Raw genomic sequence first — 121,405 nt, forward strand, 5'->3', positions numbered from 1 at the left:
ACTACAACACAGCAGAGCAGTTTATTTACCACTTGTGTATCAATATTGAATAACGATAGCTTAAATAGAACATAGTAACATTGAAATGGTTGGGTTGAAATAAAAACCTCATTTATTTTTATTTTATTTTAAATATCTACAGAGTTGTGGTTGTGAAAAAAATGGGTCATTTAGGATTTGTTTATTGTGATTTATTTATCCGAAGTTCGGCTTATCCGGCTCTTGTGCGGCGCGTGTAATTCGTCGAATTGGGGTGTAGTAATTTGTAGCGGGGTTAAAAGTAAAAGTAAGGACGGTATGCAAACGAATGCAGAAGAATGTAGCGACTGAGAGACACGTTCGGTGATAGATGACTCCCACTAGACACAGTTTAAACGTAGTTTTAATTAAATCTTGTAATTGTTTGAAACGCATCGTTCTTGTCAACGGGCGTTAAGCTAACACAAGTAAAAAACCGCTAAGTGTTTCAACCTACGTGACTGAACGTCTGTCGTGATTCAATGAAATTAACGAGCTCAGACTGACAACTCTCTGTCTTCCCTAATGGTATTCAATAAATGCATCGATAGTTCATTTAGTTTGAGTAATTAGTGGCACGTAGGATAATTTCGGAGGATATTCCGCAAGTCAGTTCATGTTTTGTGTAATTACAGTGGTACAGAGAGATAAGTCGAAACCACTAACCCAGAGACAGTTTAAATCGTCTGTGGACAACGGACGGAGCTAGATGTCACGCCATTGCCTAGTAAATCTCCTGAAGGATGTGCAGCGACAGTAAAAAAATTGCTATCCAGCATGCAATCTACTGTGCCCTCTGCACCTATCTCGAGCCGCAAATAACGTATTCTTTCGCCCATTCCGAGTGAAATTAAATCAGGATCCTCCTGTTTACCGGTGGATTATTGCGAGAGAATATCCGGAAATGTGTTAGTTATCTAACAAGCTACTTATCTATTCAGGGCATCTAAGGTCATAGATATAGCTCACCGGTGACTGCGACGGCCCTCTGGAGTACCACAGTGATCGAAATGATGGAATCTCTTAACCGCCAAACGCGCGGCTGGGGGGAAATAGCCATGATTGAGAGCTAGGTCCTGTTACAGGAACACATTCACCCTTATCCAGCAGGCCACACGACTCGCTCAAATACATTATGAAACACTTTGAGGTACTTTTTATTGGCATCTAAATACGATATCAATATATTACGGCTTTTATATGGTGTCTGAGCGATCTGGCGCGAAATATGTGCAATGTCCTGTGATTGCCCACAGGAGGAGTCCTCCTTGATTCATTTTCTTCCATCGCGAGTTTTATTTAGCTCTATTTGATCATTTTGCAGGTGAATTAGCATAAACGAATTATATTCCGTCGTAATGTGTCTGTAGTGTTCCCTCGGGGTTAATTTATTCATCAGTTGGTTTAATAAAAGAGGGAAACGGTGTTGTCATATACAGATAGATGTAGATTGATATAGTTGTGCAATTTAAAACGAGACAATTCTTTGACACTGAAAAGTGGCAATTTATCAAAGGGAAAGGAAAACAGACCAAACGCTGGGATTCAATATTATTTTAAAGTGTAGCAAGCTGTTTGTCGGAGGGTGCGAGTGTATGTGTTTCAGAACGTTGGTTAAGGCGAATGGGGTTTATAAAAATATACGGCGACAGGGCACATAACTTATTTAAAATGTCAGCTGAGAAAATTAATTCTGGTCCTAGGCTCTAATACAATATTATTAAAGTTCCGGCTTGTTTTTCTCCACGTCAGGAGCAATATGAGGTGATGAATTGATTCAAAATTGGGGTTTGCGATGATTTTTCCTTGAGCCTCCTAAAATAATCGATGAAATGGATGTAATGACGCTCCTACGCACAGATAAATAAGCTTTGCACAATAAAACGCTTTCACGTTGTTCGTTTCTGCTGTCATGAAGGAACTGTAGTAGGCGTAAATGTTGAGAGCCAAATGGATTATTTTCGAAATCAGTATTTGTTGGAGTTTCAGCGGGCGGCGAAGCAGAACTTAATGGTCTCATAGCAAGCAGTGGAGCAGAGAGGCGCGCTGATGACCAGAAGACATTTACAGCGGTTGACGGAAGGAGTATATCACTTCAGCAGGCGTACACAGTCGACTGTCGAGTTATGGTACCCCTGGGTAAGTTCAAGACCACTGACCCTACCCGTGTTCCTATCTATCAACTTTATTGCCCGAGGGCCATTGGCGTGGCATCTCCTATTGTTTATACCATTTTTCAATTTTATTCGCACTATATGTTTGCCGATTTGAGCGAAATGCCAAAGTCGAACAGTACCGCAATTAAATGCCATTGTGTTTAAGTTTTTGCAGCCTCCGGGAGTCCGGGAGGCCGCAACTACCGATAAACAGATGGCATTGTCCGCACGCGCCCTAATTGTGATTTGAGCAAATTGGGGCTGGAAAAAGTACATTTGCTGTAGTTTTTCTTCGCGAAATGGGGTTGGTGGTGATTGTTAGTGCGTGATACATTCACGACACTTGCAGTGGCGCTACAATCCATCACCACAGCGCGCTAATGACACGCTAAACACACGCAACTCAACGAGTTTTGCCGTCCTTTAGCCCCGCTTGTCTCCTTAACCCTCTGGACGCTCCCCGAGAGAAGTAATTAATGTATTCGCGAACTGACGGCGTGTGAAAACGCAATTTTCGAAAGTCTCGTTATTGACAAAACTGCTGGATTGCTTTCGAGGATGATTAAAAATTATTCCAGTTGCACACGTCGATGGATACGTGATTTGTCGTTGATAGATGATGGAAACAATTCATCAAGTTGGTCCAGTAGACACGAATGTTAGTCGCCCCGGAACCCAGGATCCGGTCGCCGGAACCCCGGACCAGGACCGCAAGCTGGAGCCAATGCTGGTCTAATGGAGTGGAAAACGCGATGTCTACACAAACAGTTCTTGTGATTGCGTTAAGATCGACGAAAACTTGGCGCATTTTCACCACAGTTGACAGGACTCGAAAAATGCCGCTGCTGATGCAATTTGTTCGGTAAATGCCAAACGAACGCAATTATTGCTTACTCATTAACTTGAGAATATCTGCAATAAGCGGTAATATCGTTTATTACCAATGACACACTCGTAAATTCAATCATTATATTTGCCTAGATATGTTTAAATGACATTTCAGCGCGGTACGAGTACTACTAGGAGGTATCGTGGAAAATCAAACACAGTCGCACAATGAGCGGCATTTCTGAATCAAGGCACGGCTTTCTTTCGGTTTTTCGTCTTAATAGCTAATCGATAGAAACTTCGTTTGTCTGATCTATATAAAAAGTAAAACCATCAGCTAATATGAGCATCATATGTTAAATCCAAGTTCCATTTGCTTAATTGAAATATTTGGCTTTCAATGAACAACTATTGAAAAGTCGAATTCTCACTGAATGAATTGAAAACCTGGCTCTTTTTGATCCGAAAGGGACTACGCTCACTTTATCCTATTTAGTCTCATTGGCCCGCTACCAAATATCATAAACCTTGGCTTTTAGAAGTAATTACCTTCGCAAAAAACGAATATTTGCAAATTAATCAAATCGGACGCATCCCCTATGCCAATGAATAAACAATCGGGAGAAAACAACTAATGCACTACGCCCTGACCCTATATAACACATACAGTGGGTTGAGACCGAGTTAATTAAGAAAGGCGATTCTGTCTGAAAAGAGAAACGACAGAGAAGTACGGGTGGCAGTAGGGTGGCTAACGACCAGCATGTGGCATTAGTTGGCCATCAACAGAGGCGCTTCGTCTTATCAAGCACCGATAATTGAGTATTGATCTCTAATCTACTGTGCTACTTCGAGAAAGGACAACCGACCCAACCCCCTCTTGTATTCCTTGGCGGAATATGCCTACATGCTTCTGCACAACGTTGGTTGCCTATGTATAAGCGTGGCGAAACCCACGAAATATTTTTGAGCGATTTTGTGTTTTTTTTAATGAGTTTCGGTCGTGGCATTTGTGTAAACCTTGAAAAAATGCGACATGATAAATCGGGCGAAAGATAGAAGGGGTCCCGGAGCGGATCCTTGAGAGATGCCCCGGAGGTTAAAGGCTGACATCTCCGTCGTGATTTAAGATTTAATTTAAACTAGTTAGGAACGCGTGAAAAGTGTCGACAATTTGTAACTTTCAGTATTTAAGGACAAATATGTACACTCGTACATTCACTCGTGATGACCCGGACTCGCCGTGGTATTATTTCGTATGATGTATAGTTAGCCGTTTAATAAAAATTTGTAATGAGTTGATAATTTGATATTTCATGGTGAACTGGAAATGTTTAATGTGGTTCACAGTACGTACAGGTTGTAAGTTAGACATTTGATTAGAGTGAGCAAAGTGAGTCTATTTTTAATGCAATTGGCTATAATTGAGAACTGTAATAAACATCTTTAACTAGCATGGAAAGCGAGGATGTCGGAAGCCGCAACGTTGGCAATCAAAGCCATTTCTCGAGATCACGGTTATTTTGCTTGACGATGTTGCCCTTTTGCCGCTTCTGCCATGATGCTCCTGCGTGTTAGAATAGAAAGACATATCCGAGGTGTAGATTAAACTCCTGTAACGTAATATGCATATGCGCGTAGCAAATATCTACTTAAACGGTATATTTTTTAGCTTGTATGTCACGATCAGAGTCGAGTCACGACTGTAGCAACGATGTGACTTAGAAGGGAACGCCTCAGGAACCCGGTAATACCACAAGCTAATAACTTGAGGCGATGATCACTTGCTTCAAGATTGTGCGTAATGCCAATAATGTTTATTAACTGGGAGCGGTACAAAATAATTATAATTTAATTGCGATTTTATTTTGCCCACAAATTATTGTATTATATTACAGTCTCATCAGAGAGACTGGGATCTGAGTGCCTTTCCTGCAACACACAATGCCACCGGTGTCAGCAATAAAAATCCAACAACGAAATTGCCTCTCATTAAGTTTTTTGTAATTACCGAGTCCCACTAAAGCTCGCTTCACACAACACAATAAGCAATCGAAATCAGGTTCGGGTTCGTCCTCTTCGTGTCGTTGCCTGCAATATACTGAAGCCCATGAGATACTACGAGAGCGATAAAGCGATGCCTCCAGCGCTTAACAAATTTTTACGTTCCCACGTGATATTGTTAACAGCAGATCCATCAAAACCTAATCTCTAATTGAAGCAACTCTTCTTTCTTCCAGTCGTTTAAATATTTTAGTGTCAAGTTTGCACGTCAAAAACTTTCAAAACCTTATCTGATCTTGCAAAAAATCTAAGATATCCGAAGTTGACGTTGAAAACAGTGACGCAATTTTTGTGTTTTCGGGTTTTAAAAGCGGCTGACGTTGTCATATTGGATGAAAAATAATGAGAAGATGACCTTTCAGGCATTGAGATTAGTTATGAAAGTGATGGTGATTTATGTCAAATGGACATCGGTGCCACTAACGGTATATGCCGCGTTATACGTTGATGAATCAATCTTCAGAATTTGTGCAAAAATTGAGGTGAAAGATCCATAATAGTTAGGTGTGAACATTAATCACTTGTCCGTAAATGGTCATAGAAAAATGTGCACTCTGACCTTTTTGAAAAATAATTGCATAATGCGAATTGTCATGTCCAGATTTATTGGACACAAATTAGAACTGTAATAGAGATTTATAGTCGCAGAATAGTGTTAATCTGAGGGAATGAAGCGACGCTTACACTGCACCTTGCCTAGCAACCAAAGACATAGCTAGTATAATAAATTTCAAAATAACGTCGTGTCCCAATTATTTTCTCGCACCGATGGCTTGACGCATATATTAGGAAGAGCAAAGCCGCAATTATTTTTAAATTACACGACCAAAGAAAATACCAGCACGTAGGAAATATCTTTAGGGTGTATTGCATCCAACAAAAGCTGATTTCTCCGTTTGTTCCGAATTAGAAAGGGTATGGACAGGAGGAATCTCCTCGCTATCGCTATGGCTTATTTGATGAGATAATCGATCAACTTGCGAAGCGTTTATAATAATTGTGTTTGTTTTTAATGCCGTTTCTTCATACAGGATATAGACCAGTGTGTATGGTCCAAGCGCCTGAAGACCACATGCTGATCTGCGCTCAACCGGCTGGCCTTCTCATTATCAATTATCCGTATCTTCACACAGGCATAAATAACCACAGGTATAAAAATCTCATTATACTCTCATGAAATATGAGTGTAATTGATAAAGTTATAAGTTATTTATTGTGTGGCCGTAAATGAGTTCATCAACATTTTGTAAATAAAAGCTGAAAACGCAAATAGTGCATAAATTACGCGTCCACCGCTCACCAGATTCATCTTTGACACGGTCGGTGGGTGTGGAGGAGCAAAGATCGCTCAAAATTCTCGCGATTGCATGTTCGGATTGTATAATCAATCAGTAGTTGAATCGAAAAAATGCCAAGAGACAATGTTGTTTAGTCCAGTGCGTGAGTGGCTCCGGGCAATTCACTTTCGCGAGAATCTAATGATGTCAAGATCCAGTTTGGACCACATGCAATGGGAATCGCGCAGAAACACAACATCCTACATTACTATGGAATGTATTAACAAATAAGTAGTAAGAACGATGTGGGTGAGGTTATGCGAATTGCTTTCTTGTTTTCGTGCAGTTAAATGCCACTAATACATGCTCTATAGTGCCAACGTCGGCTCTTAATTGTCACATTTCGTTCCACAGTCATTATCCACATTCACACAATATATACTACGCTTCATGTGTCCATATGGTCGTTAGACCTTTCCTCGTTGAACTTTCACAGGCTCTGCCTGCTCGAAAAATAATATAAGAGATCGTTCAGTTAGCCCCAGGTACTCAAATCGAGGCGTAAAACCATTTCTTCTCTCCTTATTCAAAACTCACTCTGGAAATCGTAAACTTCCACTATCACGTATTACTTTGATTAGAATTCTCGTCAGTTCTTAGCGTCTTTCTATTAATTACCCGACTTCTGATCTCCGATGGAACGCCAAAGTGTGTTTGGGGGCGCAGGAAGGAGGGTTGCTTGATGAACATTGAGCAATCACAGTCCTATTCTAGTATCGAAGGCACTTACGTGGAAATCAGTATTAAGCACCAAACTTCCACTCTTATCACCAGCAAAAAATCAATTTACCCTAACCGCACAATTAGCCACAACTTGCTACTTTACATACGTCTTACGTCTGTTTTCTTTCTTATTTTTTATTAACTTACTAAATGTCAACAGTTACAAATAAAGACACCTCCAAATTGAAACGAATATATTAATAACGACAAAGAAAAAAGTCAAAACAAGGTTTTAAGGTTCTTGGACGTTTATATGCAAGAACTTTCGTATTTAAAGTAATGACAATGAAATTATTACAAAAACTAGGCAAAATCAGCCAGTCCAGATTTGATTTAAAAACAGCAGCGTATTTCTGGTTGAAAAACGTATGAAAACCCTGAAAAAAAGTAATTTTTGACCGTTTTTACGCATTACAGACTCCTTTTATTGATTTTTTGGACGAGTTTAACACAATTTCACAAAAAACATGACTTTTGGCTCAAAAACATGCTTTAGCACTTGCGAAAATAAAAATTTTACACCAGTTTTAACACATTTCGTTGATTTGTCGTCTTACCTTTGACAAAATACAAAATGAAAAACGTGCTAAAATTCTCGAAAACGAAAGCAAAACCAAAATCATGTAATTTTTGACATAATTTTGGAATTTTATGGTCCAGTTTTGCAAAATTTTACAAAAAATTTAGTTTTTAGCATAAAACATGCTTAAAACCTTTTGACCTTTGACGTGATTTTTTGCTTTACTTTGAGAATGAGTTTTTAGCTCATTTTGTGTCGATTTAGTAAAGTTTTGCAAAAAGATGTAAAAACTACTGAGTAAAGTTCAATAGACTGGTGATTATGATGCATGAGGAGCCAGATTTCCGGAACTTCCGCCTTTTACCCAGCGCAAAGGGAATGATATGCTTTACGTATTTAATCCCTCGATTATCACAGGTTGAACCGGTGCATCCATGAATTAAATAAGTCGGCTACCGCTTGGCAGAGGGCGCATGATGCGAATATGTACTCGTGCTAATTAAATCCCGAGCCAAATCTTTACCTCCTTGACTATATTTATCAAACAAAGTAGACGAATTAAACCGAGAAGACGAATAACCGTTTTAAACGTCCGCATTAACGCAGAAAAATGAGCTCGAGCTTTATAGTCGAAAAAAGTAATCATTTACGGCGAGTTCAAGATTTTAAGTGTGTGGGACGAATCAGTTGCCACCAAGTTTAACGTAGCAAAAAATTTTATTGGACTTAACGAGAAAAATCATGTTTCTCCTCTCACATAACAAGTGACAGCAGTTTTCCGACATATTAACCACGTACATCTGTCAACATGAAAAAAGTGGCCAATTCATGTATTTGTCGACCCTTGTAAGCTTATTACAGTCGGTCATTTGGGGCGAAAGCTCGATGCAGGGGCGAGGTTTCGGCGCAATTGTTGGTCGATTGGTGCTCTGGGGCGACATATTTCATTTCGTCGCCGCTGATATCAGAATTTGCCGAGATGTGGACGAGGGCTCGTTTTTTGTTTTTACAACTATTAAGTTCCTGTAAAATGTCGTAAAATATGCTCGTTTAGTAGCCTATATTTCCAAACGGGAAGCAAGGCTAATCGAATCAAACCATACAGCCATAAAATTACAAAGTATGATCGTGGTAAAAAATTCACCAGAACTGATGAAATCGGTTTAAGTTCTTTCGAGGGCCGCTAATTGATGGCTGTATTGTGCTAAATTCAGCATCATTGGCTGAGATTTATTACGATTTCATGTCATTGCAGGTGTTGGGTGCTCGAAAACCGGGATTATTTATAAAATCATAATGCTTCGTGACAGAATCAAGGTGGATATTTTTCATCATCCAATGCTATCGTGATTGTAAAGGATCTAAACTCTCACTTTTTGGAAAGTCGTGCCATTATACAATACTATAAATAATATAAAATCAATATTAATTATCTTTTATATAAATAGCAACTATTTGTTCTTACTCACATTGTTCAATAAGTAATATATTGTCTCCCACTGCAGAGATAAATAAACTCACTTACCTACTATATGACTTATTGCGATACTTACGGCTATAACTTCTCTTTAACTGCCTGATATTTCTGATATTACTCACCTCCAGTTTATCAAACATCTCAATTCCTACCAAGTTAGCGCAAAAAATGTTTCGACCGGAAACTGACTGATAATCTCCCGGCAGTGAAACAAAAGAAGAGTTGTCGTCTTTAAACCGCCCTTAATCTAAGAACTTATAGTGATTGACACAATCATTAGAGGAAAAAGCACCCGCTTGCTAAGTCTTGTCGTGTTCCAGCCCATCGATCACTTAATGAAAGCCCAACCAAAAATATTTTTCAACAAAGTACAATCAATAAACATAATTCACCCGACAGTCATAAAAGTGAACGAGGTCAAACGGAAGTGTGAGAAGACAAGATAGTCACTTAAACGACTATTAAAACTGTCAAAATAACTTGTAGATGTATGCAAATGTAGACAATCATCGATTAATTACCATAAAGAAAATTTTCATGAATAATTGAGCTAAAAATACCCGCGACTCGCGTCAGGAAATTAAGTGTCTTTTATCACACAAGCGATAAAGGTACACATAATTACGTGTTATCTACGGGAGCTTTCATGATAAACTGATTCTCAGTTTCGGATGTATAAGCACATGTTTTATAACCTATGCACAAATGTCCAAAGAAATATTTATGTACTAAATCTTGTACTTTAAAGGTAACAGCAAAATATGCGCAATAAATCGATTTTATTGCCGTTTGTACCAATAATTTACAATTCAACCAAACGAGAGATTTATGTGCCCGAGTTGACACCCTACAACCGGGATAATTAAGGACACAATTCCAAAGCCAGGTTATACCGGGCGTCGTCCACAAAACTTCATCAAACGGAAATTTTTATTTAGGTTCGTGCGATAACAGTGACTATTTCAGTTACCAAAACCATTGAATTTGGTCAAAAAAAGGCCGAAAATCACATAATTATGTCGGTAATTCTCTTATTTTTGGCTACAAACTCACTTATTTTGCAAAATTTTGTTACAATAAGCCTAAAATTTTTCAGACGAACCGATCGGTATCGTAAATATTCTCGGGTCACCCTTGTCAAAATATCTTATTTTGAGGGTATTGCTTATCTTAAACACCATAATCCGTTGTAAAAGTTTATGATGTACAAAGAAAACGTTGCTACATTACATTTATCACAGGCCTAAGAAAATTTTTAAGTTAAAAATTAAGTTTTTTCCGTAATTTTGCTCAAATAGAGAGGAAAGTAACTAAATATGGGCTACCATTTTGTTTTTGGGTGAAAAATAAAAAACTGCTAAAAAAAACTTCCTGTTAAGGTAATATCCTTTAGACATCAAAATTGAGCTTTAACAAAATTGCAGTAGTGGCCCTACATATGGAACATGTATACCTACATATGGGCTATAGGCTATATATTTTTAAGAAAATAACAATATTAAATGTTTATCTTGTGTTTATCTATTATAGCATCAGGTGTACTATCTTCACTTGCACTTTCAATCATGTCTTTTTTTCTTATTTTTTGATTTTTTTCATTTCTTTGAGTTTCTTGTTATTAGTTTTCATTTCTTTTTCAATTTTCTCTTGTTTTTTGTGAATACGAAGACAATAATTATAACAAAGGCTATTGCAGCTTTTCTAGCCCTTTTAGATGTCATAGCCCATATTTGAAACACCTGACCGAAATAAACTTATATCACAAGTAATTAATCGACAAAAAAATATAAACTTAGCCGTATATTCTACAAATGAAACATATAGTTTCAGTGCTTGGCATTAATTTTCATCAATAAAATAACATATTTTTCCATGTCTTAAGAAATTTCTTGACAGTGGGAAAAAAACAAAGTCCTATCCTGGAGGCACCTCCTTCTGGACTGACAAGCTAGATTCAATGTTAAGGCGAATTAATAGAAGATAGTCGTTTGTTTTACGTTCTTGAATTATTTGTTTTTGAGAACTGTTACACTACCGTAAAGTTTTTTCAAACGTTTTAGTAGGGAAGTCTTTTAGGCAAAAATTTACTTAGGTATTTGAAATGGAGGTAAAAAATTTTTTCGAACAATGTATCACTTCTTTTACAAAACTTTTTCAAAAAAAATACTGAAGCACTCATCAAGTTTTAAATTTTGTTTATTCTCGTCCTTTTGTATATTACGTAATGTGGTGGCTATTCGGGTAATAAAGGACATGAAAAAAATTAGTACATACGAATTTAAATCATTTTTTCACATCCTTTATTTCCACAAATAACCATCACATCAAACTTTACGTTCTTTTGGAGTGATTTCGTTAAAACACGCCGAAAAATTAATTTAATTACGTGATCTTGAGTTAAAAACTCTCCTATTTGCGACATTTCCCCCTTATAAGACGATAAATGTCCAATGAAATTGTTGTTTTAATTTGTTCGGTAAGGTTTAGAAAAAGGAAGTCTTTATAAATAGCTCTAAAGTATACAGCTACGTAATTATTTAAAAATTATTATTCTTGTTTATTTTAGGTACATTTTTCAGTTAAAAAATCAATTGTGTCGTGAAATTTAGACAAATGAGCCAACGTTTAAGCACATTTTTTAGATAATGTCGCATAACTTCGGTACCTACAGATGACACTTCACCTGCTTCACTGTAGCCTAATATCGGGAACGAAGGAAGACACAAAAAAGGATAATTGTTTTTTGTAATGATGTAAAAATAAAATTTCTTTATGCTTTTGAGTTTAATTAGCCATTACCTACTGTACTGAGACTTTTTGTGAAGAGTAAATACACTCACTGCATGTTGAATTTTAAAAATTTAAAGTTTTCTTATTATAGTTATTATACCTAATACGTAAGCTAAGAGACATGAGGAACTTGGCCACTTGGCGGATCTTTCACTTTTCTCGGTGCTGTCACTCATAAATTTGCATCTTGATTTATTTTTATTTTTGTCGTTTTAGAAGTGAAGTGAAGTTTGTATACAGGGGTGGAGTATTTGATATTGGATCGATGTGAAGGTGAAAGATCTGGATTTAAAAATGAATGAAATTAAAAACATGCTTTTCCCCCTCGTATTCGTTGGAATGTTGGTTCAAAGGGCCGCGTTATGGGCCAAGCGAAGGGCTGAGTGCGGGTCAAGTCTGTAGAAAGATTGAAATATCGCATAAGTTTAGTGCGAACTGAATGGCGTTATCGCACCGGCTGTAATAATGAGTAGCGTGGGAGAATCGAGTCGATAAGAGTATTTGCATCACCTGCGGGAAGTATCGGCGATCTTTAAAAGTTATAGTATGCGATATAACGCATCAGTGATGTGATGCCGGCCCATGTGATATGGTGCGCAATGACAAGTGAAAGCTCACACGCCTCTTGTGACAGTGCGACAAACCGCTGCCTCAGTGGATTCAGTGGTAGTTGGACTGCCGCGGCAACAACATCCTGTCAGTCGTCACTGGTTGCAGCAGCAGCAGCAGCAACTTCCTCCGCGCACGCACAATTACGGAGCGCACTTGACGCCCACCTCGAAAAATTCACAAAACTAGTGCTCACCCGACCTACCTCCACTTAACATGCTCACAGAACTGTAACAGTGCTAGAGACGGTCGAGTTCGCTCGCGCCAGTGATAAAGTCGTCAAATTTTCCCGCACATGTCTCTGTACAGGTAATACGTTTGATTGTGTTCTTGTTGCGCGCGCATCCCCGACTTAGTGACAGATTGCTACATTGCGTCCTTACGTCATTACGCCAGAATGTTGTAAAAAGCGTTTCGTGTAAACTGCATATTTTACCAAGAGCGGAATTTTCGTCATTTCAGCTATCTCAGATTACGCCATAAAAACTCACTGTCACCGCTTTTAAGGTTAAGCACCAGTAAAAAATTCATTCTCAATTACCAATGCCCGATTTTATTAAAGTCATTAATTCGGCGCGATGACATCAGTCGCTACTCGCTACCACCGTCCAGGTAATTTTCGAGGTTAATCAACAAAATTCCTTTCCAACGGCCATAAATTACCGCGGAATTGATGACAACCGCGACATAAAGTAAGAACCGATGTAAACAAACCATTACCTCGACAAAACGCCACGAATTCCGTCACCTCATGTAATTAATTAATGAAAAACACGCTGGCTTATTAATAAGCATAAATAACAGTGATTTGGAATCTGGACATGCTACAAAAAACTCCTCACTTAATTAGCGGTGGAGTATGTCCAGCAGCGACCCCTGCTGCAATTATTAGGGTTTTTAAACCCTATTTCCGTGTCTTTGTAGGAGGTGGCGCTGTAATGTGTATTTCACCGGCGTCATGTCACGACAACGCAATAAAACAACCACGATAACGATCGCCTCTTTCCACAATTTATTCCTTTATTCAACATCTCACCATAATTAAGGGCTGATACGCCAATAGACCAATACCCGCTTAATTGCTCCCACCATCACTTATTTACGACAACTTGAGCAGATGCGAGCCCCCCACACCCGCACTCGCTATTAAATATACAAATAATCGACAGACAGCTCAATTCCTCACAAAACTACCGTACGGTATGATTCTTTCACATCCCACCCCTAAACTGGGTTAAACATGTATTACATCGGCGAAGGGGAAGTTACTGACCTAGATTGAGAGCGAGGGTAGGCCCCACATCACGCCGATTTTATTTCACTCCAACCACTGCCAGCAACCAGCTTTCCAAATTCGAACATTTTATTTCTTTATTGACACGATCAAGGTTATTAAACGGTAGTTGATGTATTTATTTAGGTATTACCGTTCGGATTTGCCCAAAATCAGCAATATTCCGGCAAAATAACACAAATATTTAACATACTTCAGCTTTTAGCATGTGAATAATCTATTAGCTACAACAGTTCAATTAAAAACATCGAAATTCCGGCGCATTTTCGCTGTGCTTGAGCGTTTTATTCGATTTGGCGCGGGGTTAGTTCGCAATAATAGCGATGTTGATATTTTTGAATTTTGGTGGTTGGGGCGCGCGGTGGCTGGGGCATACGTTGCGGCGCAGTATAGATCGTCTGGGTCTGAGCACGGAGTAAAAACGCGCCGGATGGGTAATTAGACTCACCTGGTATAAAAGAGCGTTGTGTAAAAGAGTGCAGCCGATAGCATTGGATGACATTGGGACCAATAGCACAGGTGGGTACGCCTGTCGCGTTGTCACCGCGCTGGAGGGGATGTCACCACTCCTGCGGGCGCTTGCGCGGGGCGGTCGTTAAATGTCACCTGCAGCTACGCCTCTGCTACCCACTACAACCTGCCCCCTAGTGGCACTCTTAACCGATTCGATTTATCAGAGGCTCGTATTTACATCGCAGCGAGACACTGCACCGGGTGACAGCCCCCAAGTAGTGGGGAACATTCGCGTCGCCATTTTTCGCACGAATTTCGATTTTGCGATTTTATCAAGACGGCCGTACCGGAGATACGACAGAGATGGAGCACGTCTCTTCCTGATATCGATTCCGAGTTCAGCCGGACTGTATTAAAAGCACTGGAACTAGAAATTTTGCTTTCTTTGTGGCTTGATTCATTCGCTCCCGCAAACCCCACTTCATCACAATCGGGACCAAACCCAAAATTGGATATTTATTAGTGCAACTCCCGAAATTATCGCAACGAGACATTCGAGCCCGAAAAGTTTCTAAAAATCTGCTATAATTCCGACAGTAATTAAATTATTCCAATAACAAACGAACGACTAAATTTGGAATAACCAAATATTTGAGTTGTAGCTAATTAAATTTACACTGCTTCGAATGCCTATCTATAGGTGGAGAAGTGTGAAAAAAATGTCCTGGAATTAAAAAATGCACTGTCGGGACGTTGGTAGAGGGAGCAAAATAATTAAATAATGATTATTTGAAAAAAATTAGTTTAAACTTGTTTTTTGCTCCCGAATGAATGACGTTGACCAAAATTTATAAGAAATACTAAAACGAAAGATAATCAAGTTGATTGTCATTTAGGGAACAGCAAAATTCTAGTCAATTCTTAAGATGTTAGTCAATGTTTGTCAATTTTTGTCGTTTTTTTTAAATTCCTAATTCGCCTCGGGTACCAAAAATCGACTCTTAGCAAAATCGGACAAATCAAACAATATACCTCTAAAGTTGGTCCAATTGACAATTTTTTGAACCTGCATGGAATTTTGGGTAAACAAGACCCACACCGGTCTCCTAACTATTTCAAAAAATACATTGTCATGTAAGAAATTTGAACAAATATATAAGGAAGAAACCATTTAAAGTATTCCTTGGAAGTTGATTTAAAAATACATAGGTACCTATCTACCTAAAATTTGTACATCGTCGGGAAATTGATTTATATTTATTGGGATTAGCACCGCAGACTAAGTTGCTTTGCCAGCTATATTGAGTGTGGAGTAAAAAACGACCATTGGTCAATGTTTTGGTGCTCGAGCCCAACTGTAATTTGAGCAAAATTATTAACTAGCACGGTTTTAAAACGTTATTATTTAAAAAATAAAAACCATAACACCAACCCCCGCACGCAGTTTCTAAAACCAAGATGAAAATTACAAATAAAATTCATTTTTTGTGATTTTTTTCAAAAACTGTAAGCTAGGTTAAGTTAAGACGTGTTGATGTCCATAAAACAAAGTCACCATAAATGCCAATAAGGACATAGAATCATTCCATTTGAAAAAAAAAAGTTATGACCGTTTTTTGATAACCATTAAAAAAAAGGCTTAATAGCCTTGAATTTTGTCAGTTGACAATTTTGAAAATTGTATAGAAGACTTCGAACTTTCGGTTATCGAATGCAAAAAAAATATTCACTTAGGATCGCAAAGGATTCAAGGGCTGTGATATTTTAAATAAACTGCTGCAAACAAAAAAATTGACATAGGTATGTCAAAAAGTATGACTGAGAGCTATTAGGTGCCTTACTCAGTTTGACAAGGTGAATTCAAAAGTGCAATAAAAATGTGTAGTGACTAAATAGTCACTTAAAAATCTTAAACGATGAAAGTTAGCGCCAATTGCTTGTAGTTCAGGAAGCTCAGCCATTTTGAAAATCATTTAGTTGAACTCAAAATGGTCAATTTGGATTGTATACAAAATTTTAAAGCTCTCGGAATAGGTATTATAAGCAAAGCAAGTAGGTTTTAAAAGGATTACTCTGTATATAATTCGTCGATCTGAGAGACAGTAGGTACCTACGCGGGTATCGAAGGGTTTTAAGGACTCTAGAGCCTTCTAAAGACATAACAAAGTGCATAAAAAATTATTGGAGCTAGTTTAAAGGTAGGTAGACACTATAATTATTTTAGGCAAAAACAATTGAAATGTGAAAACTAGGATTAATACGTAAAATAAATCGTAGAATTTGAAAAAATAAAAGAAAATGAAAAAGTAAAAAAATTCCAATTCGAAAAACACAAATGTTTTTAGAACCATTTATGTCCAAAAAAGCATATTTGATGCTTTTTTCGTGCATTATGATAATTTACGAAAAAAACAAACACATTTTGGAAATTTTGGAAGCCAGCAGTGCCATTAAAACCGCCTTAAAAGACTACAAAATAGCATTGGTTTCAAGATGATATGTCGAAAAATTTTAGTCTTTACACGCTGATTACGTCGGAATAAACAAAACTATCCGAAAAAATGGAACTATTTTGATGTAGACCGATCTAATCGGGGAATCGATTAACGCAGAGTAAATAACAAAATTTATGATAGTTTTCAAGTTATTAATACACTTTCACCTATTTTTTATTTTGTTGACAATTTTTTTCTGAAACTATTAGATCGAGGACCACGGTCTTTTTTTAAAGGTGGAGTTAATTAAAAGAGCTTTCCGAGGATAATAAACTTGACGGGGTTCCATCTCACTGTTTCGGAGTTATTGCCTGATAAATGCTCCGGGTACCGGAAATCAGCCAAAATCTTGACGTAATCGGAAAAATCAAACATTTTAAAATCGAACCTATTGACGATGCTACAGCGAGTTAAAGTTAAAAAAGTGTTTTTCAAGCTGATTTAATGAATCGATTTGTGTGAACAAGTTTTACTATTAGGTAGTAAAATAGTGGTTTTTGATTCAATTGCAAAATGAAATTCGGTGTGACGTTGTGTAGTCTCGCCTGACGGGCGATAAGTAAGCTCTTGAATATATGGCCATTAGTTCAGGGCTAGCGTTTGGGTATTTTTGGGTTGTCCGTTAATCCCTGCTGGTCCTCCTCCTCGAGGCCGCGTCCAGGACCGTGTCGACAAAGCGCGGATTTGAATTTTAAAGTGCACGTTTGGACGGTTTAGCGCATAAGGGCGGAGCTTAATAGAATTGTCACTGTGAGAAGGACTGTCACTTGTCCCTTTGGTTGCGCAAGCGTGCCGCCAATGGGACCATAGGCCGTCGCGACGCTGTGACACGCCCGGCGTCCAGGCGAAGTGGCGAACCTTGACCCCTTCAGTGCCCTGCATCGGCGTCGAGCGGTCACACGTACGCTCGCTACTTATGCAACCCGTGCCGCCCCCTCAGAATGGTAAGTTCGATCGAGAAAAGCGATTTTGTTCACTTGACGTGACGTCACTGTCAAACCAGTTGCGTGATTCGGTTTTGATTAACGCAATGTTTGGAAGTTTCGACTTCCGGAAGTTGCGCTCGAACCGGTTCGGAGTCGAACCGGTTTCGAAAACCGGTTCTTGCCCACGTAAATCAAATGGAGTTGCGTTCAATTTACGGTATTAAGAGCGAATGTTCATTACGGAGCGAGTCTTCTATGTGGTTAGTTTGGATTTCAACTTTTTCCCAAATTCTTTATTGCGTACTTTACAAAACATGGTCATGAAAGTACTATAAATAACAAAGCTGGGTAAAGCGACGTGCGATAATCGCCAATTTCAAAGGTAATAAATTTAAGTGAATTAGCATTAAACGTGCCTAAATAGAGGTTGATTAAATAGCGCCCGTCAATAAATCATCGGTGTAACTTACATTAAAATACTGTTTTAATATGCAAATGGTGATTCTCAAGTGAAGCATTATAATGTCGATGCTATAACCAAGGCTGCCCTCAGGCCAACTTCTGTACAAAAATCAACACTGTCTTGACGAGCATTTGCCAATTATTCTTCGGTGCCACTTCATCAAGCAACAATTATCTACATAAAATTAAAATTCAAAAAATACAATCCACCAAATGAGCTACATCTATCCCATAGACAGTAGTTTTCAACACGTGATTAATTTCACTTACAATTACTTCTTGTAAATTGTGTTAGTAGATCTATTTTTTGGACCGAAAGTTGAGAAAAGCCTTATCATATTACATACTATTTATTTCTGTTGCGCAAAGTTCTAGAAGATCATAAGGAACGCACAGTACACATAGTTTTTAAAGCAAAGCTAATAATAATTTTTTACATTTGAATTCAAACAGGGTAAGTCCGGGACAGATGCGCCACTTTTTTTACATATTTTATAACCAGAATTTTTAAATATATACGTTTTATAAAATTATTTAAACATAAAAATAGACTTCACTAACTTATATTACAAAGAAACTGAAGTAGCGTTGGCTATCTTCCTCAAAATGTCGGAAAAAACTCTCCCCCATAAAAAAATAAATATGTAGTTAACAATCTTTGGTTAACGAAACAATTTAAAGCAATATATAGTCTGTATTTTCTTCTCACAGCACGTACTTTGCCACACAAATCACAAAGGTTTTCGCATTGCTGGACGAACTGTTAAAAGTTCGCCAAGCTTTGCTAATGCCCATTAAATTTTTAGCAAATATTATTAGCATGATTTAACTGCTGCCCTGTCCATTTTCCTCTTTCAGAAGTCCGTGCATGCAAAAAATTAAAAAACAAGCCTTTAATGAGAGTTAGGGCGCCTAGCTAGATGCCCCTGCCAAATACCACATTCAAACCTATAAGACAATTGAACACATTGTAATACAAAAACAGCAGGATATGCAACTTTAACGTGATGTACTTGTAAAAACAAAACGCGGTGAAATATCTTACGAGTTATAATAGATGTCGGCAAATAACTTGATAACATGAGCAAGATTAGAAAACACTGAAATCAAAATACACGCCACCTACCAGACACAACCAACAATCGGCATCTAACAACTAGTAACGGAATTATTTGCGTTTGCCATCTTCCCCGGTGGGACATCTGTCCCGGACTTACCCTAAGCTAAGAATTCGAATTTTTGCGGAAATTATATCATTCCATTCAAAAATAAGACTTGTGCTGTTTTTACTCTTTTTTAATATACTTTAATTTTATTTCTGTTACTTCCTGATATTTATACTCAATTCCTCCAAATAATAGGATAGAAATTAAAGAAATTCTATGTTGTTGGTCAGTGTTTCGCTGGTTTATGACTTTCAGCTTCCTCAGTACAAAAAATTACTTTAAGCTACAGTTTGTGTAGGATGGAAATCATAAACAACATATGTTAAAATACAAATAAAACAATTTAATTAAGGACAAAAAAATCTTTAATAGACGCATTTTTTATTTTTTATTAATTTAAATTTTAAATTGGAAAAAAAGGCTTGACATTGGAGAGAAATGGATTAATTGTAAGTAATTATCTACTGAGGTTTGCTTATTTTTAAATAAAATTCTGGTTCTCGCGGATGCCCTTCTCCACTTCTCCAGATGCTCTTTGATAAATTTTTGAAATGCGTATTGCTATTGTTGTAATAACGCGATAGTAAAAGGGAGGAGCATTCAATTGTTTGGTTTACCTCAAAGCTTACTGGGTGTGTATAACAAATTAGGTCTGGTCGTAAGAAATTCCTTAAAATGGGCTGACTAATTGACTCTAATTATTAGCAATAGGCCTCATGCGGAGAGATCATTATTATTCTTTATAACATATTCATTTAACAATAGACAGGTCCTATAAATGCCAAGTGATTTAAAAAGCAATTTTACGAGCTGACGCGTATATTTGAATTTTAAGGTGGTTTTAATTTGATGGAATAAGTAATCGTAAATTTGGTTGTGGGGGAGGCAACTATTGTCAAAAGATTGAGATGTTGTGGATGTGCGGATGTCGTGATTGAGGCGATTATCGTATGATCCTGTGAAGGGAAAAGGAGGAACAGTGGTTCTAAACGACGGTGTTTATCTTTATCGGCGGATCAGTGCGTTCTGGTTATTGAATTTGTTTTTGGAGACACGTTGTATGGAAATAGAGTTGGATGGTTGAGTGGCTATGTGGGAGAATTTTCGCCGAGACAATGGACAATCGGAGATGGCGTCTTGGTGTAGATCCCGATCTTTGTGCATCGATGAAGAGATTACGTCCACTGCTGGCGAAAAACATGTCCGGAGGTTCGATGCGTGCCTAGAGGTCGTTTCGATCGCGACACATATTGGACTGTTGAGAAAACAAACGCTTGTTTGATTAGGAATAGGTTCTCGTTATATAATGTAATCTTTCACGCTAGCCGTGTTCGGGACAAAGCTGTTGTCTATTACAAGCCCAGCACGCTATGCCATCTATCACATGTCGATTCCATAAAATTACTTAAAAATGGGAATCGTTGTCTTGTCAACATATCACGCCGTATGTCGCCCTCCAGTGCGTGAGCTCTTCAAGATTTCTACTCAAATTCGTTTTTTAACCAATTATCGACTGCTCTACTTGTCACGAAACCTTTTATTCTAATCGCCCCCAGGACATGTGTCGAACCCAACCATGGACAATACAATTGATACCCTTTCATTGCGGTTTAACAGATCTGCGGTCGAATTGTCATGTGCTGACAACACGCACCACCCCCACATACACATCACTAATTCATCAGACGTTACACTCGATACCTATGCCAGTTTTACACCGGCCACCAACCCCCAACGTTTCATTAGCCACGTAAGTATCTCCCAAAACTGCTTCGCTTTTTATTTTCTCCCACGTTTCAAACTCTAACTCGTCGCTCAAAACGCCTTCGTCTAAATAATAAGTAACTGAGTTTCAATTTTTTTTTAATTTTCAAATTAATTTTTATATAAACTTTTTGATTTTTTTAACTTTTACCTAAGATGGTCCATACGGACAGTAACAAAATTGTCCAATTTTTAGACGACCTAGTTTAGTTTTTCTTTAATGGTTAATTTTTTTGACTATTTCCAAGATTTTTTTTTTAAATAAGTGAACTCTTGGCTAAAAGAATATTTTAATCACTCACAACTGCGGCTGAAGTTAGTATATAATAATCAACAAACAATAAGAAGAAAATAAGTACACACTGTACTTATCAGAAACACGTGTATTAATTTTATCACGTAATGAAACTCATTAAATAAAACAACTCGTCTATATAACGTTTTGCAAAATTCTTATTTATAATTTTTACTGTTTTTCTCCTTTCTTTTGTGCAAACGAGCCGGTCAGTGTTTAATAATTAGCTTATATTCATAGCAACAATTTTCATTGTTGTTTTAAATTGTTTATATTAGCCGTTTCTATCGCAACGAAATTAGTTCGGCTCTTTTATTTTTGTGTCCATAGGCGGGTACACGTTTCAGTATGTTATCTTTTTCCAAGTTTTAAGTAAATTTGTGAATTTTTTATTGAAAAATTACAAATAGAAAATATGTTTTATTTGTTGAGTTCTGTTACCTGTTAAAATTAAGACACGTATTTCTGATACACCCTGTATACAAAGTAAAGCAAAAGTAACGCAAAAAATTCATTTTTGTTATGGGACGTTTTCCAAAAAAACTGATAATTCGATTTTTGTAAATACAGTAATGTTTGGATAATCCGAACAGAAAGTTTGCAGAGCCCGTTCGGATTACAAAAACGTTCGGATTATGAAATTCATTATAAATGATATCAATGTCAATAAGACACCTTACATGACAAATTAACCATGCAAATATCTACATTAAAAGTCTCCCAGCGTTTTGAAAAAGTCCATTATTGCCCTTAAAATGCCCTTAAAAATTTACGAAAGCCATAGATACCAACCCCCTGACTCACCTAAAATTATTTTCAAACATTAACTAGAGCACCCTATATCTTTTGCATTTTTTTATGTAGCTTTTAACACTAACTAACTAATTTAATGGGTAGTTCGGATTACGGAATTCAAACGTTCGGATTATGAAAAGAATTTTACACAATTGTGGTGTTCGGATTATAGACCTTTGGATTATTGGGGGTTCGGATTATCTAAACATTACTGTATTACCATTTGACAATATATATGTTCTGACGTCATTGTCATTTTTTTTTAATGACAACCGATATATTTGTTTACAGTTTTTGATACAGTAATAGTTAGATAATCCGAACACGTTCGGTTTACAGATACCTTACATAACCAATTAACCACGCAAATACATATACAGGCTGTCCCAGCGATTTGAAAAAGTCTATTGTTGCCTTTTAAATGTTAGAAAATAATTTTTATTACGAAGCGGGCAGGTACTAATTTCCTGCCACACGGAAAATTATTTTCATGCATACAGAGTGTTTCTGAAGTAAGCAAACTTATATTTTTTTTTTGAACAGAACACTCAAATTTTTTGCATTGTTAGATGTAACACTGATGTTTTTAAGTTAAATTGTTATTGGTTTTTGAAATAATTTATTACAAAAAAAAAATAACAAATCTAGAAAAACAAAATTAAAAATATATTTCAAACAGCTATTGTTTTAGCTTCTTTCTTCAAAATGATCAAGAGTTAAAATAAATAAGTGGTAGTTCGTACTACGAAATTTAAATAGTTCAGATTATGGACCATTTTATACCGTTGGTGCGTTCGGATTATCTAACATTACTGTAAAAGGTACAAAAATATAAGTCAAAATTACGCTATTACATGTTTCCATTTTTGGATGTAATTTTGTGGGTATGAAATGTCTTAATCTATACTAATCTATAGTGTTAGATGTTTGGACTTGTAAAACCGGTTTATCAAGTGAGCAACTGGTTTGGTGGGTTTGGAAATCGCTTGATTAAGCTTTTTATTATTGTTGTCATAACAAAAACTAATTAAAGTTGATCTTTGACATGAGGATAATAGGACGGTGAAAATGTAAACAGAGTTATCAGCATTCGTGGCAAATTCTTGCCAAATGCTTGTGGAAATCACTCACCTAAGCTGTGATAATTAGTATCATAAAGCAGTGTCGTCTTTAGAATTTATGAGGGTATTAAATTCCTGGGGCAGTATTCTTTTTGTGATATAATTAAAACAAATAAATCGTGAAAAATGTCATGAAATTCGGATCGTTAGTGGCCTATATAATTTGTTATTGATCACCAGTCCGGACTAATTCATATATGGTCAAAACACAAGAGCGGTTATGGAAGCATAGAATCAAATAACCATATCTTATAACAGGTATAAAGCGAAGATGAACCGACTGGCGTGTTCTAGTGCAACTAATAATTTATTGTCCGCCTGTACTTATTATACAATATGGCCCGCACCTGGTCATTGGACAGGCTAACTCGTCTATGCTGCTCTGCTGCCACAGGGGCCATATTGAGTACCGTCTACATATAAAACAAAACTGAAAAACAATCACCTGCTCGGATATCTCAACTACACACAAATTAATAAATCACTCGCTCAATCACAGGGACGCCGTGACGTCTCAGGCTTATCACCACGTGTTAATTACCACAAACTTTTTCCGAATTAACTGGATCAATAAACCGCGAACAATGAGAATTGAACAAATCCATTCGTTAATGAAATACAATACAATACACTCGCACGAAACCAAAAAATGCAGACAATTAAATTCAGTTATTTGCATTAGCACATCTAATATTTCCAAACGGAACTTTATTTGTTCTATATTGATGGATAGAGCGGCTAGAGCGCATGCGCCCGTCTATTGTTTAATTATTTATTACCCTGGTGTTGATTTAGGTCAATCTACAATATAAATCACCCATATTAGACAAGTAAACAATAATTTATGGTGGACACGTCTACAAAAGGTTGTTACAAGTGTTACAATGATGTAACGCAAACATTATCATTGCTAATTTGTATTGTAAAAGAAAAGACAAAACAAGCCGAAACAAGGCAAACAAAATAAATTTATAGATACAAGTGGAAACCTCCTAGTCCGGCCCTAACTAGAATTGAATGAAACTAGTGCTAATTCTTTAGTGGTGGTCCCCGTTGATGATTTGTTGAGTAGTTTTGTATAAGTAATTATTCATGATCATCACTTGAATGACAGATAGTGAATGAAGTCTACGACGTATTAAATAGACTTGATTGTACGATTTTAAGGTAGCTCTTGTGGTTAACAATGGGCACTTCCAGCGACTACCAAAACGTTGTACTTATTTAAATATAACACACCCTATGCTAAACACATGCATAATCGAACACAGGTTGCCCGGATGAGACAGCACAAGGTGACACAATAAATTATTTTTGATTAATCTTTCGCCGAAAGTAAAAATCAAAACGTTATCCTGTGGAATAGAAATTGCTATTTATAGACAGAAATCGCGATGCTTGAAACAATAATAAACATATTTTTGGTGTGACGCGAGTGAAAGCCTTTTTACCCGACTGAGATGACACACCGTTATCGGACGACCTTGTTATATGAATATGAACATATGACACGAGTAAAAAAGAAGCTACCATGTGGAATGCGTTCGAAAAATGTCATTTAAAAATGCCATCAAGTGCAACATTTTTGCCGCCGAGCGGTTATCGTCACGATAAACAGTTCAATAATATAATGAATTATGTACCGATCTATAAATATTATAATTAATAGCTGTTGACATTCTGTTATTTAACTTGTGCATTTCTCAATCAAAACACCCCAGCATCCCCCGGATCTCCTCCAATTAGACCACAACATGAATGAACTCGGCGCAATGCAATTATGCAAATATCTGACATTTTATGTGCTGTATAGGGTGTCGCAGCGAAAGTTTAAACTTGAACTTGTTTTCTTGCTGACTTGTTGATTTTCAATCGAGTTTAAAAACAAAACAAAACAATGTAAACAAACATGACCTTTATTACTTGTCACTCAGTTCTTACACAATCCGAATGCATTTTTTAATTTAGCGACCATGTGATCCAAAGATCATTTCACGGGCCCGCAGTTCGATGTCGTATTTTGTTTGCGTTCATTTGGACCCTTTTCAGGCATAACTCACGCTTGATGATTTCGGAAAATCGATACTTACTGTCATTGTGCGGTAACAATGTGGGTACTATATGTTGCAATATTTGTAATTATTATATAGGAGGCGATCCACGTCTTGTTTATACCTGAGTTGGATTTAGCCAAGCGTTAAAAAAATTCAATAGGTGGGTCCTCGAAAGCAGGTAAAACCTATTAAACCGTGCGCTATTGAAAAATCTCCCTAAATAAATATATTTAGTATGACACCTTGCATTTTGCATTGTTCGTTAAGTAGGCGTTAAGTATTTCGTACGTGGCCAAAAAATAAATTACAGCGGCCTTTGTTGGGGAATGTGCATATAAAAAAATCAATTAGTGGGTTCACGGTGGGGTTGGTTATAAATAGGTAAATAGAAGTTTTGAAACGACAAGCAAAGAAACAAAGGGATCGCGCTAAGGAGTAAAGAAAACAAAGTACCAAAAGCTATAAGTGAAAACCATTTGCAGGCGCCACTGGTCTTTTTCAAATCATCCTAAAACAAATTTACATACGAACAGTTGCACCCTGGTGATTTACATAAAATACACCTAAAATGGTTGAGTTTCTTGTCGTTTGACGTGTAAAGATGATCGCATTAGCTAATTGCAGTCGCGATGATGCGTTTTGGGGCTGTAGCGTGCAGAATCGGCTGTTCGATTTCTCTGCATTAACAAAATAAGTATTCGTGGTCTAATGGACGGAGATCCTTATCGTAAGGACACATTAGCGAGGATGTGGACGTTGCTTAAGCGGGCGTGGCCAGCCCGTACGTACTTAGATGAGGTCTGATAAGACTTACGATAAAATGACAATTGTGTCATACAGCCACGCCTCTTTTCTATCCGACCGGGGGAAGCACCGAAATGAGCAAATAAAAGCACGGCTTGTTATAATTACTGTTCAAACAGAAACCAATCAATTTTGAATAACTGTCAAAATCACATGACAAAGCTCGACTTAATTAAAGCACGGTTCCGATGGGTGCTTTGCAAATTTGTTCAGTGGCTTTTTTCCGAAGTATTTTAATTTCTCCATTGATGTTTATCTATTTACGGAGCATAAGACTTATTTGAATAATTACGGTAGACGTGCCGAGGAATAATACATTCCGGCCTTTGTGTCATACGAGATTCCGTAGATGTCGCCACGGTCTGCCGCGTCGAACTTTTCCTTCGATCGATCGGTTAACCGAAGAAAGAATGATGCGGCGTCGCGCCCAGCGATCGCCTTTCTAATGTGAACGTAGCATTAGTTTTTTAGCATAACGTGGTAATTCGAGCTGATGGAAGAAGTGTGCATTTTGAATAAAGGAAAATCTCCAACCCTTCCCAGTTTATTTATTTTAATTAAATGGCAGCGGTGTGTAACGAGGCGCGTGCTGATCGTAAAGAGCCGTTCACATGGAATCGCAGGAATTTTTCGACTTGGAAAAATCCGAGGAGAGAGGACCCCGTGCGAGCACATCCTCCATCAGTTGTTTAACTCAATTATTGATCAAATATGGCGCGGTTCCCACCCTACGGTCTCTATTAACCCTTTCGGTTTGAGGGGTTTAGTAATTATGTACCAACCCCCATATTAGGTCCTCTGCGAGAGGGGCCCCATTATATTAATGCTTGTAAAAATATCACTTTTATTGTCTCCCATTGTGTTCCGAGCCAGTTTACGAAAAATCTATTTGCTTTTTACTACTTAATCGATTCTTTTCTAATTCCCCTCTTTGAAGGTTCAATAAGGCTCTTGAAAAAGCATTAATTTTCTTTTACGCGGAACGTCTGAATGACAGTCTCAGTTTATTATTGAATAAACATAAATACAGCTCAAGATTTTTTGTGGGCGCAATCAATTTTATTCACGAATGCGACTTGATTTATGGTAATATGTCTGGGAGCAAATGTGTTTTATGTTGTCGTGAATCAGTCAGCGAATTCTTGCGTATTTTCGATGTCTTGTCTTCTGTCACATGGCTAATGTTTAGTGAGTGGCGTCAATTATGAAGTATGTTCGTCGTAACTAAAACCATGTATTTTTACACCCACAATCGAGCACGTGTACTGGCTGTGTCACTAAAATAATTTTGATAATGTGTCGAGTGCTTCCATTAGTCAAGTACAAAAATAATTTTTCCAGATGAGATTTAGCAGTTCTTAGCTCAAAAGCTTACCATATCGAAAACAAACTCAACTTATGTCGCTCTGCACTTGTTACAGTTGGGCTCGCTGCCATCATGGTTCAACCAGCCACAGTTTCGCGCTATGGCCACTAACAAGGAGCCATCCGTGAGCAAATCCGACACTTCCTCCACGTCTTCTGAAGAAGCAAGAGTCTTCCAACCGCCGAAAATTTGCATGGTGAGTGCTCGAAATGCTAAATCTTCTGCCAGTCGCTGGAAATATCAAGACGTGTCGTGGTGACGTAATTGCATGATCTATTTATGAGGTCGGATATTGGATATAAAGAATTCCATTAGTTTAGGGTTTGGACGTCGCGAAGACGACGGATACCTGACATGTACGTACGTGTTATGCAATGGTTAACAGGCGCGCGACAACCAGCAATTTCCTTTCCATAAATGCCAACCTCTTTTCATGTCACCTACTCGACTCGACACGCAAACAACTAGCGTTCACATTTCTTTGGCGCACAAACTCGCACTCGAATGCAACATACAGATACCTATCATTAACCCATTCGCTCGTTTTGGTCGTTTTGCTCGCCTCCATTGGTCACACCAAGCGAAAAATTTCCTCATCTAATTGCTCCCAGCCGATTGACCAATTACGGATTTGTGACTTGTTGTTAGTTTCCTTGAGGTCTATATCAATTTTAGTAATTTAAGTTTAACAGCGACAGCCGGCTGTGTTACTTTTCAAAGGCCGTCAAATGACAACGGGCCCGACAAAAGAATCAGCTCGGTCATCCCCTTGATTAGGAGAGATCTTTGTGCCTTTGCACCTTCCCATGATGCTGCACAATCGGTATACACTTCTGGCGTCTACTTAAGCAACAAAATGCACGAGTGTCACTATTTCAATTAGGAAATTTTGGCCGGACACCACCGCGATAGCAGCCCCCAGTAATGGGACCAAAATTACAGAAAACTGTCTACGTTGTTCTGCCTGCCCCTGAAAAATCGGGATTATGCAGAGCGCGGGTTTTTAATTGCAATTAAAAATCATACGTGAAATCTCTACCTCCATTCTAATGATTCAACCTGGACAGGTTATGGCCGGGAGAATGTAATATTAAAATGACGTATAAGCAAAATATGACACACCGAACACACATCTCGTGTAACAACGGCGAAAAGGTTCCAATTAGGAGTAACCGAGGCAACGTATTGCTGAGCGAATTAGGAAAGGGAATATGTATGTAACCTCGGAATCGCCCGGCGTAAGTCTCGGAACTGTTCCCGGAACAATTTCGTAATCAATAATGCAATTGTCCTGAAAATTTTTTATCCCAACGTCTCGACTCCGTATCAGGTAGGCAGAATAAAAGGAAATCGTATTAGACAAATTGGATCGGCGGTAACTAATGAGGATATTTTTCAACTAGTTGGGTGCCAGCATTTCATGATAGATATTAGATTTGGCGTGAAATAACAGGTTCTCGGCGCTCGACTCGAAATTTATAAAATCGCCCTTTTTGATATTAATAAATTTATCGGATTGTGGGCGGTTTATCCTGAAGCGAAGCACTTTGCGATCTTCGCAAAGTCACTCCGTCTTAATAGTTTCACATCGTTTTTATAGCCCGTTCCCGCCTTGCTCGCCAAGGCTGAAATGTCAAGTGTTTTGCGCTAAACTCGGCCGATTTTTCCTCATTGTCCGGCATTAATCTAATTAAGTTAATGGCTAATGGGAATGGGCGAATGTCAACGTAATTAGAGCTTTCCGTTCGAATTTTAACCGGCTTACCTTGAAGTAATAACAATTTGGTGAGCGTTTGCTAGACTTTTCGGCTAAATAAATTATTCATAAAACATCTTTTGCGTGATTCCTCCTAGTAACACCTTGGGGAAGCTCAAATTTCAATATGGTTTAATCGCAGGTCGGCTGTGAAAAAATACGCTTCTTCATGCATGATTATAATTATGGCTGGCTTTAAGAGATTTTAATGTAAATTATTTTCCGGTTTGTTTTGTCAAAACTGGAGGTGTAATAAAAGTGTTAACGTAATAAATCCATAGAAAATAAATGTTTACGCGAGATCATAATTTACTGTCGCTAAATTAATTTCGAGTCGTGTTTTTGGTCTGCATGAATTTATAGAAACGTCCTATCTATTTTTCGACAGTTATTCGATGTTTGTTTATGTTTGGCAGTGTATAACCAGATCTTTACATAGTTTAGCTACCTGTCCAGTGTTCACCGTCACCCATTGCGACCTCTGTCTATTTTCACAGTGTCTGTGTACAAATAAAATAAGGAGGTTAAATGAAAGGCAAATATACAATTTATTTGATACGTGATTTTTCGATTTTTCGTCAATAGGTTTTATCGAAGATTTGTCTTTTCGAGTATACGGAAAGTGGCACATTATAGAACATGGTTTGGCGTCCAATTTATGTCGGTATTAAGACAAGCAAATTATCTTAGCGGCGGGTTTATGTGTGCTTGTACGAGTTCATGCACAACCATTAAACTTTATGTTGCCTCTAAGTAAAGATAACGCTTAAGCCATCTAAAATTATCTTCCAATAATTTAATTAATTCGAACGCATCCCAGACGATTATCCAATTTGACAACAACCGTTCCCCGACCGGCACAAAATGATATATAAACAATGTCATTTATAAATGAAATATACCGCGAATAGATGGATATACGTTAACAAGGTCTCTGCCAAAGAAAATATCCCTTTGTTCGAAACCGCACTCTAACAACAGCTCATAAATACCGCCACTAAACTATATTTCTTGCTGCAGTAAACCATACACCAAAGACACTTAAAGTGTAATCGGTGTCCTAAAGAATATTCGACTCACCGAACACCACCCAACATTAATCACACACACACACAACGCAAGACTCAAACACCACCACATTCACACCTAAGACGTTGGTTGACACTCAAAAATTTCTCCCTTATTTGTGTGTTTGGGTTGTTTTCGAGTCAAGTGTTTGTAATTTTTGCAACGTGGTTATCACGATTACAATTTAGATGTACACATTGATATAATTTTATATTATGGGAGAAATGATGTGATATGCAGGTGTTTCCAGTGATAATGATTTTAATAAATACTTTCTATAATTACAACCACGAGACGATCATTGCATGTTTATAAAACTTAGCATTGGTGTCAAATATAAAAAACTCAAAAACAATATCCACGAGCAATAAACTGGTCCTCTATAATCATGCAAATTTTTTCAAAAAATTTTCAATATGCACGCACATCATCAATCTGTGATAATGTGCGTGTTTTAAAACTTGAAAGGAAAAGTTTTGTCTTCTAAAATCATTTAAACCGGGGCTAGAGATAGAATTATGTAAATTTAAAAGCAATCTTTAATAATACCTTGCTGCCCTTATAAATTGCACGCTTTCAACCATCGAACGATCAGAAAATATTATAAGAATTTATTTTGCAAAAACGGAGATACGAAATATGTCAGCAGCGATTTAAGTTAATTACAGTTGAAACGAAACGACAATTTTGTTTCGCCTCGAACCATTTCAATCTAAAATTATGCAAATCAATAGCCCAATCTTAATGGCAGAATTTGCATGTCTAAGACCATTGGAAAGCCCCCAACGCGATTCGCGAATATTTCCATGGTATGGGGGGTGAGCTGGTCGTACCATACCCATACCCATACCCACCCCATGGCTGGGCCGTCTGGTACCCCACCGCGTGGCCGTTTATGGGACGTCGGCCGCCGGTTTTGATGGACGGCATGGAGTGTATGTCTTCGGAACCATACAACATTCGCTGGGCACTGAGAACCCGGCACGGCCGTCTTTGATCAACAGCGCTGGTTGACGTTCACCGTAACGACACCATAAAGATGTTGAGATGTCAACCAGGTATGTTTATGGTGTCGCGGTTCACCGACACTATTGACCCCGCTTTTACCACTTCCTCGCACCCGATTAGCTCAATGGTCAGGTTTTATGGGAGTGATATAGAAATACGGTATTTGTGTTTAAATTGAACGGAAAGTGGAATCGGTAAGTGGTTGCTGGAAGGGTTAGAGGCTGTCTTCGACCCATTTATAAACATCTTGCCTGTCGGCATGCAAATCAGCTGGAGAACCCGGATTTTGATTGATCTTTTCACAAGATTGATTATACTGTGACTGCGCATATTGTCGGACTACGTCCCCATTATATCTAAAAGTATCTACAGCTTCCGTGCAAAGGAGTCTATAGAAAGAGCGCCAACGTAAAAATATCAAACACATCACATCGCTTCCACTTTTCACTTGTCTTCTTTCTCTTCCCTTCATCCCAGTCATTGATACAGACGTATACCACATATGCAATGAGGAAATAAAGATTGGACCCTCTGATAAACCATCGAAAGTACTACATTAGTCGGATTCTGAAGAGTCATGCTAAGAAAAAGTGCACTTAACGAACAAAAAAAAAGTTGAGCACAAATCATGAGATCATGACATCAAGAGTAATGGTCGAGACTTTTCATCTATTATATCAAACTCGGCAAGAAAGCAAATAATTGGGAAAATTGCTTTAAACCGATTTTTTCGCCTATATAAAAAGTTACGCGTCAATTGGTATTTAATTAACGAATAAAGCTGACCACACTGATCAATAAAACTCGACCCGCGTCCATCCATAGGGAGTTGGAGGAAAGCAACGAGTAAACAAACTCTTAGGAAAATCCTGTGGTTCCCTGATTCAAACAAAAAATAACGAATTGCTGAATATTTACAAAATTTAACGGCTTCGTAAATGTTACAAATTCTCGCCGAATTCAAACACGAACAATTATCCAAACCACTCGGCCTCAAGCCATAGGATAATTGGCGATTATTTTAATTTCAGACTAGTGTTTTTCAATCGGATCTGATTGTGGAAAGTCAAAGAGGGGGATTGGAGGCATGGAAAAATTCACTTTGCATAGTTGAGGAAAGCTTGTCGGAATTTATTAAATATTGCATAATTTTCATGAAATTATGGTATGCTGGTAAGTCTGCAATGAATTCCTGTTGATGTTCGACAAATTCTTTACCCTCGCTCACCCGTCCGGTAAACATACCGATAGTAATAAAACGATTTAATCGAACACGAAGAGTCGGAATATTCGAAAAGATCGAAAATGTGATATTCTGTCCTTCCCTGATGTGATTCTGATTTCGCATCCCACAACAGGCGTGTAATCTGTGGGGTCGTTAGGCTGATGTGTATTAATGGATTAATGCAGTATTGAACTGTCAACACTCACCTCAGCCATCATCCAATAGCGACAGTATATCGATTGAGCGCCATTTTGATATACACTCTAAAATATCCAGGAGATTATCATTCACTGTCAATATTCCCATTACGAACCGTCATTAACAAATTAGCCGGCTTTGAAAAATCGCCTGAGGATGGCCGCGAATCGGCCAAAACGTCGGGCGCAGTTCCGCGACGCCGTCCGCTCAAATTTTCATAAACACTTGCATATTGAACCATAAATAAATAAATTTTAGGACAAACAACCAAGATGGAACTTAGTAATTTATGCTCGCAATATCAATGTCGGTAATTTTTCCGAATCCTCCCTTAAATTGCGCTACCAAATCCCCCTGTAATTTCCAGCAACGGGAAGATGACTTTATCGTGCAATATCCTAACAGCAGACATCTACACCGTGGAGTAATGGTGCGAAAATAACAAAAAATAACTAATAATTTATGCGATGTCGCCTGGAAGCCGCGATATTGTTTCACCCTCTGTTTCTTACCAATTTACATCGGAAATTCGCAAGCGCAAAAAATAAATTTCAAATCAGTTTAATCCCACGAGAGATAATTTCGCAAAATTACGCGAAATTTTTAAAACGACGCCACTGAGCGCACTGTCGAAAGTAATTAAAATAACTCACTGCATTATCGTCAGCGCATACGGATTATAAAACGATTGCAAATTGCAAATTGATTTATTAACTATTAAATTTACATAACTAACTGAATTATATCACGACTTTCATATGAATCGATAGTCTGCAATAAAATCTAATCTTCGCTAAGCATCTAATTATCATTTCATACTTCCACTTCTCTTTCTCCAAACATTTTACCTACACTAGGTAGCTAATTCCTGGTTCATGGAAACGAGCTTTCAAAAAATAAAACACTGAGTTTTTGAAGCTCTCTCGGAAAGATTTTAAAACTATGCCTACTGTACATTGTTTCCTTGCGATACACATCGCGCTTTCTAAAAATAATTGCGGAAAAAAATGTTTAGGTTTGGTGTGATTGCTTGTTGGAATAAAAAGCTAACGGAGGAAATTTAACGGCTTAGGAATAACTCGGTGTCAACAGTAGTGCAATTTAGTTATATAGCTTCCTGTGAGACTGTAGCATTTGAAATGTCACGTGAAGTATTGCAAAGGAAATGAGGTTTTTGAATGTTTGGGAGTGTTCGCGTCGTTTTGCAAAATAGGTGGTATTTGGTGGCTTCAGTAATGAGAAGGTCGCGTCCATAATAAAGCAGTGGAGTTGCATTGAGCGTCTGTTTGATAAGTTATGCTTCGTAAACATCGTTTCGTACTGTTATTATTGATTGATTGATCGGCTAATTTTCTGTATGTCGTGACAACAGGCACTAAGTCTTAATCGTGCAAAGGTGTGTCCCATTCTTCCTGATTAACAAATTGCCATCTTAAAAAAATGTTTTCCCGGCTTCAAATCCGGAATATGGTCGTCATTTCCGGTAGATTTCGTGTCACACGGTAGTGGTACAAAGAGGGACTAATGTCCAGGCTTTTACAAGAATTGCACTGTCCACGTGATTCATTATAAGGTGCGACCGATTTTCTTCAGGCGGCTCACGCACTGCCTCGGGTTTAATTAAATTTTGTCAAAATTATTTTTCAGGTGGCACGAGAAATACAACTTACTGGGTAATAAAAGTTTCATTTCATAAAGTAATTTGAAAGCTGTAATTTTTGTCGTGTTTTAATTAAGATCTGTCTAGGGAGCTCATCCACTATAAAGTGTCTTGTTTTAATTTTCTGTTCACTCATATTTCCACCCTTTTACTTTAGACACTTTTCTTTGAATTGATTTTACTCGCTGGAATTTTATTGCTTTCAGCGCTCCGACCTTTACGCCCGATCTACTCCGTTTCTTACAATCGCTTTGCAATAACTGCTGAAGAACTCATTACTGATAGCCTTTCTCTAGCACCCACATCCTCCGAGTACATCGCGGCAATTACTGTACTGCTCTATTTTTCGCCTTAGATTTACATATAGTTACGCATTAGACGGCCGACCACTCGAGCAGCTTGCGAGGGAATCTCACCAGTTTAGTCATCGCCCCTTCGGCTTTACGGTTCAATATTTAGGTGATAAAAATTCACGCATCTTAAAATCCATGCTGAAAATATTCAAATAGGTCTTTTTAAGGACTCCCACAGGGCCCATTGAGGTTGACGCCAATTTCTCTAACATGAAACAATGAGGCGACTTATGCCAAAGGGAACTTACCTCTCATGAGGGCCTTTTACTCCTTCAGTCCTTCGCGCCCGAAAGGGATAAACTCATTCAAAAACTCAAACCTTCAACTATCAATCGTGCCAATTTATTGTTTAGACGGCTGCTTTTAATTTTCTGTTAATGATGTGTATATTTTTACAGGCAATACGATGTACAGTTCCTAATTGCAGCTGTGAACGTTTTGTTCCTGGGAAGTGCCACCTACGCTACTGTGAAACTTGTAAACACGGTTGGGTTCATCACGGTGAGCACTTTTACAGTATTTTCAAACACGTCTACCATGCGAGCGGCACTGATTTCAATTTTTAATAAACATAACAAATTCACACCGATTTTACGAGACAACCTCACGTCTACTACTGAATGAACTAAAGCAAATTGGAGAAAGAGTTGTGGGGTAAAATATCACTATTCAATTTTAACAATGGGCCGTAAAATACCATTTTTACACTCTTAGCTTCACCTTCAAATGGGCCACTAAACGCTGTTCTAGAGGGTGCTTTGTTCTACTCAAAATAATACGTCAAGTAGGCGAAATTCAATTTTATCGTCTATCTAAAATTGACGCTTGGTGCGGGATAATTAAGCGAAAGGACGAGATGGAAATTTGTCACGTTTGGAAGATGTATGGCACGGTTTTGTCTCCGGGGAATGTCCCGAAACCGATATAATAATAGAACGGCGCGAAAGAAGTTGCCGTATAAATATCTAAAAATTCAATACGTCGACAATACAGTATATCATACATATCAAAGTAAAAACATCCCTGGAGGGCAGTTCTATCCGAGACATCGTTGTCTATGCATAGACACCGGTCAACTGGTCGCACATTTGACTATAGATGACCAGTAAACCGTTTCCAAAACGAATGTAAATTTTAAATGACTGGGCGCGGCGCAAAGGTCCACTATCCTTCTTGTTGCCGATGCCGCAACCGTTGTCTATAACTCAAGGATGACAGTTCATTATTCGATAACTTGTAATGCTCCTACACACTGCCCAGCCAATAAACAAAGCGATCGTATTGATAACGACGTCTGGATTGATCATTTAGCGAATTAATATTTATAGGCGCGTATCCGCGGGTCACCCCTTGCCGAAATTGTCGGCTAGTAATGCTAAGTATCAATTCGGGTCCCTGGATATGACCCAGCAGAATATTAAAACAGTTCGGGGCCTTGGCCTTCGCTCAGCCCTTAATAGCTATACAGTTGCATGTCGTAATTTAATAACTGATACTACCACATCTAGCAACATTACATGTTAATTTAATTTAAAAGTAGGGCCTGCGTAACGGCCAATATTTAATCCTTTGTGAAGTCACCCACCGCTGTCGTGTGTCACTCTGGTAAAGCAGTCGGAATTTCCCCTAATGCCTGGACACCCGCTGCTTACAAATTGTCGGGGTTGTGAATTAATATATCAAAATAATGCTTTGTCTCCAACTGACTCCGGACTCATTTGGGACTATTAACGCCTAGAAAGCACAAATATACCCCTTCCACAATCACCATAAATCATCAGACAGATCAATTTCACTCCCGCGATTCACTCTTTAACTAAATTAAATTTTACTTGTACACATTTCGCTCAGATTTTCCACAATAAATCTGCTCCTATTCCATGCGACTGGCTCTTCCTCGAAAGGTGTGTTAATAATAACGTTCACGGCGACTTTTTACGCGAACTGTATGAGAAGGCTTGGAATGAGCGAACTGCAATATCCCTTAAGGCAGCTAAATAATGTAGCAGCACGACTCGGAGTTGTTACTCCACAAACTAAACACACTTATTTATCAGGTTATATTTCATACTAACTCATTAAGAATCTAAAAGATACGATAATTATATCGTCAACCCGGCATCTGCCGGCTACTAAATCAATACCACGGCGAATTTGAAATTTGCAAAAATGGGGTGCATAGGGTGCCTGCCGTTCGCAAGAGCAACAAACATTTAGTGGCATTAAATGTTTGAATTTTAGTATATTTTTCTGGCGCCTCGTTTCTATTAAATTTCTTTTAACGTGAAGTAGTGTAAATAATCTTTGAAAGCAATTACCCATTTTGTCAACGGTCTAGTTTTAAACAGGCATGAACATGTAAACAGATGTAAAGGTGGCCTGAGTTACATTCGTCGTTCGCGTCATAAAGCGTCGGACCGTTTTGGCGTCGATTTGTTTACAGCGTCGCGGTACTAACTACATACACACATGTCGTTTTTGTAAACAAATCGCGACAGCCGTTAACACATACGTTCCGATTGCTGTGAAGTCCTATTTCGAACGACAATTCTACTATTTATAGAACTTACAATAATATTTACTTTGGCATCACTCGTCATTTTTTTTACAAGAAGAATTAAATATATAACTTAACCTAAATATTTTTATACAGCAGCATTTATTGCACAATTACGCGTCGCAGTCACCAAATCCAGCCACCTACTCAAAATAAATCTCGACGGAATCGGCCAACAACGAAAAAATTCCTTTATAAATTAGTAACGGGCATCTCTGCGCCATTTCCTCAGTGATTTCCCGGATAATTTATTCGAGGGGAATATAGTAAATCTCGCTAAATATCAAGGATCGGTAGAAGGAAAGGATAAGTTTAACAGAAAGTGGAACAGACGAGTGATAAATCAGGAACAGGTAGCCGTCCCGAAGGATCAGGACTAGAAATTGGGAGCCGCAGTCCTTTCCCTGCAGGACTAAGAGATGGATTGAGTCACTTGCCTGTCATTGCTGCTCAATCTCGCTCCTGCACCAAACACTCCCCAACCATCTCGATGACATTGATTACACTTTTTTGTTTTTAATCAAATCTTAATCGAATTACCGAAGGCGGCTTTTACACGGACGACTTCATTAATTCCTCAAAAGGGACGGCGACGACAAACAAATTTGGTCCAAAATTTCACATTTTGAGAACAAAAAAAATTCAATTGACTTAGACTTGTATTCAATTCAATCAATTAATTAACTATTGCTACCACGTTAACGACAATTAATTGAAAATTTTATGAGCTTAAATTTTTGAGAAAAGTCAAAAATTGATTTGAGTAATAGTTTTCGAGATATAAGCAAAAACCCATAAAAAACTTCTTTAAGCTATTCCCCCTCTTCGAACTTGCCCTCCAGCCTCAGGAAATTTTGATATACTTCTACCCAAGTGTAAAGAAATGTTTTAAAAAAAACTCCAACTCTCTATAAAATTTTTTGAACGATTTGTCTAATTTGACTGGGGTAATTATCATATTAATAACAATAACATTAATAATAATAATACTAATAGTACTAAATTTGCTTATATGCAAGCGCTTAATTTTTCTAAGCTACAATAGCTTTTTATGTATTTTATGAGTGTTTTCTTATTTATAAGCAAGGGTTCATTTGTGAACAGATATGTTATTAATATGATTATTACCCCAGTCAAATTAGACAAATCGTTCAAAAAATTTTATAGAGTTGGAGTTTTTTATTAAACATTTCTTTACACTTGGGTAGACGTATATCGAAATTTCCTGACGCTGGAGGGCAAGCTCGAAGAGGGGGAATAGCTTAAAGAAGTTTTTTATGGGTTTTTGCTTATATCTCGAAAACTATTACTCCAATCAATTTTTGTCTTTTCACAAAAATTAAAGCTCATAAAATTTTCTACAAAATAGTTATTTGCATTTTTTATGTAGGACTAACCATAAGCGAGATATGTGATTTAAAATACACTAAATTTATTGGGTCCAACACTTTATTAGAGGAAAAAGGAAGAGACATAAAAGTCACTGAAGTCTTCAGAGTCGTTTTTAGATGCTGCATTTTCGTCTTCGTCTCAAACATTGAAAACTGAATTACATTTTTGTTCAGTAACAGTTACAGTTTTCTTTTTGGTTTTTTGCTTATATCTCGAAAACAGTTACTCCTATCAATTTTTATCTTTCTTCCAAAATTAAAGCTGATAAAATTTCCTACAAAATAGTTATTTGCATTTTTCTTGTAGGACCAACCATAAGCGAGTTATAGAGTTGGATATAAATAATCTTTAAAAAAAAAATGCTTTAAAATAAAATGTTTGAAAAACTGAAATTATATATGCTATACGTTTTTTTATATAATCCAAAATATTTTCCTAAAATACGTTCTAGAGTATAAATAACGTCTATAAAATATCTAAAAGTCTAACTTTACTAATAACTGAGCTAGACCAGCCTGTATAGTAAATATCTACCTGAAATATACGCCACTATATTCTACGCTTTTGTGAATAAAATTATTATTCCGAACATATTGGAAGTTTATGTCATTGGTTGTTAAAAATGTTGCTCCCAAATGTTTGTACTCCAACTACCTTAAATTTTTAACTTTGGGAAACACTTTAGTTTGCAAATTGTATTTTATTATTTATTATCTTTGCTTATATAAATATCTAAGATAATAATAATAATTATCATATTACTGAACTTTAAAGAAAAAGTGCAGAAGCATGAAACATGATATGAAATGTGTTTTCTATGAAGATTTTTATTTTGTCGATTAGAGAGTATGAATCTTTCATTAAAAATCTTTTACCCTTCTGTTAGGAAACGACTAATTTCAAAGAATGAATCCATTTTAGTGACAAATTTTTAAATTAATATAAATTTTGTGGTTTGGTGTTGGTCCGCATTGGGGATTGTGAATATGCAGAGCCGGAGAAATGCAAAGTTGAGCTCGCAGAAGCGGACGGTGGGCATAAATATCGCTTTTCCACATTCGGCACACGCTCTGGCCATCAGTCGCGTTGTGCCAAAGTCATGCATACCCGTCCGACGCCAATGATATTTTAGCGTCGAGAAATCGAGAAATACGATCTTCTGCATTGGTCAACCAGATCTGGTTGATATTCGGGGCAAGTTCCTCACTCGACACTACACCTTATCTAAGTCAGACATCAATATTTTATCGTTGGTCTCGTATCATAAAAAATTGACGCGATTAAATCGTAGATCCAGTTGTGAAGCTTTGCAAAATTTCGGTCGGGTGTCCAGAGAGAGTCTCGTAAAGTTATTGGGTCGTTATAATGACGAATGGTGTTAGTTATGAAGGCGACATCCTCTTCCGTGCCTCTTCGGATATTAGGTTAGTGTCATACAGTTATGGATTAAGCCCGTCATAATCAATGCTCCGGCTCAAGGGTCGAAATCACTAGTGCTCGGTGTCATTTATATAAAATATCGCCCTTAGGAGACCTTATAAATTCATTAAGCAACTATACCAATCTAGGAAAAAGTTCGAAGAGTTTGCTTTTCCGAGCGTATTGTTTTAAGTAGGAAATGTGGCAATTTTCCGGGGGTTACATTTAAATTCATCTAATTTAATGGAGGCATAACTGAAAATGGCAAGGGTCGCATGTAAACTCATATTCATACCCTGCAGGTGTTCAAGCGAGGTACTAAAGTTTTAATTTTGAACGAGATGAAGTTAGGGCCGAAGATTTTTAAAATTTCAGTTACATATTGTTCGGAACGGTATTAATTTAAATAAAATCGTTAAGAACACTTTGAGTGTAATAAATGGAAGTAGGAAGTTGGATCGAGTTCAGCTTTGACAATTAAAACAAAATCAACTTGAAATTAAACCGAATTTAAGCCAACACGCGCTCTAACAAAACAATTAAATCATTTAATTAAGGCTCATTATAGTCGCGTGACCATTTTTTCGGTCTCATGTTTTCGGACCCCTTCAACATTACCAAAGGAAGTCATTCTTCATAAGCGAGTAATTGTTAGTTTCATTACGTATCAAAATTGCATATAAAAATGTGTATTTGTATGCAGTTTTATCTGATCTGGAGATCATGCAAGGACCCGATGAACGCTTAAGGCCCTTGCATGCAATTAAACACCGTACTTCCTTTTCGGTTCGTGATGTCCGAATTTCAACCGACTTTTGACTGAATTTGCAAGTTTATTATACCATACGATCTTTTTTAATCGCCTCAGGCATTACAAAACTGTCTTAGGTGTGTAGGGAAGTGGGCTTACAATATATCACCGGTTAATTGTCGGTTCTTTCGAGCGAAACCGGTCGTAATTGCGGTGCTAATTAAAGTGGCATTATAGAAAGAGCGTCATCCTTACGTTATTTATTTATTTACTGATTATTATAACAAAGTCGGGCCCAATAACGACTCGAAAACATGTCAATTGCTGAAATAAACCCAGAGTTTCGATATGAAATTTTAATGTGATTGATAATTTTGGTGGAGTGATCAAATACCGCGTCCGGTGCTAGAAGGTAACGAACATAAGCTATCAGTCCAAGCGACGGATACAGGCGTCTGTACTAAATAATGCAAAGAAAGCGACCATATCACTCAGGCTCCCCAGTGCCCTCTAGCTGAGTATCTCGTCCCCAGTCCCTACCCCTTGCATGGAGCTTGCCGGACGCTGTCACGTATGGCATTGTCTGTCCATGCAAAAACAGAGAGAACTTTGAAAGATTAATAGCGTAATTTGAATTTTTCATAATGACAGATGACCCCTTCGACATCTAAACATTTTTCGTTATAAAACGATTTATTCATGAACCGCTGTGATATAACCGCTATTTTTCCGCACCGCTCTTTTATGACACCACTAACAAATTGATTTCTCCAGACAATAACATTATTCCTGCAACACTGCTACAATAACAAATCGATTTCTTACATCTAACGACCATGTCCAAAATTAAAATCTTACAATCAATAAGAACGTGTTGGGCGCCAACTAATACGACATTTGTTACCCACTTACCACCCTTATGAACTTGTCGGGGTAAAAAACGAGACGGCAATGCGATAATACTCGTGTAATTGAAATTGACATGAGTTTGCTATGTTAATTACAACGTGTAATTAGAATCTCGATCAGAAAGCCAACATCTAGGATAATTTAGTTTCAGGTAATTAAAAATCCATTAGCGAAGCGTGTAATGTAAATTCTTATTTTTAATGGAGAATACATTAGCTAGTGACCGGTCGGTTTCGCAGATAGCGATACCATACTACTACGTTTGTACACTCCAGACATTACCATTAATTACCGTTTTTGTTTCATTATTAAACGGAATAATCGGATGTCATTTCTGTATCGTACGGTGTTAACGCAATTATAATATATAGGTACCCTGCATAAATTACTAATTCGATTAAGCGAGATGGGAAAATAAAATAGTTTTAATTATATAGTCAGGATAATTAAACAAGTTAGTTATAATTACATAGTTGGAGCGTCTGCGCGAAAATGGTCATGGTAGTCTAACAATTACCTGTATATCGCGCGACTACCAGCCTGCATCCGAAAAATATCATCCCAGCTAATCTTCGATCAACAAGTACACGCAGGAAGAACCGTTAACATTAATGGTTATCGACGAAAATTTAAATTAAATATCATTTTCCGAGGTCTCCCCTTTATCCAGTGCGCCACGAGGGAGTATACGGCAATTATCGGTTCTTCAGGTACAATAAATACATGACTGTTCAACTCTCGAGGCCTCAAAGGTCAACCAAAGTAGCTCTCTGACGGCTGCTGTCAGTCCGTAGTGTATTCAACTGAGGACGCGTAGCTAAAACCAAGAAATTTAAAAAGCATGAAACGCTGCTGCAATGACCATTACACGCTTCATTAATAAACTACAATCTGATAAGGATGGACTTAACTGGCGTCCCGCCCTGTCATAACACGATTTTTTCACGGCGAAATTGCGAACAGCCGACGACCCTATGCTTATTTATTATCCAAATATGTTTTGTTACTCATACAGTGTATCTATGTCATCTTGTCTGACAACCCCTCGCAAGCGCGACGCCCGGGGCCGCCGTTACCCCAACCAAATCAAACCCTTTGTGGGACAGCAAAAATAAAATCTTTGGCTGTCCTTCACCTACCTGTATTAATTCAGCCGACAAAATGTTTGGCGGAGTGTCCACAGTCTGGAAGTACAGTTAAAGCTCACTTGCTTGATAGCATTGTTTGAACTAATAAGATCGTTTTCAGTCGAGTTAAGCAAAACAAACAAAGGGTTCCTAATCCATGAGTTTAAACGTAACTTTAACAGTGTAGATAATAACGTCTTGGAGACAAAGGCCTCGAGATCTTAAGATGTTGAGTAAACTGGAACGGTTCGGCAAACATCGTAATGAGATGACGCTGCCGACGTTAGTGACGCTTTGGGTCGGTTCGATGGGTTTTGATTACATTAGGTGGGATATGAAGCAATTTGGTTGTAATTATATTGTTAATGTATCAAGGGAAGGTGAAACGTCTTAATAAAGTCCGGCGTAAACACAATATTGACTTTGGTTGTCATTTTTGGGGCGAAATGATCGTAATCAAGTTTAATTTTGCACGTAATTTGAGCCGGGTAAAAGTTTTGATTGGCTTTGTAATTATGGCATCAATTTTAATTGGCAGAGCTGAAGAACGTCGCACTGAAACCCCGTCTTATAGATTTACCCCTGTGCCGTTGTAATTGCTCGCAGGGATTAAGTAATAGATGATTTCTAAATTATTCATTTTAATTTGTAGACCCTTTACAACGACGTGAATTACAAAATATATAGCCTATCTGAGAGTGAGTTATGTTGACAGTTAAAAAATAGCTAATTTTAGGTAAATCGATTCGAGCCGCTTCATTAAAAAATCTCCGATCGGTAAATTAATATCAAACAGATATAAAGCTTTTGATCTGATTTAGCCGAATATATAAATAGAAAGAGGTCCACGAAGAGATCGGGGTCTCCCAGGAGAGCCCGAGTGGCGATACCGCAGGCCCATAGATCGGAAGGGTCAAAAAGAAACGCTCAAATTAACATAGACCACCCTTCAATATCGAACATGCCCTCAGGCGGAGTCTAGCGATGCGATAGTCAAAGGACACAAGGTACAGCAGCAGGATTTAAACTCGCAGGACTCCGTCCCAGGGGGCTCCAGGATAGCAGGAAGTTACCGGGCTAAAAGGCAAGGGTTAAACACTAATACAAACGAAACTCCCGCAGAATAACAATACAGACTTCCGCTCGCTTCTATGGCTCTCCCAGGAAAAAGCTGTGAATATTTATCATAATTAACAACATTTATGTTCCTCCACAAAAAGAAAAAGACGGAGGCAAACAAAAAGTTGCTCAAATTGCTTGACGCTCGCCTCTTTTCAATACCAGACCTTCATCAAATATTAACTCTGAAACAATACTGTCACTGACTTTGAATAATCACCACCGCAATTCAAAGGATTTTCACACTTACTTAACTCACCCCGAAACTTTCACTAATTCTTTAATTAACCTTCTCTTTGCCAGAACTTTATTTTAGATTAGGCACTCATATATTTTACATATTTTAGCTTCGCGCAAAGTCAAACTGGAATAAAAGTTAATCGAGACGTAGCTATGAAACGGAGGAAATCTGCTATAAAAAAGCAATAATTTTTTATTGAATCAGTGTCAATAATAGTCAACCTACATGCAATCCACTCAGATCGTGTCAAAAATAACACCGGATTTATTTTTTGGACAGCGATTGTCAACAAATTTCACCTAATAGGAGTTTACGATGCATGTAAAAAAGCAGTAAAACCGAACAGAGTCCTATTAAAAGAAATTCGTTTAACCATAAACCGCTCTCTAAGCCTTAATTATTTTAAGCATTGCTTAAAAATCGCGCTGGGAACAATAGGTCATCAGCTACATATGATCAATCAATGCTTTGTCTCTGAAAAAAACTAAAAGATGATCTTATGGCCGAGAAACGCCTACTTTTATAGAACTGGACGGCTTTTAAGTGACCGTTAAGCACCCATTGGTTGGTACCTGACGACCTAGAGTTATGGTTCTAAACTTATTATGTTCGTCGGATTATTATCATTTCGAATATGTTGGCATTAGCACCAGAACGTCGTCTCTTCTTATTTAATACGACACAAACTCGCTATTATGGCTGGAGATGGCGCCATCACCTGCGAATTTGACGGTTAATGTTATGCTCGAGTATAAACAAGACGATCTGAAATTGTTAATGTATGTTTTTTTGAACGCGGAGCGTACCGGCGATAATGGCTTTAATCTGACCGACTGGAAATTTTCAATATATAACTGAGCAGCTGTAGAGCAAACGAGCCGAACATTGTCTCAGAATGTAAATGGATGACCGGTGCAATGACTAACGGCGTTTCCTATCTTTCTCTTTAAGATAATATAATGTTCGGTGTCAATTTTTCAAAGAGGTTTAATTATTGTTTATTTTCCTACAGTGGCCTATTTGTCTTCCCTGTCTATTTGACAAGGTCTTAAAAGACAATATTGACACCTTGGTGCTAAACTTCTTAAAATGTCACCTTAAACGTCTAATGTTTGTTGTGAGAAACTCGTCGCGACATCTTTGATAGTAAACTTCCGTCTCAGCCACGCAAACAAAAAATTCTTCGCAAATATTTTCAAATTAGAAGAAGTTGAGGGTAGCTTATTTTAGTTTTAATAAAGGGTTTATTTTAGAGTGGATTTCTCGAGTAATTTGTAACAAAGCTATTGGAAAATATGATTAAATTTTCCGGATTTTCTCAGCTTTAAATTTTAGCAGAATCTTATCGATCATACTTATACATTGCCGCTGACAACTCTTTCACATAAACTTTATGCCGTTGCCCAAGGGAATTTGCTTATACTGAGAAAGCTTTTCTTAACAAAACTTTTAGAATATTATGTTGAGCTTTGACTTTTATATATCCTTCTCTCCATTCCGAAAACACCCCACCCACAACTCCTCTCGCAGTCCCAATCAGTCAGCGATGTCTCTCCTTCACCTCGCCATCGCTAATAAATTTGCGGAAAAAATCTGCTAATCCGGAAAATGTTTTTCATCAGCGTAGTAGCGCGCATATCCTTTTTAGCATTTATGTTTATGAACAAGCCTTATAAGTTTTAAAATTAGCCTCGTTAAAACGGCATCTCCGCTTGAAATGAGCATTGAGCTTAAACATAAAAATTAGCACATCCATGAAGCCCCTTAGGGAGCGCTCGTTTGACGAGAAAGGGTAGGAGCGCATCTTTAGCGTTTCTTCGCAATTAAAAATGCATGCACAAGAAGACTGAATTGATTAGCGCGGCAACACCATCTCAAAACTTTCAACTTTACGACCATTGGACACACACCATGATCTGCGGTTGTCTCCGACAATACATTGCTAGAAACAAAGAGTTTTATTTGTTGTGGCCCAGCCGCAAGCACATGTAGACGACATGCAGTGGTTTAGCTAGATGGAGACGCACATGGAGGCCTAGCCTAATTATAACTTTAATGTTTATGCAAGCAGCGAGAGCATTGTTGTTTTTCGTTTGAAAGTGGGCAATAAAATGGACAACATCAATACCGAGCCTCCAGGTTTCGTGATTATCATTACGTCAACCGACAAAAACTACACCGCGATTACAGAAACACTTACCCGGTCCCAGGCTCAGCCGGGACCACACACCACACTACCCTCTTCCTCCAAATACTCCCACAGTCGAGCACTAATAACATTACTGAAATTTCTTCATAAAACAATTAATTCTTTTCTATTGCTCTAATTTTCTGAGAAATTCATGCTCACTCACCTTTCTGCATAATTGAACCAAAAATCTTAGGCTTTGCTTGGTGGATTAACGAAAAGAAATTTTCAAAAAAAATATTCCTGAGAAACGATAACTATTTTCAGAAAGTGACTTTTCAGACAAAAATACGCCTGGTTACATATTTTTTGCTTTCACGATTTGTTCAGTAAAGTAAGGTGTTAAATGTATGAGTAATAAATGCACAGAAAAATATAAATATTCAGGAGAAACTTTAAATGCTCGTTAAAGTCGTAAATCTTGAGTAAAATAATACATTTTAAGTAACATTTCCACCATCAGACGCATCTTTTAAGGATATACTATTCTAACAGTGTTTGTTCTCATTTCCCGTAATTTAATAACTAATAATATTCGCATAGAAGCAATTCCACATATCGTCATTTTCACGTTTCTTGTAATTTTTGGAAAAGAGGCACATTTTTTGCTGATCTTTAAGTTTTTTTCTTCCAGTTAAAGCTGTGCAATAGCTATAGCTAATTCATTTGGGTTGTTGTAACTTAGAGCTTATATTTTTAGACGTAGTTGAGTAGCTACAATATCCAGTGGCAGTAGATATTAACAATAACCTTTACATTTACATTTACAACAAGATTTACCGTTTAGTACATTTTTTACAGGACGTTTAAACGAAACATAAAAGCAATTTGTAAAAAAAATCTATATTATTACAATAAAGATTACATGAATAACGAACATTATTAAAGGGAAAACGCAAGGAAAAATTGGATGTAGAAAAGAAGTATCAATATAAAAGGAGATTTACATACAGAATAATGAGGAACACAAAATTTTAGTAAACTAAGAATACCAGGAGCATCAATGAAATTGTTGAGAACATTAATAATAAAACAAATTGGAAGGTAAAAAGATCCTTTACTACTGAAATTGTTGGTAATATTTTTAAATTAAGTTTATAACTAGGAGTTCGGAGTAGTGTCATCTATGTGTATTTATCTATACAGTCCGGGACATTTCTATTTGGACATAAAAAAATTGAATTGGCTGACATTTATACGTGTATACAGCGTCTATGTGAACAAAAAATTGTTCTCTCTCTCATTCTATGGTCCTTGAGCTTTAAATAACAGGGACATTTTTTAAATTGGTAGCATTAGAAAATGACAGTAAACAGCTGACTGATGTAAGCAATAACACAATAACAAAGGAAATGTTATAATTTTAATCTATATAACCAGTGGCTGCTTTAAAAGTGTGTACTAACGGGATAAAAACATGTTTGAGCAAGTATTTTTGAGGGTAGAAACATTACTTGTCATATAACAATTACTTTGATTATAGATAGTCGTTTTTAAGTACGGGTGACAATTTAAATGACTCTTACGCGTAATTATCGTTGAACATAAAATTTGGTATAAAATGATAAATACTCCTAAAAAAATTGTTGTAAGGACATGAAATCTTCAAAAGTATTTTTAATGGCAAACGTTTATTTCTGTGTGACTGTTGGTTTTTGGGATACAATAAAAATAAATTTTTAGCAACCTCAACCTGTAAACCCTGTAAGAAAAATCAAAAAAAAATTTTTTAAAGAGTTATAAGATTAAGTCTCGTCATGTTCGTTATAACTGGTTTCTACTGTATTATTAAAAACGGCATAGGTACTTAGAAAATAGTTAGAAAATTTTGTTGTTGTAGTTGTGAGGTGCATCCACCAATTTTTGCAATGTTTATCAACCGGAGATAATTATTTGTGAGTTTTCGGTGGAGAAGTGGTAATAATTTGAGTGATAGTGTGGTCCAGCGGTTGCGATTGTTTGTCAGTTGTAACGTGTTGGGTTCTGGTGGCACAGCATGTTGTTTAAAAAATCTAACGGATCCCATTTGGAGAAATGCAAGTTCTATCTATTCGTAATTTATTATCTGATGTTTTTCTCAGTATGAATGTTTTGTAATGTAACCGGTTCGGTGTCTGCGATAATAAGGAAATTAGCGATATCGGACACCCTGTAGATCGTGTGGTGAGAAAACAGTTAGCTGGTACGATTTCAATGTGTATGGTCTTCTTTATCGGAAAGTGAATTTTGTTTCAGGGTCAGCGGATGGTGAAGAATAACTCACAGTGTCTCCTTTATGCGGCCGTACAATAAGGACTTTGTATTTCGTTTTGTGATGTGTCACATATGACATCATGTAAAAATGTCGCTGTCGCGAACGACAGAAATTCTTGAGTTATTATCAAAGATTGTGTCACGATCGCTTAAAATGAGTGACAATTTGAATGCGAGTACGGCTTTTGAGTAATTAAAATAAGGCCGTGTATGGGGTGTCTGAAAAATTCGTTGCAGCGGCGTTAGTTAAGCGATAACCATTTGTCAGAGTTCCGTGATTAGCTGACAAAGCGTGTCAAACTTTGAATTCTCCTCTAATTACGGGAGAACAGTAAACATTATAGTTTTACAATGCGTTCGGAAAGCTGTAGGGGTCACCTCTTTTATTACCATTACTTGGAGATAAAAAATATATTCCAATTAAAAAGCATGCCGCTGACTCTATATATCAATCTATAACATCCCACCAGGGGGCGTCGTCTCCGAGACGCGGACGTAAATGTGCATTAATATTGAATAGAAAAAATAAATTATGCTAATTACTGGTACTTAAACGATTTTTCTTCGTCCCTCATCGACAGTTTTAATTATTTTCACAGGATTATTGTGACAACTGGAGCCGCGTTTTTACCGAATCAAATGAGAGGGTTTTATTGCCTACCTGGAGCAGGCATAATCTGGTAGTGTGGAAAAAACTGGTTATACAATCTTTAATTATTCCAAGTGGTGTTAAAATTGCAGCCGTTTTTGATTTAGGGGGTGCTTAATTGGGACTGTGGAATGTGTCACAGTGGGACTCGTGATTTCTGCGGCCGATTTGTTAGAGACTGGTCGACTGTAAATATTAAACAAACATTGCGTTCATGACAGAAGTCTGGCTTGACGCGAGCGCTTGTTTATGTTCGTAAGTTATAGGTGTGACATAGAGGACCGATCATAACTTCTTAGGATCATTGTTTACGCTTCTTTGGTTGAAGCTGTAGGTCAGGTAGTGATTGTTATCACGTTAGTCGTGCCATTATAAGAAGTCAGGGTTTTTTTGTCAATGACTGTTCAAAAATTATTGATCGGTATGACGGTATGGTATTTTTGGTTGCGCGAGCGAGTGGAAATGCAATAAGCAAGTTGCATTTAGCCTGAAATGATTAAGAAATAAATAAGGCAAGAAGCTCAGAGCATCTATCATAATGCATATTGGCTTGACAGAACCAAGTTGGTAGACCAAGCGGACTAACAAGTAAGTTATATATCGTGATCCACAATAAGAAACAAAGAAAAATCGAGATCGTAAATCACATTGTATGTGTTTAAACAAATTTCCGTGAGTCGATAAATAATAAAGTGTTAACTCGGTATAAATCCACATGGACATTCAACATTCAAAACACATAATATAGTTTCGGCATTTGAAAGTCAAAGACGCCGACAATGGACATTCATTTGTTTTGGGAAAAACACATTAAAATATAATTCGAAGCAGGTACGCGACACAATACGTGGTCTAACAGAGCTGGTGCCCACGAGCCCTTACCCCCTAGCGCGACACACAAAGACCCCATGACACTCACTATTTGTTACCTTTTATATACTTTATAAGAATCTATCAATCTATAATTAAACATTTTATGGAACTTGTTCTTATTGTAATTTTCGCCACGACTAAAATTAATTGCCTTCCACGAACCGATGACAAGAAATTGCTGTCCGGACCGATACAATCTTCTACCTAATAGTCTTCAGGCTCTCACACAGGCCGCCTCACACCAATCAACCAAAAAAAACTCATCAACTTCACTTTGACAAAATTTTTCTCTCACACCCAACCACTCGTCTAATAAGAGCATGAAATATCAGGTTATTATGCAGCCACACTTTATCCCACAAACAATTAACACTCGACTGTCTTTCACACAGTGGCGTAACGTCACATGAAGCGCCACAACAAAAGCCCCACAAAACTTAATACCAGTAAACGGTGATAACATCAAAATTCGGCTAAATCATTTATTAAACCATTCTTAATTGTGAAAGTAGAGCTTTCTCATTTTTTGCAAAAATATACTTATAGCAGACTCTCCCTGTATGCATCATAGCCTGAAGTTTTTTTTAAAATTCAGTTTAGATATTAAAATTTCTTATAATATCAATAGCTATTTGTGTATTAAGAGCTCGACTGAAAGAATGTTGACGCGCGACGAGATCGACATTGTACATCTGTGCTCGCAACACACACAAGATTTTTTTTCTCAATCGCAAGTATTAAGACTATACCATAATATCCAGGACCAAACTATGTAATAATTTATTAAATTCAGAAGTTATTTATTTTCTGTTACTCGTTGTTACTAGTTGCATAAATCAGTGGACATCTGATTTCAATAAAAAATGCGAAAGCGAGCGTTGTTTCCATTTTCTCGCTTTAAAAAAATGCCAACTTTGCGTTGCTAACTCGAAGCGCAAATATTTATTTTGGATAGCGATTACAGAAAAAGTCGTATTGCAGTAAAACCTCTCAACAACGGACACTGATGGGGAATTTTTAATTGTCCGTTGTGGAGAGGTGTCCATGTCTACTAATGGGACATTAGTTTCTCCAAATTTCTCCAGTTAATATCATATAAATTTACCTATTACAACGAACAGATCGAAAGAGTAGCGGTGCAAAAAACGAACCTTAATAAATGGATGAAAAATTTTATACCAAAAATCCAGATTTAAATATGAGTGTATGAAATTTTTTTTAGAATAACGTGATGTAAAGACTGATAAATACAAATAAAGAGGAAACTTGCCGTAGCACCATAGTAAACTCGAGCTGTCTGAATAATTTGAACCTGTTAAAAACAGCGTTATGTAAAAAACACAGCTCCTAAAAACAACGAAACAAAAATTGAAGATTATAAATAAAAAATCTATTTATTTTTTTAATAATTTTGATTTTATGTTGATTTTTTTTAAATATAATATACCTGATAATAAAAAGTTTAATAACAAAATAATATTTGTTTATTAAGAAAATATATTTTTTATATTATTTATATTTTTATTTTACTGTAGATATTTACAGTAGAACACGGTTATACCTCACAGTAGTGTTATTCACACTGAAATTCACTTAACTTTTTTGTACCTACTTTAACGCCTAAGTTAGATAGAAACATTACAACTGTGGTAAATTTTATGACCCTGAGTAAGTAAATAACGTAGTAATCATATTTTATAAATGTTTTACCCACTTAACTGAATGTTCTAATGTACTTGCTGAGTGTACAAAGCCTTGAATATTAGACTTTAGTAAAATAAAAAAAATTCAAAAACACAAAAGACACAGCTGACCTGACCTGACCCTAGGTAAGTAAATAACGTAAATCTAGTGTAGTAATGATTTATAAATGTTTCACATACTTAAATGAGTGTTCTAATGCACTTATTGAGTGTACAAAACATTGAGTTCTAATATTAAAAAATTTAAAAACACAAAAAAACAAATTAAACAATACTGAAAGTCAGATATAACAAAAAGAATTAAAAGTGTTAAAGCCTTATATTATAGTAACAAATTAGTTCGCTTATAACGTCCACACGTGCCCTTTTGTTACGTTCTAGGAAACAATAAACATTTCCGATATTGCAGCAAGATTCTACCACCACATGGGCACACAAAATAATCGAGAAATCATTAAATTTGACTACAAAATTAAAAGTCATGGTTTTGTTGGATATATGTAAATGTATCTGTTTTAATAAATTAGATTAATACTTTAGTTTGTGTATGTAATTCAAGCCTTAGAATTCATTTAACTTGAAAATTACTTCATAAAGACGACGTTTTTAAGTCCCTTGAGTCTTCCTTATAACCGAGTTCCACTGTAAATTCAAACTACATACTTAAAATTATCTTTTGGAACAATATATCGGGGAAAGTATCTATATTGCCCCGGTGCTTAAATTGTACCTTTGCGAATTTTTAAAGAACAAGTATAGTCAAAACCAGTTATAACGACATCACATAAAACGACGGATCGGTTATTACGACTAAAATAACAAATTAAAGCGACCAACTTTTACAAAAATCATTGGTTATAACACTTATTTGGAATGATTTTGTATTGCTGGGAAAAAATTGCTGTAGTAGGGTGCCATTTTGAAAAAAAAATTACATAACTCGACTACTTATAAGGAATTTAGAAAAACTGTATTCTTCAAAAACAATTACATTTTTAATGGAATTTTTAAGATATCTACTACTTATTTTGTTCGTAAATAGTTTCTACTGTACTTATTTTGATCTCTAGCAGTCTAGCATTTGTAATTAAAACTGGCAGAGAGTAATTTGAAAGTGCAGTAAAATTCAAAGCTGTACCTTATCAACGAAAAAAACAAGTTCCAAATTCCAACATTTTATTAAAGGTTGGAAATTTTAATAAAGGTTTATACAAAAATGTCCGTTGTGAAGAAGTGTCCGTTATTCGGAGATGTCCATTAAGGGAGGTTTTACTGTGTCATTTTGGTGAGAAATTCTATAAGAAATAAAAATCCGTGTATGATTTTTAGTTTTTCAAAAAATGTGGTACTAAGTCATATCTATTTTTTATTGTTGAATTGAATTGGCCCCGCCACTGTTGGGAGCGTTTTGTTTCTTTATTAATTATTGGTGAGTAAACCTGCAAAAGGCAGTAAAAGGCTGAGGTTCCAATTAACTTGCCGAAATAAGGGCATTTGATGGTGTGATCACATTTAATGGTGTTTTTAGGTGAAATAACATTTTTGGTGTGTTTTGTTGAACCGAGGGGTAAAAACCTTGACTTTTAGAATGTCATTGTAGCCGTATCAAAAGGATTATTTAACAATAAAAGTACCCTTAAATTGAAAGGGGAAACACAGCAGTTAAGCTAAAACAATGAACATTGTACACTACTTCAAACAATTCTTGTCTATAGACACGACTGCAAATGTTAAAACCGCTAAATGGCCAAGTGTACTTTTCTCTTCATACAGGGGACTATTGTTTTAGCAACCGGGAACGTCCTGCGAGCTTTATATTATTAAAAAGAACATCAAAACGGAACGCGTTAAGATAAAAAACGTTTTGTTTAATATAGCAGATAACTATCTGAAATTTTCTAATGGAATCAAAGGTTTGTTTGTGGATGAAACGCAGCGTTTTAACAAAGACTGCATTTAAAAATAATTTCAACTGAAATAACCCAGAATGTACCGACAATAACGTGTTTAATTTAATAGATACTGCGTATATGTCCAACGGACGTAAAAAAGTGCAAAATGAGTATCCTGAGGGCCATGAATGAAATTACGAAATTAGGCCTTTGCTTTTGACCATTGTATAACGATGGGATGCTCATAATTGCTAAATTTACACTGGCCCGGTCAGAAACACCACAACCCTCGTGAATTATCGGTTATTTAAATGTTAAATATAAAATATGTTTGGTTGTTGTGAATCACCACCGAAATGTGTATAAATTTGTCTAAAAGGAATTCTGGACGCACAAAGGACAATATTTAATGTTGAAGTAACAAGTTAACTGAACCATGCAGAATTTCATATATTAAAATACAAAGTTGCGTTGTACGCGTTACATCCAATATGCGGTATTCTTTGAACTGAAATTCACAAAAAGCTCCTCTATATCCTTTGATTTAAAGCTTGCTATCACTCCGATTTCCATATTACACGCATAATTAGGCAGATAATGAAAGTTCTCTAACCAACCATGAACTACTCCTTCTTAACGATAATTGATAAATCACTACACAAAATATATTAAAAGGCGAAAAAATGCCATTTCTCACCGTCCATAAACCACAAGTTTTTTCCGAGTATAGCGCATTAATAAGGGGACACGCCGGCCCAGCAGGGGTGGTTCGGCATTGTATTTTAATTTGGTTTCGAATTGGAATTGCTCTGGAGGGCCGATAGTGGAAACAAATCTAGGAATTTAAAGGACGCGCGCAGATTTACACATGATTTTCCAATAAAGCATCAAACAATCAACTGCATTTGCTTTGATCATAATTTTTTCGGCCGAGAATCGTCAACAATTTACATTCCACTAATCGTAGTTCTGGTCTGGACATTCCTCGCGTCGCGGTCTGTGATCACTAAGCGTGAACTAATCGCTACACGAATGATTAAATTTCAGCATAATTGTAACATGTAGCAGCGCAAAGGGAGAGTGCCTATCAAAGTCAATGTTTGGATCTTTGATATTTCAATGTTATGCCGTGTGTCTTCTGCCTGCTTTATGTCCCTTTCCTTTGTTAACGCATTCTCTGCTACAGGCCCCATTTCCAATCCATTTTCATTTTTCCAACAGAAATAAACGATCTGACCGATTTACGACCTGGCACACTGATGTCAACGAGCTTTTGCGTCAACTCCTGTTTACATTCCGCACGCTACACTGGTGTCATTGTGGCAAAAATAAGATCCATATGCTGCCACTGTGATTGATTCTAAAATTATTCCCGCTGATCACTTTTCTCCCACTGTCGAATTTTATCCGCACTTTTATTGCTTTTCGCTTGGGTCTCTACTCAATTATTATTATTATTGTTTCTTGTTTTTATTTATGAAAAGACTACCTAGCAAACAAAACAATCGGAAAAAAATTATAAAAGCAAATAATTGCTGAAATTTAATTAAACTCGACAATTTTTAATTTAAACAAAATTTTTGATGGTGGTATTTAAATACTCATATAAGTACAGTGGAGTCCGGTTTTAACAAACTCCGAAAATACATCAAAAATTAAAATAATTGTTTTTTGGCATTTATTTTTAATTTACATATGAAATAAGACAAGAAATAAGGGAAAGTTCTTTATAAACGGAAAATTGGATCACATTTTAAATTTAGTTCCAATATATTCAGGAGTTCGTTATAACCGGACTCCACTGTAATAAAAAGTGTCTAAAAAATATATAAAAAATGCGCGTCAAAAGTCTGAAATAATTTTTCTTGAGTGAGACATTTATAACAAAAATCTTAGACAGGTCGGTTTTGATTTTTATTTGTTTTTAGATGCATGTTCCGTGTAAAAATATGGTTAATGAAATCATACTTCAAAACGTGGTTGGTCAAAAACATATAAAAGAAACAAAAAAAACAAAATTTTTGTAATAAAATAAAAATGTTAAAAATGACAACAGAATAATAAATAAAATTTCGCCCAGTCAATTTATCTGGAAAATAAGTTGCAACTGAAGTTGATGGAATCTTAATATCTTTTTACTAGGTTTGGTGAAATAAATTGTTATTTTTTTCTGTTGGTTTATTGTTATTATTTTGTCATATTGGGTCATACGAGTATTTTTTAATACTATTATTTCGTCATATTAATAAGTTACGATTATTATTTTTTAATTAGAATTGAAGAGAAAAGTGGCAAGAAACTGGAGAAAAGGAGAATTGTCATTACTTGAGATATCATTTATTTGAAGAAATTTTTCTGCGTTAGAAGAAAATTTAACAAAAGGAGAATCTTCCATTTAAGAATATAGTTAACAACGAAATCATACTTCAGACCGTGGTTGGTTAAGAAAATATAAGGGAAAACAAAAAACAAAATTTTCGTAATTACAAAATAAAAATGTTAAAAATGACAACCGAACAAAACAGTCAGTTTATCTGACAAATAAGTTTTAAACGAAGTTGGTGAATCTTATTATCTTATTAACCGGGTTTGGTGAAATAATTGTTATTTTTTTGTTAGTTTACAATTATCGTGTCATACGAGTATTTTTTTTAAATGTAAAAATATGAACTGAAGGGAAAAGCGTCAAGAGAGTGTAGTAGAATAGGAGTTAAGTTTTCCGAAGTTTTGAGCGGGATTTTTCGTCGGGCGTAATTAGGGTGGTATTGTGCGACCGGACTCCACTGTAATAAAAAATGTCTAAAAAACATATAAAAAAATGCGCGTCAAAAGTCTGAAATAATTTTTCTTGAGTGAGACATTTATAACATAAATTTTAGACAGGTCGGTTTTGATTTTTATTTGTCCTTATTGTGATATAATTTATTTGGAGACATTTTTCTGCGTTAGAAGGAAGTTTTAACAAAAGATGCATGTTCCGTTTAAAAATATGGTTAACGAAATCATACTTCAGAACGTGGTTGGTCAAAAACATATAAAAGAAACAAAAAAAACAAAATTTTCGTAATAACAAAAAAGAAATGTTAAAAATGACAACAGAATAAAATTTCTCAATTTCGCCTAGTCAATTTATCTGGAAAATAAGTTCTAACTGAAGTTGATGGAATCTTATTATCTTTTCACTAGGTTTGGTGAAATAAATTGTTACTTTTTCTGTTAGTTTATTATTGTTATTTTGTCATATTGTGTCATACGAGTATGTTTTTCATACTATTATTTTGTCATATTATAAGTTACGATTATTATTTTTTAATTAGAATTGAAGAGAAAAGTTGTAAGAAACTGGAGAATAGGAGAATTGTCATTACGTGAGATATAATTTATTAGACATTTTTCTGCGTTAGAAGAAAATTTAACAAAAGGAGAATCTTCCATTTAAGAATATGTTGAACAACGAAATCATACTTCAGACCGTAGTTGGCTAAGAAAATATAAGGGAAAACAAAAAAACAAAATTTTCGTAATTACAAAATAAAAATGTTAAAAATGACAACAGAACAAAACAGTCTTATTAACCGGGTTTGGTGAAATAATTGTTATTTTTTTGGTAGTTTACAATCATTGTGTCATACGAGTATTTTTTTTAAATGTAAAAATATGAACTGAAGGGAAAAGTGTCAAGAGAGTGTAGAATAGGAGTTAAGTTTTCCGAAGTTTTGAGCGGGATTTTTCGTCGGGCGTAATTATGGTGGTATTGTCCATTTGGATGGAAATGAATCGATGGTATCGAGGTGCGTTGTAAAAAATGTCTGTAATGATTTTTTTAATGGCAAGTTAATGATACGGAGGAATACGCTATAACTCATGAGAAGGTGAAGAATGTTGGTTCATATTATTATGATTGGTTCTTTGTGGTGGTGTGGTATTGTCAACCAAACAATGCATTCTGAAATATGTCTCCTCTTGTGTCTTGAGAGGCCCGTTCCAATTATTTTGAAGCGATCGCCCTTGAACGGACACCTTATTAACTGGTCGACAAAAACAAGTTTCCGCTTGGATGGTAGAATTTTTGATTATGATTATGAAAAATAAATCGTTTGTTTTATTGCACAATTGAAATGAGCTTTGATTACGTGTTCTTAGACGAAATTGCATTCGAATGCAAATCATAATGGACAAACATTTTCCTACGCTAGTAGGCAAATCAAAATATCCTTTGTCCATATAATTTTAAGTGCTAAATAGGTTCGTGTATGATTGTTGTGCGGTGTATCATTACCGCTCCTCTGCCCCTCGCTTTTGCACGATTTGGTTATAGCGACAGTGCTACCACAATGACAGTGTAAGTAACCACGCTGCAACGCTCCATTACTCCCGACCCAGCGCAGAGCACTTCTCCAATCAGCACAATCTCCTCTTGAACAAAGCTTCTGGTCTAAATCCCGAATTACCAATTCCCTGATTAAACGAATTCTCACGTTGCGTCACCGTTTCGTGAACGAAGCCTAAGGTTGCGTTGCTTCTTGGTGATGGCCACTGTCACGAATGACTAAGACGTTTACATATTATTACAGGGATTCATGATTGCTACTTGGAATTTCGAAGCGTTTTCGTGAATACTCTTCTTGCTCTTTTACACCGACTCGATTTGCATCTCGCATCTTCGATGCGTGTTTGCGCTCCCCGTTCCCCTTTTTTATCAATTTGTCGCCTCCATTGTGTTTGCTCATTCATCGAAACAATTCAATAATCTCGATCTTGATGCTGTTGATTGACATTGTTTAATAGCAGCTTTCGAGCGCCGCATCCAGAGCTTTGCGCTCCGGCTGGCTCAGGAAACTCTCTCGATTGATGACGATAATTATTGGAAACGTCGTGATGGAACTGAATACATTATTACATGATTTTTTTACCGGGAACAGCGTAAACAGATTCTCATAAACTTAATCACGTACCGATATAAAAAGTATAATTTAGCTATGTCCGGGTATCTTTTCCAATAAACGAAACAACGCAACCAATGTCAAAACCATCAAGTGGGCTGAGACTTCAACATCCATTTGTCATTTGTCCCTTAGACAAAATCACGGCATTTGAACCACGTCAACTCGCCTATAATTAGTTTTGTATCATGTTGCCTCCAGGCTAGTATTCTCAATGCTTGACTTGAAAAAATCTTCACTGATTGCATCACTTGTCTCTCTATAATTACTTTAATTATTACAAACTTACGTAAGTTTATATCGAAGGAATATTTAATTGAACTCTTCCATTATAGTGTCCTGTACGGTCCTTAATTGTCTTTTTTATCCCCACGTGTGACAAAACCATACCTACTTTTTAAATGCACTGTCATGTTTCTTTCAATATCTCAAGGATTTTGTATTTATATAAATACACATCAAAAGGTTCCTACGTCTATGAAATGATTGATTATGCTTTTTTCTAATTGTATGGAGCTTTGACATTGGTAATAATTGTCAATGAATTATTATATTAACTCGGCACGTTAAACGTTACGACATCAGATTCGTCATCACATTTCCAAAATTCAGCGCCACTCAAGGCCTGGCCTTATTTCGGGCAATTTTTTGCACCGACTCAAAAAGGCCTAATTTGTATCATCGGTCCAGTATTATTAAAAATGATGGATGGCAAGGCTAGCTCTTGCCAGAACAATACGTTTGGCCATCAAAACAAAAGTAAGGATGCATGATTGACACCTAATAAAAGCCCCTAATTACCATCGAAATTGTCACGTGTGATTGATGATCAATCATTGTCGCTTCCCGCGATTGTAAACACACAACACGAACAACACATGTTGATAGCGATTCGTCCCATTGACACATTTTCTGGATTTTGGGGCCGTTTCGGAGTTTTTCAAGAGTAGATCCACCTGTGGTGTTTAATTTCCTCATCCGGCGTTTATCGCGAAGCAGTAAAAGCTTTTTAATTGGCTGGTGGTCGCTGTATCCCATGGGAGCGTTGCGTGACAAGATGTGAATTTTTGTGATAGTGGCGTATGATCGGTCTTTGGTCTGGATGAGTAGGTTCGGAAGGAGCGTGAGGCAATAATAAAACAAAACCAATAGTCCCGATGAAAATAAAGGTTGTAAGGCAGCATTGTTGAAGGCCACTGGCACTAGTCCGATAATTTGACGTAATAATGCGGCAGGTCGGTGAATTCGGCCGAGATAAGAGTCGAAGTACGGCCACAGTTTCGCTGCTCGGTCGTGACACTTCCCAAGACATGTGCTCCAACCTATCATTACATGTTGAAACGAAATTGTGGCATATTATAATGCTAAGGTCGCCCATATAAACGAACTCTATCGCGGTCTCGCGCCTTTGATTTCGGCCCCTTCACTGCGGATTATTATTTTAATTTTACTCTTATTTGTAGACACACGGACGCCCATTAACAAGACACCAACTCACTGACAATGCTTCGCTATTTTTTCTACACCTAGCAGATGTTAAACAGTGCTTTGTTCTCCTAAAATACCAATTGATCTAGTAGCTTCTTAACCGCAAGGGTGGACAATGTACTCAAATTAAAAACAACAAAATAACCGAAAATAAAGGAGAACCATTGTCAGTATTTTTAAAATTGGTAAAATTTATTACTGTTTTTAGATAATTGAAAATTATTTTTTTCTATTCCTTGCATCACTTCAAATTATTTTTAAGTACACAGGATGTTTCAGGAACGAGTTACACTATAAACTTATGTTTTTTTTAATAGGATGACTTATACAAGGTGTTACGTTTAAACCCCACATTAGAAGTATTAAAAGTTCTAATAAAGATATTTATTCGAAAGTTGGTACTCAGTCATAATCCGTTAGGTTCTGCTCAAAGAAAATATTTTCAAGATGGCAGCAATTCCGGTTATACCGGAAGTCGCTATTAACTTTCTTATATTAAATGGAAAGCTGTTTTTATCTGTGATTTTGGATTACTTGAGCTATTTAAAGGGAGTTTTTATCAGCTTTGCCTATACCTAAGTTTAACCGTTTTTGAGATATTTAGAATTTTTTGAATATTATTGGATTTGCACCTGTCACTTAAAAAATCGCTAACTCGCTTAGTTTTAGAGATTTCGAAATCATATTTGAAGAAGGGCTATATCTGTTCTTCAGTGTGTTCAAAATTGAAAATGAAGTTAATAAACTCAAAAATTTTAAGCTTTCTCTTTTAAATCAGGATGACCCAGGGGTGCGTAATCGGTCTATAACTTTTTTATTATTTAAAATATTGCAATTCTGTTTTTATTATCCGATAGATCGACTTAAAGTCCACAAACTAAAAATATTTTTATTGTACACAGGGTGTTGTATACAGGGTGGTGAACCAAAGTTATATTTTTTTAAATGGAACACCCTATATATTTTTGCATGATTAGATTCTACGCAAAAAAATAATGTAACTTTATATAAACTATTATGTGTCTATCTTTTTTCGTTTCGGAATTATTCAACTTTTCGTTATAGAAAAGACCAATTTTTGAAAAATCGCTGCAAAGTCGCCTTTGAATATTTTTTCGGCAAATTTGCAACAGAAAAATTCAGAATACCTTGTAGTTTTCGGAAATAGTCGACTTTTACTTGAAACACGGAAATAATGTACAGGGTGTGCCAAAACGCAAAAAGTTGAATAACTCATTTTTTTAATGGAACATCATGTATTTCTTTACATGTGTCGATTGCATTTTTTATAAGCTTTCTATTGATATGCGGTTTTTATAGCAAATTTACAATATTTCTTAAAGTGTTCAAAAAAATAAAAAATAAATTTTTTATTTATTTTATTAATAATTCTTGATGAGTGAAATTCATTTATGTATCAGGTAATAATTAGATTACTTGTGTAATTAGTCACATTAGTACATGTCAAAAAATTTATTACTATTTGACTATTCAGATTCTAGACTAACAAATTTTCTTGTAATAAAATATATTTTTTTGAACAATTTCGAAAAATATTTTAAATTTGCTATGCAAACCCTATACCGTTAGAAAGCTTATCAAAAATGCTTTCGATACATTTAATAAAATACAGGATATTCCATTTGAAAATAATGAGTTATTTAACTTTTTGCGTTTTGGCACACCCTGTATATTATCTGCGTGTTTTAACTAAAAGTCGACTATTAGTAATCGAATTATTAAATTAAAATAAATACAAAAAATTAAAAACTAAGAAATAATTCAAATTTGCTATACAAACCGCATATCATTAGAAAGCTCATGAAAAATTCTATCGATACGTGTAAAAAATACATGGTGTTCCATTTGAACAAAATGACTTATTCAACTTTTTACGTTTTAGCACACCCTGTATATTATCTGCGTGTCAAGTAAAAGTCGACTATTGCTAAAATTGCAGAGTATTTTAAGTCATTTCTACTGCAAATTTTTCGGAAAATATTCATAGGCGACTTTGCAGTGATTTTTCAAAAATTGGTCTTTTTTATAATGAAAAGTTGAATAATTCCGAAACGAAAAGAGATAGACCCATAATAGTTTATATAAAGTTACAATATTTTTTGCGTACAATCTAATTATGCAAAAATATATAGTGTGTTCCATTTAAAAAAATATAACTTTGGTGCACCAGCCTGTATACAACACCCTGTGCATAATAAAAGTATTTTTAGTTTATGGACTTTATTGTGCTTGTTTTGATATGCATTTGCTGTTAGAAATAAAGAAATTAGCTAATAAAGTTTGGATTCGCGTGATAAAGTTCGCTGTGGAAAAAAGCAGCTGATAATTACAAGATTACGAAAAGGACCAATTACTGTAATAGAGTGACAGAAAAAGCACATTACCGAATTTTTTATGGTCGGTAGGAAGAGGTGTTAGTTAATAATAAAAAATGAGCGGTGCGGTTTGCTCGATATAGGGACAAATACATCATTAAAGCAGCAGCTGGCCATATTTTCAAAGTGGAGGTAATCAAAGAGTGAATCAGCAAGAGGTTGAGTGTCCCAACCGATAGTTGAAATGTCAAAGATGCGACTTTTTTGACAGTCATTTACTTTTATATAGAAGATTGTTCTTTTCAAGTCTTTAGAAAATGAGTCGAGATATTCAACAAGTGGATGTCAACGTCAACGACAAAGTGGCTAGATAAAAAACACCCTCGATGCTTATAAAAGACTTACATTCAGTCCCCTTGAAAATAACATGAGAGTTGGAAAGAGATAAACGGCTTTAAATAACTTGCCGTATCACACGAAAAAGGGGACATTGTGACATAATTGGACATAAAAAGAAAGAAAAAACCTACACTTCTATCCTCCTACATCTTAGAGTACCATTGACTCCGGTTTTAATTAAAACGAAAAATGAATTTATAAGAAAAGGAGCGACAATCCAAAGAAATAAAAACCGCATGAATCTTTAATGTTACTGCTGTCAGATGTCTGACGTTTTTACGCAATCGAAGCGCTCCTCTTGACAAATTATGTTCTTGATTTGTTAAGCTCTCTGCTCCGAAGTTAAATCAAACGAAATAACATAATGTCCCCACGTATTATAAAACCAATTTCGAAAATAATCCCCTGCTACGTTACGTGTTACTACACCGGATGACTCAAACAAAATTGAAGAGAATTCTCGGGTCATTTCCTCGTCTGAAATGTTAACCCAGTTTTGCATTTCGAAAAGTGTTAGTTTGGTGAGTGCCGTAAAACATCTGTACTTTTCCCCATCCATATGTGTAATAAAATGTATTATCTTGCGGTGGCTGGAGGCCTTTGCATAAATTATAGTGCGTATGCGTAAACTGTGTTTTTATTTTGCGGTATGTCCCATTTGAGGCCTTCTTGACTTTAATTACAATCTTATAACGTAATTAAGTTTCGGCAAGAGTGGAAAACAAAAGGCGATCGTAGGCGATGAGGTTCAGGGTAGAAATTCGATTGTGTTGAGGACCAACAGCTGTGCTCCCCTGTTGTGCGATGGAGTAACCTGGGGCATGAGCATAGCGGCTTGGACACATAAAAACAACAAAACAATGTCGTCTAGAACCCTCTGGCTTATTTTAATTGAATGCTAAGTGAAACATTTTTCGATCCGAACGTCACACTCGCGGGATCGGGGGCTAATTGCCGCGCATTCCGCGCTCGCGTGGGGCTTCCAGGAAAGCGCGACTTTTAATTAATCATAACCCGTAAATAGTCCATAATTATAAATGCGATTTTTTCACTTTTACACAAGCGTTACTCATTAACATCCGCATAATTATTCATTAGACACTGTTTGGAGTAATCGCATGCACGACCAGAATCAATAGTCCCTCAACTTTGCATTTTTCTCCAATTATTGCCAATATCGCTATATAAATAATCAACGCTCATTCACGATGTCCGACCCGTGCTCGCGCTCTCTCGCTCCTGCCTCCAAGACACGGAGATTATCGATCCAGATGCTTTGACTTTTGTTTCATTTTAGGACCGCTGCTCTCTCACCAATGATTTATTGTTGGCATTTTTTATTGTTATTATTTTTACCTTTGACGATGCTCTACACGACCAGAGACACAAACAATCGCATCACTCATAATTAGGCCCCACAAGGCCGAAGCATTTTTCCACTGGAATTATCGAAAAATGATTACCTTCAATTACACAAGCGACCCGGAAAACCTCCAAGCAAATCCGCAACGAAAGGATGCGGCTCTTAATTGACAATTAATTTTGAAATTTGCATTGCCCGACAATGGAGTTTGTCCAGGGTGAGTCACTCGAAATGAAGACGTGTTTCAAGACGAATTGGGGTTGAGTTAGAGGCCGCCGATGATTTATTCAAAAGGACTGCAAAAATCTGTCTAATAACAATAATTATTTAGCATAAATTCAATGGCCGGCTCTGACATCTGGTTATTATTAATAATTATGATCGTTATCTATCAGTGGGACTTATTGAAGAATGTCCTTGATCGCTGTGTTTTGAAAGAGTGTAATGAATGATGAATTTGTTTCAGGTAAGTCGTTTTGTTAAAAATCGGTTGACAAGGCTAGAGAAGGTCATCTAATGGTAAGTTTTTGTGGCGGTTGATTATTGTTAATATTGATTCATATTCCGCGGTCGTGATCGGTAATCTCATCAAGGCAACGCATTATTGTGCTGGCTTTACCTGTAATGGCCACTTTGATAGCCAAGAATCGAGTTAAAGAGAGCAGTGAATAGAGTAACGCAAGATCGCCGCTCTATCTCGTCCGTCCATTTAGCGCTGCAACTGGTCCCAAAAGCTTCCAATTAGCGCTGAAACAGACCCAGAATGCGGCCGTTGCGTCTATCGGGAATTTCAATTTTGATGGATCGCGTTATGAGCGAGCAAAGGCAACGGTAATCCTTCTTTTTGTAAGGTATTCGTTGGTGTGCTGTATTATTATTTGAAATGACGGTGTTGTAAATAGCGGAGCACCAGCTTCCCGTACAATGATCGAGTCGTGGTTCGATCTCATGCGTGCTTTTAAAATGATTTCGGCTCCAATTTGACAGCAAATGGGATTGTCTTGAACGAGTGCGCCTCGGGATGACATTAGCCTGTCTCGATCGCACAACACAAAGGCTGCCAGCCGCCCTGTCACTGTGTAATGTATGCTAACACGTTTATGCCGAAGGCACCGATCACTTTATGACGCTTGACGCTCGCTGGAATTCGGCAACTTACCCGCATTTCGTCTATTACCGCGTTTTTACACTCCACCATACGCTAATTAACCGGTAATCAACCCGAAAAACCCAACTTCCAGACAACTTCCAAACTTTCCCGCACTCTTGTTTCAAAAGGCTTCGTTACCGAGCTTTTAACAATTTATCCGAAACTTGAGATTTTCGAACAATAAAAACAAAACACTATTTTTGCACCATGCTGCGTTCTGCGAATAGGGTGCGCGTTATGTTTTGACGGGAAATTGTATAATTCCCCTTTTTTCACTAACTGTGCGTGTAAGCGGTATAATACATAAATGATTTAGTACTACATTACATGCCTACCAAACGATAAAAATGCCACCTAGAAGATAATTAAAGAAAAATTTCAAAAGGGTGCTAAAAGGAAATTATGTTTTTAGCGTGTCACGCGCAAATCTAACCGTGTAAAAATCATAATCAAGATATTAACGATAAACACCACATTTCCGTACCAAATTAATAAATCACTATCGAGCTTTACTACAGAAAGGCGACAAGTCTATAAAATGTTCGTGTTTTTTGAAAATTTTTGCTTCACTGTTGATTTAAGAGAAAAAAAATGTCCTTATTGGACTTTTTTTTATCTTCCGAGAAACAAATACCCTTTTCTTCATGAGTTATCACTTTTAATTTCAAGTAAATATTCACTAACATAGCTTTTACCTCTCAATATGCTTGATGTAAGACTAAAAGAAAATACTAAAAGCAATTACCTCAAACTTTGTATGTTACCTTGGTACATAGGAGGCAATGACAGTATCTCTAGTATACAGGGTGTTTCACATAACTTTACGAGTCCTGCGCTTAATGTACGCACCCAAATTACAAAAGTCACAAAACACTAGATACAAAAAATACACATTGAATTGTTTGATTTTTGGTAACCCATACAGTAGTCAAACTAATCACTGTTTCATTAATAGTCATAAATGGTGATTTTCAGAAACAATTTTCTTGTGTTCTAACAAGTGACGGAATGAATATTTTTCTAATCTATCAAATTTAACCACTCACTAACTAAAACGGTTGTAGTTTTTTGAAGGTGTGAACAAACTAGAGAAGACTATCCAGTTTTTCAAGGTTTATAATCGAGTTCGTATTGGAATATGTATTGTGGATTGCATTTTACAGGCACAGGCTTTGTAAAATTATGTGAATTATGTGTTATTAATTTATTAATAAAGGTACAGAAAGCACAGGAAAATATGTGAACGTATAGGCAAACACCATCATAGAAAATTATTATTACAATAAAGTAGAATTCTACCTTGAATAGATGGCTAACGAGTTAAGTGCAGCTTTGTCAAATCTAACCAAGATAAAAATAGGTATTTTTAAGAAGTCTCGGTAATTTTGGGTTTGAAGAAGGTGTTGGTGTGGATGTGGGAGTACATCAAACCAACATTTCAAGAATTTAAAAAAAATCCACAAAAAAAGACAGATTTTTGGTTTTTTTTTCTAAAAGCTTGCGTAAAATTGAACCTGTAAAAAATGACGACACACACCCGAAGCAATAGGCTAGTAGGAACAATAAATTGAACTCATATTAAATTAATAAATAATTAAAAATTTTTAACAAGGGCACAAGGCCATTTTCTTGTCTAATATACTGTTATTTGCTTCAACATTGTTGTTACTCCCACTTATGGTCAAAATATTTATTATTAACTATTTTCACAAAAAATAAAAAATAGACGTTAATCAGTAAGCTTTAGCTTAGATTATACTAAAAAAATATTACAGAGTAAAAGCTCTTACTTCAATTACTTCAAATGTCGTTATTAGTATTTGCATAATTTCGAAAATGTGGCTCCAAGAAGTCCAAATTTGGACACCTTGCCTTAAATCCTCTTGTATAAGAATTGACTGAAGCACAGTTGATGTTCTATTTGCTTTTATTTGGTAGCTAAATTAATAAGATGCACAGTGCTAGCTATTGTGTTTATTTCGAGTAAAGGAAATTTGTCGAAGTGGTTTTAAACGGTTGGCCGCGTTAGGATTTCGCGAGCCGCCACGAATGGGCAAATCAAACATCTGTCACCTGAATCAGCAAAATAGTTAATGATTGCAAAAATCGCTGATTAGCTTAGGGCAATTCTCGAAACTATTGGAGTAATTACCGGAAATCTCAATTAATGCGGGGTGAGTCAAAGCAGTATTGACAGGTGTCCGTTAATTCCGTTAAGGTAACGTGTCGGGGAGTGAATTATGTATCACTTTCTTTGCTAATTGTCCGAAAAGAAGTGATTGAAATAGAACGTGATGTTTTCGGGTTACGCCAAGAGGCTACCACAAGGTGTGCTAGTGTTTCGATGTTTCTGTCAGTAGGTTGAAAGTGTTCATTAAAAATATATCAAATTGAAAAAGAGCGAAGATGGCATGGAAATGTACAGAGTGAAAGGACAAAATCGTGTTTCGCTTTAAGGAGCAATTAGGAAATTGTGGATCACCCTGTGTTTTTTGGCGTTTGGTGGATCGGTGTTTGATTTGTGGCGGCTGGTAGCATGATAGGGGTACATCCATATTAATGCGACATTCTCCTTTTGAGAATATAACGAAGCGCCACCACAAATGTCAGTCGAGCGCCCCATATCGCGCATTCATGAATAATTCCTCACATATTTACAAGACTGTCAAGTAGTCCTTTGTCATGCAAAACGCTGTCGCAACGTCATGAAACGAGATGAGTGAAAACCGAAAAAGATCGGATGACTCCAATCAGATGCAAATCCGTCGCATTTTCATGATATGTTCTAATGGCCATGAAAATTTCGTTACAACAAATTTATTATGACTGGATATATATTGCAGCGGAAGCGTTCGCCCCTCAAGCACGCCGTTTTCAAAAGTTTCAGAAGTTGTAATTAGTTTTGCCGAGTCCGGCCGTATTCACGTGTACTTTTTGTGCGACTGCGATTTTTAATTAAGCTTACCTCGGTTTTTATATTCAGAAAGTGTTTTCCAACTGGAAAAATATTCAGTTCATTTGATATTTGTTCGCCGGTACCCTTGGCTTGTTTTCTTGTCTCTATACCTCCGGCTTTCATTCCAATTTTACCTGACCGATAATGCCACAAAACGCCATTTTTTCAGCTCCACTCCAAATTACTACTCTACATCGCTCACTGCGAAATTTACATTACCCCAATCACCCCGACCACACCATATTCGGTCCTCAATAATACTCCTTCTTTCATCTCGTATGCTCCTCTATGCCAATTTTCAAACCTCAATAATAAACATCCACGCTCTCTCGCACACACTCAATCGATTCTTCCAAAAATCCGCTCTCCATTCATAAACACCGCGCTAAAAATTACAAATCACACTCGCAGACCCAGGAACTAGATCCTCGACCAAAGAATAACTGTATGCATGTTCACTCATAATACCATGTCAGTAATGCTGTTTCATAACCATTTATTGAAAAATGTACGAACTTTTTTTTCTTTTCAATAAAGTTTTCGGAGACCACTGGTTTCATATTCTTGATAGTTTGCAAGTTACTTACACATAAATGTTATACAGGGTGACCTAGGGGTGCGTTATCGGTCTATAACTTTTTTATTATTTGAATTATCGCCATGCCGTTTTCATTATCCGATAGATGGGCTTAAAGTTCACAAACTAACAATATTTTTATTATACACAGGGTGTTGTATACAGTGTGGTGGACCAAATTACATTTTTTTTAATAGAACACTTTATATATTTTTGCATAATTGGATTCTACGCAAAAAAATTATGTAGCTTTATGTAGACTATTATGGACCTATCATCTCTCCTTGTTTCGGAATTATTCAACTTATAATCATTTTTTAAAAAATCACTGCAAAGTCGCCTATGAATATTTTCCGACAAATTTGCAGTAGAAATGACTCAAAAACTCTGCAATTTCAGCAATAGTCGATTTTTACTTGACACGCAGATAATATACAGGGTGTGCTAAAACGTAAAAAGTTGAATAAGTCATTTTTTTCAAATGGAACACCATGTATTTTTTTACACGTATCGATAGAATGTTTCATGAGCTTTCTAATGATATGCGGTTTGTATAACAAATTTGAATTATTTCTTAACTAAGAAAAATTAAAAACTTTTAATTTTTTTTATTTATTTTAATTTAATAATTAGATTACTAATGTAACTAGACACATTAGTACATATCAGAAAATAAATTACCATTTGACTTATCAGATTTTGGTTAACAAATTTTATTGTAATAAAATATATTTTTTGAAAAATCTCGAAAAATATTTTAAATATGTTATGTAAACCCAATACCATTAGAAAGCTTATCAAAAATGCTATCGGTTCATGAAAAAGAAATACATCATGTTCCATTAAAAAAATGAGTTATTCAACGTTTTGCGTTTTGGCACACTCTGTATATTTTCTGCGTGCTTTAACTAAAAGTTGTCTATTTGCTAAAACTACAAGGTATTTTGAGTTCTTCTATTGCTAAATTTCCGTAAATTATTCATAGGCGAGTTCGCAGTGATTTTTCAAAAATTGGTGTTTTTTATAATGAAAAATAATAATTTCTATAAAGTTATTTTTTTGCATAGAATCCAATTATGCAAAAATATATACAAATTTTCTTGTAATAAAATATATTTTTTGAAAAATCTCGAAAAATATTTTAAGTATGCTATGTAAATCCAATACCATTAGAAAGCTTATCAAAAATGCTATCGATTCATGAAAAAAAAAATACATCATGTTCCATTAAAAAAATGAGTTATTCAACGTTTTGCGTTTTGGCACACTCTGTATATTTTCTGCGTGCTTTAACTAAAAATCGTCTATTTGCTAAAACTAAAGGTATTCTGAGTTCTTCTGTTGCTAAATTGCCGTAAATTATTCATAGGCGAGTTCGCAGTGAGTTTTCAAAAATTGGTCTTTTTTATAACGAAAAATAATAGTTTTTATAAAGTTATTTTTTTACATAGAATCCAATTATGCAAAAATATATAGGGTGTTCCATTTAAAAATATAACTCTTGGTTTACCAACCTGTATACGACACTGTGTGTAAAAAAAAATATTTTTAGTTTGTGGACTTTAAGTCGATCTGTGGGATAATGAAAACATCATGGCAATAATTCAAATAGCAAAAAAGTTATAGACCGATTACACATTTTTGGGTCCGGTATTAGCAATGTTTTCGAAAACTTGTCTCGCAGGACAAATGATGGACAATAAAAAGAGCTTTCTAAAGATAGTAATTGTTTTTTTAAATAATAAACTTAAATTATTATTAATATTCGTAACATGGAACGACGGCTTTAATGGCATTGGGTTAGTCGCTCTTTCACCAAAAATAACACAAACTTTCCGTGCTGCAAACTGCTTAAAGCGTATTTTGCTGTTTTTTCGAAGCTCCAGTTGCCATATCTCGCAACAACCACAAACTCCAAGTACAACAAATGTTGACGGATTTAATGAAACTGGCGTTTTTTACACGAAATCGAAAGAACTGGGGCTGTTCGGCCAAAATCTGCCTTGAATAATTCACCCGCGTGATAAACCGCGACATTATGGTGCAAATGCTGATATTTGGATATCAGGATGGAACTGCCGACACTTCATGCGCCATTAAAGTGACATACGGTTATGACACGAAGCCGAATTTTTATTGCGCGATAGTTGAGGGGCGAGTTTTTTTCAGACGTATCGATTGAGAATACGTATTTTTGAGTGCACAGATTCATAATTGATATTATTGCAATCCCAGGAGTAATGAGTCAGTCGGACAGCCTCGGCTTATTGAATATGCCGTTCCGGCGTTCAGCCGCGTGCGAGCCTCGCGAAATTATAAAACTTCGGGGGCAATTATGTTTATCCACTTTGGATATTTCTGTAGCCCTCTGCTCAACTTCACATACGGCCGCGTTTACACGCCGGCCTCGAACCGAACGCACAGACAGGCGACCGCTTTCAACTCATTTGGCTGTCTCTTGAAACATTTATGAAACTGTTGGTTCGCGAGCGATTAATCGCGACTACGGCTCAGGCGTTTGAATTTTTCCGGCCTGGCGATAAGGCCGGGATTAGGCAGCAGTGTAGACGCGTTCGCTGTGTTTTACATCTCCATTCCACGTATGGGCCACGTGGCGCGAGGGGAGTTTTCCAAATCGAATTAATACACCGGTTACATCGGCAAACAGAATTTAAAATTTCTTTTTCTAATTTTTTCCTGGGAAATTACAAAGAGAATCCGACCGGGACTTGGCGAAAAATTTATTGTTCAGCATCGCGCTAATTGCTTTCCAGGAGTGAAATCGCGTTATTTTTTAAAGAAAAATTTTCGACGAGTCATTCAGTCCTTTCTAGCAGACAAGCCATTGCTCAATAATCGTCGTGATCACGTTTTTTATCGCTTGTGTCACAGAGTTGACATTGTACATTCTCTTATTCCTGTCATTAGATGACATGTATTTTGAGTCTCGGCGATGGCTCGCAAGGCAAACAACTTGGCCGCTCCTTTCACAGGTTTCAGCAAATTTTGCCGATTCCTTCTCAAAATCTAAGTTTCCAATTAGACAGAGCTAGAGGCTAATCATGTTTTCACTTCATGGAAGTCACGTGATGGAGTTCTCAACAATACTGTTGACGTTTCATGACTTCTGCAACACGTGTGGAGCTCATCTATAATTTTTCATCAAATTACCGATGGGTTGAATTACTTGAGCCAGTTGTCAAAATATGCGGCATGATTTGTGGTTCAAGTACAGACAGGTGATAATAATGAGCGGACAGCAAGGGGGGTCCCACTCCTTGTTGGGAGCTTCGATTCAATTAGATAAAATGTTCACTTTAATTAGCATTATCGCCTCATATAATCAAATTTGAATAATTTCTTATACTAGCATATCATTCGTCTCAACCGGCTATTAGAAAATCTTCAATTTTGGGTGTTTTGGTAGCAAACGGTTCTATTACAGTCTATTATCCCTAATTACGGGTTGCGATAGATGCATCTGCTCTGTTTAATATATTATATATAAAATAGCGGCTGCATTGGGACTAATAGATCACGCAGTAATAGTTGTGATGGTTGAAAATTGCTTTTAAATGGATGCGCATTTGTGGAAGGCTCAAAATAGGTTAATTGAAAAATTGTCTTCCTTTGCTGAAACTTGTACATGGTTGTGACGTGAGAAGGCGGAAAATTAGAGGTTGTCCAAGTCATTTGTAGTGAAAGCAATAAATAAATGATATTGAAACAAAAGTCAGAGAAATTTTGTTTTGGTCATTTGTGCAATCGCATTAAAATAGGAATGTTCCTGACAAGCTGAAATATGGCCAAGTGTCGGTTCTAAAAATGGGTAAATGAAGGAAAAGACCTCAGTAGTGAGAAAACAATTAGAATTTATAGCCCAAGGTTGTCACGAAAGGGAGTGTACTCGAATAATTTTAGTAGTTATAATTCGCTGGTGTGGTTACACCGGTGATTGATAATCATAAATGAAAAAAACCCTTAATTAAACGCCTTAATCATGGAAAGTGTGGCCCGAAGGCGCGTGATTCGTGAATTGCGACTTTGAAGATGAGAACGTAAATAAATCGATGATTGATGGACTTCGGTGTCGAAGTGGTCGAAAAATTCGGGTTAATTGTCGAATCGGTGCTACTGGTGGTGAAGTTTTGATTGATTTATTTTAAGAATTTTAATTTTCGCCGGCAGGGGTGGCAGTGTGCCGAAGACTTCCCCACGAGCACTTAACCAGATATAATCCAGACATTTTTCACCCCATTTCAATTTGCGTTTTGTCGTTTTTTGCGGAATAATAATACTTATGTGTGGCACAAAGGGACGATAAAAAGGGGAATTCGACAGCCGAAGAATTTAATCCGATTTCATCCAATCTCGCATTCGTTGTATTTTTTAAAATTCGCGTATTAATTACACCCATCGAGCGGTCGAAAAATCGCGTTATCATTTTGTGCGCTTTGACATGGAGCAAGTAATGCAAATGGGGGAAAATTACGGCCACAATCTGCCTTAATTCGGAATATCCGTGTGGTTATTGACATAACCCGAACTCCAGGGGGGTTGAGCTGAAACCCCTGCACGTTAAGGGTTAATATGAACTCATTCGCAGTTCCCGACTAATTATTTCGGTCGGAAGATCATAATCCCCTCATATAATGGCCAGTTTCCAACTTATCAAATCTACCATCATGGCCGCCGTTTATGTACATTACCAAGAAACCCGTGTTAAACGTCTATTACCTAATCAAATTGTCACAGCAAACGCCCCAGCCCTTGCAATTATGTATGTACCACCCTTTTGACAATTTTATCCCGGACGCGGTGGAATATTGAGTTTGAGCGCTGATATGTGAGATGATCAGTGCTGTCAACTTGGGAAAATGGAAGTAGACATTTGTAAGTGGTCTTGTCTTTTGTATTATTTTGGGTGTCTGCGGTTTCATGACATGGGCAGATTATTTAGTTAGTCGGCAATTTCGAGTCGAGTTTAGATGTGATCAGGGTTAAATATTGTCGGTTAAGTGTATAATTAGAAGTTTTAATGATCTGATAGGGCCCTGCGCGTGCATACTAAGACAGTCCAGGCGGTCACAGATCGATTAAAAATGCGCTCTGAAAATGTTGCAATTTTCTTGTCATAATCGTGGACGTTTTTCCCCCAACGAAAGAAACATAATTTGAGTGGAGTGATGCGTTCTAATTTTACACTATAAATAATCAAAACTAATAACAGGGTCGAGTGGGCCGTGATTTTAGATTTTCTATGGCACAGCTAGTCGTATATTATGGGCCCCTAAAGGATGTAGTTACGTACGGCACACTCTTGTGCCATGATGATGGCGCAACTGTCGTGCCACGCAGCGATTAACCTCGAACCCTAAATTTACAGAAAATTTGATAATTCCTCCTAACAAAATCGTATTTAATTTTGATGTGTGGGTATTACACACTGCACACAAAACGTTCTTTTAATTATCTAGTAGTCTCGGCCTTTCAGGCCAGCCTCCATGATCTAACCTTTCTTTCCATTCCATCGTTATTACTGAAATCGTTTTAAACACTCTACCTACTACAAATGAGAGTCCGTCATGACAGACGATTAATTTCCCGTCATTTTGCAATCGATCACACACCACAACCCCGATTATTCATTTCTTATGCTAAAAATCGCTGTGCTCTTTGCTCATGACATCCGCTATTTGGGTCACACACGGTTTTAGTTTAGACATTTTCGACAACTAGGTGCTGATAACTCACCGACTTAACCAAAACAACGCTTCCTAAAATTAAGTCTGTCGCAATTCACATAATCACTTTATTCAATTCGTCCGCGTTACGCAAGGCGCAACATCGGGACCTATTCTATTTCCACCGAATCCGTTATAATCGAGTCGCAATTATACGGGTAATTAAAATTTGTGCAGTTATCGTCGCTATTATGGCCGGATTGGCGTGTGATGATTGTCGGAATTAAGAGTAGGAGAATTCGATTACGGTATTGTCTGAGGACAAAATGCAAGTGTCAGTCGGACGAGTTATTTACAGGTTGTGGACCTTTGAAGAAACTGCTTGAAAATTTGTCGTCGATTGTTGTATTTTCTAAGAACTATCAGACTTGATTTGCCGTAGTCAGTAAAAATTGATATATCAACGTGTACAGCTACGTTATTATTGAATCGATCGCATTAATCCGTTGAATTTCTATCGAGTGGGAATTTATAAACCGACCCGAAGTGAATCGTTAATAGCCGGCAGTGTGGAGAAAATAAAATAAAAAAGATTCGTAAAATTACAATTCTTCAATCTGCAAAGTTAATATTTGTTTTTAGTTAGAATGGTCGTTACTGATGTTCTAAAACGGTAATAAAAGCAAAAACGGTCGGCTTGTGCTCACATCCCCAAATTAGGCAACCCTAAGGATGTCCCCTTCGCAACCCGTCAGCAGATCGCCAAATGATTGCGTCGGTTATCCCGCAAAGTAAATATCGCGTATAATTACCGAATACTGGAAGAACTCGTGTGCAATTTTTTCACCAAATCGCTCCAACCTAAGTGAAACATCTCTATCAATTATTTTACCCCAATAAAGATAAACATCAAGGTTTTGTCTACATAAAGTGTGAGCGTGCTAAATCGGAAGTTACACAAGATTAGTTCTCGTCGAATAAAAATAGCAGAACTGATTTTCTTTATTGAAATGTCAAATTCTGAGAATGTCGACAATGTATAATGAACAAATCTTTTTACTGAATACAGAAGTATGTAAATGCACCGACTATGTATTCAACCTTGAAGGTATGGTCACACAGGAGAAGAACCGTTACTTCATCCTCTGTCACACTGGATGGAATCTCTTGGCGCCTCTGCTCAATGATGCTGCCTCTCATTTCGCTCACCGCACGGCGAACTCAAATTCAATTTTTAACGCATTTCAATTTTTTACTCCGTTCCATAATCCCCAAAAATCAGTTTCAGTGTCATTACGTACAAGTGATTTAAAAAAGTTATAATGAGAAAAACATAATTTCTTGTTTCCACATTTTACTTCTAAACTTTGCCAGGCATCTTCCATCATAAAACGAACTGAATTAATTAATTCATTATGATTTTCTATTAATTAAAATTATTTTTATTTTTCATTTTTTTGTAGCTTTCAATGAATTTTACTTTGTGAGTGTCATTTGCATTTTTCTGAGACTTTTTTGTACAAAAAAATAAAACTAAAATAATAAAATAAAAAATATACATAAAAATAATAAAATTGGGTAAGTCGAATAAATTGGCATTTGATGTCTTTTGGGTTTTCTGAAAATTGGTAGCGTAGTTTGGAGTCCTGAATAGTGTAGTGAAGGTAAAAATGCATTTTTTGCGCACATGACCATCTTGATACATTTAGAAAGTGTATAGTCGTGACGGTATGTGTAAACGGCGTGATTTGCGAATGTCACGTTATCCAAAAGTCATGAATAATTTATATTGAGCGAATTTCCTAAAAAGCTGTTGTGTTTTAACCCCCATCAGGAAGCTTCCACTGGTTTTCACAAACTACAAGCGGAACAAGGTATGAGCATGCAGTTCGTTGCAATTGATGCATTGTTGATGTTGAGTCCTCTTTATATTTCGAACGTATCCAGTTTGTGTAACAGATACATGAAATTTAAAATATACTCAGTTAACATGATGTAAAACCCTAACATCTACCCGGCGGTCAGATCAACACTGACATTGTATCCGGTTACATTAACTGCAGATGGCGCGCATCACTCAAAGCTACATAATGTTTAATCAAACAATACAATAAATCGGATGTTTTTAATTATTATTGACATGGACGCGCTGAATATAGACTGACTAACGGATGTACACATTTTGGATTGTGCATACTGGGTATAATCCGATCCATTTGCATCCAAATGCAAATATTGAATTCACCAATTTGTTTATTCAACAATGGATCAAGTTTTACAACAAAACTACTCCACACTTCGCAATAGCCGTCACCGCAATCGATCGTTTTGAAAATTCGGTGGGAAGTGCCAGTTCCGGCTCGGTTGTGTAACTTCTCACATTTTCGTGCATCAGTTAATCAACGACAATTTAACGACAATGGAGACCTCGTGTACTTCCTTTTGAATTTCACATACCGCTTCTTCGAATGCATATGTATTTGTTTTTTAATTAAAAATTCATTTGTTTCTTGAGTAGTTTACTAATCTCCATATCTGATTCGCTATGTGACCACCTTAACGACACTAGAGATATCGCTGGGAAATCTCTGAATTAAATTAAGGCAAATGCAAGGTCTCTTATACCGAAGTGCCGGTCTTGAATTATTCACTCTTCACGTGGAGCTTCCGTCTCTTTCATTTACTCAAAATAACACATTTGTTTATCTTTTATTACGTGACCGGAGCCACTTACATTCCAAATTAAAAATAAATAACGGATGCAGTGTTTAATTATTGCGAGTATGGAGCAGGACAATCGTCGACCATAACTAATATATTCCCTATAAAATCTCTAATATTTATGCTTCAAGAACCAAGTCACCATGAGACTGTATACTTGAATAATTTTAATTAACCAAATTAAATACACTAATCAACACAACTTTCTCAACTTTGATGAACTTAGCGCCAACTTACGACCTCTTTCCTACACACATTCAACAACATCCGCAAAAATACCAAATATTTGCTTACATTGAACCAACTTTGACGCAAAACTCTAATTTTGCTCCAAACAAAAATGGGACGGAAAGAACAATTTGCTTCACTTTGTAAAAAATCAACACTTAAAATCACTCTTAAATTTATGAAATCTCGTTACGCTTGCTGGCAAAGTGGTATTGACGTCACAGTAAAAATTTTATGATATTAATCTTAATTCGCAATGACCAACATTACTGATTCCGCTAGCCGCTCTACAAAGAAAGGAGGAGTCTGCTGAAAGTATTTTCGAAAATTCGCGTTTTCAGCAAAAATTATAAACGATTTTTTTGTTTTTATGCAAGAAAAGGTCAAAAACTGACATAGGAATTTTGGTCGTGAGAAACCGTTAAAACCCGTATTTTCCCAAACAATTAAAAAAATCGTATCGTCAGCTGTGTCATGATTGTAGTATATATAGTTTCAAACTTCCAAAAAGAATTCTAGTGGGTATAGTTGTCACATCTGAACTTAGTAATTTCAGTAACTACGAGTATTTCTTTGTACACCATTAAATTTTCAAACCGTGGACCCTTCAAGCTTATTATTCAGAAAAGCTTATTGTGTGATTTATTACAGAAAGGCTGTAGTCTTTCAGACGAACCGATCGGTATCGTAAATATCTTTGGGTCACCCTTGTCAAAACATCTTAGTGTGAGGGTTGCTTATCTTAAACACCATTATGTCGCTTAAAACTTTATGGTGTACAAAGAAAACGTTGCTACAATACATGATTGTTTATAAACTAGTGTTCTTTTTTCAATAAATTATTAAAATTGCAATCTACGAAGATTTTTGGAACTTGACCGAAGTAGTTGTATTCATGAATGTTTTTTTCAAGTAATTTTATTAGTCAATTTTTTTGTGGTTAAAAACTAATGAGCTCAGGACGTAATTTTATTAACTTATTAAAAAAAACACTATTTCAAAAACAATATTATGGGATTGAAAAACACTTTTAGGGCATTCCTTTTTATCAAAAAAAAATCACCGTAGTAGTGTGCCATTAAAATTTTTTTGAATAACTCGAAAACTAAAAGGAATTTTGGAAAAAAATACTCTTCAAAAATTATGACATTTTTTAAGTACTGATGATGTATTAATTAGTTCTTTTTGTAAGGTGCATAGTTTTGGTACAAAACGCTTGGTTCCATACTTTTGCCTAACCCTATATAGAATTTAAATACTAATTCCAAATACCATTTCAAAGCAGTTTAGACTAACTTCTAAATATTTGTTACAACTACTATTACTAGTACTACCTATTATTTCCAAATTTCCATTGCGAGTTAATAGTAAATAAAACTATTAAAATTTGTTATAAATGTAATTTTTCTAGTCTCATTATTACAATATGATAATACTTGTGGAAAAGGTGACAGTACAGATGTAAAGATGTCAAAGTAACTCTCCTTGTTTTATGCCAATGATAGTTTTTTGAAAAAGTGAAACCTCCATCAATTTAACTTTGGATAAATTTTCCAGAGCTTTATTCCAAAGCTTACATTACTAATAGTATTTGACAAGTCTTACTGATATTAATATTTTTAATATGACAACTTTTTTTCTTTGACTGTTAAATTGTTTTATTTTTAAACAATATTGTTAATCATATTTCTTTTAGATTTTGCTCTTCGTCAAATTTAAATGTATTATAACTACAGAGAAACATTTAAACTTTTTTTCTTTGACTGTTAAATTGTTTTATTTTTAAACAATATTGTTAATCATATTTCTTTTAGATTTTGCTCTTCGTCAAATTTAAATGTATTATAACTACAGAGAAACATTTAATCAAACAAGCTGAAGAGTACAAAGAAAAAACAAGGAATGCCACATTTTGTGTTGTATTTAACGGTTTATAGTTAGACGAAATATTATTATTATTACTTAAACCGAATTTTTGATAATATTGTCATCGAAAGAAAACTAAAGGAAAAAGATGAAGATGAAAATCTTTGTACCCTCGGATACGTCTAACGTTAAATTTTTGAATGAAATTCCTTGTTTTTCTCATGTAGTTTTCAGCTAAGTTATTTTTACGTTTTAATCGTCCTAAAATTCTTAATTGGCGGATCTAGTTTATAAATTTTTCCTGAAATTTGTTGTGTGGGCAAAGTGAAAATGAATGTTTTGTGCTTTTGGTGTTTTTTGTTCAGTTTTTACGGTTGGTTCGTTCCGTGGTGGCGTTGTTAGTGTTTTTCCCGGAGTGGCAAAAGCGTATCAATCGGTGATGAGATGATAAAGTGGAGAGAGCTGCATATGTCATTAATGTTGCGTTTTGGTTTAGATGGGTAATCTGGAGGCAATTATAGCATCCGAAGCAACGTGTTAGAAAAAGAGAAAGTAAAGAAAAGTAGTGTTCACGATCTCGTTGTTCGGATTCCAGGTACCGGGTCAAATAATGGTGTGCTTTCGGCGGATTGTGCAATGTTCGTGATTTATTCGGCGGGCATGGGCTCGAAAGTGCGTGAATCCGACACTGTCGAGTGGAGTTTGGAGGCATCATGCGATATGCAAAATCTATAATGTAGCTTTGAATATTTAACAGTGTACATTTCTAGCAAGTGACAAGCTTTGCACGTATATTCTGTCGCCTGTCTCGTGTCCGAGCGTTTTAACATGACGTTTGAATACCTGTTATGACAAGCGCGTTGTTCAGCAAAAATACCACTTTTGTCGCTATTGTTCCGCTAGTTTTCATTTCGACTCTCGTACGTGCAATTAGATAAGATTGAATAATAGGAATCCGCCTCCGATCGATTGATGGGAAAAATCTTGGCCCGAGCGGTGTTTGCCGGGATTATTCGATAGGGTAATTGGTTTAGCGTCGGGTGAGAAATTAAAATCGGTAAATAAAATATGAAACATAACATGCGTGCTCAAAATCACAGATTTTAAATTAAGATTAAAGCGTGTAATTAATAATGGACTCGTTAAGGCTTAACAACCTAACGACATTATCAAGATTGCGTATGTCATTTATTAATATTTAACGAAATTAATTCTGGCCATGACAAAAGGGAATAAAATATAACCTTTATTGCTTCCTGCGCATATGGCGTTTAAATTTTCTACCTGCCTCCACTCCGGCGTCTTATTAAACCCTAGCTAGCGCTACAAAGTCTCACAAAATTGTCTCACGAAATTACAGCACTGCTGCCAGCCCCATGCAAAACGCGCAACCAAACCCCGGATGATTGATAACGCGGCTATTAATTTGTTGTTTGCGTGGATTTGTCTGGTCCGGCCGCTCATTATCACAGCTCTGCCCCACGTACACGTACACTGACCGCACTTTTGCCGGATTTATCACAAAATTCACATTCAATATACCCATGGTACTGTCTACCATATGATTGTATATCGGAGTTCTATGAAAGTGGTGTCGTGACCAGCGTTCATCAGATATGGGCCCAACTCATCCATCAAACGCTGGGTGTGAAAACCTGATGAACAAGATAACAAAAACACTTTGTAATAACCTTTGTCTAAGCGACCTTTTACATGGGTTTGCAACGAAAAAGTCATTTATCTTAAATAAGGGTTGCTATTACATTTTAATGATCGCTATCTGATTTTAAATACCAGTTTCCAACACAAATAATCGCTCAGTTGGTGGCTTCTTTCCACTTTAATTATTTTCACATCACAATACGCGCACTCCAGACCAAACCTAACCGGACCGGACCGAACGCAAAACCATCTGCATCCACAGCCCAAGAAATATTTTTTTAATAAATTATATCCAAATTAATTTTATTTTGTTAGCGTATAACAATTTAAACACTTTTGTAGAAAATAAAATTAGTAAATTAATTTTATTATTCCATACAATTAAATACAGTGGTGTCTGGTTATAACGAGCTCCGAAAATGCATCAAAATCAGTTCGTTATATCCGAAGTTTACTATGAGTGGTAAATTAAAAAAGTTTTTATTTAGCAGTTATTTTTACTCTACATAGATATAAAATAAGACGAAATTAATAAGTATCTATTGTAAAAAAAACATGAATTCTTTGGGAAACAGTAATATGTATACTGTGTAAATTTTTGTCATTTATTGTTCATTTATTATATTTACTGATCAAAATTGAATTTATTACTACCCAAGAAAAAATGTTACAAAGTGAACAAATAAGCAATTATTCTCTAATCAAATTAGAGGATACCTGCTTGCAATTTAAATAATACGTTTTATAACTCGTACATAATTACAGATAATTAGTGAGGCGTATTTTTATTATCTTAATATTATAATTCTTGAATGACATAATTTCAAGTACGTCTGTAATAGTACACAAGCTTATTAAATCGCAATTGAGGTGATGTCATTATCTTTCATATTTTTCCGAATAGAGAATGGTTATTAAATTTAGCAGTTAATCTGACAATGATGGTAATAGTTTAAGGAATTATAATAATTTATTTGTGGGAAATTAAGTCGGAAATTTCCAAGAATTAAGTATTGACGTTGACACGGCTGCAATAAAGCTATTTCCAATTTTCTCGTGGTTTATTGTCGCTGTTAATAAAATTAATCACTGTAAGCTTTTTATTGTCTTTTTTCTTAACGCCTTTTTCATTTTGATTTTATTTGGTTTTATAGTTTTGGGGTCTTTAAAGTTCGGAATTTGAATTCGTCTCGTCTACAAATCAATCGATTCTAAGCTTTTACGTCATTTTTATACCGTCCGGTAAATTTGAGTCTTTTATTCGTTTTTTATGTGTTTTTTATTTTGCGCATAGCTTCAAATTACGAGGGCGGTTTTGGCCCGAGGAGCCCCGCTGGGTTTTATTATACTTTAAAATTTGTCGCCTGATGTTCACTCTCGTAAATCTAGCCGTCCGCGCTGCCCACGGTCTATACAGTGTGCGCCAAAAGTCTGGAACAAAATATTTGTGACTCTGGTATTTGCGTGTGGCCGTCGTGTGGGACTAGATATCGCACTGTCGGCTTCGAAATTGGGCCTTAGTTTCCTGAAGTGTGCATGTAAAGTGTCTACAACAATGCCATCTGCATAGCTTTCCGTTTCCGCTAACAAACGTGACATGCAATCGGAACTAGGTTCTCTCAATCAAATTTATCAGATCAGTGGGGCTCCACCTCAAATGTGGCCCCTAAAGGCGGCTGCCTTAGAGCCGAAACCGACGGTCCCAAATGGACAATTTTGTTGTTTCAACGCGTAATATTTATTTTTGATAACATCTACGAGACTACAAATCGACACCTTGACAACCCACAATTAACTTTTGTAATGTTCTTTATTGTTTTAGAAACACGAAGATAGCCAGCCAGATACGGCACGACCCGATATTAGGGACATAATAAATGCGCCAAAACTCGAAACGGTCCCACAATCACACAACGGCACAAACACTTCTATAACGAACCTTGCGTGATGCCAGGATCTGATTTTTACGCTTTTAATGCGAACAGAACACTTACAAATACCAACAAATTGTCCCCTTTTATCCAACAATACCTCCCATTGCCGCCGAGCTAGACATTATTAAAACACAAGTACAAATCAATCCCACAAATTATTATTTTTTGATAAATGCATGTGTCAAAAGTGATACATACTGATAACAGTTGGTCATCATATGGTATTTTATGTCCAATATATTCTCATAAGTGTTCAAACAAGATTTGTCATCAGGTAAATTACCTATTCGGTATACAGGTTGAACCAAAAGTAACGCACAAAGTTCATATCTTTGTTATAAGTCACTTTTCAAAAAAATTCTCGAACAGGTTTTATTAATTTCGGTATTAATGAATTATTTTGTTTAAAAAAGGATTTATTAATAGACGCCATTAATAAACTTTTTCATTAAGTTATTATTTTTGTGATTTTGACGATTTGATGATATTTTGATGTAAATAACAAGTTATACTCATACAAATAAAAAAACAAAGACGACTTACATATATTTTAATAATCCATAATTATTTTTGGTTATTTATAAATAATATTATTAATATTACAATTGTTTAAATTTAAACAATTTTTTTTAATAATTTTTTTGTAAATTAAATAGAAAATTATTTATGTTCTGATGTTCGGAAGTCAGGATTTATATTTAGGTTAAATCATTTTGGGTGTTTTCGAAATTGTAAAACGTAATAATTGTATGATTATAATTGTATGTATAATTGTATAATTCGTAATTGTTGGTAATTGGGCGATGAAAAAGATGAAACTGGTCTTGATTTGTAAATAATTTCTAATTTTGTCACAAAAAAAACAGTTTACCTACGGTCAACGAAAAAATATTGTCATAAACACTCGCCATCGCTCGTTCGTGCTTTAAACAATTTCATTTATTAATAGCTTCATTAACAAACTAGTTAATAATTAAATAATTATTAAATGCTACAGTTTGACATCATAGTGACAGTTATGTTGGGATGCATTTTTGAGTTGTGACGCCATTCTTAATTTTTTTTAATGACAAATGACATTTTTGTTCGCGGTATCTTTCTCGTAATAAGATAAAAACGATAATAAAAAATTAAACAAAAAATAAAAATAAAATTACTAGAACAAAAAAATTCTAAAATAAAAAATATTGTCACTTAAACATAATGGGCTTTATTTAATTTATTTAACTAATTGTTTTTTATTTTTATATCTTTATAGTAGCACGAAAACACTTAATAATGTGACACCTAAACAAAAAACAATCACCCCTTATAAAATTAAAGCAAGAACAAAAAGATTAAGTTCTTTGTGTAATACTCTCAATATCGTTTATAACTTTGTTTATTTAATTTCCTTTTTTCCTCATTTATTTTTTTGATTTTTTTACACTTACCAGAAAAATAAAAATGTGTACTATCTAAAACAATAAAAAATGTTATTCTTAAAAAACATACTATGTCAGAAATGTTAATATGGTGTCAAAACTGTCAAAACGTAGCATTCATAACAAAAATATGAATGTTGTGCGTTACTTTTGGTTCAGTCTGTATATCCTGATTATAATAAACCAATTTTAAAATTTCTGTCTAAGGGACAATAGCAAAGAAGTTGCAACAATTTTGCCAACTTTAGTCATTTTTTCTGTTGCCAGCTAAACAGTTCCACAGCACTCATTATAAACTTTTATATACGATCAATTTTTTAATTATTTCAAATATGTAGATACTACCAAAATTCTCAGAAAGCATAATAAAAATAACCGTTGTTTAAAACACGTTACGTTATTTAGTAAGTTTGTTGATTGTTGCTGTTTGAAAAAGAAAGGGAGAGAAGATGTGAAAGGTGACAAGTCTGATACCTTCTTCCTGTGCGTTATTCAGTGTTGCCAACTTAATTTGAGGCTCGCTGGCCACTTTGATCGGAGCTGTAATTGGTTTTGTAGTCTTTTGGAGGTGTTTTTTAATTTATAAATGTGTGTAAACGCGGAGCCCACGTGGCGTTTGTAAATTCATTGTTGAATTGTATTATGGTTGGGGATTCGCGTTTTATTAAAATTCAGTTGTTAATCCCCGTCCATTATGGGTAAAATTACATCGTTTGTGAAAAGTACGTACGTATTTAAATTCTTTTTGAGCGTTAAGCAGAAAAGAGTATGATTTTGAAATTTAGGTTGCAGTGCCCAAGAGTAAAATGCAATTTAAGGAATATGATAATATTACAATACGGTCGAGTTTAATGGCAAATAACATGTGTTCGAGTGAATGCGTGTCTGGTAGTATTAGAGAAGATAATTTGCATGCGAGGATGACAGTAATTTTACAGCACATGGGAAAAAACGAGTCCATTTTAGTGAACTTGCACAATTGTCAACATTAAAAGAACTCCACCTACTAAATATACCCTTTTGATTGGTAAAAGGATCGCCCCTGTGTATGCGGTACACTTGGGCACTCAACATCTCAAATAAAGGGTATGGGGCATTATGCACGACCCCATTGCATAGAGAAAACAGTCACATGACAGATGTTCTACCCTACTTGACATATATGTAATGTGCTTGAAACTCCATCTTCCCTAAGGACGCCATTTTTGTCAAACTTGTTTATCTGACAACGGTCGCAATCGCGAAAAATCCACGCTCCAGCTTCAATCATTTAGCAAATTTACACGTTATTTACAACTTGATTATTGATTGTAAACCACTTGACTGCTGTTGTAAAATTTTATTACTCATTGTCTAGGATATTAACAACATTCTTATTATTTTTCCACCAACTATGAGATTTACTAGCTCACTTAACTGGCTACTTAACATAAAATAAACAAAACTTGATTTAATTATGGAAAAAATTGAAGCAACCTATTAGTGACTGATGGTGATGGATTATTTTCTGCAATAACACGAGTGCTGTTTAATTGAGTATTATATGTTTATTATTTACGAATTTTTGTTTGAAATTTCCAACATTGTTGTTGGGGAACGATGGCACTAATTACGCCATTCAATCGATATTCTTGTTTTAATAACCATCCACGTTAAAACAGTAATCCTGAATAATATGGCATCGCATTGCCCAATCCTAATAATAATACCTCTCCAGCGGATTTTTTGGCGGATTTAAGTGCGATTATATAAGGACGTATCCTGGTAGAGTGTCAATTAAACGAGAGAAAAAAAAAAGAAAAAGTGCGCCTTGAGTAGATATTACAACTAGATATACGGCTGAACTTTTTAATTAACGGAACGTAACCGTGATTAATAGAAAATTGTGTTCAAGAAGCATACCGTCCGCAGTTCGTTCGCCGGAACAGCTTTTCCCATTACGACATGTCATTGCATTGTATGCAGATTTGGGCACTAACTGTGACAATCTTCATCTTCGAATACATTTCTCACAAACTCACTACTCGCACTGTTAAAGTCTTCATCATTTTCATTAACGAGATACAATGAGGAATTTTAATAAAAACGACCGACTGACCCCAACGGAACTACCGATACACTCATTTCTACACTTACCACAACCAATTTAGAACCCATTCAGCGGCAAGGAAAATAAAACCTAGAAGTCTCTCGCAAAATTGCACAGATCAAATCTAATTTAAACAGCGACGAGGCAGCGAAGGCTTGCTAAGACACAAGACATTACCAAAAAAGTACCTGGTTAGGGTAGGGTTGCAATTATTTTAATTTTTTTTGTCTTTTGATTCACTATGTACCTAATTTGAAAAACATTCTCCACTGTTTCTACGTTTTTTCTGTTTCCCAACTTGATATTCTAAGATTTTCATATTTAGTGTTACTATTTCTGATATATTTTGAAATGACATCTCAGATCTGATTCAGATTCTAACTTCTAACATTCTAAACTCTATGACTTCAAGACTTTACTCCTTGGGATTCTATATTTTCTAAAATTTTGCAAAATTTTTATCATTCGATGCATTAAAATTCAAACGTAAAATTTCTGACGTGTCAAAACTGTAATTTACAGGTAGCTATTTTATACCTAATTTCAATTTAAAAAGGGCGGTATTGCAAATATTTTTTTTAACAAATTAAAAATACAAGTGAAATTAACTAGTAATTAAAACAAAAAACCTTTAAAAATGGAGAGCTCCTTCTTACAGACGTGGTCGTTCTTGATGATTTCAAGTGCTTGATACAAGGTGTCTCCTAAAAATATCTTTACTATATCTTGAAAACCAAAACACACAGTGTTTGCCATTAAATACTTTTTTTTCTATACATGTGACTTTTTTTAATTTTTACGATCCTACGTAATTAAATGAATTACATACTTAAAAGTATGCGTATTGAGCAAAAAATTTTTAAGAAAATCGTTGCTAGTCCCAAAATTATATCTATTTTAATTTTTTATTTTTGTTTAATCAGTTAAATATTGGGGACTGCGAAATTACTTTAACTTGTTTTAAAAAAAAGCAACATTTAAGCGTCGCTTTTTTTAGAATGAGATGATACACGGAATAATGTGTATTTTTTACAATTTAATTAATTTTAATTAGAAGCAAATGTAGGAAAACTGAAAAAAAATACCTGCATAGCGAAAACATTGATTTCCATGCGATTATTAATAATTTTGAAGATGCTGTAAAACATACTTTTAACAGACCCACCTTGTAGGTACCGTACCTAAAAACTGAGTATAAACAAATTGAGGAAACTTCTTATGCCGACTTATTTTTTATTTACATATAATTTGCTTGAAAGTTTTCCATTCATCTTAGAAAACTTAAGAGTGCACACAAAAAAAATTGTGCGGGGCGGCAAAATTAGTCTGCCCCTGATACCAGTTGTGTAAAAAAAATTTTTGAATTCCAATAAGAACCGGTAAAAAATTAAAAGCACATTTGAAACCTATTTAGTTTTATGTGTAAAAGGATTTTTTTTAATTAAGAATGGAACTTTCAATGATGTTATCAATGAATTTCCTTCTTAGAAATGTCATAAATTTTGATTTTGGAGTAGCTAGGGAGACTTTGTTTTGTTCTTTTCATTCGTTATATATAATTTTTGTTGTTAATTTTACTAAAAATTGGGTTTAAAAAATCTACAATGTTTAATAAAGCATATAAAATTGACAATTAGTAAAAAGTTGTAGAAATGGGGCGCCGTATCAGATTTACTTAGGGTTCCCACAACTATAATCCGGCCCTGTTAAATTTAAAGAAAGATTTTCTTATATATTTTTAATTTAATGGGGATTTTACACAAAGAACTTTACTTTCTGTTTCTGTTTTTATTCTTTGTTTAGATTTTATATTACTTACGCAATTATTTTTATGCTAATTATAATTTGTACTACAGTAAAACCTCTCAGCAACGGACACCGATGGGGAATTTTTAATTGTCCGTTGTGGAGAGGTGTCCGTTATCCGGAGGTGTCCGGATTCACTGTATATAAAAAATAGAGAAAACACAATCGCCCTTTAGGTGATTTTTTTAGTTTTTAAATTCAGTTACAACTTGTTCGCGGATTTTTTTGAAAAGTGATCCATAACAAAAATTTGCATTTTGTGTGTTACTTTTGGTTTAGTCTGTATATTAAACCACTATTACTATCTAAAATTAAACTTTTTCAGTAAGGGTGGGTATGTAAATTAATGGACCTGACCTGGCCTCCTAATTTGGTGCTAAAAATTAGGAAGGGATAATGTCACTGTACTAATTGTTTATTGTTTATATATTGGAAAGGTGTCAACCCTAGAGTTGCTAGATGGTGGTTTAGCGTTTGCTGGAGTTGTTGAAACTATGGTGAATGTTGGTTGTGCGGTATTTTCTATTTATTACGGCAATTAGCGTAGTATGCAAGTCCATCTTGGTGCACAATTATCCTGTCACATTTGCGATGCGAGAAAGTTTTGAATTTATTCGAGCGTTAGAAGGTGCATGAGCATATGAAAAATATTTTTTATTTGTTCGGTAATTCGATACAAAATTTCCTAATGTCACATGGTCGGCTGAGCAGCACTCATAATTCTTTGTCCTTACAAAACACGGATTAAATATAATATGTAGAAGGGCCATTGATACAGATTTAGGTTCATAGTGCGCTCTCAATGTGAAAACAGGGATGCCTCTTCTGTGCACACAAAAACTGTATGAGAACTAATACACTAAATGGCATTTTTCTTTGAAAATATATTATATTCGAGCATTATCCTGTCAATCATTTTTGGTTGTTTGATGACAACGATGCCCGATGGCTGTGTCGAACCGGCGATATTTCGCTTCCTTCTGTGTCATTGTGTTTTACAACTTCCCCCATTGGCCGCTTTTGTCACATGCCGTGACAGCCAATCAAATTCTCACTACCTTCAATTGTTCATGTCCCATTGTAGCAATTGTCATCGTGTAACATGGCCGCCTGTTCGCACACGACCATCGTGCAGCCAATCAATCGCTTTTGGGTAATTGGGTAATTAGGCGTGGCGACGTCGCAAATAACATATTAATTTATATTTTCAGTGTTCTTTACACATCCAATGTTTTATTATGCGGACAACCATGTTAGTATTTTTACGAGCTTTTTCGCAGCGGGGTGGATCGTTTGCGGGAAGGTTAACTGCAAATAAATTTAGCAAACCTTTCTTACCTACTTCAAAATCGCTCCATTAACAACTTGACAATTTTATCATTTTGCTCTCGCTTTGTTTTTTGGGGCTTAGCCGATTATGCGGATTACGATCGGTTATTGACGCTTGAAAGCCGTTCTCATAAATTAAATAACAATTTGTTAACAATTGCCACAAGAGGGATTTTTCTGAATAATTTTGCGCCTAATTAAGTTTCATGTCTAGTCCGATTTTTTCCTTCCGGGGTTGAATAATTAATATCAGGTATAATATGATACATTTTTGGGTGGTTTTTACAGATGAATTAGTAAACGGCATTGTTGAGTTAAGATGATATGTTGCTATAGCAGTATATAAATCGCGTGACTCATGCAATGTAAACGCAGTAGTACAGCATCCGAAGATAAAGCGGTCATCCAGTTATAAATAATACAGGCATGATGAAAAACTTGCATTGTATGAACGTATAAAGGGTTGCCCATTAATACCTAACAAAGGGTAAAAATGTTTAGGGTGCCCCCTCTTTTTAAACGAAAATCTAACTTCATATTCGATGACAGGCGGCTCTTCGCTCTTCCGGGATTTTGTTCTCGGATTGATCAAGAATCACGCCATTATGGACCTCAACCGACCCCATCACCTGCACGCGCCATCTTGTCGCGGAATAATTTTCCTCATTATTTGCAAAGTTCGCCCCTAAATTCTCCGTAAAAATAAAATTAGTGCGTGCTCACCCGTTTCATAAATAACTCGGAATATATTACCCCAAATAAAAAATACAGAACGTACGATAACGTAAACACATTAAGGTTCCCATACCCGATTCAAGAGACTTATTTATGTTTGGACGGAATTAAGTGTCGCGCCTACTTGAGACTTTGTAGCACAAAGTCGCCGATTTATCGATTCCGATCTACCGATCGAAAGTAATAATCAAATCAGGATTCGACTTACACTAAAGCTAACACGATGATAAATGTAGCGGCGATAGAAAAACGTGTGTAATGTTTTGGAACGAGTTCTTTGTTAAACGTTTATATCGTGGTAGTTTACCTAAAGTGAAACTAATTTCGAAAGGTGGACATAAACATAACCTGTAATTATAGGCAATCTGTAGCTTTTCCTTTAGAGGCGACCGCTCGTCCTATAACATTCTTTTTAAATTTATAGAACCGTCATTTTTTGTCTCCTCTCACGACAGTTGACAATCTGCATTTAAGGCGACAGCGGTCTATAATTTATTATTATTTAAAATGGAAATTACTGGGCGTCAAGTCCTCCGCATTTTTTCCACATAATTAACTATCCCAAAATTGAGATTTACATTTTTATGGCCAAAACTAATTCCTTTCATAGGCCACAATTATACCAAAAATGCCGGAAACAACACACGCCGAACCATTAGATGTTGAAACCATTATTGATTTCAACTCAATCCATCACTTTCAAATCTAGTTACTCAAATCCGAAACGGGTTGTGTATGTAATGTAATGGAAAACGACTGTCCATAAAACAAAAAAAGCGATCGCTAATTTTATATTGAATTAGTTTTTTGCACAACCGAAAAACACTCGCCGCTACCAGGTCAATGCTGATTTCCTCATCCAACCACATCCACTGGCTTCGCCACACGTCACTTTTACACCAACTTTTGCAAAAACATCACAGATTTTGTCAGGGCTTCAAAATATTTTTTTTGAATTTAAAAAGATTTACCGCAAAATCAGAAACAGAATTTTTTTTTCATTATAACACTCATCTTCATACTAGAAGAGTTAACTGAAGACAGTTACAAGTTACAAGTCCAGTGGCAAATAATTGTTTTCGGATAAAATATTTTACCAAAAACCTTTAATGTGTTGATTTTATTTTTGAAAATGCTACATTTTGACACCATTGTGACATTTTTGACATTGGTTCTTGAGTAAGGACGTTATTTTTTTAATGGGAACTGAAATTTTGTTTACTATTTTTGATACTATAAGAAGTATACTTCTTTGTCTTTCTCGCGAGTATAACAAAAAATAAAACATAATTAAAAACAAAAAAGAACAAAATAATATATAATAGAAAATAAAATTTAGTGATAATTACACATTATAAATTACCTTTTCGATTTTGCTTCATTTTATAAGGGGCGATTGCTTCTTTAAAAAATTAGAATAATAGCAATATGAACGTTATGCCTTCTTTTAAACTCTGTATAGTTTTATTTGTAATATGGAGTTTCCCAAGTAAATAGCAACTAACTTCAAATTAGTTTAATTAGTAATTAATTTTTAGAGTTTAATTACTTTTAGTTGCCATTTGCTTTGTCAAACCCAAATTATTCGTGAATTTGAAATAGTTTTACAAATAAACGTAAGCTGCAAAATGTGTGCTACACAATTAATATTTTTTGAGGTTAGTGACAAACCCATTCAGGATGTCATTAGAAATAATAAAAAATATTTTTTTGACTTAACATTAAGTCATTAATTTTATTGTAAAAATTCATCGAGAAATTTTGAAAAAAATCACATGCATACAGAAAAAATTAAGTATGTAGCCAACGTCCATTTGTGTATAATTATTAGTTTTCAGCTGATTCATGTAAGGTGAGAATTAGTACTATCCAACTATTATCGATTTTAGACCGCTTGCCAGTTTATCAGTTGTACTGTAGTTATGATGAACATGTTTGTAGGAGGAAATACTGCAGTCAACAGGCAACAATATTTGATATTTCTTTGTATTTAAGAATTTATTTCATATTAGAAAACAAAATTTATTGCGTGTTTCTCAATACTGTTCATTATTATTTATTAAAGTTGTGGAATCAATTTTACGTTCTAAAACAATCATAATAATGTGTCGAGAGTGACTGTATTTAAAGTGTAAAATCGAAAATGTAATTTAAATTCAAAGTGCCAAATTTCGATATTAGAAAATTACTTAAAAAAATTATTTGCAAAGCCGACCAAGTCTAAAAAAAGTCTAAAATATTTTCGGACACCTCTACGTGTACATAACTATCGCAATTACGTAGACAATTTTTTACCGTAGTGCCTATTTGGTTGTATATTAATGATATTGCATGATTTATAGTTCTTTTTCGTCTAGTTAGTGAACCGTAATTTTCTGAATACGGTTTGATTTTGGAGTTTTTTAAACTGCAGAAGGTAGGTGGTGTTTTTAACTCTACTGCCTTTTTTAAAACTTTGGATGGATTACTAGATAAAGGTAACATATAGTCATATTACGCTGACAAAAAGAAGTTTTTTATTCACACTTTTAATATAAAAGTCATTTTAAACTACAAGTAAAATTTTTTCTAGTTTCAGATACTCGAAATTAGTGTTTCTTGAAACTAATCAACCATACACTGCAAATTACGACAAAAATAGACATAAGCTTGTATTTTTTGTCTTAATAGTTGACTTTCAATTAAAAAAAAAATAACTATTTTATGTTCTCTTAATTTCAGATACCTATTTCAGTGTTTACGTTTATATCTTCTGTGTGCATTATCCGTTTTTTTAAACTTAAAACAATAATATACATATATTACATATTACAACAAATGAGCTTTATTAATTCCGTTTTATTGTATATTTTATACAAGATTTAAGAAAAGTATCCGAAATTCGGATCCAAAACCCGAAAATGAATGAGTGTCTTAATTAAAAATGATTTTCTGTTGTCATTTTGCTGGAACTGTGAATGTTTATGTTGAGTGGTAGTGATAGCAATAATAATAGTAGTAGTAATAGAGCCCCTAAAAATTTATCTCCGGGAGCGTAATAACTTAATTTTCCGAAACTATGCAGAAATGCATTCGGCGCTAAAGGCTGAAGAAGAATTTAGTTGTCGCTTTTGATCGGTTTTTGGTCATTGACACGAGCCAAGCTTGCAAAAAATGGGGCTAGTTTATCGCCAAATGGCAATTGAGTAGTTGGATTAGTGCGAGTATTTTTGAGTGTGCAAAAATGCGGTTGTGTGGCTTGTGGTGTATGGAGGGACTGAGGGAGTGTAGTTATAGAGCGGGTCGGGCTGGAAGGAATCTCAATTAGAATTTCGAGATGGGATCTAAGTAAAAGGTGATGCATCTGCGGAGGACTCGGACGGCACATCGGGGGCGGTGTAGGTCCCGAGGTCGAGGCCGGGCAGTGGCAAGTGACAGGCACGCAGGTCCACGATCCGCCTCCTGACGGCAGGGAATTAGTTTGCGGCAACGGTAAAGCCTTACCTGGGACGATGAGTTGGTCGTATAATATATGTGTCTTGGAACTCATTGTCTCGACTGGCATCATTAAGCCTCAGCTGAGATCCGGCGATTGGATATTTTATAACTAATATAACGAGACCTGGTCACCTCCACCGCCTAAAGTGATCCCGAGCAAACTCGGCCTCTGCCATACCCCATACAATACTACACACACACTGACATAACAACTATGACGCACGTTCGCCAAACAAAACAAAACCGCGATGCCCATTATTGCTTGCCGCTCTCATGAAATATAAAGCAAAACCAAGTTCATAACTTCTTACGGGGAGATTGAACTTTAATTATGATATATATCATTTCTCCCTATATTACAACCGCGCGCATTTCACGATATACGACAATAGCATTATTCAAACCGACTAATTATACCAACAAGTCGCCATATTTCCATACCGAACAAAAAACACCAACATATTTACAGCCCAACTTCATTTCGCTCCCTTCTGCTCTCCTGCACTACTGCCCCACTAACGCGTTTCCCTCAATGCCCCGATATATCCCTCGCTATCATCACTAATTCAAACTCTTCTCTCCTCATCTCGACGTCTTCACCTTTTTCCCATTGTTCGCACTCATTTCCCACACGACTTCCCATATCACCTCACTGTCACACACCCACATTACCATAATTAACCCGTTAGCACCACTCAATCTCACACTAACGCATCTAGCAAGTCTCGAGAAACCTTACGAAAAATCAACAACCAAAAAATTGTCCCAAAATTACAAAAAAAACATAGATTATAGCCAAGTGCCACAGAAAACTCCACACTATGTGAGAATAGCCAAATGAGATGAGATTTCGTAGTAATTGAAACAGAGACTATAGATATCCTGGAAATTTATCAAAAGCAGTCACAAAAGTCACCACGAAATAATTAAAAATTGAACGGTTGGCATTGTGCGGCGAGTGCGATCACTAATTGGCCGAAATGTCTAAATATATCTGTTGATAAAAGGTGTAATAAGTTGTGTTTTCTTTTCTAATTGACACGGTTCCCTCTCTTTGTGTTTTTATTGTTTCGTTAAATTGACACAGGAAAAAATCCCATTATTTTCCCATAATGAAGTGTGGTAGATTTTTCATTTCCTCGAGTGGATTTTAAAGTGACGTATCAATGAGTATCAATCTTTGAAGAAACCCTATTTTCTGGGAATGATTAGTTAGGGTAGTTAGTTTCGAGTTGAGCACCGTGTCTAAAAGCGAAACAGTATATGGCATTTATGCTGTGGCCGAATCTTTACCTGCTTTCTCCAGCCCCTTAAATAACGTAGATATATTATTAAATTATCCTCACTTTAAAATAAAATGCCATTTGTACCCATCCCATTACGGCAGATTAATTGCTTGTGTCAAAAATTCGTTAGCAATTTTAATCAAGATTTTGAGAGTGCAATTCGGGGCGTAACCCTTGATGCGAGTAAAAAAAGGCAGCGTATGTGCACCTCGAGAGCCCCCGGCGCACTAGATGGGGTAAGGCCGTGGCCACCCTCTCAGATTTGGCACAATGTTTTTATTTTTGATGAGGGTGGGAATGATGGGAAAGTTTGAATCTTTGCATATTTATTTGTCAATCTATCAAAAGGGTCAATGGGATGTCGTCGCGCCGGAGACGCCCTTGCTGGCGCAGAAGGGGTGAAAATCGATCCGGTCCGAGTTCGTACTGTATCCATTAAAACATTTTCTGCAACTCACTAATCTGGAAGCTTTTAACTTTCTTATTTATGGGCTGGTGCGGGATTGATGGCTGATTAGAGTTTTGGAGACAATACACCTCGGTGCTGGGGAGTTCGGCCAATTATTGGTAATAGAATTGTTATTCTAGTTAAAACGTTGCTGGGAGCGTGCGCTGGTATTGGTTTTATGGAAGCTATAAATACTTCTTCTCTCGAAATATTAGATGTGGAGGAATTCTGATTTTATAGTGAGCTACTGTCATTAAAATGATTTAGTGTGGACAGTGTTATGGAATGGAGGTTGCTACCGAAGTACCGAATGGATCATTAATTGACATAGAATCCTTGGAACGTCACACATTAATCTTGCTCTCTGAAAGAGCGGTGACACAATAAAAATAAAAATTCCGTTTGAATAAATGTCCCAATGACATTCTACCAATATAAAATATTTACTGACAGAGACGAGTATTGGTTCGTAATTGAAAGAGTGCTAGCCAGGCGCCGTAGTTTTATATAAGAAACACAATGAAGAATGACACTGCACTATTATACAATCGCTAAAGCTGATGAGTACGGACTCGTCTATCTTGATCGCTCCTTAAGTGGGCACACCATGTGTTTGTCCCAGATATATTTACACTGCAGCTTTTAGTGCCGCCACGATTACCATAAGGGAGACTCTCAATGGACGTCATTAAAGACGCAATATCACTGGAAATCTGACGCACCACTTAAACCATGATCTTCTATTCTCATCCAGAAACACAGTAATCACGCCCAAACCAATTTTACGCGAAACGATAAGTCCATCATGACCCCAACTTCTGATAAATAACAACCTCGACCAAACCCTCAAACAACAATCGCAAGGGTGGATACAAAAAATCGATCTCACCTAAACTAAATCTATTAAAATCGCATTTTCTTACACCTAAACTAATTTATCATCCTCTAACCTTATTACCAACCAACGACAATCAAAATGCTGCCTCACCAAATTCACCACCACTCAACCGTCACAAAATCATTTTTTCACATTTATTCCTAACTATCGACGCGACACTGAAACACTGCTTTTCTAATTGCACAACATCCATCATCCTGTCATTTCACTTCTAAAAATTGTCTCGCTGATTTATAATTCCTCAAAATTCACGTCTCAAAAGACTATTTAAATCTAACATTATAAGTTACAGCTAGATAATCTTGAAATCCTTAATTAAAAATTTTAGTATTCTGCAGTTTTGTAGAATCATGTTTTATTTTTATTTTACTTTCCTTGATTATAGAATTAAAAATCTAATTACTTACATTTTTTTAGTTTTTTTCAGTCTTACCATAACTTTGGGAAATGTTATTAACTCACTCCTTTATCTGTGTTTGCCTATTTGTAAAAAAATGATTGAAAGTGCGACCAAACCTCAAATTTTTGAGTTTGCATTTGCTCGTGGCCTCACAGCTAATCATAATTTAATTATTATTCATATTTGCACAAACTGTTTGATATTACAGGTTTAATTAATGAATGTTTATTTTTTTACAAAAATCTTTTAGATCCGTTAGAAAAAAATATTTTCTGAGACCCTCACTAGTCCCTAGTCACTAAAACTTTATATAACTTTAAACCTAATTGTTTGTATGTACAACTCGGATGAGTTTTTTAAATGTAATTTTAATATCTTGTGAGTATGTATTTATGTATTTTTTGTGACTTGTGTAAAACGTGTACCAGCTCGTTAAGTACCGACAAAGAATTATTATTATTATTAAACCTACAAATTCTACAAATAATTCCAAATTATTTGAAAAGGAGTGGATCGGAACAACTAGCAACTAGAGGAACTTGAATATATCAACTGCAACTATTTTTATCAGTTTAGTAGATAGGGTAGAGGAGGGCAGATTCGGACAGTTTTAGTTAAGCGGAGATCTAAACCAGACTTTTAAAATACAAATTCATATTAACGATTCCATCATTTACTTTGGCATTTTGTGAATTTTTAATCAGTTAAGTTAATAGATAATAACCATCTTCAATTAAAAAAAAATGAAAAAAAATTGCCACTTGTTGTTTCGGACATACAGGTATTAAAATTACATAACTAAAATAATGTCACAAATATCAATGTTATGTATATTATTTTAAATTAAATCCATAAAATTTAACATTAAATTATTTAAGAATCGAGATATATGTGCAGTGGCTGTAGATTTCGGTAACTTCGACTCTATGTCAGTTCGAAAAACTGTAGAAATGTCGTCTGCACAAGGGAAATTAAATTGATTTTTTACTAATATTTTTTTACTTAGCACTATTATTTGCCCAACACAGTGAATAACTTTTTTCTTTGTCGGAAATCTTACTAGTACTAGTGACCTGACCATCTTTTAACAAAGTACATGCAAAACCCCAGTATGTATTAAAATTGTACCTGGGGCAGTTCAACAGTCCAAATGTGCCCAGCTGATGTGTTTGAATCTACTCTATGTGCCTTAAACATATTTTCAACAGCTTAACCCATATTTTTACAAGTTTCTGTATGTTAAAAAACAGGTTACATAGAGCACAAATGTCCATACTTGGGCATGCTTTAGTTAAAAAGTGAAATATAAAATTTTAACGCTGAAAATATCAACCTCAATTTAAAAAAAAAACTCGTCGACTTGATGCGCGCAAATTTTTCAAATTTTTCTAGATTTTTAAAACATTCGAAAGGCGGTAAATATAAAATGTCCGGAGGTGCCCGATGTCCGAACCTGCCCCTCTCTACCCTAGTCTTTTCCTCACTCATTTATATTGAGAATAATTGGACTAAGAATTTTTAAGGCGAATAATAATATTTAATCATTCAACAATGCATTTATAATAAGTAAAGTTTATTAATCGCAAAGAATTTGCGTTAATTTAGATATTTAGAAAACAATAAGAGATTTGTTTAATTGAAGATCCAATATTTTTTCGTGATGAACTACCAAAAAAATATCATGTTTTCTAAAAAGAAAGTGTGTAACACGAAGACATTTCAAATCAGAAAAAAATAAGTTCAAAAAATGGCACAGCCGTTTGGTTATCAATTATCATTTTAAAAAATACAACTATGTAAGTACAGCTGACAAAGCGTGAAAAAGTGCCTTATTATTTTTTTGTTTCAAGTGCGTTTTATATTAAGTTTTTTAAAATTATGCTAAAATGTCAAAAATATTTTTTCGAAAAACAAGCTCAGGAATTTGTAATTTGTTATCTTCTAAACTTTTTAGTTTCAGACTTACCCTTATTTGACATCCATTCTATTGTTAACAACAAAATAATAATAAAAAACCGCAGCCTTGGCGCTTTTCTTAATATTATTTTTTATTTTACTAAGAATTTCTTTGGGCCAACAATTCCGGAAAACACAGCCATGTGCTTGCGTAATTTTTTTACGGTTTTGTTTTTAATTCCGTGTCACTCGTGCGTTTTTTAATAAAGTTAATAAATCATAAAAGACAAAATTTGTACAAGTTTATGGCCGGCTCCTTTAAAATAATGAAAGTTGTATGGAGGCATTCACAGCGGTCTAATAAACAATTTTACGACGTTTTCCATCTTTTTCTTTGCGGTGATTAATATTTGAGGAGTCGGTGTTGCGATAGAAAAGCTGAAGTTGCGAGATGTCGGATGCACATGAGAATTGTTATTATGAGTCATTTAGTTCCGTTTGTCGCTTAAATAATTTAATTGATGTATGTGTCAATTCGATTAAATTAATTGCGCCAGTTATCTGAGTGTATCCAAAATAAATAAAGGCTATCGTTGAGTAATAAGAAACGATAATGTCTGAGTATTCGTGGTGGTAGTACTTGTGGAGTGTTTGCTGTCAGTAGTAAATCAGTTTGGGCAGCTGTCAATCCGTATTTGTTTTCGGGCTACCTGTATGGAATTAACTTTGGCAAAGTTCTTTCGGAAAAAGGATTACAATTACACGATTGATTAAACAGCTAGTTATTATTTAAAACAAGTGTAACAACCCTATTATTTGTCAATAATGTAAAGTTGGAATAAGAATACCATTGCTGCACTGGTATCCTGCTAAGCAATTGTATCCTAATGCATTTAAGTTGCTTTGTCGGTTGGCCCACCCATGACGCATGGTTATAGTCTAAATAAAATACGACCATCCATTTTCCATACTATTTTTTCGTTCTGCAAACACGTACTCCGCACTAAATATCATAATGATAAATAAACAACGATCAATCGTGCACAAGCTTATTAGACTCTAATTCTTTGCTTTATTAATAATTAATACGAAAACAAATTAGAATTATTTATTAAATAAACAAACACCTGTGGCGCAGTCGACAGCGTGCCATTATATTAATATGCTAATACTGTACGGCCAACTCGTGTCATTCAAGATCACCGAATTTTATTTATTGCTTGTTTTCGAATCCAGCCGTTTAAATTATAATAAACGGCGAAATAACAAATATTTGCTGCTAATTTAGTTATTAGAGTAACGCTTTGAATACATTATCTGCCACATAAAGTGCTGGAGCTATTACTAACCTACCTTCACACAACAACCTGAACCATCAAAGCCTCAGAAACGAATTTTTATTGCCATTATTCCCAATCAACGAATTTAGCACTCAGCGGGTCGCGCTTATCAGATTAGAAACCGTGCTTTGCAGCACATTAACATTGTAATTCATCGATGAAAGTTGCGAAAACTATTAACTTTCAGCGAGCGGATGGCTCGCTTGCGTAAGAATTTTTGATCCGTTTTGGTGTCCGGAGCCGAGTCCACTTGAGCTGGCGTGGTGTCGGCGCGCTTCGTTCCGGGGAGCAGCTCGCTTTATTATTACAAATTAGGTTTTTCGAAGTGATTAAGTTGATAAAAAATCGGCGGTAGTGGCCGGTATTGTGTAAGTGGCGCCATCTGCCGAGTGTGAAACTTATTAACTAGGTTCACTTGAAGCGTGAACTCGAGCATATAATGAAATGTATTATTCTTTAAAATACCGCTAAAATTGTCTCAGTTTTTATATCCTCAATTAAAAGTACAATGCGTAATGACCAATTAATCTTCCCGTTTCATTTTTTTTTAATGTGACAGAGTGGAAATGCTAATCGGGGACGGGAATAATTAGACGCACTCGAGGGTACCCTTAAGTAAACAATTAATTTGGCCCCGAGTAAGCCGTTAGATTCTAATATTTTCGGATCACACGGCCGGATTTGTGACTGACGAGCGGATTATTCGGTAACTCATTTAAAAACATCAACAATGTTGTATTTAACAATGTTAATTAAACTAGGAAAATAATTATCGAACAAGTGTTGTTAGCTTATCGATTACCTGTAATTGATTACTTTTCAAAAGTGATTAATTGTAGTAGTAGATACAATTTGTAATTGTTTCTCACGTAAATAAATTATTAGAAATGTTAAAATAATTACTCGCTCCGTCCCGTTCAACCTGTGACTCTCCCGGTCCCACCTCCCCCTACGCCTCATTTCAATAAGTTTTTTCTGCACTTCGATGTGTTGTTTTCCGGCTTGCAACATGCCCGTGTTGATAATATGACCTGACGTTTCGTCCGCCTAGGGCGCTCTTCTTCGGAAGTTAAAGTAGAACACTGAAAAATGTATCTATCTATCTGCGGTGTGACATTTAAATATGAAAAACATGACGTTTGTTAATGCATAATAATAAGCGAAACGTCAAACCGACTCGAAAATAAAATAACCGCAGGTTATTCAAATAACTTCGAAAAAAGGGATTCCAAGTCGAAAAGCGCAAATCATGTCGTCTTCACTTTTCGGTTTAATATTTAATTAAATATTGTTTTTCTCCTTACTCTGATTCAGCGGAAAAATATATTCGAAATTTTTTTACCAAATGTTGTGGAATGTCATGGATCGTAATTTTCTATTTGATAACTACGGAATTTGTGCCAAAAATGCAAATTTTTTTATCTAGCAATTTTTATTGCCAACACTTGGGGCGGCTTTAGATAACATTAACATTTCACTGGCCGAACGTCATTTTTTCCAAATATTACAAAGGGATAAATGACCTGAATTAGATAGGCGGAGCTTCTTTTTAAATAGTTAATTACACGCCTTGTTCAAATTCAAGCCACACGTTCTCCGTTTGTTTTTCATAGCTGATAATTTCATAAACAAATTAATAAAATTAAAAATAACGCTACATTGACTTCGGCTTGTTTAGCTGACAGTGCTGCTAAATACATTTCTTGTGCATTTTTATCCCAGAATGTAAAATTTTGAACACCAAGTCTAATAGAAATTCACTCGACTAAAAATCAAAAAAGCTAAGTGAAAAATTGTAATTTTTCAGAGTTTGCCAAAACTCCGATTTTAAGTAATATTCACCATCGCTGATCCAATATAGAACGCATGGTCGAATTAAAGAGGTTTTACTGTAGTACTATACATAGTTGGGCAAAAGTATGGAACCAAGCGTTTTGTGTCTAATAAACTAAAAAACGAAAAAACAAATTAGTACGTTATCAAGTACTTTAAAAATGTGATGATTTTTTAAGACCAAAATTTTTCGAAATTTTTTTTGTTTTTAAGGTATTATTTTTTTTGTAAATACCACCCCACTACGGCGATTTTTTTTGGTAAAAGTTTATGTTCTAGACTTCAAATTCGATAATCTTGTTTTTAGACCAGTTTTTTTTATAAATTATTAAAGTTGCATTCGGAGTTCAATACGAAGGTTTTTATTTGCGACTTTGACGAATAAAATTATTGGAATAAAACATCTATGGCCAAATTCGAAAAATCGTAATGAGTTCGGAATGTAGCTATAATAATACATTAAAATGATTTAATTGGAAATAATTTTTAAAGTACATATGAGTACATAATTTAGGCACAAAACGCATGATTCCACAGTTTTGCCCCACCCTATATTACCAAATTTTGAAAAAAAAACCTGGTTCTGGTAATACCTATAAAAGGCGAACGCAAGTTTTTGTGGCTACACCGTCTTACCCTAAAGTTGTAAAAAATCAAATTATACTGGGGTATGAGCTAACTTTAGCATGTAATAGAACTCATAAAATACAACTCTTCTAAATAACATTTTTCAAAATTGTAATTTAATATTTACTGCTTTTTTCCTTTCTCCTTTTTTCTTGTCAAATTATTGTCCGTTTCTATTATCACAACAAAAATAGTTCGGTACCTACTTATATTTTTTAAATTTAAGTAAATTGTCGAAACTTTTATTAAGAAATTACAAATTAAAAAACGTATTATTTCTTGAGCTCTGTTGCCTGTAAAAATTAACACACGTATTTCTAATCTACTATGTATCTTTTAAGTTTATTGTTAACTTTGCGTTAGCAGGCAAGTAGGTATTGATTTTTTATTAACACGCTGTATTATTGGAAGTTGGCACTTTTTGAATTCAGCTATGTTCTAATCCAAATCTCTTCTAATTCAAACGTCATGTAACCCGAAAAACTAGTGTACAGTCGGAACATACACTCACACTATAATAACAGTTATACTTATTATTTTTATCTAAGGTTAAAATATAATTTTTACAGTCTCACTTGTGTATGGATTTATAAATATGTTTTTCAATTAAAATACATATTTCAGTTGTTTATTCATTTTAATTAAGAAAAAAATTTCGGAGAATCTTTTCGAATTATAAGTACATCAATAATAATATAAAACAATATTCAGTGTGGAATCTTCAAATTCATTTGACATGTTTGTACTATGTAAATAATGTTTTATCTAATAGCACGACCAGGTAATAAATATTTAAAATACCTATTCTTGTAACAATCAAATGAAAATTTGTATTACACCTTAAATATATAGTATATATATACTATAGGTATAATATTGTATGTATACCTTAAATATTTTTAAGATAAACATTTTGTTTTTATTTAGTGCAGAGGCAAGCGATCTGCAGTGTAAATAAAAATTAGAATTGCCCGCTAATGTAAAAGTTCAGTTACTATTAATAGTAAATATCTTGTAATTTTTATTGGAAATAGTCTGCAGTTTGGTAAATAATGAGTGATAAGATTTGAAGAGCAAATTTAATTGAGATCAGCAAAATAAGTTATTGGCTAAATAGAGTTGCTATCTTTAGCTCGGTATAAAAATGTGGATGTTATTTTTAGAATTTTTCTGATCAAAGTGTGTTTGAAGTGGTGAAAAATAAGTTTGGGAGTAGAAAAGAAAAGGGTGTTGTCGTCGTGGCGAGTTCGTGAGTTTGGTGTGGGATAATTGTATCCTTCTAGTGTATAGCATAGTAAGATGGAGCAGATAATAAAGCAGCTAACAAGTTTCTGATATATGTTCTGGTATTGTAAGAAGTCTCGAGGTGGACGTAGCCGTAGTCGTATCCGTATCGTGAGATGGTCAAAGTAAGATAGCGTTTGAATTCCGAGTTTGAAGCGATAGGACAGCACATGACGGGGGGTGCAATACATGTCCCACTATGCCCGTTCAAGGGGTATCGTCACCTACACCGTGCGTCCACCTTGGCACCCCCCCAAAGGAGTCGGCTCCTCCCCGTTTGCGCACGCAAACTTATCCCCACTTTTGTTACAGCACTGGACAAGTTGGGAACGCGACATCTCTTCAGTAACAGTGCCCCCGAACCAGTGCAAGTTTACGCCGCGTTTGACATCGCTAGTTTAGTCCTTTACGGATGTCAAGCCCTCCCAATTCGCCTTAAAATACTCCTGGATAGACTGTTTTCGGTGCTTCGCAAAGAGCAAGTGCTTCAAGTGTTGCATGGATTTGGCTGGACCGCCGAAGATTACACAAGAGGATATATACTGCAGGTATTTCATGCTCGTTAATTACTTTCATTATCACCTAAGCTTGGCATTTCACACATTTCGGCCGACTAGGGCTAGGGCCTAGACGATTTTCGCATAGGTGGTTCTTGATGTGCTAGTGATAGTGATTTGGCAAGGATGATGACAGTGAGTGGACAGTGTCACCAAGTGGTTTCTTGACGCGGTGAGGTGAGGAACGTGTAATTTGGGCAGCGTTTTCATGAGAATAAAGCCGATGGTCAGGCCGAGAAAAGACGGATGATTGTCAATTGATCTGGACTCAATTAAGTCCACTGACAGTGTGAAATGGGATATAATAGTGAGTTTTTCGGTATGTGCTTCGTAAAACCAATTGTAGTCATCAGTATTGAAAACGAGTTGACGATCAAAATCGATACAAAAACGATGATTGACACACGTTCTCAAATGCTTATTAGCGTCCCTTGTATAACCCAATGTCATATTCTAACAAAAAAAAGTTGCCGTCGAAAATTGGATTTTTTTGCTTATCATGACACCAAATTGGGTTCTGGGTTCTGCCGACGTTCGCTTGTTTCCCGACTGTCTTTAGTGCACACCTTTGCTTCTGCCGACGCTCACTAGACTGATGTTGTCTTTTAATTCATTTCAAAATCGAAACGTTTTTTCACCACACAATACCGGACCACAAAACGCATAGTAAAGCAATTTCTTGGCACGAATGCGTTTGGGTCCGCACTTAAAATTAAAATTTCAAATTTAAATCGCGCTACCGACATTCGTGCACCTCTCCTCGAATCACAGACACTCAAATTATACACTATTTTGCATATCATTTTTGCGAGACGCAATAATTTTTAGTCAGCTATAATTTCGAAAACGGCCATTTTCGATCCTCTTTTTGCCTGATATCCTCCATACTCTAATGTCCGATCTCGTATTTAATAATACATTCGCTTAAGTAATAACTGGGTTATCATTAAATGCCCATTTCGATGCCTATAATCATCCTAAATATTTTTTTTAAACCGAACTTAGCCCATTGCAAACAAGACGTTATTATTTACATGCACCGTTCAAAACCGGCGACTCCAAAAAATCCTAAATTAGCGACAACACACAAATTTAATTTCCACTTCCAATTACATCTCTTTTTACACAATTTGAGAGTCGGGGTGTGACAACTACTGAAAATGCATTAGCACCTCACTAGAGTTGCCTTACTCTCTGTTTCCCCGTAAGTGCCACAATTTAAACAAACATTTTTATAATTTTACACCCACGTCAATTTTTGCCGTTATGAACTCTAACAATAGCCTTATAAAAAACGTAAACAATATAGAATCACGGACAGTATTGAGAAATGGAATTGTCTAAGATTCTATCTCGCTGCACCATAGTTTAGTCATTATTGTTTTAAATTACGGAGTGTTGTGTGTTTGTTGAATTTAGTGTCAAGTTCAAAATGCAAATAAAGCTATAGTTTGCATTCCACGCGTCTATTTTGATTCATAACTTTATCCACGAACGTGCCGTTACAACGCAGCCAATTAATTTCCAAGCCTTGGAGCGAAATTTTCGGAAAAACGAATTTCCGATTCCGAGCGTCGGAAGAGTGCCATCAATTAATAGAAATCTTTTAATTTCATTGAGACGAGTAGAGTGAAACGGTAGTCAAATTTTATCCAATTAGAAACAAGTGGGACAATTGTTAAAAATTTGAGAACAGGTTTAATTAAAATATGTATAAGCAATTTTCATGATTTCGCCTAATTAACAACACGAAACGGTGAATTCAGTTATTGTTAACAACATCTGTTACGATTTAGAAAATAAATAAAAGTATTTCAGTCGCTAATCCAACTAGCCCCGTTATTAATCGGCCGGAATTGTCATTTGATTGGTGTAAAATCCCGGACCGACGGATAACACAACTCGAAATTGCTCGATTATACGCTCTGAAAGGATCGTAGCGTCCTCTTGTGTTGGTACCGCGTGTTTGTTTGCAGTAGATTGAACTTGAGTGGGGCAGGTGACTATCACCCCGTTTATTTATAAACGCGCGGGAGACATTCTGCAGGCTTCCTTTCTAAACAAGAATGCCATCGAAGCTCGATATTTTTATACATCGCCTTCATAAAATATACATTTCGTGTCTGTTCCTCTTGCAATCGACTGCACGAGCCAAAACAAATCTGATCAATTTGCGAACACTACGACGAACCTGGAGCATTGCCACCGAACTGGTCCCACCCTGAATTAAACTTTTCACCAGCTGAACAAAAAATCCTTCTTCAACATGTATTTTCAAAATACGCTTCTCCACAGTTTTTATTATCATTCATATTTAACTTTTCCTTTTATAATTTTTTGACACAGCAAGGACATACCACGTTTTATGAATATTTTGCTTCAATTAAAAACAATTGTGCTTTTATGTTTTGATTTTTGTCATTTTTCAGAGATCATTTTTTTTGTTACTTTGTTCGACTGTTACAAATTTTAAAATCTTTTTTTAATGTATCTTTGTTAAAAGTTTAATGAATTGATCTTCCAAGTAGCTACACTATACAAATGATCAAAAATCAAAGAAAAAAAGTGATCTACAACTTTATTTGTACATATATGTACACTAAGGTTAAGTAAAACTAAGAGCTTCCAATATTTTTAGTTCTATGCGTAAAATTAATGTGGTATTAGATCACGTTGGGTAAAAGTTCTGACATTTTTCAGTCAAATTTTTGACAAATATTGACGAAAACACGTTTGTGTTTTATTTATACGTACTAACGTACAAAAAATGAAAGCAATTTAAAAAAGTTTTTGTTATTATTACAGTGCACCTTATTTGTTCTGATATTTTTATTTTTTAAAAGTAGTTAGGTATTGGCTACTGATTTAGGCAATTTTTATTAAGGTTTTATTTTTTGTATTCTCAATAATGCGACTTTTTAGCATCCATTTTTTTTTAAAACATAACGCAAAAATAATATTAATTCATTACACGAAATAGAGAAACAATAGGAAAACGTCCAAATATACAATTTTTATTGGCAAATGCTGATCTTTCGTAATTATTAGTTTTTGATTTAAGTTGAAATATGTGTTGGTACTTTTAGTAAACTAATTTTTATTGTTTTCTCTGCTATAACTGTTTTATTTTATACACATTTTTCAATGTATCTTCGCTGTGTTGAAAAAAAATCTTAATTCGATAATCCGAAATATTAATAATCCAGCGAACAATCTGGATTATAAAGGAAACTTCAACAAATAACTCATATTGTTCATGTATTTTAAAAGATTTTATTTCAATCTTTTGTGAATTCTTTTTTAAATTATCATTTATACTACATAAAAAATTAAACCGGATGATTCAAGGCATTTTGGATTGCCCAAAACTTTTACTTGTTGCTTTTCCATCGAATTAATGTTGAATGAAATTTATAAACAAAATGCAGACCTTAGTATTGTGCCTTTAATTTTCAACCAGTTTTTTGCAAATATTTTTAACGGTAACAATTTTATAGATAAAGTTATTGTTATCATAAAATGTCAAAATGTTTTTTAAGGTTTTTACATTTTTTCTTTACAGAACGGATTGGATTGTCTTTTTATTTGTTTATGTTATGTAATGAACAACAAATGTAATTTTGTATTCAAATGTTTTTGAATGATAGGAATAGTTCCTGTATACTACAGATTGTGCCATTGTACTCTGAAGAGTATTGTTTGTATTTTTTTGGTTGTTTTTTTTTTAATTTTGGAGAATTTTTGCGGGAAAGTAATAGGCCTTGCGATATTATAAAATCGAATTAAATTTTTAGGCGAGTGGTTTTATGTGTTGTGTTTTTTGCAGGAGTCACACGGCGGCACTCTGGACCGATGGAGCATCTGCAGTCCTGAGGAGGAGCCTCTGGTCCTCCAACAGTTCCTTAGGTTTGGAGAGACGCGAGCCATAACGCAACAATTGCTTCTGGCGCAGCAGGCACTTCAGGATCCCACACTGGAGCGCCTAGAACGCCGCCACTCGCCAAACCTTCGTCGGGCGATGTCACCTAACCATCGCCCGTCCCACCAAACTGTTCCATCTGCTTTTCACCCGTCTCGCTTACCGACAATGTCTCCTCATCAAAAACATCACTTAAATTTCTTGAAGATGTCTACCTCCAACGGACCTCTCCCCTCCAACTCTCCTCCGAGAAGCGTCAGTACTAGTCCATTGAACACGTCACCCTTGAACCGTCTACAAAACATGCAACCTTTCGATTTCCGTAAATTGGGTAGCGGGCTGACGAATTTTCCGAACCGTGTAAGTCCCGACATGAATCGAAGAAGGGCGGAAAGTGAGAGCGTGGGCTTGAATTTGACGATGGCCACGTCGTTGTCTTCGTGTTTGCCGCCGCCGCCTCCACGGCCCCCGTCTTTGAGCCACTCGGCGGCGGCAATGGCAGCCGCTGTTTCGGTCAATCCCTTGGCGGCGGCCAGTTTGGTGGCCTCGTCCTTCTCGGGACTTATGTCATCGAGGACACCGAGGAGCAAATCACCAAGTGGGGAAGTTTTAAGTGGCAATAATAATAGTGAAGAAGACGATGATGTTGACGAAAACTCTTATAGTGCACTTAATTTAAGTCGTGATAGAGATATTCTCAAAGCCCCAAGACAACCGAGGGGAATCCCGGGACGAAAACCCACAACACCTACTAAAAGACAGTGGGGATCGCCGGGATTGCCTCTGAATCTAGGAACGCAATTCATCAACCCGGCCACAGGGAAGAAAAGAGTGCAATGTAACGTATGTTTAAAGACGTTTTGCGACAAAGGTGCTCTTAAAATTCATTTCTCGGCGGTGCATTTACGTGAAATGCACAAATGTACGGTTGAAGGTTGTAATATGATGTTTAGTTCAAGAAGGTCGAGAAATCGTCATAGTGCTAATCCAAATCCAAAATTGCATTCACCTCATCTTCGTAGAAAAATTTCGCCGCACGATGGAAGAAGTGCACAAGCTCATCCTCTCCTAATACCTCCCCAAACTGGTCTTTCACTACCAGCAGCAGCTGCTGCCTTGAATCCGCTCAATCCTTTCGGACCATTTCCCTTACTGACCCCTTCGCCAGATATCCGACACCACACGGCCCTAAGTTCCATAGACTTCAAACAAACTCTAGACCTAAGCATGCAAAAATTAGAAGAAAGGAAGCATTCTTCAGTTAAAGATTATAGTGCTCTGTCGCTTGTCGGTGGCACCCACCACCAATCCGAAGAAGAAGAAGATGAAGACGATGACGGAATTGTCGTCGTAGGTGGTGACGAAGAAGAAGAACCCGAGAAGAGTGAAGTCACAAACGGTGTTTCCGACCAGCCTGAAGATTTCAGTATGCCTTCGAAAAGGCCCAAAATGTCAGTTTCCGACGTAGAAGAAGACATAACTAGTAATTTAGATAGTAACGAAGATTCGCTAAGTATTGTCGACACCCATAGTCTCAAAGATGAACTAAATGTACAAACGAACAAAAGAAAACGTAAAAGTCAAAACCCCACCCGATGCGCTGTACCTGCAATGATGGAAGACGCCGTCAGCGACTGCGACTCCTCCAACGACGTTTTTTCCGAATCTCTGAACGAAAAAACCCACACGAATGACGAAAAACGCTCACCAAGCCGTCTCGAAGCCAAGAAAGAAGAAGACAAGTTTGAAGAAAAATGCGACTCGCCGCTAAACCTCGAAAAACGCTGCCCCGACGTGAATGCCAATGAACCCGAAAAAATCGCGAGTCCGGAAATAAAGAAAAGTTTGGCACCTTTATTCATGATCGATAAGTTAAAAAAAGAAAAACCATCGCACGACTCGGAGCCGGTCGAAGAAACCGATGAGAGGCCCGCCAGTTCGGTCGAAAGCAACAAAAGTGACGAGTCATTCGACTCGTCCAACGCTTTGCGACACTTGGAGAGCTTGTCCCACGGGCACTTCGGCGACTTGATGGCCAAGGGCCTCCATCTGGGCCTGGGGCAAGGCCCGCAGTTCCCCCCCATCGCGTTCATGATGGGGGGCGGCCCTCCCAGTCCAGCCCGCTCCCAGGCCTCGTCTGCGGGCAGCAGCAACGGCGCGGAATCTCCGGACGAAAACAGCCAGAACCAGTTTTTTGGGCACTTTGACAACGGCCAGTTCATCAGCGGAATGGATGTTCCTATCGATAAAGACAACCCGAGGAAGTGCACCGCGTGCGGAAAAATCTTCCAAAACCACTTCGGCGTGAAAACGCATTACCAAAACGTGCATCTGAAGCTGATGCACAAATGCAACGTCGACGGATGCAATGCGGCGTTTCCCTCCAAGCGGAGTCGCGACAGACATAGTGCAAATTTAAATTTACATAGGAAGCTATTATCTACCTCTTCGGATAAGTCGGCGGCGAGTTTGTTCCTGGAGAAGTCTCCCTTCGCCCTCCCTGGCGATTTCCTGACAAGGCTCTACGCAGAAGAAGCTCTCAAGAACCACCACTTGCCGCCGCCGAATTTGGACCAGTTGATGCTCAACGGCGATCGAATACCCCATCCCCCCCTCCTGTTGCCCCCCCTCGGGGGCATCCCCTTCCCGCTGGGGAGCTTCAACCACTTCGCCCAGTTCAACGGGTCTTCGACGATGAAAGAGCGTTCGTCGCGGTCAAGTTCGCCGGTTTCTGGCTCCCCTCCGCCGACAAATCCGTCGCCCGTTTCGCTGAAGTACACGCACTGTGTGGACGAAGACCAACCAACTCCCGATAAAGACGGGAATCTCCCTTGTCGGCTGTGCAAAACTCCGTTTCCCACTTCGTCCCAGTTGAAAGAACATTGCGAAAGTAACCACCTGTCCGAAATGTTTAAATGCACGGTTATGGGGTGTAATAAGGTATTTATGTCGCGGACGCGGCGGAATTTGCACGCGGAAAATGAGTCGCTTCATGTGAGTTCGTCGAGGAAGAGTTCGGAGAGTTCGTGACCGTTAAGTAACTTTCTGGACTTGCGGACTGTACCCCTGTGGTGGTGATCGACCGATGTACTTATCAAATTTTAGGTGTTTTCATATATGTGATTACTAGAATAATTAGCTCTAAGGTTCAGCTTATATAATTTATTTTTTACTTTTACTTGTTTCAACTTCCTATAAATCAGCCAGTCTTGATAATACTCATTGTATATAAAATATTTATAGAATTAGGTGGTCTCGTAAACTGTTATAGAAAATCGCGCTATCAATGTGAATATTTCAATTGCTCATTTTGATAATACTGCACAAGTACGTTAATTGTCCAAATTGATAATTAACTCGCGCTAAAAGTCCGCAAGCTTCCGCGTTTGGACAGTTGGCAGTGCTTGACTCACTGTTAATGCATGCAAATGAATATTCACTCTACCAGTGACAACTTCAGAATCGAACGTGTATATTTAAATGTGCAATAACTTTGTAAATATGCTATCTTGCCTATGAATGTATAGATGTATATATTTACTATCATTAGTGAAAATTTGCCCTAGATTATCATAAATGTATACGAGAAACCTCTGTCGATTCGAATGATTTTCCACGCCGTTCTCGGGAAGCCCCTGAACCGTGGCCGTTCAAACCCAAATTAATGTTATATTTGTAATATCTTAAACAGCACACCTCTGTAAATGTTATTTGTTATTGCATATTGCATATTCACACTCCAGTGTACAGTAACCATTATGTATCGCCTATGGGCTTCATTAAACTTATAGCTGTCGTACCCTCTCTTTACTTTAACCACCCCATCATCACAAAAGTAATAATAATAATAAGTAAACACGGTAAGTAGACACACTTGACAATAAATTATTATAAACGAAGCATGTCCAAACAATTATCACAGCACAAACATGACACTTTGTCGCTCCCCAACCATGTAAATAGCCGGAGCGGTTTTCTTCCCACCTCATTAAAAAAGACACAAATTTCGCTGACGCGGGAAACTGGACTCGTGGCGCCAGCTGTTGGCGCCGGTGCGCACCGAGAGTACAGAACTCAACTCGGAGCGAAGCCACCACATCGAATTATCATTGTTATTATAATGGGCAATAAATTTTTTTAATAATGATTTTACAACGGTAATAAAGCGTCCACAATGAATAATTCATATGTCCAGAATTTTGCTTCGATTTGAATTTTTTATTGCCGGGAATTCAGCACTGCATGCGTGATTAGTGGACGATTTGATGTGAGTTTTTTTATTACAAGATGAGAATATTCTCAAAGCCATACAACGTGTGACACGCTAATAACACGGTATGACCGGCGGCTTTAAGTTTGACATGGGTCTACAGATCTTTCTCGGAATATAGCAATTAAGAATTTGTTAAATTATATGTAATTTTTGGAGCTGGTTTTTAAAATTTAATCGTGAATTAATCACAAATAGAATATTTACAGTGTTATTGCAGTTTCCATTCAATGATAATCGCTCACGATTAGCATGCAACCGGCTTGACCATTTTTTCGCGATTAATTGGTGGTAAACGGCATTAAACGTTTCAATTGAGGTAATTCGATGTTTCAAAGGGTTTCCACTCAAGTGTAGTATGGGAACCTCGGCAAAACCGACTCAGACTGTAAAAATCAACACCGTTATTTAGAATAATAATAGATCATTTGCAGAATCTGAAATATAATTAATGTTCGAGACTGCATGCGTAAAATTTGCAAATTGTTCGCAATTTTACAAGACATCATTTGCATTTTGGTGAATGGACGTCTAAAATTTCTTAGTTTTAAATCAAATTGCCGGGTACCGCGAAATTTGCACACTAAATTATGGATTGATACATACACCGGCCCAAACCTTTTTCTACTTTTAGACACAAAACAACACTCACTACTTGACACACGGGCAAACTTTGATTTTTTATTGCCGAAGCCAAAGCAAATTATACTCCAAAATGTTCCTGTTCAGTTTTTTAATCAAACACGTGTTTAGTTGAAATTTTCTTAAAAATAAACTAAATTTACAGAAATTTTGCATTTTTTCCTAATTTTGATAAACAAATAAGTGCGTTTTTGACACATTTTTTGTTTTTTTTTGAGGTGTTTAAACACACTTCACTTTTCTGAACGTTTAGGCACAAAACAACACTACTTATAACAGGGGTGAATTTTTGGAGGGGGTCAAAAATGACTTAATTTTTCCATTTTTCGGTTGTTCAAGTGGAAACTCAACAATATATTTTTGAATAGTTCGTCAAGATTAAAACGAAAAAGCACGAGTTGGTGTTATTTTTATCTAGTTAAAAACTATCGCATTTTGAAAGGTTTATTTATGGAACAAAAAATACAACAATACAAAATGGTAATACAAATAAATATTAAAACTAAATTACACAATACCTACATTTACTAAGGTTAGTTTTGAAATAACTGAAATTAGACTGAGGAAAAGAAGTAATCGACATTATTGAGAATAAAAAAGGGAAGAGAATACAAATATAAGACCATTTCTTAGGTGATAGTGCTACCGTACAGAAAAATAAATTTTAAGTACTTAAAATATTTGGTTCATCTCACATGCTATTTAACAATTTAAACATAAAATAAATGGTATGAAATTTAGTCATTTTATTGGCAAATAATCGTTATAAAATTCTGTTAATTTAAGAGGCTCTAATTTCAACAATAATTTTTGAAGTAAAAGGAGGAAATTGAAACTTTTGATCCACGAAATCGAAGAATGTGTTACGATTTCTGATAATTTAGTTTTTGTTTACACATGTTCGTCAAAAGAATATTCTGTATAAAAATAACTCTAAACTAAAAAGTTTAAGGGTCGGTTTATAGAATCGTCATTAAGTTAATCTGCAATTAAATGTCTGATTAACTGATTACGTGACCAAATTGGACAAGTTTGATTGGTCCATTCGCGTTGTTAACTTTTAACAACGAATTAAATTTAACAAAGCTTTCCTGGTCTTGTTTATCAACGTAAGAAATAATAAAAACATTTATATGTTTGCAATAACGGACGGGACAGCAAAATTTATGGACATAAAAAGTACCAATCAATTTACTTACCGCTTTCCATTTTCTAAACTACCATAAACTAGAAAAACAGTCTTCAAAAATTATTCAACAGTTGTAGTACGTCAGTATTTTGTGTTATTGCCTATAAGGCACTGTATGTAAATTTTAGAATCTAATGAATTACTTCAATTTAAATGATTATCCTCTCTTATTTTATTTTAAATCTACAACAAAAAAATATAAGTCGTATCGTGTATTTTGAAAGAAACTTTTCATACTATAATTATTTTTAAAATTTCGGTATCAGGATGCCATTATTTCTGTGATCGTTCTTATACAAAAGATTCCTCAGTCTTTAGTAGTTGATTTTTTGACTAAAATTTATTACGTGGCGTTTTATTGTATCTAAGTATTATTTCATTTTTAAGATCGTTTAGAGAATTTCGTTATCAAGAATAGTTGTAAATTTTCAAATCGTATGCAATTATTTCTTCACTAGCAAAATTGTTTGTATAATTGTATAAAAGTAGATATAAACCGAAAAGTGTTTTTTACTGTTAAAAATTAGTTTTTTCCATTATTATTTTTTTTTTGTTAATAGAAATTACCAATTTTTGTAATTGTAAAGCGGAAAACTGTCCTTTTTATGTCTGGACACAATCGCCCTATCGCTAAATCAAGCACATTCAAAAATTCACTACAATTAAGCACGAGCCTATAATTTGTTTTAACTAAATTATGGACCTATGTACGTATTTTTCAATTTTGACCAAAAACAACTCAAATATACACTTTCGGTCCCAAACTCATCCACACTGCTTATTTAAAATATCTCGACTGGAGTTAAGTATATTAATTATTTAGCCCACTGCACACGGCACCTGACTTTTGCTAGTTGATAGTTTAGGTATGAAAAGGTAGGCGTGCAATTGATTTTTGCAATATGTGTTCATTAGGTCGTAGGAGCCTGCGGTAAGTGACCGTGCCTATCTCGCACATTTGAAACATCTCCTAATATTATGCTCGTGAGTGAAACATTTTCTCCACTTACTATCCAATTTACCTAAGGCATGTGCACTTTCATATGCATCAAGGTTTATTTCTGCGATCATATTGCCATTATTACTTCTCGTTTTTCTTTCTTTCTTTACACATTCCTCGTCTTCCGTTAGTAAGTGCCTCTCCTCCGTGACCACCGGCTCGATTTAATTCCTGATTGATATAACAAATGCGCTAATTCCCCCGACACAAAGCCTCCGATTATTTTTCCCCCCGATTTTTCCACCGTGCTTCAAACACCTGTAATTGAGCATGCACAAATTGTCCGTGATCGCTCACTACTGCATTGTCGTGATAAAACCACAAGTAATCTTCAATTAGTCATTTAATTTAATATGCATGATCCTAGAAAGTAATTTCAGTAATTGTATGAATCACATCATTTTGTACGGCTAATACCTTTCAATCCGCGATTCTAATTATCAATAATCAGCCGCAGTCGTGAGAATTTTACGCCAATTTTTTCTTTTGGAACAAAGCGGACGCTCAATTAATTACACCGAAGGTAATATTGGAATAGCGACCGTGTTAATGATGACCATTAATGGGAGCAGCTGCTCCGGAAGTCTCCTGGACTAAACCCCACGCGATTTGTGCATGTTACCATTTGTCCGATTCTAGATAACGCCCTTTAAACCACGACTCACGATACCGCCACCCGATCGATCTCCAAAACCAATACCAAAATATCAATTGACACAACCAAGCCAGGACTTTTTTTAAGATCCTGGACTATCAGAGCGAGTGCTGGTTGTGGGCCTATCAGCCCGTTAGGAGAGTAATGATATGATGTAAAGCGTGTCATTTGTGTTTGGTGTTGAGTGTGTTTTTTGTGTTATGTTGCACCCCAGTTGTCCGGCTCCCCTTGTTGAAAACGTGATGAACGCGATAAAACGTTTAGCCAGCGGCTCAAAGACATGCTTGTCGCAATTTATTTCACCCGGACAAAAATAATTACCGTAAGCGTGATAAATAATAACGATAAGATCGTCATTTGGAGTTGTCAACAGCGGCGTGATGTATGCTTTTTTAAAATAACCGGAGCTTGAAATTTGTTGCTGAGGGTGTAATTAGTGGGTATCGGTGTGTCGTATTTTTGTGGTGGAGTACGGCGGCCTTCGCAAAGAGACCCTGTAAATAATGAGGCTGCGCGACTTACCACAGGGGGCATTCGAGACTTTACCCCAGGAGGGCGTATTCATTTCCAATCACCACTGGATACTGTTTTAATTTTCTATGAAGAAATATATTGTTTTACAATACTGAAACGAGCTAATCTAAATATTCTTGTTCTTGGGTGAAAGGTTCGGACTTTCCATTATCTCGGAGAAAAACTGGATGATGTCCGTCAAACGGGAGATTAACTGTGAAGTTTTGATTTGCATTTTATTGATAAAGCTGGGCGTGCAGAGAAGCGGTGCATGGAAACTGACATTTTGCATTAGGATTTTAGGGGTCAGCGAGGAACAACTAAGTCTTACGTCAATAGGCCAGTTTTCAACTCTCAAACTTAAAGCTTGACACAGGCCGGGATTTACCACACGCCTTTACCAAAAACTCTATTAAAACATACATGATAGTCTTTGCCTAACAGTTTCCGATTTTCCGATGACATTTTGCCAATGACCTTAGGATAAAAATGTTCAAATGTATTAGGTGAAGCCAAGAAAAAATTATGTTATTTCAACATCGGGCTAAATACTGAAAAAAATCAGTGTAAAATTACATCATTTGTACATTTCCATTTTCAGTATTTTTGTAGAAAATTTCATGTGGCAAATATTAGTATATAATAGTAAGCAGTTTCCTGATAGGTAAACAATTTATTACAAACAAAATTTTTTATTTAAAAAACATAAAAAAATATTATAACGAAGTTTATAATGTAATCAAGATTCCACGTAAGCGTTGAGTGACGTTACAACAATTTGCAGTTGATGATTGAAAATGGTTTCTGGTGTGTTTCTGTGAGTCTTGTAATAAAATAAGCGTTTTTATATATTGTCACTAAAAAAATTGTTATTTGTGATTTAACAGAATTAATTTGAAATTGAAAATTTTGTTGGTTGGTTATTTTATTCATAAGTCAGTGTGAAAAAACGAGAAAATTTGCTCGATTAATAGACAAAATGTAAAATTTAATTAAAACAACAGGTTATTAGAAGAAAAAAATAAGAAATAATATTTAGTGCACTGGTAAGAATACAGTGTTATAACTACTTGCGTCTACAAGGTAAAAGGTGAAAAGGTTAAACTGAAGAAGTCCAGTCCTTCGGTTTTGCAATTATTTATTTCAAGTGATACTTGAAATGTCCGGACTTCTTCAATTTAACCTGCAAAACAGTTACGTCAAAATATTAGTGTAAATTGTACGGCAGTTGTCATTGATTTTTACATAATTAAATCGGTACATATGAATTACAAAATTAATGAAACATTAGGTACATGAAAATTGAATTTTACAATAAGCTATGTATTTTTATAGTATTACAGTTATACAGTACGGAGGTAACAAATAACCAACGTAAAGTTCTGTGATTTTACGTAATCGTATATTACATAACTAGTCAAGAAAGTGGAACTTTACACGACAAAGCGATTGTTTGAGCATACGAGGCCAATAGGCTGAGTCGTGTAAAGACACTTTCTTGATGTGTCATGTATACGATTTTTTCCGAATCCGCTTAAATGAAACTAAATATCAAAAAAAATTATAATCATTTTTACAACGTCTAAATAAGTGAGTAATTTGACAAGCATTAATTTCTCTAATATTAGTAATTGTACAACTAATTTCAATATTAAAATGTAGTAAATAAAACTGTTTAATAAATAAATTGTTATTTAAATTTGTATGAGTCAGGTAATGTATATTTTCAGAAAATTATATTTTCGTGACTTAAAGAAATCTAATCTTGTCATTTCTCGTTTGTTTTTAAGAAAATTTTGTCTAATAATTGCGTTTTTGGCTGAAAAACTATCGAAAAAGACAAAAAATATGTAATTATTATTTAAATTTGGTGATTTTTCGTTCTGTTTTAGCAAAATCTCAAATCAACAAAAACATTTTGGATCAAATTTTTCGTTTGTTTGGCGACATTGTTAAAAAAAACTTGATTTTTACTTCAAAAAAAAACATATTTTTTTGCTCAAGTTCATACATTTTCGGCTTGTAGGTACGGAAGCTGATAATAACAATAATTATAATAGAACATTATTTAATGAGGGAAGTCCAGCATAAAGTAATATTTAAAGACTAATAAAAGTCTAGAAAAACTGTACAATATAGATATTATATAATATATAATAAATAACAATAGAGAGAACAAAGAAGGGTAAACATGGGAAACAAAAAAAAAACAAAATAGTAACAAATGGATAAATAACTTTAAGATAAATTATACAGCATTTGGAGATCTATGTCTTTTTAGTTTAGATTGCGTTAATTTGAAAAAATAATGTCGACGTTTCGCCCACTCTTATTAGGGACATCTTCAGGACAAAGGAGAAGAAATTTGGTTTCACCTCTGGCGTGGTTCACTCGTTGAGTTACTGTACCATATTCTCTTACCCCCTTTTTTTCTTTTTTGTCTCTTCTCCTTTGTCCTGAAGATGGTACAAGAGCGGACGAAACGTCGACATTATTTTCCAAATTAACACGGTCTAACCCAAAAAAAAAACAGATCTTCCCTTGACTCTAGCCGCGAAAGCTTACGTTCCTATGCAGCACTTTTTTCGAAAATCCATTATTAATGTTGTTGTTAAAAAGGTTAAGGGCCGGTTTAGAGAAAGCGAAATTAAGATTTAATTCAGAATTAAACTAATTCAAATTAAGTTAATCTCGAATTAAAATTTGATTGCAATTAAAATGTTCTGTAAACCGGTTTATAAAAGCGTCATTAAGTTAATCTGCAATTAAATACGTGATTAACTGATCACGTGACCAAATTGAACATATTTGATTGGTTCATTCGCGTTTTAATAACGAATTTTAACAAAGCGTTCTATAAGCTGGCACTTAGATTGCTGTTATAAATTTTAACGAATTAAAAGCAAAAGATCTAAGATATAGAGATGTAGATAGGAAACCTAGACAATGAAAGTGGTTTGGCATTACGAAGACTAATGGGAGCAGTATGAGAATTTTGTCGTTCAAGCTTACTTCTAAGGTAGTAGGGTATAGAGTTTAGAAAAAGACGAAATAAAAACATTTCGTGATCAAATTTTTTTATTAATTATATTTGAATTTTTTACAACCTATATTTATCAACAGTGTCTAAACAAGGATAATCGATTAGGTAAAAATAGTAGGTTAGATAAAAATAATAAGTACTACACCCGTTATGTGAAAATAGTTATTACTACTAAATATTGTTTATTTTTGCAAAAAAAATGTGTAACTGCATTTTTTTTGTCTTCTCTGCTTCCTTCAAAGACGCAACTGTCCATTAGTGCTCTTTAAAAAACTAAAATCGCATATTTATCTCAAAAGTCCATCAGTTCTAAAGTCGCAAATTTTGTTGAAATACATTATCACTAGCATTTACAATATTTTATTAGTATCCTTTATATTTTGGATCTGCTGCAACAAGCGCAGTTTGACATGGGGCTGGTTTGTGTTTTTGGTGAAATACAATCACAATGAAGGCTGCTTGGTGTACTTTACCTAATTTTATTTAGCCGTTATGCAAAGTACCGTGCATAAAATGCACCGGTCGCTATACAATTTGCATGCTTTCAAATTTAGGTTCCGAAAGGATAACGATGTGAGTGCTTCGACTAACCCTCAAGACCGATTTAATCAGAATTTAGTAATTTTTGTAAGTCTTGTGCGAGGGTTTCTTATCAAAGCCCGAACTGATAAAAGAACTTTTAAACACCGGTCAAGGGTGAATACCGGGTGTATAATTTATCAATCAATCGGACATGGGGTACTTTGGGAGAAATGTTAATTCTGATATTTTTTCGTAATGTGTTGTGACAGTTCGCTATCAAGCGAAGTTAAGCTACTGGCGGTCTAGGATTCGATGTCATCAAGTGCCGTGATAAATGGGGCAATATTTTACTCAGAGACATAGGACTTTAGCAAAGATGATATCTTCCGCTACGCTCCGTCTTAACTCGGACATTGGTTATTTACTGACCGTGCAATCTTATTTATAATTTATATATAGATATTATATATCGCAGCCATCGGAGGTGAATCCATAAATCCGTCGTTTGTAATTGATTAATGAGTGTCATTTATCCGATCGATATTAATTGCCGATCTAAACTAACGAACAACTTTGTAAATACCGTGACAAAATTTTATGCAATAGGTGCATCGGCAAGTCACGCTATAAGAAGTACCGATTTACACATTAATCAAACAGTGCAATAACTCATCAATCTCGGCGATTTTGCAACTATAACACAGTCAATTGATTGATTGTCGCACTTTTTACCAGCAATTAGAGCGCATTCACCGATTTTTCGCCCACAGGTGGCCTTGTGCATAAGGGCCGTGCAATAATTAAGATAAATCTAAGGGTTGAAGGGCCCTGGGGTGGGCAAGGGACGCCGCTCGTACGTCATAACAGCCACAATTCCATATTTCACGAGAATGATAGTGAGTTATTGATGAGAATGTATATGTAACACGCGCCTTCGTCAGCTTCCCTTCTTTCTTTCCCATTGTTTCGCTCTCCTTTGTCACTAATACTGTAAAGTCTCTTGGGATCAGCAAGCGGGTTTTTCTTATTGTCCAACTTTAGTACAGAATACAAAATTG

At 35.9% G+C, this 121,405-nt stretch overlaps 1 protein-coding gene across 4 annotated transcripts; it reads left to right on the forward strand.

Moving 5' to 3' along the window:
* Positions 1 to 12,492: 12,492 nt before the first annotated feature.
* On the forward strand, positions 12,493 to 112,312 carry LOC660322 (zinc finger protein basonuclin-2). 4 transcript variants are annotated; one of them, XM_015985294.2, is made up of 5 exons: positions 12,493 to 12,831; positions 27,573 to 27,713; positions 35,184 to 35,286; positions 104,350 to 104,585; positions 108,421 to 112,312. In XM_015985294.2, exons 2-5 carry the CDS (start codon positions 27,618 to 27,620, stop codon positions 111,541 to 111,543), a joined length of 3,558 nt encoding a protein of 1,185 aa, XP_015840780.1. In that variant the 5' UTR covers positions 12,493 to 12,831; positions 27,573 to 27,617; the 3' UTR covers positions 111,544 to 112,312. The 4 variants fall into 4 exon arrangements, with proteins under 4 accessions (XP_015840780.1, XP_064215372.1, XP_064215374.1 ...); XM_064359302.1 differs by lacking the exon at positions 12,493 to 12,831 and having other exon boundaries at positions 27,439 to 27,713; XM_064359304.1 differs by lacking the exons at positions 12,493 to 12,831; positions 27,573 to 27,713; positions 104,350 to 104,585 and having other exon boundaries at positions 35,189 to 35,286.
* The last annotated feature ends 9,093 nt before the right edge of the window (positions 112,313 to 121,405 follow it).

This window comes from Tribolium castaneum, chromosome 10 (genome assembly GCF_031307605.1).
Source record: "Tribolium castaneum strain GA2 chromosome 10, icTriCast1.1, whole genome shotgun sequence".
Taxonomy (NCBI): Eukaryota; Metazoa; Arthropoda; class Insecta; order Coleoptera; family Tenebrionidae; genus Tribolium; species Tribolium castaneum.

Excerpts from the sequence above, each read along its gene's own strand:
- LOC660322 (XM_015985294.2), top strand. The coding sequence starts at position 27,618 with ATGGCCACTAACAAGGAGCCATCCGTGAGCAAATCCGACACTTCCTCC. Across the intron at positions 27,714-35,183 it reads AACCGCCGAAAATTTGCATG|GCAATACGATGTACAGTTCC; the intron begins GTGAGTGCTCGA and ends ATATTTTTACAG. Across the intron at positions 35,287-104,349 it reads ACACGGTTGGGTTCATCACG|CACTGGACAAGTTGGGAACG; the intron begins GTGAGCACTTTT and ends CTTTTGTTACAG.